Source organism: Scyliorhinus torazame, chromosome 7, assembly GCF_047496885.1.
Source record: "Scyliorhinus torazame isolate Kashiwa2021f chromosome 7, sScyTor2.1, whole genome shotgun sequence".
Taxonomy (NCBI): Eukaryota; Metazoa; Chordata; class Chondrichthyes; order Carcharhiniformes; family Scyliorhinidae; genus Scyliorhinus; species Scyliorhinus torazame.
The window spans coordinates 218,683,273-218,827,451 of NC_092713.1; the positions used below are offsets into that span (position 1 = coordinate 218,683,273).

The window sequence follows — 144,179 nt, forward strand, 5'->3', positions numbered from 1 at the left end:
GCTCCGTGCCGGGCAGCGCTGCCGGGGGTGTTTTATCTGTCCGCAGAAGTAGCACTTGGGTCCCCTGGGGTTGGTTGGCTGCCGCGCGGTGCAGGCCTGGGGTTGGCTGGGGACGGTCGCTGATGGGGTCCACGATGGGGTGGCCGCTGGCGGGGTCCACGATGCCCAGGAGGGGTGAGCCGTGCGGTCGGGGGCATACATCTGTACGTTGCGTGAGGCGACTGTGAGTAAGAGCGCTAGTTTCTTGGTCGCTGCGAGGTCAAGCGTAGCCTCTTCTAAGAGGCGCTGGCAGATGTAGGCTGACCCTATACCCGTAATGAACGCGTCTCTCATTAGCAGGTTAGAATGTTCAGCGGCCGAAACAGCCTGATAATCACAGTCTCTCACCAGGGCGAGCAGGGCACGCCAGAAATCTTCCACAGACTCACCGGCAAGTTGCTGCCGCATAGACAGGAGGTGCCTGGCGTAGATCTTGTTGGTCTGCTGAGCGTAATTCTCCTTCAGTAGCGCCATGACCTCTGTGTAGGTAGGCACGTCCTGGATGAGGGGAAAGACATCGGAACTCAGCCGCGTGTACAGAATCTGGAGCTTCTGTGCTTCTGGGATTGGGTCTGTCCCAGATCCGATGTATGCTTCAAAGCAAGCTAGCCAATGTGCAAAGTCCTTTTTGGCGTTGTCTGCTTGAGGATGCAACTGCAGGCGATCCGGCTTGATGCGGAGATCCATCTTTGTAAAATCTCTGTGTAATAAATTGATGCACTATCAATTACGACGCGACGAGAGTAGAGAGCAATCAAGGCTTTATCACACAGAGATGTGTGGCCTCCTACAGCTGCCGCCGAAATGGCTGCAGTTCGGAGAGCACACACATTTATACTCCACCTACTGGGCAGAGCCAGCAGACAGGGATCTACCCCCGTACCTGTAGTACAGGGGCCTTACCATAATACCCTCGTATGTAGTGCAGTATATACAATATAATACAACAGTGGTGACTACCACAAGCGATGCGTTAGACGTCGCCCTGGCTGCTACAATCAACCAGACGGGCAGGCCAGTTGTGTTTTTTTCTAGAACCCTCAACGCTTCCGAGATCCGACACTCTGCTGTTGAGAAGGAGGCGCCAGCTATTGTGGAAGCTGTGCGGCATTGGAGGCACTACCTAGCCGGTAGGAGGTTCACCCTCGTCACCGACCAACGGTCGGTCGCCTTTATGTTCGCCAACGCACAGTGGGGCAAGATCAAGAATGATAAGATCTTGAGGTGGAGAATCAAACTCTCCACCTACACTTACGATATTAAGTATCGTCCGGGGGAGCTCAACGAGCCCCCAGATGCCCTGTCCCGCGGTACATGTGCCAGCGCGCAAGAGGATCGACTGCAGGCTATCCACAATGACCTTTGTCACCCGGGGGTCACCCGGCTTGCCCACTTTATTAAGGCCCGCAACCTGCCTTACTCCACCGAGGAGTTCAGGGCCATGACCAAGGATTGCCAAGTCTGCGCGGAGTGCAAACCGCACTTCTATCGGCCAGGCAAGGCTCGCCTGGTGAAGGCCTCCAGACCCTTTGAGCGCCTAAGTATCGACTTCAAAGGGTCCCTTCCGTCCACCAACCTCAATGCCTATTTCTTAACCGTCATTGACGAGTACTCCCGCTTCCCATTCGCTGTCCCCTGCCCCGACATGACCTCGGCCACTGTTATAAAGGCACTGCACAGCATCTTCACTCTCTTTGGTTTCCCCGCTTACATCCACAGCGACCAGGGTACATCATTCATGAGCGATGAGCTGCGTCAGTACCTGCTCGGTAAGGGCATCCCCCTCGAGCAGAACGACCAGCTACAACCCGCAGGGAAACGGGCAGGTGGAGAGGGAGAATGCGACGCTTTGGAAGGCTTCCCTTCTGGCCCTGCGGTCTAGAAGTCTCCCGATTCCCCGCTGGCAGGAGGTCCTCCCCGACGCCCTCCATTCCATTAGATCACTCCTCTGCACAGCCACGAATGAGACCACTCATGACCGTTTGTTTGTTTTCCGTAGGAGGTCCATCTCCGGGGTCTCGCTTCCACCCTGGGTGACAACTCTGGGACCTGTTCTTCTCCGGAGGCATGTGAGGAGCCATAAGACGGATTCCCTAGTCAAGAGGGTCCAGCTGCTACATGCTAACCCCCAGTACGCCTACGTCGCGCATTCTGACGGATAGCAAGATACGGTTTCCCTACGGGACCTAGCGCCCGCTGGTTCCCCCGCCAATATTTTTCCCTGCATCCCCGCGTCACCAGTCGCCACCAACCGCGCCCCTCCCGTGCCTCCATTCCCCCCCCCCCCCCCGCGCCTGCACTGTCGCCCCCAGCCACGCACCTGGCCCCTGCTCCCCAACCTTCTTCGACACGCGAGACGGAAGCTCCGACCGCCGTGCTCCCGGATTTACCATCATCGATGATGTCTGTGCCCACCGCACCACCGCCTGAGCCGAGGAGGTCAAAGAGGACGATCAGGCCTCCTAATAGACTGAATGTTTGATCCCACGCCACTCCCGATGGACTTTGTGTTTTTTTTAAACAGTGGGTGAAGGTGGTGAATGTATTCACCAGATAAGTGATATGCCTTTAACATTTGGTATGATATGCCTAAGGCTTGGGTTGGAATCCCGGTGGTCTCCGCCTCTGGCTCCACCTCCCCAGGGCTGTATATAATGTTGCGTCCAGTGGGTGGTGCTCAGTTTGTACTGAAGTCTCTGGCTAGCTAAGTTCTTTGCGTATTAAAGCCTTCATTCACTTGATCTCTCTGTCGTGTCATAATTGATGGTATATCAACTTCCTTATTCCTGCACTCCAAAGTTGTGGGGGTGAGGATGGAGCCGTGGCCAAGAGTGGCAGTCTTCGGGGTTTCAGACCAGCCAGAACTATAAGCCCTAGCTTTTGCTTCCTTAATCGCACGATGGCGAATCCTGCTCAGCTGGTGATCAGCTGCACCACCCACAGCTGCAGACTAGCTGGCAGACCAGTCGGAATCTCTCCACCTGGAGAAGCTCAAGTTCACCATCCGAGGGTCGGATGAGGCCTTCCACAAAGCATGGGGGCTATTTATCAGTCTGTTCCATGACCAACAGTGACTAGGAAGGGAGGAGAGGGGGTGGGACCAAGGAGAGCAGGCAAAATGGAGAGGAGCAGAGGGGGGAGGGGAGGCAAGGAGGGGGAGGGCAGACAGAGAGAAGGTATGTAAAATTTGTAAATAAGAAACATCATACCGTAAATATCAGGTCCACTATATGTTAAACTGTTACACTGTAAAAATTGGAAAATGCCAATAAAAATATTTTTTTTAAAGTTTAAGATCATGCAAGCTTTTTTCAAACTTAATGTGGAATTCAATTATATTATGATAACCTTTTCCCAGAGGATTTTTTTCCTGTAAGAGTACTAATTAAATTTGCCTCATTGTACAATACTAGATCTAAAATAGATTTGTCCTCAGTTGATTCCACAATGTGTCGTTTCAGGTAACTGTGGCAAAATAATGTATTTATCCAATCTATATCACGATAACGTCCCCTATCATTCTTTACATTTCTGTTCTATCAAGCTCCAATTATTTCTTGCTTAACTCTTTGTCCAATGATGTAACTATTGTCAGGCAGCCTATAAACTACTCCTATCAGCATTTTTTAAACCTTTTCTCTTTGTATTCCTGATCTCCACCAAGAGTGATACTACTTCATGATCTTATAAGACAAAATCCTATCTCACTACTAATGTTATTATCTTATGTCACTGATGCATGATCAATTGCACAAAGACTAAAGTTGGGTACAACTGTGGCTTTATTACAGTCAGATGCGTGGCCTCCTGATGCAGTTCTCCGTGAGCGGAGCCAGCCGGCAGGAGCTACCGGCGAACCTGTAGTGCCGGTCCTACCTTACATCTCCTATTACAGTGGTTCACCACATTCACCCCCTGTTAAACATGAGTCCGGTGGGGGTGACGTGAAACTATTTACAATTAGTGCAATTATGTACAGTGGTAGGGAAAGAAAAGTCCATGTTGACGGTCCGGAGTCCGTCAAAGGTTCAGCCGTTCCGGTGCTTTGGTGCTTTGTTGGGAGCGGCGTAACGGTGGCGGCGAAGTCAGTGCTGGCGATGGTGGAGGTGGCACCGATGGCGGTGGTGGCGGTGCTGATGCTGGCCAGTCATCGGGGAACTCCAGGAGCGTGCCGAAGTCCTCTTCATCCTCTTGTGCGGAAAAGGGGAGGGGGGGTGGTCTGGTGGGGTCAATATTGGCGGCGCAGTGGGAGGTTGGGGGGGGGGCGAATTGGTGGGGGTGTGTGTTGGGGTGGAACCTGAAGGTGACAGGTCCCTGAGTGAGACAGAATCTTGGCGGCCGTTGGGGAACTCAACGTAGGCATATTGAGGGTTGGCGTGGAGCAGGTGAACCCTGTCCACCAAGGAGTCCGCCTTGTGGAGTCAGACGTGCCTACGGAGAAGGACCGGTCCTGGAGCAGCGAGCCAAGTCGGGAGCGACACCCCGGATGTGTACTTCCTGGGGAAGGTAAAAACACGTTCATGGGGTGTGTTATTAGTGGCAGTGCACAATAGTGACCGGATGGAGTGTAGAGCGTCAGGGAGGACCTCCTACCAGCGAGAGGCTGGGAGGTTCCTGGACCGTAGGGCCAGCTGGATGGCCCTCCAAACCGTCCCATTCTCCCGTTCTACTTGCCCGTTTCCCCGGAGGTTGTAGCTGGTCGTCCTGCTGGAGGCTATACCCCTGTTGAGCAGGAACTGATGCAGCTCATTGCTCATGAATGAGGATCCCCTGTCACTGTGGATGTAGGCGGGGAAACCGAACAGAGCAAAGATGGTGCTGAGGGCCTTGATGACGGTGGCAGACGTCATATCAGGGCATGGGATGGCGAAGGGGAATCTGGAGTACTCATCGACCACACTGAGAATGTACGTGTTACAGTCGATGGAGGGGAGGGGCCCTTTGAAATCCACGCTGAGGCGTTCAAAGGGTTGGGAAGCCTTCACCAGGCACGCACGATCTGGCCGGTAGAAGTGCGGCTTGCATTCGGCACAGACCTGGCAGTCCCTGGTGGCTGTCCTTACTTCCTCGATGGAGTAGGGCAGATTGCGGGCTTTGACCAGATGGTACAATCGAGTGACCCCCGGGTGACAAAGGCTGCCGTGTAGGGCCCGGAGTTGGTCCACTTGTGCGCTGGCACATGTACCTTGGGAGAGGGCGTCTGGGGGCTTGTTGAGTTTACAGGGGCGATACAAGATCTCGTAATTATAGGTGGAGAGCTCGATTCTCCACCGCAAGGTTTTATCATTTTTGATCTTGCCCCGCTGTGAGTTATTGAACATGAAGGCTACCGACCGTTGGTCCGTAAGGAGAGTGAATCTCTTACCGGCCAGGTAATGCCTCCAATGCCGCACAGCTTCAACGATAGCTTGGGCCTCCTTTTCGACGGATGAGTCTTGAATTTCAGAGGCATGATGGGTGTGGGAAAAGAATGCCACGGGTCTGCCTGCCTGGTTTAGAGTGGCGGCAAGGGTGACGTCTGAAGCGTCGCTTTCTACTTGGAAAGGCAGTGGCTCGTCCACTGCGCGCATCCGGCCTTGGCGATGTCTGCTCTGATGCGGGCAAAACCTTGTTGGGCCTCGGCCGCGAGGGGGAATTGGGTGGACTGAATGAGTGGGCGGGCCTTGTCCGCATAGTTTGGGACCCACTGAGCGTAGTAGGAAAAGAACCCCAGGCAGCGTTTGAGGGCCTTGGGGCAGTGGGGGAGGGGAAGTTCCATGAGGGGGCGCATGCGGTCGGGATCGGGTCCTAGAAGTCCGTTTTGGACTATTTAGCCGGGAATGGCTAACCGGGTCGTGCTGAACACACACTTCTCTTTGTTATAGGTCAGGTTGAGAAGAGTGGCAGTGCGGAGGAATTTATCGAGATTGGCATCGTGGTCCTGCTGGTCATGGCCGCAGATGGTGACATTATCTAAGTACGGAAAGGTGGCCCGCAAACCGTACTGGTCGACCATTCGGTCTATCTCTCTTTGGAAGACCGCGACCCCATTTGTGAAACTGAAAGGGACTCAAAGGATGTGGTAGAGGCGACCGTTCGCCTCGAAGGCAGTGCATGGCCGGTCCGACTTCCGGATGGGGAGCTGGTGGTAGGTGGATTTCGGGTCAATTGTTGAGAAGACCCGGTACTGCGCAATCTGTTTGACCATATCAGATATGCATGGGAGGGGGTACACGTCGAGCTGCGTGTACCGATTGATGGTCTGGCTGTAGTCCACGACCATCCTGTGTTTCTCCCCAATTTTAACCACTACCACTTGGGCTCTCCAGGGGCTGTTGCTCGATAATACCCTCCTTAAGCAGCCGCTGGACTTGGGACCCGTCCCATCCGTGACCTGTAAATTCAGCCCAGAGAGTGAGAACAATGGCCAAGTGCTTGAATTAGCAGGATATGGGAACTGCTGTTCTACATCAAACCGTGTTCAGGCCTCAACCATTTCCCGTATTTAACAATGAATTAGATGATGGGCTGGAGAACGACATATCTAAATTTTCCTGATGATGCAAAGATAAATAACATTGCAAGCAGTGCAGTTGAAAGAATAACATCGGAAAGGGATATTAATACATGAAGCAAATGGACAAAACCGTGGCAAATTAATTTCAAAGTAGGCAAATGATAGGTCATCCAATTTGGAGCTAAAAAGCATATAGCAGGGTAGTCTGCCAGGGGTGAAAAGCTAGAACAATGGAGATCCATAGGGAATTGTGGTCCAGATACACATCATTAAAATGTGCAGAAAATAATCCAAAAGGTAATGCTATGCTGGCCTTTTTATCTGGAGGATTAAAATATAAGTGATTCATAATTTGCTGTACTACGCATACCAGAATACTGCCTTTCTCATGTACAATTTTCTTATATTTTATGTAAATAGAAAAGTGTAACACAAAAAGGGGATGTAATGATCTCTGTATGTGTTAATACATGTTCAGTTAATGTAAAGTCAGACAGATGATCACTAGATGGCAACACTAACAGGACCTACAAAAGGAGTTTCCTGCTCTTTCTTAGTTGGTGCGTATGTGGAGAACAGCTAGAGTGAAGACGTGATCAGATCAGAGTGTAGTGTATTATTATAATAGTTAATTTAATATAAACTTACTTATTTGTTTTACTAGTTTAGTATTGAAGTGAAAGAACTCATTAGTTTATTATATATTACTCAATAAACATTTTGTCATCATCTGGAAAACTTCGACTGTTTCTCATCAGAATTCAACACAACTCGGCAAGACAAAAAGAGTAATATTTATATTACAATACCTGAATATAACAGGCTGCATACAGCATTGTCACTTGACACATAAAATTTGCACCTGCACATCTTGTTAACAACATACAGGTGCAACAATATCAGTTAAGATAGTGTTTGGTACTTTTCCACGTTTGTTACTATGCCTGGTAAATCCATTAAAGCAAAATTATTAATGCGCCAATATCATAAGGTGTTGATGCAAATAGAAAGGTTAACCAGAAATTGATTCACATTTCAGAAAGTTTCAAGAAAGCCATGCATAATCCAGGTTGATCTGAAAAAACTGTTGGCAGAAAGCTGAAATTGGTGCTCATCGACAGAGGGCGTCCGGGTGGGCGGGTGTCCGAAAGGGAGCGTGCCCGTGTAACTGCAAAGGACGCCGGGATCTGTAGTTCAATGCGATTCCTCAAACCTTGGCACTACAATTCCCGGCGTGCTTGCAACTGGCCCCTTCCCGCTTTGATTGGATATTAGGACCGGAAGTGAAGGAGCCAGTCCTTCCGTACGGCCGGGACATGCGCAGTTATCGAAAGGGTTTGAAGCAGGTGAGTGTGGGGCGCTTGGCAGCTGTAATGCGCGCGAGCCCGTGGTATGAGCCGACTGTGAAGTCGGTTCAGGGCCCTGATTTCGGTTTATCCATCAAGGGGATCCCGCCACCATCTGGAGGTGCATTAAGCTCTTGGATGTCGAATTCCGCTGCGTTAACATATTTAGCTGTTGTCTTTCCTAAGAATCGAGGCGACAGCCCCCCCCCCCCCCCCCTTCCCCTCAGGAGGCTGGTGGGGTGAGGCCGCGGCCCACATTCCTTCTATAATCTTCGACCCTAACCGGCTTCCCAACAGCCGATAGCGGCAGAAGCCTCGGTTCTTCCTGGGCTGGAAATGCTTTCCAGAAGAAGGCTATTCTACTCAAAACGTCCGCTCTGTCCCTCCCTTCACAGGAGCTGTCAGACCTGCTGAACACTTGCAGCACTTCCGCGGTATTTTACCTTTGTGTGCGAGGTTTCACCCCAAAATCCGGAATGAAAGTAAACGCGCACCCTGATGTGGATCAAATCTGGAATCGCCCAGGCTATTTGCGGAGTGGCCTGTACAATTTCATCTACCAACAGTACAAAGACCACCTGATCCACATTTATTTACATTATTGCACCTGTTGAGACTATTAATAACTGAAACTAATATTGCAAAATTCGGTAAGAATTCGATTACGCCGATAACTGGCATGAAATTGGATAATGGCAGTTCTAAATATATTTGCGAATGAACTTGTAACAATTCAATTGCAGATGGTGGATGTTAATTCACTGGGAAGGGTGCATCAAATAAAAGGGGCATAATGGGCACCTAGATCAAATTTTAAACAGAAAATGGTGCTAATGTTGGAAAAGATAGATTAATTTGTTTCATTGTTTTGTAGTGTGGGTAATCATTGTTTTTGAAGTTTGTTTTTTCTTGTTAAAATAAAACAGTTTAGCATTGGTTTGGTGCTGGTGTGAATTTGTAAACTTATATCCTGAAATGGAACCTAGCCCAAAACAGAGCACCGGACTTACATGCTGGAGACTTAGTCCCAGCTTCACTTCGCTCCTCATAGGTTTGTTCCAGTAGTTGTCAGCTTGTTCCAGTAGTTGTCGGCTAACTCACATTGAGGAAGAAAATATGAAAGCAGCAGCAAGCGAATCCATCTTTTCTATGAATACTACTTTTAATCAACAATACATGGCTGCAAAGAAGGCCATGTCCCAAAAGGTTCTTGTCTCCTGTATATAGATAGGCCAATATTTTCTTTGACATATAATCAAGCCTGCATTGAAAACTTGGCAAATATCTGCAGATGCAAATGCTGCAACTGTGCAGAACCTTGGTTAGACCACATTTGGAATATTGTGTACAATTCTGGTTGTCACACAACCAGAAGGATGTGGATGCTTTGGCAAGGGTTTAGAAGAGGTTTGCCAGGATGTTGCTTGGTCTGGAGGGTGTATTAGCTATCAGGAGAGGTTGAATAAACTCTGATTGTGTTTACTGTAACGACGGAGGTTGAGGGGTGCATGGACAGAGTGCATGGTCAGATGTTTTTTTTCCCCCAGTGTAGAAAAGTCAATTACTAGGGGACGTAGGTTTAAGGTGCAAGGGGGAAAGTTTAAAGGAGATGTGCGAGGCAAGATTTTTTACACAGGTTGATGAATGCCTGGAACGCGCTGTTGGAGGACATGGTGGAAGCAGATACGATAGCGACGTTTAAGAGACATCTTGACAAATACATGAATAGGATGGTAATAGGACCCTGAAGTACAGAAGGTTTTATTTAGACAGGCAACATGATCGGCGCAGGCTTGGAGGGCCAAGGGGCCTGTTCCTGCACTGCACAGTTATTTGTCTTTAAACTCTAACCCTGATCTTCTGTGGATAAACCCTCAGCAGTTTTTCTTTTAAGTAGTAATCACTCAATTTTAAGGTTGCAAAGGGCTATAACATTCCAAATCCTGTCTGTTGGAAATATTGCATTAAGACTCCACCACCAATGTTGGTCGTGACAGTGGGAGTTTCCGTGCATTCAAATAGTGCCTTGTGACTTTTCATGCTTGTCTAACAGTTGAGATCTCTGCTAAATGCCTAATTTGAAAGATGGCACCTTTGTCAGGACATCTTTCTCAAATCATCTTGACTATTTTATGAAAATTATTTATGCATTTTTTTCTAATATTGAAGGGTGAAAACAGAGAAGAACAATTATTTGCTGGTGTTCATAGTTAGAAAAATTTTAATGTATGGGAACAGTTGCAAGAACGGCAGGGTGATTAGCACTGCTGCCGCACAGCGCCAGAGACCTGAGTTCAATTCCTGCCTCGGGTGACTGTGTAGAGTTTGCACTTTCTCCCTGTGTCTGCATGAGTTTCCTCTGGGTGCTCCGGTTTCCTCGCATAGCCCAAAGATTTGCAGGTTAGGTGGATTGGCCATGTTAAATATTACCCTAGTGTCCAAAAGGTTAGATGGGGTTAATGGCTTATGGGGATAGGGTCACAATGTGGGTCTAGGTAGGTTACTCTTTCCAAGGGTTGGTGCAGACTTGATGGGCTGAATGGCCTCCTTCTGCACTGTAGAGATTCTATGATTCAATGAAAACTAATTTAGTGTGTAGTGATATTTTAAATTACACTGCCCATCAAGTTAAGAGCTCCTCTTCAGACAATATAAATTTTTGACCATGTCTCCATTAAAAAGCTTTGCATACTGTTGTATTTATAGTCCTATTTCTTCACACAGATAAGAATATTAGGTTATGCACTTGGTAGTAGTAAGCTTCTTTTTTCCTAATTCAATAGATCAGACCTGTAAATGGATCGAGAGTCAGAAGACGCAGAGCTTTCTGAAAAATTGGGGACTGTTCTGAATGTGTCAGCTGATGAGAGAGAGAAGCAGACAGTGCCAACTGAACATTTAAATTTTGAGTCAGATTCAGGCGAATTATCACCTGTGAAGGTTGATCCTTCAGGAGCCAGTGGCAATGCTGAGAAGCCATGTATTGCTGATGGTGAGACAGCAGAAGACCACTTCTTTGAATGTCGAGAATCACTGGGAACTGATGGGTTTGTGGGCATGGAAGATGATGTAGTGAATTTAGAGTTGGAGGACGATTCTGAAACAACGGAAGCCAAAAAGCTGGAGTTTGATGAAGAATATTTACGAGAACTGGAAAAAGATCTGCCTGAAGAAGAAAAAAAGGTAATCCATATGACTTCACGTACTGGGATTTGGTTTAACTTTGAACCGAGTCCTGAATTTGTTTTGTGGACCATAAACCAGGATATGTTTGTTTTGTCATTTAACTGACATTGCTGCTATTTGTGTGCTAGTGTTTCAAATTCTGTAATCTAAATATAAGCAAGGCTTTCAGTCTAGGACTCCAAATAAAATGTTTTGATATCTATTTTGCTCTTGCTCTAAAATGCAGATGCACAGTTGCCATGTGCCCATAACAACAGCCATATTATACCTCGATGCAGCATGCTGTCATCTGTGACAATGGTCTGGATTTTGGGGTCAGAGCTAAATCATAGGCCCTTGCTGCTGACCTCTAGAGCCACACGGAGACCTCATAAGCTTTGTGGTGAAAATTTACCACCTCGTGCAGTAGGCTGTAGCATCCTTCAATAAGGATTCCCAGAGTGGACCTGCAGTAATGTCATTGAGCTGCCAATCACATAAAAGAATGCACCAACCAGAAACAGCATTAAAATCAAATCATTTTTTAAAAAATTGACAAGAGAGTAAAATAACAATTGGCCAATACACATGGTGGAAGCTGAAATAGTATGAAAAGTTTTTTCAACATTTATTTAATGTTCAGTTGAAAAATATAGTAACTAATCAGAATGTTAACATTTAACAAGATTCCACAAATAGGTTTTTTTAAGGACCAGAACTGTTGTACAGCAATGTTTATATTCATGGTTGTTAAAACGCAGTTATACCTGACTGAACATGGTGTCATTTTTTTTAATAGAGTGTCTTATCAACAATGTGAGAGCTGAAAAGGGGATGTTTTTGCCACATCAACTGATTTCACTGGATGGTGGCTTGGGCACGGTGAAGCTTGTGGCAGTGCATTAAGTGATGGACTGCAACTTCAGGATCTCCATATTAATCTGCTTTTGCTAACGCCTGAAGTTGCAGTCCGATACAGAGGGATAATAATGGCAAGCACAGACAGTTGCTGTCAAACACACATGCAAAATCTGGACTAGTATGTCTATTTAATTTAAAACCGTGGTATTATTCATTTGACTCATTACATCCACAAAATCTGCACTAAAACCCATTGTAAATTTCTTCCTGCCCCCTTTATTAGAAAATATTAGAAGCGCATAAAAGAGCAATTAGCTGCTGTAAAGAGAAAACAAAATCACAATTTAATTATTGTCTTTCACAACTGAAGACCAAGGTGGCCAAAGAAAGGGGTGGAGAGAGGAAGGATGCACTGGAAAATGTACTGCAGTTACAAATTGGGATTGGGGTAGTTTAACAAAATCAGGAGCACGTCGGATCAAATAAAATTCTCATATGTAATAGTTATAATAACACAAAATAGAATTTGCAAATAGCAAAGACAGAAAAGAGCATACTTTCCAAAGTTAAATGGTGAAATGTTGAGGAAGAGAGAGAGGATGGCTGCAAAAATTGAAATGCTAACAATTTGCACTTTAGTACCTTGAGCATAAATATATCACGGAACTTCACAGGTGCATTCTAAAACTGTTATGATCTCAACTTTCTGCTAAGTTCTGGTTAGGGGGCCAGTAACCTTCTGTTTAAAGTAGACACAGTTTGAGATTCAAGACACTTGCTCAGAGGTTAAAGCCACAAGATTCCATGGGCTTTGAACAAAAATAAACTATCATAAAAGGTTAGAGAAATTGAACAATTTGAAATATCTACCTTGTACTACGATATTCAGAGTTAAGATGAGGTACATGTGAATTAACAGGCTAATGGTGGTCAAACATGCCACCACTACACAATAAATGGCAGGTGCGATGAAGACAGATTTCTCAATAACCCACCAGACATCAGTGAACACTGAGTCAACCAATCTCATTGAAACTTTCTCTCTCTTGCAAGGGATTCAAGTCTTCCCATTTGAATATCTAACCTTTTCCCCGTGTCTGCGTGGATTTCACCCTCACAACCCAAAGATGTGCAGGTTAGGTGGATTGACCTCGCTAAATTGCCCCTTAATTGGAAAAAATAATTGGGTACCTTTTAAAAAAGAAAAAACATTTTATATCTGACCTTGGAATTCTGTCCAAAAGTTGCTCCAACGTGGACAGCCTCAATGACGGCCCATCTTACAGGGTTTTCATCTCGTCTCCCGAGATTCCGTTTCTCTGGATTCCAGAGTCTACACTCCAACACTAACCGACAAGAACAGCTTCAGATCTTTGACGCATCGAGCAGAACACTACTGCTCTATAAGAGGCACCTTTACTTCAATGGCCCACAGCAGAGTTATTATTAAATATTTTATTGAAAATTTTTGGTCAACCAACACAGTACATTGTGCATCCTTTACACAATATTATAACAACACAAATAACAATGACCTATTTTATAAACAAAAAATGAATAAATAATAAATAACAAAAATGAAAACTAGCCCTAATTGGCAACTGCCTTGTCACAAGTAACACTCTCCAAAAATATAATTTAACAGTCCAATATATAATTATCTGTAGCAACGACCTATACATACTATACAGTATATATTAACGACCCTGAGAGTCCTTCTGGTTCCTCCCCCCCCCCCCGATCCTGGGCTGCTGCTGCTGCTTTCTTTTTCCCATTCCGTCTATCTTTCTGCGAGGTATTCGACGAACGGTTGCCACCGCCTGGTGAACCCTTGAGCCGACCCCCTTAGGACGAACTTAATCCGCTCTAGCTTTATAAACCCCGCCATGTCATTTATCCAGGTCTCCACCCCCGGGGGCTTGGCTTCTTTCCACATTAGCAATATCCTGCGCCGGGCTACTAGGGACACAAAGGCCAAAACATCGGCCTCTCTCGCCTCCTGCACTCGCGGCTCTTGTGCAACCCCAAATATAGCCAACCCCCAGCTTGGTTCGACCCGGACTCCTACTACTTTTGAAAGCACCTTTGTCACCCCCATCCAAAACCCCTGTAGTGCCGGGCATGACCAAAACATATGGGTATGATTCGCTGGGCTTCTCGAGCACCTCGCACACCTATCCTCCACCCCAAAAAATTTACTGAGCCGTGCTCCAGTCATATGTGCCCTGTGTAATACCTTAAACTGAATCAGGCTTAGCCTGGCACACGAGGACGACGAGTTTACCCTGCTTAGGGCATCTGCCCACAGCCCCCCCTCGATCTCCTCCCCCAGCTCTTCTTCCCATTTCCCTTTTAGTTCAGCTACCATAGTCTCCCCTTCGTCCCTCATTTCCCTATATATATCTGACACCTTACCATCCCCCACCCATGTCTTTGAGATCACTCTGTCCTGCACCTCTTGTGTCGGGAGCTGCGGGAATTCCCTCACCTGTTGCCTCGCAAAAGCCCTCAGTTGCATATACCTGAATGCATTCCCTTGGGGCAACCCATATTTCTCGGTCAGCGCTCCCAGACTCGCGAACTTCCCATCCACAAACAGATCTTTCAGTTGCGTTATTCCTGCTCTTTGCCACATTCCATATCCCCCATCCATTCCCCCCGGGGCAAACCTATGATTGTTTCTTATCGGGGACCCCCCCCCAAGGCTCCAGTCTTTCCCCTATGCCGTCTCCACTGTCCCCAAATCTTCAGTGTAGCCACCACCACCGGGCTTGTGGTGTAGTTCCTCGGTGAGAACGGCAATGGGGCTGTCACCATAGCCTGTAGGCTAGTCCCCCTACAGGACGCCCTCTCTAATCTCTTCCACGCCGCTCCCTCCTCCTCTCCCATCCACTTACTCACCATTGAAATATTAGCGGCCCAATAATACTCACTTAGGCTCGGTAGTGCCAGCCCCCCCTATCCCTGCTACGCTGTAAGAATCCCTTCCTCACTCTCGGGGTCTTCCCGGCCCACACAAAACCCATGATGCTCTTTTCAATCCTTTTAAAAAAAGCCTTTGTGATCACCACCGGGAGGCACTGAAACACAAAGAGGAATCTCGGGAGGAACACCATCTTAACCGCCTGCACCCTCCCTGCCAGTGACAGGGATACCATATCCCATCTCTTGAAATCCTCCTCCATCTGTTCCACCAACCGCGTTAAATTTAACCTATGCAATGTGCCCCAGTTCTTAGCTATCTGGATCCCCAGGTAACGAAAGTCCCTTGTTACCTTCCTCAACGGTAGGTCCTCTATTTCTCTACTCTGCTCCCCTGGATGAACCACAAACAACTCACTTTTCCCCATGTTCAATTTATACCCTGAAAAATCCCCAAACTCCCCAAGTATCCGCATTATTTCTGGCATCCCCTCCGCCGGGTCCGCCACGTATAGTAGCAAATCGTCCGCATACAAAGATACCCGGTGTTCTTCTCCTCCCCTAAGTACTCCCCTCCACTTCTTGGAACCCCTCAACGCTATCGCCAGGGGCTCAATCGTCAGTGCAAACAATAATGGGGACAGAGGGCATCCCTGCCTTGTCCCTCTATGGAGCCGAAAATATGCAGATCCCCGTCCATTCGTGACCACGCTCGCCACTGGGGCCCTATACAACAGCTGCACCCACCTAACATACCCCTCTCCAAAACCAAATCTCCTCAACACCTCCCACAAATAATCCCACTCCACTCTATCAAATGCTTTCTCGGCATCCATCGCCACTACTATCTCCGTTTCTCCCTCTGGTGGGGCCATCATCATTACCCCTAACAACCTCCGTATATTCGTGTTCAGCTGTCTCCCCTTCACAAACCCAGTTTGGTCCTCGTGGACCACCCCCGGGACACATTCCTCTATTCTCATTGCCATTACCTTGGCATCTACATTTAGGAGGGAAATAGGTCTATAGGACCCGCATTGTAGCGGGTCCTTTTCCTTCTTTAAGAGAAGCGATATCGTTGCTTCAGACATAGTCGGGGGCAGTTGTCCCCTTTCCTTTGCCTCATTAAAGGTCCTCGTCAGTACCGGGGCGAGCAAGTCCACATATTTTCTATAGAATACGACTGGGAATCCATCCGGTCCCGGGGCCTTTCCCGCCTGCATGCTCCTAATTCCTTTCACCACTTCTTCTACCTCGATCTGTGCTCCCAGTCCCACCCTTTCCTGCTCTTCCACCTTGGGAAATTCCAGCCGATCCAAGAAGCCCATCATTCTCTCCCTCCCATCCGGGGGTTGAGCTTCATATAATTTTTTATAAAATGTCTTGAACACTCCATTCACTCTCTCCGCTCCCCGCTCCATCTCTCCTTCCTCATCCCTCACTCCCCCTATTTCCCTCGCTGCTCCCCTTTTCCTCAATTGGTGTGCCAGCAACCTGCTCGCCTTCTCCCCATATTCGTACTGTACACCCTGTGCCTTCCTCCATTGTGCCTCTGCAGTGCCTGCAGTCAGCAAGTCAAATTCTACATGTAGCCTTTGCCTTTCCCTGTACAGTCCCTCCCCCGGTGCTTCCGCATATTGTCTGTCCACCCTCAAAAGTTCTTGCAGCAACCGCTCCCGTTCCTTACTCTCCTGCTTCCCTTTATGTGCCCTTATTGATATCAGCTCCCCTCTAACCACCGCCTTCAACGCCCCCCAGACCACTCCCACCTGGACCTCCCCATTATCATTGAGTTCCAAGTACTTTTCAATGCACCCCCTCACCCTTAGACACACCCCCTCATCTGCCATTAGTCCCATGTCCATTCTCCAGGGTGGGCGCCCTCCTGTTTCCTCCCATATCTCCAAGTCCACCCAGTGTGGAGCATGATCCGAAATGGCTATAGCCGTATACTCCGTTCCCCTCACCTTCGGGATCAATGCCCTACCCAGCACAAAAAAGTCTATTCGCGAGTAGACTTTATGGACATAGGAGAAAAACGAGAACTCCTTACTCCTGGGTCTGCTAAATCTCCGCGGGTCTACACCTCCCATCTGCTCCATAAAATCTTTAAGTACCTTGGCTGCTGCCGGCCTCCTTCCAGTCCTGGACTTCGACCTATCCAGCCCTGGTTCCAACACCGTATTAAAATCTCCCCCCATTATCAGCTTTCCCATCTCTAGGTCGGGAATGCGTCCTAGCATCCGCCTCATAAAATTGGCATCATCCCAGTTCGGGGCATATACGTTTACCAAAACCACCGTCTCCCCCTGTAGTTTGCCACTCACCATCACGTATCTGCCCCCGTTATCCGCCACTATAGTCTTTGCCTCGAACATTACCCGCTTCCCCACTAATATAGCCACCCCCCTGTTTTTCGCATCTAGCCCCGAATGGAACACCTGCCCCACCCATCCTTTGCGTAGCCTAACCTGGTCTATCAGTTTCAGGTGCGTTTCCTGTAACATAACCACATCTGCCTTAAGTTTCTTAAGGTGTGCGAGTACCCGTGCCCTCTTTATCGGCCCGTTCAGCCCTCTCACGTTCCACGTGATCAGCCGAGTTGGGGGGCTTCCTACCCCCCCCCCCCCCTTGTCGATTAGCCATCACCTTTTTCCAGCTCCTCACCCGGTTCCCACGCAGCTGTATCTCCCCCAGGTGGTGCCCCCCCGCCCATCCTCTCCCATACCAGCTCCCCCCTCTCCCCAGCAGCAGCAACCCAGTAATTCCCCCCTCCCACCCCCCCCCCCCCCCGCTAGATCCCCCGCTAGCGTAATTACTCCCCCCATGTTGCTCCCAGAAGTCAGCAAACTCTGGCTGACCTCGGCTTCCCCCCGTGACCTCGGCTCGCACCGTGCGACGCCCCCTCCTTCCTGCTTCTCTATTCCCGCCATGATTATCACAGCGCGGGAACCAAGCCCGCACTTCTCCCTTGGCCCCGCCCCCAATGGCCAACGCCCCATCTCCTCCACCTCCCCTCCTCCCCCATCACCACCTGTGGGAGAGAGAAAAGTTACCACATCGCAGGATTAGTACATAAAACCCCTCTTTGCCCCCCACATTCGCCCCACCACTTCGTTCGAACGTTCTTTTTAATAACCCGCTCATTCCAGTTTTTCTTCCACAATAAAAGTCCACGCTTCATCCGCCGTCTCAAAGTAGTGGTGCCTCCCTCGATATGTGACCCACAGTCTTGCCGGTTGCAGCATTCCAAATTTTATCTTCTTTTTATGAAGCACCGCCTTGGCCCGATTAAAGCTCGCCCTCCTTCTCGCCACCTCCGCACTCCAGTCTTGATAAACGCGGATCACCGCGTTCTCCCATTTACTGCTCCGAGTTTTCTTCGCCCATCTAAGGACCATTTCTCTATCCTTAAAACGGAGGAATCTCACCACTATGGCTCTGGGAATTTCTCCTGCTCTCGGTCCTCGCGCCATCACTCGGTATGCTCCCTCCACCTCCAACAGACCCGCCGGGGCCTCCGCTCCCATTAACGAGTGCAGCATCGTGCTCACATATGCCCCGACGTCCGCTCCCTCCACACCTTCAGGAAGACCAAGAATCCTCAGGTTGTTCCTCCTTGCGTTGTTTTCCAGTGCCTCCAACCTTTCCACACATCGTTTCTGATGTGCCTCCTGCATCTCCGTCTTCACCACCAGGCCCTGTATGTCGTCCTCATTCTCGGCTGCCTTTGCCTTCACGACCCGAAGCTCCCGCTCCTGGGTCTTTTGTTCCTCCTTTAGCCCTTCGATCGCCTGTAGTATCGGGGCCAACAGCTCTTTCTTCATTTCCTTTTTGATCTCTTCCACACAGCATTTCAAGAACTCTTGTTGTTCAGGGCCCCATGTTAAACTGCCACCTTCCGACGCCATCTTGGTTTTTGCTTGCCTTCCTTGCCGCTGTTCTAAAGGATCCACTGCAATCTGGCCACTCTCTCCTTTTTCCATCCGTATCCAGGGGGGATTCCCTTCTGGTTTACCGCACAGTGTTTTTAGCCGTCAAAATTGCCGTTGGGGCTCCTATCAAGAGCCCAAAAGTCCGTTTCACAGGGAGCTGCCGAAACGTGCGACTCAGCTGGTCATCGCCGCACCCGGAAGTCCGGCCCACAGCAGAGTTACCAACCTTCTGCTGCCTTTGATCACTGGGGCTTCTCTTGAACCTTCACCACTTAGTCTGCCAGCCACAGCCCTTTATATACAACCCTCTTTCTCCACACCTCTTTCATCTTAACTGGGACCTTCCCCTGTCCCTGAATTGGGATTCTTAGAAAAAAGAATCCATTGAATCCCTACATTGCAGAAGGAAGCCATTCGAATCACTGAGTCTGCACCGACTCTCCGAAGGAGCACTCCACCATGTTGCATTCCCCTGCCCTATCCCCATAACCCCACCTAACCTCGTCTCTGAAAATGGTGCCCTGCTCCAAGTCACACAAATACGATTTTCGTACCATTTTCTTTTTGGGCATGCGCACGTGGCCTATGTCTTTGACCCAAAGAACTTCAGGTGCTGTACTGCCCATGTGCAGTGGACTCCTGGTTCACGTGTGTGCCCAAACCCCCGAGGACTGTGGGGACTTGGCGTTACCGGTGCTGGCTCTCTGCATAGGTAAGTCTGTCTTTTGTAACAATCAAATATTACACTCTGCCACTTAATGCGATATTGAGGCAGATGAGCAAATGCTTGATAAGAGGTAAGTTTTTAACGGTGTCTTAAAAGAGGAAAGCAAAGTGGAGGAGAGGTTTGAGAGAATTCCAGACTTTAGGATTTGGGCAACCAAAGGCCATCAATGGTAGAGTGATTGAAATAGGTGATGCCCAAGAGACCAGAATTAGAGTTCATAAATATCTCAGCAATAAGTAGGACTGGAGGAGGTTAGAGATAGGGAGGGGTGAGACTAATGAGGTATTTGACAAAAAGAATTTAAAAATTTGTATTGTTTAATTGGGAGCCAGTGTAGGTCAGTAAACCCTGTGCATTGATTGGTAAACAGGATTTGATGTAGGTCAGGAGGCGGGCAGTAGAATTTTGGATGGTCTTGAGTTGATGCTGGGGCGAATGTGGAAGTGTATTGGAATAGTGTAAGTCTAGAGGTAACAAAGGCATGGATGAGGGCTTCAACATCAGATAATGTGAGGCAGGGGCAGAGTTGAGCACTGGTATGGAGATGGAAATAGGCTGTCAGAGTGATGTTGGGGAACTGATCGGAAGCTCATCTCGGTCGAATATCACGAAGGCTATTAAAGTCAGCGTTATTTCCAGAAGATTTCAGTTTTTACCACATCAAACCCATCCTATGTTCTAAAATGGAGCATGCTATAAAGAGAAATTATACCATGACTTAAATTATTTTGTACGTGTCACACAAAGAAAAACTAGTAAAATCTTAAGAATTTAAATTTATTAATAAGAAAAAACAACAAAATACATGGTGGTATGACAATTAAAACTTGGAAAGCATTTGTAATGTAATTTTTTTTTTCTTGATACCTCATCCACTACTCAGAAGATAAACAGATGACTTGTTCCCAGCCTACTGCTCTTGAGGCTACTACTAGGAAATGCACAAGATTTATCCTTTAGTCAGATCACTAAATGTTCTCTTGCAATTCACTATGGGTTTGCAGGATAAAAGGAACTTGAAAAGTAGTCATATATATGGGACCTTCTAGTTAGTTGTCAGTTTATGCTCAACAACTGACTAGTTGTGTGCCATAGGGTTTGGACCTCGGGCCTCAACTATTTACAATCTATATTAATGACTTGGATGCAGGGATAGAATGTCCTAACCTGCATTAGGTGGGAAAGCAAATGGATATTGAGTGGGCCAAAAGTTTACAGATGGTATATAATGTGATGTGTGAGGTTATCCATTTTGGTCAGAGGAACAAAAGACAATTTATCTAAATGGAGAGAAACTTCAAAATTCTTCAGTGCAAAGGGATCTGGACGTCCTCGTGAATGAATCGCAGGCAGTTAAGTTAATATGCAGGTGCACCAGATAAAGGAAGGCAAATAGAATTTTGGCATTCATTGCTAATAGAATGGACTAGTAGGGAAGTGCTGTTTCAACTGTGTAGGACATTGGTGAGACTGCATCTGGAGTATTGCGCACAGTTCTGGTCCCCTTGAGGATGGATGTAAATGCATGAGAGGCTGTTCCAGAGAAGGTTCACTGGATTGATTCCAGGGATGAAGAGAGACTAAGCAGTTTAGGCCTCTGCTTGTTGGAGTTTAGAAGCATGAGAGGAGTTCTAATTGAGGTATTTAAGCTGCTATTGGGGATCGACAAGATAGACATGGAGCCGATGCCTCCCCTTGTCGAACATTCTCGAATGAGAGGCCATAATTTTAGGCTAAGTCGTGGCAGATTTAAAACAGAAATGAGGAGGAATCACGTCACTCGAAGTGTCGTGAATCTGTGGAATTCTCTACCCCAGAGTACAATGGATGCCGGAACACTAAAACAAATTCAAGGAGGAGATGGATAGATTTTTAATTAGTAGCGGGATACAGTATTATGATGAGTGGGCAGGAAGGTGAAGATGAGGCTGGGGTGAGATCAGCTATGATCGTATTGAATGGCAGAGTGGACGGGAGGGGCTGAATTGCCTACTCCTAGTTCTTATGTAACAGTGCTCCAGTGGCTATAGTAGAAATTTTGAACATCCTTTTTAGGAAGGTTCTGGGAAATGAAGCATAGTATTGGAGAACTCTGAGTTTTCTATTAGTTTATATAGTAGCTACTGCTGTAATAAAAACATATGATTCTAGAATTTAAAAGCTTTAATTCCTGTATTGAAAGGGAAGGTTATTGAAAGGGATGGTGAGCTAAGACATGAAGGTGCGTGTGTGGGTATGTATCTAATTGCATGTAGTTTTCACTGTTATGACGTTGTACTTGGAAGTGCTGCACTTCATATTCATGCAATAGGTTCTTAGACTTTGATAAACATTCTGTCTTACAGCGAAGGCAAGGTGAGAGTCTAACTTTGAAAGAAGTTGGAAATGGGCAATTTAAAAAAGGAGGTAGGTTTTGTTCACAGCATGTTTTAGTCCAAGTGTATTGAAATTAGCCAAATAGTCATTTAACTAAACATGATCGTGATTCAGAGTAGTTTTGAAATAGTTCTGTCAATTAATTGTTTATTCATTTGTTCATGTTGGTAGTTATTAATATTGAGACTAAAAATGTTAATACTGAGAATAAAACACTATATATTTCATAATTTCCTGATTTTTGTTTTAATAACCTTTTATTGTCGCAAGTAGGCTTACATGAACACTGCAATGAAATTACTGTGGAACGCCCCTAGTCGCCACATTCTGGCGCCTGTTCGGGTACACAGAGGGAGAATTCAGAATGTCCAAATTACATAACCGCACGTCTTTCGGGACTTGTGGGAGGAAACCAGAGCACCCAGGGGAAACCCACGCAGACACAGGGAGAACGTGCAGACTCCGCACAGACAGTGACCAAGCCGGGAATCAAACCTGGACCCTGGCGCTGTGAATCAACAGTGCTAACCACTGTGCTACCGTGTCACCCTGATTGTGGTTCAGATAGGATGCCCTGTTTCTTGCCACTTACGAGCCCAACCCTGAATGTTGTGCCGATCTTGAGACAAATGAACATCGACTGCTTCATTATCTGAGTCACAAATGGTGCTCAATGGTGCAGTCATCTGCGAGCATCCTTACTTCTGACCTTAGGATGGAGTGAAGGCATTGATAAAGTGGCAAGTAACATTGCCTGGCACTTGTGTGGTGCATAGCAATTTCCTATTGAGATTCAACAGCATTACCATAATTGAAACCCTCACAATTGACCAGAAATGTAACTGGACTAGCCATATAAATACGGTGACTAGAAGAACATGTCAGAGGCTGGGAAGTCTGTGACAAGTAACTTAGCACCGTACTGCCGAACAGCACATTCCAAACTAATCCCCTATAAGAGCAAGGACATCAGATGTTTAGCAACACCACCTCCTGCAAATGTCTCTCCAAGTTGCATATCATCCTGACTTGGAAATATATTGCTGCTCCTTCACTAATACTGTATAAAAATCCTTGCGCTCATTCCCGAAGATTACTGTGGGTGTAGCGGCACCACATGAACTATAGCAATTCAACAAGGATGGCACAGTGGTTAGCACTGCTGCCTCACAGCACTCCTGACCCTGGTTCAATTCCGGCCTTGGGTGACTGTGAGGAGTTCGCACTTTCTTCCTGTGTCTGTGTGGGTTTCTTCCGGGTGCTCCGGTTTTCTCCCACAGTCCAAAGATGTGTGGGTTCGGTGGATTGGCCATGCTAAATTGTCCCTTGGTGTCCAAGTTAGGGGGGGTTACGGGAATAGGGTGGGGGTGGGCCTAGGTAGGGTGCTTTTTTAGGCGCAGACTTGAGGTGCCGAATGGCCTCCTTCTGCAATGTAGCAGTTCTATGGTTCTAAGTGGCTCACTGCCTCTGCTGCATCAAGTGCAGTTAGGGATGGGCATTAATTGCTGGCCTTGCCAATGACCCGCACATCTCCTGAATTAATAGTACTAACAAAATCCTTGTCGTTGGCGAAGCCATTCTTAAAGTTTGTCAGTCATATCCTCTGCAACTTTATTCAGCCCTGTGCTCAGCTCTTTCTGACCTCTAGATTCCCCCCACCCTGCATTCTACCTGTTGACCTTTCAATTGTTTGATTCTGACACTCTGGAAAGCTCACTTCATAATCCTCTGCTTTCTCATGTGACTCTTTCAAAGCTTCCTAAAATCACCCCTTTCAATCACCATCCAAAATTCTACTCCCTCCACTTCAGTTCCGATTATTTCTTGACCTCTGTAAAGGGATTTGTAAAGTTTTATTTTCCACGCATCCTAATACAAATGTATTGCTATTACAGAGCTTAACTTCCTGAATTTAACTCCCAGTTGGCTAAAACAGTTCTCCTACACATCCACGAGTATGTTAAGTAGGCACAATGTTGTCATTTGACGTCGTAGCCTGTAGCTCCCAAATTTTTAGCTTAAAACATGGTTAACAATTCAGACAGTAGGAATATTGAAGTTGCGCTCATTAAACAATGCAAATTAAAGTGCTTTGAAAATTATTTTTTGTTGGTGAATATGCCCCTATAAGGGGAAGCAATTTTTTTTATTTTTTGTGGAAATAACATCTTGTTGCCACATCCAGTGTTACAGGCCAACAAAAGAAAACTTGATGCAAGTTGGATCCATTCTACAAAGCCAACTTTTCCTTATATTCTCTTCATTTAATATTTTACATATTTACTGAAAAACAACCATAAGCTACCTATGCTATCTCTTTCTTGTAGAGTATACAGAGGCTGAAAACTCCTACACAGAGGCTCTTGGTGTTTGTCCAGCTTATTACCAGAAGGACAGGTCTATCCTTTATTCCAATCGGGCTGCTGCTAGAATGAAACTGGTAAGCACTTCTAATTGGTCATGTCTAAATAGTGTTCTGCAGGTTAAATTTGTAGACATGCAGGTGAACACAGGTGATCTGTTATTAAGGAAGGACTGATATTTGTAGCAAATTGACTTGTTAAGCAGCTTTCTTGTTTTTTTTTTTTTGATATGCCACCAAGAACAATGATGCAGGGGAACTTTTGACATGTAGTGTTTAAAAATTGAATTTGTGGGCTGTGAGAGGCCAAGCGTGTGATTACTATCATTTGCATAGAAACCTGTTGACACAGATTTCCTCAACATTTACTTGCCCTTCCCTGACAGGCACCTGATTATGGACCTGGTCATTTGCTTAATCCTGTATTGAAATTCCATTTTTAGTAAATCCATGAATGGCAGTTATTGATGTCTGTTCCATAAATATAACAAAATTAACAATCTTCTGGCACAATGGCACAGCGATTCGCTCTGCTGTCTGACAGCGCCAAGGATCCGGATTACGATTCCAGCCTTGGGTGACTGTGTGGAGACTGCATGTTCTCCCTGTGTCTGTGGATTTCAGCTGGGTGCTCTGGCTTCCTCCACAATCATAAGATGTGCAGGTTAGGTGGATTGGCCATGCTAAATTGAAATGAAATGAAAATCGCTTATTGTCACAAGGAGGCTTCAATGAAGTTACTGTGAAAAGCCCCTAGTCGCCACATTCTGGTGTCTGTTCGGGGAGGCTGGTAACGGGAAATTGAACCCGCGCTGCTGGCCTTGTTCTGCTTTACAAGCCAGCTGTTTAGCCCACTGCTAAACCGGCCCCTAGTTTACTAATTGCAGGTTAGGTGGATTAGCAATGATCAATGCACAGGGATAGGGTAGGGAGTGGATCTAGGTTGGATGCTCTTTCAGAGTGTCGGTGCAGACTAGATGGGCTAAATGGCATCCTTCACTAGTGATTCTGTGGATTTCCCCCAAGAATTTGGATGGAATTTGTGTGTGAACACGAGGATGAAAGATCTACTGTTTGATGGTGTCCAGATTTTGTGTGAACTAGATAATAATATACCAGTGCCTCCAAACAGTGACTTGTTCAAAAATGTTTATAAGATCAATAGTCTTTTCTGGTTCTGTTTCATTTTGCAAATATTCTGGCACAAATGCTTCAGCTGTTTCACTGTTCTCAAAATGAAAACATAAGAGTGGATTATGAGATAAAATAATTTTACTTACCAACACTGACCTACGGTGAAATCGTTAGTTACTGCAGTGCCTTTCAATCTGCAAAACGGACTTTCTCCCCAAAGTTCAGAAAAAGTTAATGTTAATGAGGTACTGGAAAATTACTAAGGGAAAAATAAGAATTGTGGCAACATTTGATGTGCAAATTGGATTTTCTTCCGAGAAGTGAACTCATTATTCTGGTGTATGGGAAATTTAAAGTAGTTATAATGTTTAACCTATCTAACTTCTTATTGGATCATGGTTTTCATTGGCATCAACTATATTCCAGCATTTTATGCACGTGGCTGCTAGGTGTGAGCCTGTCCTTTACTTGGGGAAATGCGTAATGTTTACGCATTTTGAAAATCTGTCTATGATGCTACTACATGGAGCACACATGAAAATGGAATGCTTAATTTTTTTGTACATGTAATATTAAAATGTTGGTGTTTATGTGGATTGGTCATTTATTTGAGAAATTGGCACAGACCTGCTAGAATATAACATGTGAATATTTTGTATACAACTGGTTGATTTTACTATTCAGGAAAGATCAGCTTTAGATATGAGGTAATAGTGGATTTAAAAAATAAGTTCCTTGCAATGCTTTCTTCTCTTTCTACATTAAAGTAAATATGTTAGCTAATGAAAGACAACCATAATCTAATTGCAGGGTAATACAATACAGCAAATGGCGGACTGGTTATTCTGATAACCAGCTGAACTCGGTCCTGTAATCTCCAATTTGAAGTTTTGATTATTTTTGTGTACTCTATAGTTTCGATAGATTTGGTAGAAAGAAAGAAAGTATGTGGAAATCTTTTTAAAATTTACAGAAAGTTTCTTTTAAAGCATTGTTTAAGTAAACCAATATTCTCAGATTTTTACTCCTGGTATTCTTTCTATTTCAGGATAATAAGGAAGAAGCCATATCTGATTGTACCAAAGGTAAACTTTACGCTCAAGTTGTTTCCTCACATCACAAATTGTTACAAAGAGATTAGCATCTTAGATTTTGGAGCCTTCTGAAAATGTACAGCTTTCAGGTTTCATTTTTATACTAATTTCCCTGAAACGGAATATGGTGAATTGTAATTTATACAATTTTGAGGCATATTCTTTTTTCAAATTATAGCAATTGAGTTAAATCCCAATTATATCCGTGCTATACTGAGAAGGGCAGAGCTGTATGAGAAATCTGAAAAACTTGATGAAGCCCTACAAGACTACAAAACTATTCTCGAAAAAGATCCATCAGTAGGACAAGCCAGGGACGCCTGTATGGTAAGTATGATATAAATGAAATAATCAGTTGCAATCAATAATCAGACCTTTCATTGTATCATAGAATAACCAAGCAAATATTGATTTTTTGTTTGGCAATTTACAGTTGTCTCACACAGTGACTATTGGATTTGACACCTAGAAATATTGTATTTTTAACTGTAGAACACTTCCTTTACCAAGAAACAGAGCAAACAATTTGCTATTATGCTCCTCCGGAGTGTGGGGAAATGCATGGGATCGAGAAGCTCCTTGTGTTTGTATAATAGTTTGATGAAAATTAGGAAACCATAAGACGTAGAATTAGACCACTCAGCCCATCGAGTCTACTCTGCCATTTAATGAGGTCATGGCTGATTTGATATGATCCTCAACTCCACTCACCTGCCTTATCCCCATAACCCTCAATTCCCTTACTGATTAAAAATCTGTCTAACTACGCCTTGAACATAACTTAACGACCCAGCCTCTACAGCTCTCTGCGGTAAAGAAGTCCACAAATTCACTGCCATCAGAGAGAACTGTCTTAAATAGGTGACCCTTTACTCTTTGATTATGCGCTGTGCTCCTAGGCTCTCTCACAAGAGGAAGCATCCTCTCAGCATCTATCCTGTCTTGCAGTTTGGAGGAATACAGTTGTGAATCTGTTTCCTTTCGTTGCAATGCACAGTATAGCACCATTGCTTCAGGCCACCCTTGAATTTTTTTTATTCTACATAAAGGATCCAAAGATTGGTAATTCGTTTCACATGCATTGGTACTCAAGTCTGAGCACTTGGATCTTGAGAGAAAATGCTTCGATTTAATGTAAGGAATTAAGCTCCGAAGTTTCAAATTTCTGTAAAAATGACTGCACTGTACATGTTCTTGCCATTCTACATTTGTCTGACGTGTTTCAGGCATCAGAAATGCATTTTGTCCTGGACCTGGAACTAGAATCTTCTAATAAGATTTTAAAAAGGTTGGAATATTTTTGGACTGGTTTTAAATGATGCCCTATTCAGTGATTGTTGATTTCAAGATTTTTGTTGAATCCTTATTCTGTAATCAGCATGGTAATTATGATTGGGAGTTTATAAATTTAAGCTTCAGTAATTCCATCTTGGTTCTTGCTTGAAGGAAGATTTTTGCATAAATTTTCTGTAATTTTGTTTAGTTTAATTCCTTGCCACAATAAGCTTTTTATTTGACGCTAAATGTAAGAACTAGGAACAGGAGTAGGCCATCTGGCCCCTCGAGCCTGCTCCGCCATTCAATGAGATCATGGCTGATCTTTGTGGACTCGGCTCCACTCTCCGGCCCGTACACCATATCCCCGAATCCCTTTATTCTTTAGAAAGGTATCTATCTTTTTCTTAAAAACGTTTAAAGAAGAAGCCTCAACTGCTTCACTGGGCAAGGAATTCCAGAGATTCACACCCCTTTGGGTGAAGAAGTTCCTCCTAAACTCGGTCCTAAATCTACTTCCCCTTATTTTGAGGCTTTGCCCCCTAGTTCTGCTTTCCCCGACCAGTGGAAACAACCTGCCCGCATCTATCCTATCTATTCCCTTCATAATATTATATGTTTCAATAAGATCCCCCCCGCATCCTTCTAAACTCCAATGAGTACAGTCCCAGTCCACTCAACCTCTCGTCATAATCTAATCCCCTCAACTCTGGGATCAACCTAGTGAATCTCCTCTGCACTCCCTCCAGTGCCAATATGTCCTTGCTCAGGTAAGGAGACCAAAACTGAACACAATACTCCAGATGTGGCCTCACCAACACCTTATACAATTGCAGCATAACCACCCTAGTCTTGAACTCCATCCCTCTAGCAATGAAAGACAAAACTCGATTAGCCGCCTTAATCACCTGTTGCACCTGCACACCAACTTTTTGCGACTCGTGCACCAGCACACCCAGGTCCCTCTGGACAGCAGCATGTTTTAACATCTTACCGTTTAAATAATAATCCATTCTGCTGTTATTCCTCCCAAAATGGATAGCCTCACACTTGGCAACATTGAATTCCATCTGCCAGACCCTAGCCCATTCACCTAACCTATCCAAATCCTTCTGCAGACTTCCGGTATCCTCTGCACTTTTTGCTTTACCACTCATCTTAGTGTCGTCTGCAAACTTTGCCACATTGCACTTGGTCCCCAACTCCAAATCATCTATGTAAATTGTGACCAACTGCGGGCCCAACACTGATCCTTGAGGGACCCCACTAGTTACAGGTTGCCAACCAGAGAAACACCCATTTATCCCCACTCTCTGCTTTCTGTTAGTTAACCAATCCTCTGCCCATGCTACCACTTTACCCTCAATGCCATGCATCTTTAGTTTATGCAGCAAACTTTTGTCTGGCACCTTGTCAAAAGCTTTCTGGAAATCCAGATATACCACATCCATTGGCTCCCCGTTACCTACTGCACTGGTAACGTCCTCAAAAAATTCTACCAAATTAGTCAGACACGACCTACCCTTTATGAACCCATGCTGCGTCTGCCCAATTGGACAATTTCCCTCCAGGTGCCCCGCCATTTCCTCCTTAATGATAGATTCCAGCATTTTCCCTACAACCGAAGTTAAGCTTACCGGCCTATAATTACCCGCTTTCTGCCGACCTCCTTTTTTAAACAGTGGTGTCACGTTTGCTACTTTTCAATCCTCTGGGACCACCCCAGAGTCTAGTGAATTTTGATAAATTATCACTCATCACTATAATTTCTCCATTAATTTGATCCAGATATACAGCACCTTTCGTAACTTGCCATTATATAGATATTCTCACTTCAACCCCGAAATGTATTCTCATCCTTCCAAAGATCTTTTGCACCTATTATTTATGTGGATGCGGGGTTACCAAAAACAACCAAGGAGCCCTGCCAGGCAGGACCTGACTATCATTTTGTGCCTGGTAGATGGTCAAATTGACAACCTGCTAAAATGGGAGAGGGAACCAACAGAAGAAGGCTGAAACTGGGTAGAGTACTTAGGAGGGCAGTCGAAGGAGGAACACCAGCAGTCATGGCTGGGAAAGGATAAAGTCAGTGGCTGCAGATTGAGGGTTGTGTGGGGAGAAAGGTCATAGAAATGAGCTATGGAGTGGAAAATGAGGCCAGAATGGCACAGGGAGACCAAAAGCTCTTGACTGACCAGGGGAAGCAATATCCCTGGCCCACAAGGCGGACTAAATATTTGTCCTGTGGAATCAGCAGCACCTGCCTCCCTTTCACAGCTGGGCTTTGTGGCTTCTAAAAAACATGCATAGCTGCAGAGAGTTTTAAATCTGGTTTCTAATTGCCCTGTGGTGGTTCAATTTAATTTTGTAAACTAGATTATGCTTCTCTGCAGTGGACTTTGTGACACCGCACTATCAGCCAGCATAAAAGCGGAATGTGTATGGCAGAATGGATTGTTACATTTGGCGGTTTAACCCAACTGTTATTTAAGGGTTAATATCAAGGCTTTATATCTGTAGGTTATCGAGAGATATACATGTACCACCAAATTTTTAAAAATTAATTTAAGATATGTGGGTGTCGCTGATTAGGCCAGCATTTAATGCCCATCCCTAGTTGCACTTCAGAAGGTGGTGGTGAGTTGCCTTCTTGAACCGCTGCAGTCCTTGAGGTGTAGGTACACCCACTGGGCTATTAGGGAGGAAGTTCCAGGATGTTGCCCCAGCGACAGTGAAGGAGCGGCGATAAGTCAGGGTGGTGAGTGACTTGGAAGGGAACCTCCAGATGGTGGGGTTCCCTGGTGTCTGCTGCCCATGACCTTCTAGATGATATAGGTTGTGGGTTTGGAAGGTGCTGTCCAAGGAACCTTGGTGAGTTACTACAGTACATCTTGTAGGTCCACGTGGCTGCCACTGTTCGTCGGTGGTGGAGGGTTTGAGTGTTTGTGGAAGGGGGAGCAATCAAGTGGGCTAATTTGTCTTAAATGGTGTTGAGCTTCTTGAGTGTTGTTGGAGCTGCACTCATCCAGGCAAGTGGAGAGTATTACATTACACTCCTGACTTGTGCCCTGTAGATGGTGGACAGGCTTTGGGGGGGTCAGGAGGTGAGTTACTCGCCATAGGATTCCTAGCCTTTGACCTAACCTGGTAGCCACCATATTAATATGGATAGTTCAGTTTCTGATGAATGTTAACCCCCAAGATGTTGATTGTGGAGGATCCAGCGGTGGTAATGCCATTTAATATCATGGGGGTGGTTAGATCCTCTCTTGTAGGAGATGGTCATTTTGTGGCACGAATGTAACTTGCCACTTGTCAGCCCAAGCCTGGATATTGTCCAGATCTTGCTGCATTTGGACATGGACTACTTCATTATCTGAGGTGTTGTGAATGGTGCTGAACATAGTGCAGTCCACAAACATCCCCACTTCTGACCTTATGATGGAAAGGAGGTCATTGTTGAAGCAGCTGAAGATGGGTGTGCCTAAGATACTACCCTGAGGAACACCTGCAGTGATGTCCTGGAGCGGAGATAATTGACCTCCAACCACCACAACCATCTTCCTTTGTGCCAGGTATGACTTCAACCAGTGGAGAGTTTTCCCCCTGATTCCCATTGACTCCAACTTAGCTAGGGCTCTTTGATGCCATACTTGGTCAAATGCTGCCTTGATGTCAAGTGCAGTCACTCTCACCTCACCTCTGGCATTCAGTTCATTTGTTCTTGTTTGAACCAAGGCTGTAATGAGATCAGGAGCTGAGTGAGCCTTGCAGAACCCAAACTGAGCTTCCGTGAGCAGGTTATTGCTGAGTCAGTGCTGCTTGATAGCACTGTTAATGACCCCTTCCATCACTTTGCTGATGATGGAGGTTAGACTGATAGGGTGGTGACTGATAGGGCAGTAATTGGCTTGGTTGGATTTGTCCTGTTTATTTTGTACAGGACACACTGGGCAATTTTCCACGAGTCGGTGCCAGTGTTGTAACTGTACTGGAACAGCTTGGCATGGGGTGCGGCAGCAAGTTCTGGAGCACAAGTCTTCAATACTATTGTCAGAATATTGTCAGGGCCCATAGCCTTTGCAGTATCCAGTGCCTTCAGCCGTTTCTTGATATCACGTGGAGTGAATTGTGGTGGGTGAAGACTGACATCTGTGATGCTGGGGACCTCTAGAGGAAACCCAAGATGGATTATCCACTCAGCACTTCTAGCTGAAGATTGTTGCGAAAGTCTTTTGCACATATGTGCTGGGCTCCTCCATCATTGAGGATGGGGATATTTGTGGAGCCTGCTGCTCCAGTGAGTTGTTTAATTGTCCATCACCATTCATGACTGGATGTGGCAGGACTGCAGAGCTTGGATTGGATGCGTTCGTTGTGGAATTGCTTATCTCTCTATTACTTGCTGCTTATACAATTAGGCACACAAATAGTCCTGAGTTGTAGCTTCATCAGGTTGACACCCCATTTTTTGGAATGCCTGATGTTGCTCCTGGCATGCTTTCCTGCACTCTTCATTGAACCAGGGTTGACCCCATGGCTTGGTGGTAATGGTAGAGTGTGGGATATGTCTGGCCATGAGGTTGCCGATTGTGGTTGAATACAATTCTGCTGCTGCTAATGGTGCACAGCGCCTCATAGGTGCCCAGTTTTGTGTTGCTAGATCTGTTCAAAGTCTATCCTATTTAGCATGGTGGTAATACCACACAACACGATGGGGCGTGTCCTCAATGTGAAGACGGGACTTTGTCTCCACAAAGACTGTGCGATGGTCACTTCTGCAGATACTGTCAAGGATAGATGCATCTCCAGCAGGCAGATTGGTGAGGATGAGGTCAAGTATGTTTTTCCCTCTTATTGGTTCCCTCACCAACTGCTGTAGTCCCAGTCTAACAGCTATGTCCTTTAGGACCCCACCAGTTTGGTTTGTGGTGGTACTGCTGAGCCACTCTTGGTGATGGACGTTGAAGTCCCCTACTAATACTGTCTAGAGTTACTTCTAGAGGATGAAGAACTCTTAAAAGTACTGATTAAACTGAACTGAGACATGCATTGAGGATGATGACAGTAAAGCTGATTTGAATGCCATGGTGGTTTAATTTTCAGTTGTATTTTTTTAAATAAAGAAAACTACTTTGGTGTATTTGAAATAGTGTCTGCATTTGGAGTGAACCCAAACATGGGGCGTCATTCTCCGACCCCCCGCCGGGTCGGAGAATGGCCGTTGGCCGCCGTGAATCCCGCCCCCGCCGAAGTCTCCGCTCCCGGAGATTGGGCGGGGGCGGGAATCCGGCCGCGCCGGTTGGCGGGACCCCCCGCTGGATTCTCCGGCCCGGATGGGCCGAAGTCCCGCCCAGGAATTGCCTGTCCCGCCGGCGTAAATCAAACCTGGTATTTACCGGCGGAACCAGGCGGCGTGGGCGGGCTCCGGGGTCCTGGGGGGGGGCGCAGGGCGATCTGACCCCGGGGGGTGCCCCCACGGTGGCCTGGCCCGCGATCGGGGCCCACCGATCCGCGGGCGGGCCTGTGCCGTGGGGGCACTCTTTCCCTTCCGCCTCCGCCACGGCCTCCACCATGGCGGAGGCGGAAGAGACTCTCCCCACTGCGCATGCGCGGGAAACTGACAGCGGCCGCTGACGCTCCCGCGCATGCGCTGGGAAACTGACAGCGGCCGCTGACGCTCCCGCGCATGCGCCGCATTTCCGCGCCAGCTGGCGGGGCAACAAACGCCATTTCCGCCAGCTGGCGGGGCGGAAATCCCACCGCCGTCGGCCTAGCCCCTCAATGTTGGGGCTAGGCCGCCAAAGATGCGGAGACTTCCGCACCTTTGGGCCGGCGCGATGCCCGTCTGATTGGCGCCGGCTTTGGCGCCAGTCGGCGGGCATCCCACCGTTGGGGGAGAATTTCGCCCATGGTGTGCTGAATATTGTGCTTTTAGTGGAAGCGTTAAAAAGCAAACTAGTTTTAAAATCTAACATGAATATTGGGTTTGTCAAGTTCCCATTCAGAAATGTTTCTGGGCTGAGTGGTTTTCTTTTTTGTTTCAAACTTTTCACTAGAGATTGCGTTCACATGTCACAGTCCTGGTATTTGAGAATGCATTGTTTGTTCTTATTCAACCTGCCATGATATTTTTTTGTTCTCAAATTTCTCTTCATTTATAATTTTTGCCAAATTATATGACCGATGTGGGCAATTTGCTGTTAGGAGAAAATTATAGGTGTGACTGAGTCCTACCTCTTCAGTATCGATTTTTGTATATTTTATTTATGATCAAGTAAGACGTGGTAGAGTTAATGGGGATGCTGGCTGAGCGAATGGATCACCCTTGGGACCAGCAACAAATCTGTTTTCATTTTAAATTTACCAGTCTGTTCATTATACTAAAGTAAATGGTAAAATATGCTAAGGCCTCACATACACAGAAGCAAAATATTGCGGCTGCTGGAAATCTGAAATGAAGCAGAAAATGCTGGAAAAGTTCAGGTCTGGCAGCATCTGAGGAGAGAAACAGTCAACATTTCAGGCTGGAAACGAAGTTCAACAAACAGGAATCTCTCCATAGATGCTGCCAGAGCTCCTTGAGCATTTTCTGTTTCCACTTCAGCATTACATGGAGGACTTCACAGAGAAATATGCATGTCTGTAGCAGGAATGAATGTTCTGCATGAAGCATTATGTAAGTGAGGAAAAATGCACCAGCAACGTGAGCACTGAAAATAAATCTATGTCTATCCTATGCAAACCTTGTATAGACTTCCAGAGATGTAGCACAGTGGTTAGCACTGTTGCTTCACAGCGCCAGGGTCCCAGGTTCAATCCTTGGGTTACATCTGTGCGGAGTCTGCCCATGTCTACGTGGGTTTCCTCCGGGTGCTCCAGTTTCCTCCCATAAGTCCCGAAAGGCATGCTGTTAGGTGAATTGGACATTCTGAACTCTCCCTCTGTGTAACCGAACCAGTGCCAGAGTGTGGCGACCAGGGGATTTTCACAGTAACTTCATTGCAGTGTTAATGTAGCCTACTTGTGACAATAATAAAGATTATATTATAAAGATTAGATCATAGAATTTACAGTGCAGAAGGAGGCCATTCGGCCCATCGAGTCTGCACCGGCCCATGGAAAGATCACCCTACCTAACCCCACACCTCCATCCTATCCCAGTAACCCCATCTAACCTTTTGGAGACTTAAGGCCAATTTAGCATGCCCAATCCACCTAACCTGCACATATTTGGACTGTGGAAGGCAACCGGAGCACTCGGAGGAAACCAATGCAGACACAGGGAGAACGTGCAGACTCCGCACAGACAGTGACCCAAGCCGGGAATCGAACCTGGGACCCTGGAGCTGTGACGCAACTGTGCTAACCACTGTGCTACTGTGCTGCCCATTATTATAAGATATTTCCACTGTCATCCTATGCCATAGAAGTGTTATTTGCAATAAAGGGCTCAAATGTTAGAACAACAAAAATTTGCTTCCACAAACAAAGTCCAGCTGTTAGCAACATAATTAGTATATCTGCCCACATTTTCATTTGAAAAGTGCCCTCCAGTTTTTGGTTGTGAAGCTTCGAGTAAGAATGCTCTGACATCTATAGTTAGAAGCTTTGGCCTCTGGGTGGCACTGCGCTTTCACCTCCAATTGCTTTGCGAGAAATATTTCGAATCACAAAATTTGTCCTCCATAATTGAAATTTCAAATGTCCAAAACAAGGATTTAACAAGATAAAATTACGTAGTTTACAACTTGATTTAATTTATTATTGTCTTGTGATTCCTTCAGTTTAAGTTTTTTTTTAAGACTGTCAGCAGTTGCCGTCATTACTTTGTGAACCTGCCAGCAACTTCTGATGTTTGCATTTGCAAATCCAGAGGTTGCGATGAGTGATTCTCTGCTCCTCCACAGTGCATGCTGATGAAGTCCCCACAGATGTCAATCCTTGAACTAATGAGAACTGCACCTTTTACACTGCGTAACACTGTTAAAACTCTGATAAAGTTATGCTTTGTCAATAAGGTCTATCTGGATTTTTGACAATGTGCTAACCTGAATCACCACTTTACCCTGGAAACTAATTTTAAATTTGTATGTTATGACAACTCTTTTCCATTAAAAAAGAAATTTCACAGTTTAAATATAATTGTATTTTAAATTTGTTGAATATTTATGTTAGTGTGTATTTATTTCTATGTGTAAATTTATATAAAAAGCAAATGGTAATCAGTGTATTTTGCTTCCTGATTTGTTGGCTGAGAGAAATTTTCACTGTGACTGACGGATTACCCTGCTTTATAATATCACTGCTAGATGCTTAGATATTCCCCCTGCCATGACACCGAATTCCGATTAATGTTGGGAAAGGAAGCGTTGAGCGCTGGTGCTGCACTGCTGATGGCAAAATCCAGGCCAATAATTTTGCCTAGAGCTAAGACGTTGTAAAATGGATTTAGATTACGCAGTCTGATCACATGAAAGCAGTTTTCCAAGATGCATCAGACCATGCATTGTTTTAGAATTTACTTCTAATGTCTAGCGGTCCCTGCTAAGTTTTTCAAAGTGATTTGAAGAAAAGCTTGAGAACAAATTTTGACAGTTTTATTCTGAGAACTTTTTTTTAGTTTTAAGTCTTTGAGAATTAAATTACACATTCCTCACCTGTTATAACTGGTGCATTCTATATTCATGTATCCTCATGGTAATCTTGAATTTTTCAAAAAGGTTGAATTTTGAGACCAATTGATCATCTCTGCTGTTTTATTGACAATTAAAAAAGGTAAATACTCAAAATTGCTTATACATGATAGTGAAAAGGTACCGTATCTTTCCTCATTCTAATTTTATTTTTTAGAATAAACATTACATTTCAAAAGCAGCTAAAGCCTCTTGGAGAAAATAAATAAAAGGGAGAATAACAAGTAGTGGATGCAAGATATGGTAAGGGGACTTCTGCCCCTTCCAACTTCAAGGAAAATGTCCAATGTGCCGAGCAGATAGTCCTTTATTAAGCCCAATAAACTGCAGTTACCAGGTTTGTAACTTTAAAACACAAGTAACCTTCTGTTATGTACAGTATTATAATTAAAAGGACAGAAAATATAACTGACAATCTACTACCACTTCCCCAACCCCCTGTTTCTAACTCACCCATCTTAAATATGTCATACACAGACAACAAAAGAAGGGAAAAAATATATAAATAAACGGATAAGGATTCTTGAAGCACTGGGATGGCTTTCAGTTAATGTATTTCTGAAGTTCAGGTTTTGGTTTTGATGGTACTTCCTCCTAGGATTGAGATAGTTTTCTCTGGCAAGGTTGTCTGTTTTCTCTGCAGACTCAGCATCATTTTAGGTTCACGACAAAGGGTATGCCAGGTATTCACTACTTTCCGAGCAGTAGAGCTGTTCTTTCACTTCAGAAAGCTGGAGAGAGAGGGCGGTCCTTTCAGTTCCAAGGTCTAAACACATCTGCCCAGTTCTCTTAAAGCATCACGCAAGAACCCATCGCTTCCCAGTTAGCCAGTTGAACTGAGTCTCTCCAAAACTGGTTCCTAAGACCTGCTCGGTGCCAAGTATCTGGCGCCTCCCTTCCAAAATACAAAACCTGGGAACACTTGTGTCCGGCAAGCAGGCTGCTTCAACTTTGAATCTTCTGTTTAAAGGCACATCCCCAGGGAAGGAAACAGAGGTCGTTGTAGCTTTGGATGCCAAGAAAGCGTTTGACCAGGTAGAATGGGGGTACTTGATGGCAGTTCTAGAGCGGTTTGGAATTGGACCCAGATTTGTGGACTGCGTAAAGCTATTATACAAGGAACCGAGGGCCAGTGTCCGCACAAATAACATCAGCTCAGAATACTGTCCTCTCCACCGTGGGACTAGGCAGGGATGTCCTATGTCCCCCCTGCTGTTTGCACTCGTGGTGGAGCCATTGGCCATCACATTAAGAAGTTTGGGAGTATGGAAAGGGATAGTGCGGGGGGGGGGGAATAGAGCATAGGGTGTCCTTATATGCCGATGACTTGTTATTAAACATGTCGGAACCAAGTGTGTCAATAGGGGGAATACTGGAGCTGCTTCGGGTGTTTGGGTCTTTCTCAGGGTACAACTTAAATCTAGACAAGTGAATATTTTGTGGTGTCTCTGCCAGGGGTGAGGGCAGGGATGGGGGGGTTGCCATTCCGTAAGGCAGGGACTCGCTTTAGATACCTGCGGGTGCAGGTTGCTCGAGATTGGAGGGGGCTCTGTAGGTACAACATTTCTAGCATGGTGGGGAGAGTGAAAGCTGATCTGGCAAGGTGGGATGGTCTCCCTCTGTCACTGGCAGGTCGGGTACAGGCGGTTAAAATGAATGTGTTGCCATGATTTCTGTTTATTTTTCAATGCCTGCCGATTTTCCTGCCAAAGGCTTTTTTAAGAGAGATTGAAGGGATGATAACCTCGTCCATATGGGGAGGGAAGGTGGACAGAATTAAAAAGGTGCTACCACAGAGAAGAAGGCAGGCAGGTGGTTTGGGTCTTCCGAACCTGATGTATTATTACTGGGCGGCGAATGTGGAGACTGTACGGAGCTGGGTCAGAGGGGTTGACTCCCAATGGGTCAGAATGGAGGAGAGTTTGGGTAGGGGGTCGAAATTGAAGGCACCAGCGACAGCGCCGCTCCCGAAGGCCCCGGGGAGATACTCAGGGAGTCCGGTAGTAATAGCTTCGTTGAGAATTTGGAGGCAGTTTTGACAGCACTTCGGGTTGGGGGCAGAGTCGAGGGAAATGCCGATTCGGGCCATAGATTTGAGCCAGGGAAGTGGGATGGAAATTTTCGAAAATGGGAGGGGAAAGGAATTAGGACACTAAAAGATTTGTTGCTTGGGGGTCGTTTTGCGGGATTGAAGGAGCTGGGAGCGAAGTATGGGCTGGAGCAGGGGGAAATATTTAGATACATGCAGGTTCGGGACTTTGCCAGAAAGGAGATACAGAGCTTCCCAGTAGAGCCAGCTTCCACATTGCTGGAGGAGGTGCTGACGATGGGGGGACTGGAGAAGGGGGGTAGTATCGGCGGTTTACGGGGCTATTTTGGAGGAGGAGAAGGCGCCGCCAGAAAGGATCAAGGCAAAGTGGAAGGAAGATTTGGGAGAGGGTATGGAGGAGGGGTTCTGGTGAGAGGTGCTCCAGAGGGTGAACGAGGTTGCGAGGTTGGGGCTGATACAGCTGAAGGTGGTGTATAGAGCGCACCTTACAAGGGCGAGGATGAGCCGGCTCTTTGAGGGGGTAGAAAATGTATGTGAACGTTGCGGGGGGGGCCCCGGCAAACCACGTTCACATGTTTTGGTCCTGTCCAAAGCTGGAGGATTACTGGAAAGAGGTGTTTAGGGTAATCTCTAAAATGGTGCACGTGAAACTGGACCTGGGCCCTCGGGAGGCCATATTTGGGGTGTCAGACCAGCCGGAGTTGGAAACGGGCGCAGAGGCAGATGTTGTAGCCTTCGCCTCTTGATCGCCCAAAGGCGGATCCTGTTAGGGTGGAGATCAACCTCTCCACCCTGTGGCGGGGGGACCTGCTGGAATTCTTGACGCTTGAAAAGGTCAAATGTGAACTGAGGAGAAGGATGGGGGGGTTCTACAATTCATGGGTGTTATTCATTATGCACTTTCAGGAATTGGATCACATCGAACATTCGGGGGGTTGGGGGGAGAAGGACTGTGTGTGTTAATGGTGACTGTGGGTGATTCCTGATTCCTCTTTGTCATTTGTTTATGTTAACATGCGGGCTAATGTTTGGTGGGAGGGTGGGATCGTTGTTATTGATATGGGGATTGACATTACATTCGTTACAGATTATTGTTTACTGTTGGGTGTAAATTTGGGAGAAAATGTGAAAAAGGAGAATAAAAACATATTTTTTAAAAAGGCACATCCCGATTTCGAGTCCACAGATCAAAATAATAAAAATAAAATAAGACATGGAATCAAAGGAAATAAACAGGAAGGACTCTTGTATACCTTTACTCGTCTCTCTCTATTCCCCCCTGCCCCCGAAGGATGAAAAGTCATTGCAAGGACATTTCTCAGAAGGTATGTGACACAACCACAAAACAAATATCCAATTATCCTTCCTTTCCCACCACTTAAGTTCCCCTAATCTTGCATCTGTTACTTAGCAGCACTTAAGCCCGCGACAATGCATCTGAATTTATATAGTAATTTCCAGGAATATGCACAATTTTTATGTTGAAAGATTGCAACAATAAACTCCAATCACAAATGCAAGCAGGTTATGGTCAGTATAGACTAGGCGTTGCTTATTATTGTGCCAGACATAAACTTCAAACTGCTGAAGGGCTAGTAGTAATGCTAAAGCTTCTTTCTCAATGGTGAAGTACTTTCTTTGGCACAGATTTAGTTCCTTTGAAAAGTATCCCACTGGCCCCTCTATTTCTGACTTGTCATCCTATAGTAACACTGCCCCACCCCAGTTCACTGCCATCCTTGGCTACTTTAAAGGATTTAGAAAATTCAGGGGCGGCCAACACTGGTTATGCTTGCCAATATGGCCCTCAATTTCTCAAAAGCTGTTTGGCATTCTGCAATTGTGCTTGTTTCTGCAATATATTAGTCAAAGGTATTGCAATGTACTAAAGTTAGATACAAATTTTCTATAGAACCCGCACATGCCTAGAAACCTCATGATCTCCCATTTAGTGTTTAGAAGGGGGAAATCAAATAACTCCCTTACCTTAGCTGTTCTGTGTACCACTAATCCCTGTCCCACAACGTGCCCTAAGTAGGTCACTTTTGCTTTGGCAAACTCGCTTTTGGCCGAATTGATGACTAAATCGGCCATCGGTTAAAAAACTCCTCCAATTGTCCGACATGCTCCTTCCATGTGTCTGTAAAGAACTGTAAGCTACCACATAAGTCAAAATAAATGACGCAATTCGGCACTCAAGCCACTACTTGATGTATGAGTCATTGAAATGTAGCTGGTGTCTTTTTTAATCCAAAAGGTGCGAAGCATTGCCTATCCTATCGATACAGTCCTTCAACCTGGGAATCTGATACAAATCCGTTGTGGTGATGACATTGAACTACAGTCACCTATACAGAACCAGGATGTCCCATCCAGCTTAGATGCTAACATCTCCAGACATTTTTACTCAGCTCAATTAAATGATTCTTCAACATGTATTGGATTTCTGCTTCTATCTGAGTTAGTTTCTGTGAGTTCAGTCAATATGGATGCTGTTTTATTGGGTTGCAGTCACCTGTAACTACATCATGTTCAGTTAATGTAGTGCACCCATGTGTCAAATCATCTTATGCTTTTGCGGTAGGCTTATGAGATTTTCTCATTGCTCGTCTTCTAATTATGCAAACTTAGTATCCAACTGTTCTAGTATTACTGCATTTGCTAGTCATACCACAAGAAGGTCTCTGAACAGTCAACCATTTCTCCTACCTTACTTTTATTATGTCTGTCCTCTTCCACTACTTCTACCACGTGACACACTTGTTCCACTCTATTTTCTTTCCTCTGATATTTGGGCAGTACCACTATCTGATGAACAACTGTCCGTTCTTCGTCTGCAGCTCTATGAGGATGTCTCCACTTCCCCATCAGTACTCTGCTCTTAACTTAATAGCACTCTAGAACCCCCTCAGCCTCCGTATGTTTGAGAGATGCCTCCTGGGCCTTAATTAATGAAGTCCTACCAAAACATCCTTGGTATTTTCCTCATCCTCCAGGATCGTTTCTGCAAATCTACCATCTGATGGCGGCACAACTTCCATCTCTGGTGGTGGATTTGGTTTAGCCATTGCCTGGTCAGCAGACATGACACAAATAACTGGAAAATTCCTGTAACTATTCTGTCTCCTTATCTTCCCTCTGACTCTCTATGGATGAAGCTACAACCATCAGCCATGCCAAATCATTCCTCAAAAGTAAGTCTACTCTGTCTATTGGTAACTTAACCACTCCGACAACTACTGCACCTGATAACAAACTCCAATTGTACTTTATAGAAGGGAACTGGGATATAGAATCCATATCATAGAATCCCTTCAGAAGGAAGCCATTCGCCTATCGAGTCTGCACAGGCCCTTGGAAAGGGCACCCTACTTAATCTTCACTTACCCCATTCACTAACACCTTCGCTTTCATTGAACTATCAGGAGGGAAGACCCAATCCGTCTCCAGTAAGAGAGTTTCTGTAGCACCTGAGTCCCTTAAAATAGTTATGGGTTTGGTTACATCATTGGATGAAAATGGGGTGTTCTTCCCTTTAGACAAAAATGCTGCATATTTCCCATCTACATCATTTGCCACACCTGCTCCCACAGCAGTTTACACCTCGTGGCACCTAGTTTTCGCTAGAGCTACAGTCTGCCCTGTAGTATTCACCTTGCATCGCCTTTACAGAATCCTACTTATGAACCCTAAAAACATCCCATGGGCCTTCCTCGCAACTTCCAACATGCTGAACAAATGTCTCACTTTGTTGCAATGGTAACACTTAGATCTTCGAATCTCACCTCCACCCTCAGTACTTTCCATCCTGGTCTGAGAAGGAGATCTCTGAGCATTCCCAACTCTCCATTCCTTACCTGGGCTACCTGTCTTCTTTTCACTCTCCCTCTTCCTATCCTTTTCAGAATTATGGGGGATGGAAATAAAGTTTAAATTCATAGATCAGCTCCTAATCATCAGCCATTGTTGCTGCTTGTCTAGTGGTTATCACCTTTTGGTCTTCAACATGGGTTCTTAACACAGAGGGTAGTGAATTCTTATTCTTCCAAGAGAGTCTCATTGGTAGTTCCAACTCACAATGCTTGTATCCCACATATTAAAATTGTTCTCCTTGACCATTTCAAATTCAGAATGTGTCTATCCTGACTGTTTCCTTATATTCTGAAACTTTTGCCTATATACCTCCAGAACTAATCCATATGCATCCAGAATAGTCTTTTTTTTACCATGCCGCAATTCTTGGACACCCCCTCCGACAGGGAAGCATAAATTTCCCTTGCCTGCCCCGCCAGTTTGCTTTACATGGGTAATGTCTACTTTGGCCACTCCATTTGAGTTGATATTTTCTCAGATGCCATGAAGAATATCCTAACATCCTTTCCCACAAAATTTGACAGGGCCTGTACATATTTAAACATATCCCCACTAGGATTTTGATATGGAAGGGTTACTCCTCCCTCTTGACTTTCCTCAACTTCTGTCTTTAACTCCAGCCTTTTAAATTGATATTCTTTTGCTAATATTTCCATATCATGTTTGCTTCTTTCAATTTCCTTTTGAGAAGTTCCTTCTTTATCTTTTTCCTGCATCTCCAAATCTCTTTCTAGCATGTCCATTTTTTAAAAATTCCCTCATGCTTGCACTGCACCAAATTCTCTAGATCAGTTTCTCCACCAGAAAGTGCTTCTAATGCTGCATTACCTGGACTATGTGCCCGTAGTCTCTCCTGTGTTTCGAATGGACTCAACTAATAGATCATTTTTCTCTGCCTTCTTAGCTTTAACCGGTTCCTCTACTTTTAATTCACCTGCCAATTCAATTAACTTGTCTTTTTCAAATCCTTGCAAATAAACCAAAGACAAGTCCTCCACCTGAAAAAAGGGTTTAGCAGTTTCCGGAGCCATCCTGTTATGCCAATACAAACCTGGTGCCTCCCAAATCGTCGCTGTCCACCATTTCAAAGACCAGCAAGCCCCCAAACTATGTCATGACACCCTAGGCTAGTGTGTGGTCAATTCCAGCCCCACTTGACCCAGGATCGCAACACAGGTGAAATTTAATTTTATTAAAAATACCCAAAGTCCTTGGTTGAGCCCATTAAACTGCTGTCACCAGGTCTATCACTTTAAAACACAATGAACCTTTTATTATGTAGACTATTATATTTAAACGGACATAAAATGTAACTGGCTGCTCCTACACCTACTACTCCTTCCCCAAACCCTTGTTTCTAACTAGCCCACTCTATTTTTTATGTGTGTGTGTGTATCACACAGACACAGGAAAGGTGCTAGAAAGGGAAAAATAATAAATCAATATAAAAGGATAAGAACCCTTGAGGCACGGGATGACTTCCACTTAATATCTTTCTGAAGTTCAGGCTTTCATTTTGGTGCTACTTCCTTCTAGGCTTGAGATGATTTTCTCTGGCAAGGTTGTCTACCTGTTCTACAGACTTAGCATCATTTCTGTTTCACAGTAAGGGGTGTGCCAGACACACACTGCTTTCAGAATAATAGTGAGAAGTCTTACAACACCAGGTTAAAGTCCAAACGGTTTGTTTCAAATCACTAGTTTTCGGAGCACTGCTCCTTCCTCAGGTGAATGAAGAAGTAGCTTCCAGAAACATATATATATATATATAGACAAAGATTGTCTATCTATATGTTCCTGGAACCTACCGCTTCATTCACCTGAGGAAGGGAGCCGTGATCCAAAAGCTAGTGATTTGAAACAAACCTGTGGGACTTTAACCTGGTGTTGTAAAACTTCTTACTGTGCTCCCCCCAGTCCAACACCGGCATCTCTACATTCAGAATACTAGAGCAGTTCTTTCAATTTAGCAAGCAGGAGAGAGGGTGTTTCTTTCACTTTGCTTCTGTCCAGTTCTCTCAAAAAGCATCACGCGGGAACCAATCACTAACCATTATCATGGGCAGCATGGTGGCGCAGTGTTTAGCACTGCTGCCTCACGGCGCTGAGGTCCCAGGTTCGATCCCGGCCCTGGATCACTGTCCCTGTGGAGTTTGCACATTCTCCCCGTGTTTGCATGGGTCTCACACCCACAACTCAAAAGATTTGCAGGGTAGGTGGATTGGCCACGCTAAATTGCCCCTTAATTGGAAAAAATGAATTGGGTACTCTAAATTTATTTTTGAAAAACTAACCATTGCCAGGCAGAACACTGTTCCTAGCCATACCACTGGTTGCCAGTTAACCAATTGAATGAGTCCCTCCAAAGCTGGTTCCTAAGATTTACTCGGTGCCGAAGAGTCTGACGTTTCCTTCCAAAATACCAAACCTGGAAACACCATGTTCTGCTAGCAGGCTGCTTCAACTTTGAATCTTCTGCTTAAGGGCACATCTTATGAGCCGACGCACCAAAATATTAAAATAAAATAAAAGAAATGGGAACAAAGGGAGTAAAGAGGCAGACTCTTACAATGTGCATGAAGCAAGACGGGAAAATCATAAGCCATTGTGGGCGAGGGATGCAAAGAAGCACATCGTAAGAAGCCTGATGGCCTTCCCTGGGGTTGTCTCAGTGAGGTTGTATCGTCTCTTTGTCTCTGTCTGGGGCTCTCTTAGAGGCATGTGGTCTCTTCAAGGGACAAGAAACACCCTCTCTTGTTCCCCAAGATCCCATCATGGACTTTGGTGGGTGGAGTGAAATGTTGTGGTAGCCTCGACTGGTGGAGGATGAAGGAGACATAACAACTGCCAGGAAAAGAGTTGCGCGCAGGGTGACGTCGCTCTGCATCTACTCTTCCCCAGTGAGCATATGCCACAATCCCCAGTGAGCATCTGCAAAAATCACAACACTCCCCAATCAAGTGTTCTTCATGATCTCCTTGATCAGCTTTATTGGCCTTGATAAGGGAGTTGGCAGGATCACGACCTTGATCCCCTTTGCCTGGTGAATATGCTTGGTACTAGGAATTGCGTCAGGAAACTGGCACGTGGGCCAGCATCTATTCTCCCTCCTCTGTACAACAGCAAAGGAAATTTAACTGTGTTGAATCTTGTCTGTGTGAGGTTTTGCAGCCAAGAGACAACTTTTTGTCACTTTTTATTATATTTTTGTATCCACTTTCTCCATTCTAAATTCCTGAAAATTAATTTTAAAAATTGCATCCGCCATCATTTGTTCCTTTGCAGAAAATCTTTACGTCTGAAACAATTTTTGAGTTTGTTACTCATCTATGAAGAATGTCAAATGAAAGTGTCACAAAACTATGCAGATTTCAGGGAGACACCAAATTACCTTTGCACTATTATTCCTTGCTCTTTCACTCACTTCAGAAGATTTGTTCTTGGCTTCCCATTTGCAATTCCACTGATTATCTTGTATTATATAAATGTGTTTATATAATACAAGTATATATAATGTACAACTTGCATTGTGCTTGATATTCACTTGAGATATGCAACAAGTGTAACTTGGTTGCTCTTTAAGCTGCTCTCCAAAATGTAATTTACATTAGAAATTCAAACTGGAAATCATTAAAACAGTTACATCCCAATTTTAAACACTTCAGCGTTATATGAAGCTACTCCTGACTAGTTTTCTCTCTGTCACCGTTCCCACCCCCACCCCCTTGCAAATAATAGGGAAAAAAGCGACTGTTGTGCAGTTCCATTGTGGGGAAGATTGTTAACTAAACAGAGGTAACTGCAGGTAATTGCATCTTCCTCTTCCCTCACCTAGTTTTCTGAATGGAGCGGCTGATTTGCAATCAAGGGATACCAGCAGTACCAGTAGCCCTCCAATAAATCACAATGGACATTCTTTTTTTTTAAATTTAGAGTATATATTTTTCCAATTAAGGGGCAATTTAGCGTGGCCAATCCACCTAACCTGCACATCTTTGGGTTGTGGGGGTGAAGCCCATGCAGACACGGGGAGAATGTGCAAACCACACGGACAGTGACCTAGGGCCGGGATTAGAATCCGGGTCCTCAGTGCCGCAGTCCCAATGCTAATCACTGCGCCACATGCCGCCCCTCACAGTGGACATTCTTGATGTGTCATTTTATATTTTTTATGTTACTTAACAGGAGGTGGGACTAGAAATTCCATTGCTGAGCCTGATTGTATTTCCAGCGATATCTACTGCAGACACTTAACGCCAGGTGGGCAGCACAGTGGGCTTCATTGATAATTAGGAATGCAAATCCTGGTATTTTTGGAGAGTTAAATGTGATGACATGAATTGTAGTGACTCGAGTGGCATCTTAGCTAAGTTCGGCACAACATCGTGGGCAGAAGGGCCTGTTCTGTGCTGTATTTTTCTATGTTCTATGTATTTTTCTATGTTCTATCAGTTAGCTCGGTACAGACTAAAATTCTAATCGGGCACCTTTTGGCCTGTGTGGCCAATTCACATGCCTGTATCACCTTTCCAAAACAAGCGTACCTTTTTACTTGGGTCTTGACATTCTATAACAGCCTTTCAGTGGATCAAATTCTTACCCACCCTATGTCGTATGCTTGAAATGATCAAAACAAACGCCTGTTCGGAGAGGAAATAAAATCATTGCTATGCCAGTAGCGTGTACTCTTAACCAGTATACAAGTGATATTTTCTGAATTAATTGGACACTGGTTCCAATGACTGGCAAAGTATACATTGTATTCCACTGAGCTTAAATGTCGTTTAATTTTAGTGAGTGAATTTAACGATTGCCGCAGCATGAAAAAGGTTTTTGTGAAAAAGGTTTGCAATAGATGTGGCTTTAGTAATAAGTCACACTGTGGTGTAATATTTGCATGGTAGTGTTTGAAACAATCATGATTTTAATATTCTAACTATATGATAGAAGCTTCCCTTGTATGTCATTTCATTGCAAACAAGATTTTAAACTTCAGAGACCTTATTGCACAGAAGATTAAATGCTGAACACATACGTTTCAATCAAAATTTCCCAAATTTATGGTGTCTGCCAGTGCATCCAGTTATAGTCAAATGTACTTTTAGCCAAGTTATGTTGTTCCTTATGAGAGAGATCTGGTGTTCATTGCCCTCTCCCGGACATTGCTCTGGGTTGACAGCCAAGTGTTACCTTGTGTCACTGGAGCTCTGAGACCATGGGTAGGCAGGGAACGACAATCACTGGACCCAGGAAGCATGTGGTTGTTCAACATATTTCCACGTTTTAACAGAATTGTTGCTCCATACCAGCAATGAGTGTCTCATTAGGTGTGTAAAATAAATGTAATAAGTCTGTTTCATTGTGTAACTAATGTTTAGTATAGGTAAAATTGCTGTGTAACGTAGAATTGTAATAAGGGAGGGGACATCAGAAGCAGAAAGGTTGAGAATCCCTGGATTACACGTTGATTGTATATCATGGTGTACCATCATCGCCCCAAAGCTGTTGTCAAATTTTATTGTACAGTTTAATTTTTTTTCATTAAGCGAATGTTTATTTAACCTACTGACCAATATGGGTGACATTTTCCCAGGGCAGATAGTGATTTAAAGAATCCTATTACCGCTAATTGTATTTTAATATTGAGAAATGGTACTGCTGAAAACAGCACAATTCTTACTAATAAACCTAATGCTTTTCCTAAAAACACTTGCATTTATATAGTGGTTTAGTATATGGTGGTTTAACACAGAAAATGTCTCCAGTCCCACAAATAAGTAAAATTGGCCCCTAAGCAGCAACGTTCCCTCAAATATGTATTTGCTGTTTGCTGTGCATGTGTACATCTTAAGGAAACATTGGTTGTGCACAGGCTGTTCATTGCACTGCAGGGATTGCTGCCCTACCATACAGCTCAGACAAAACATTGCTGAGCAATAAAGGAGAGATTGGGACTAGCTTTAAGCTTTGTAGAACATAGAACATAGAAAATACAGCACAGAACAGGCCCTTCGGCCCACGATGTTGTGCCGAACCTTTGTCCTAGATTAATCATAGATTATCATTGAATTTACAGTGCAGAAGGAGGCCATTCGGCCCTTTGAGTCTGCACCAGCTCTTGGAAAGAGCACCCTACCCAAACTCAACACCTCCACCCAACACCAAGGGCAATTTGGACATTAAGGGCAATTTATCATTGGCCAATTCACCTAACCTGCACATCTTTGGACTGTGGGAGGAAACCGGAGCACCCGGAGGAAACCCACGCAGACACGGGGAGGACGTGCAGACTCCGCACAGACAATGACCCAAGCTGGAATCGAACCTGGGACCATGGATCTGTGAAGCAATTGTGCTATCCACAATGCTACCGTGCTGCCCTTAAGAACAAATAAACCTACACTATATCATTTTCCCGTAATCCATGTACCTATCCAACAGCTGCTTGAAGGTCCCTAATGTTTCCGACTCAACTACTTCCACAGGCAGTGCATTCCATGCCCCCACTACTCTCTGGGTAAAGAACCTACCTCTGATATCCCTCCTATATCTTCCACCTTTCACCTTAAATTTATGTCCCCTTGTAATGGTGTGTTCCACCTGGGGAAAAAGTCTCTGACTGTCTACTCTATCTATTCCCCTGATCATCTTATAAACCTCTATCAAGTCGCCCCTCATCCTTCTCCGCTCTAATGAGAAAAGGCCTAGCACCCTCAACCTTTCCTCGTAAGACCTACTCTCCATTCCAGGCAACATCCTGGTAAATCTTCTTTGCACCTTTTCCAGAGCTTCCACATCCTTCCTAAAATGAGGCGACCAGAACTGTACACAGTACTCCAAATGTGGCCTTACCAAGGTTTTGTACAGCTGCATCATTACCTCATGGCTCTTAAATTCAATCCCTCTGTTAATGAACGCGAGCACACCATAGGCCTTCTTCACAGCTCTATCCACTTGAGTGGCAACTTTCAAAGATGTATGAACATAGACCCCAAGGTCTCTCTGCTCCTCCACAATGCCAAGAACTCTACCGTTAACCCTGTATTCCGCATTCATATTTGTCCTTCCAAAATGGACAACCTCACACTTTTCAGGGTTAAACTCCATCTGCCACTTCTCAGCCCAGCTCTGCATCCTATCTATGTCTCTTTGCAGCCGACAACAGCCCTCCTTACTATCCACAACTCCACCAATCTTCGTATCGTCTGCAAATTTACTGACCCACCCTTCAACTCCCTCATCCAAGTCATTAATGAAAATCACAAACAGCAGAGGACCCAGAACTGATCCCTGCGGTACACCACTGGTAACTGGGATCCAGGCTGAATATTTGCCATCCACCACCACTCTCTGACTTCTATCGGTTAGCCAGTTCGTTATCCAACTGGCCAAATTTCCCACTATCCCATGCCTCCTTACTTTGTGCAGAAGCCTACCATGGGGAACTTTATCAAATGCCTTACTAAAATCCATGTACACTACATCCACTGCTTTACCTTCATCCACATGCTTGGTCACCTCCTCAAAGAATTCAATAAGATTTGTAAGGCAAGACCTACCCCTCACAAATCCGTGCTGACTATCCCTAATCAAGCAGTGTCTTTCCAGATGCTCAGAAATCCTATCCTTCAGTACCCTTTCCATTACTTTGCCTACCACCGAAGTAAGACTAACTGGCCTGTAATTCCCAGGGTTATCCCTAGTTCCTTTTTTGAACAGGGGCACGACATTCGCCACTCTCCAATCCCCTGGTACCACCCCTGTTGACAGTGAGGACGAAAAGATAATTGCCAACGGCTCTGCAATTTCATCTCTTGCTTCCCATAGAATCCTTGGATATATCCCGTCAGGCCCGGGGGACTTGTCTATCCTCAAGTTTTTCAAAATGCCCAACACATCTTCCTTCCTAACAAGTATTTCCTCGAGCTTACCAATCTGTTTCACACTGTCCTCTCCAACAATATCGCCCCTCTCATTTGTAAATACAGAAGAAAAGTACTCATTCAAGACCTCTCCTATCTCTTCAGACTCAATACACAATCTCCCGCTACTGTCCTTGATCGGACCTACCCTCGCTCTAGTCATTCTCATATTTCTCACATATGTGTAAAAGGCCTTGGGGTTTTCCTTGATCCTACCCGCCAAAGATTGTTCATGCCCTCTCTTAGCTCTCCTAATCCCTTTCTTCAGTTCCCTCCTGGCTATCTTGTATCCCTCCTGTCTGAACCTTGTTTCCTCAGCCTTACATAAGTCACCTTTTTCCTCTTAACAAGACATTCAACCTCTCTTGTCAACCATGGTTCCCTCACTCGACCATCTCTTCCCTGCCTGACAGGGACATACATATCAAGGACACGTAGCACCTGTTCCTTGAACAAGTTCCACATTTCACTTGTGTCCTTCCCTGCCAGCCTATGTTCCCAACTTATGCACTTCAATTCTTGTCTGACAACATCGTATTTACCCTTCCCCCAATTGTAAACCTTGCCCTGTTGCACGTACCTATCCCTCTCCATTACTAAAGTGAAAGTCACAGAATTGTGGTCACTATCTCCAAAATGCTCCCCCACTAACAAATCTATCACTTGCCTGGTTCATTACCCAGTACTAAATCCAATATTGCCCCTCCTCTGGTTGGACAATCTACATACTGTGTTAGAAAAGCTTCCTGGACACACTGCACAAACACCACCCCATCCAAACTATTTGATCTAAAGAGTTTCCACTCAATATTTGGGAAGTTAAAGTCGCCCATGACTACTACCCTATGACTTCTGCACCTTTCCAAAATCTGTTTCCCAATCTGTTCCTCCACATCTCTGCTACTATTGGGGGGCCTATAGAAAACTCCTAACAAGGTGACTGCTCCTTTCTTATTTCTGACTTCAACCCATACTACCTCAATAGGGTGATACTCCTCAAACTGCCTTTCTGCAGCTGTTATACTATCTCTAATTAATAATGCCACCCCCCCACCTCTTTTACCACCCTCCCTAATCTTATTGAAACATCTATAACCAGGGACCTCCAACAACCATTTCTGCCCCTCTTCTATCCAAGTTTCCGTGATGGCCACCACATCGTAGTCCCAAGTACCGATCCATGCCTTAAGTTCACCCACCTTATTCCTGATGCTTCTTGCGTTGAAGTATACACACTTCAACCCATCTCCGTGCCTGCAAATACTCTCCTTTGTCAGTGTTCCCTTCCCCACTGCCTCGTTACAAGCTTTGGCGTCCTGAATATCGGCTACCTTAGTTGCTGGACTACAAATCCGGTTCCCATTCCCCTGCCAAATTAGTTTAAACCCTCCCGAAGAGTACTAGCAAACCTCCCTCCCAGGATATTGGTGCCCCTCTGGTTCAGGTGCAACCCGTCCTGCTTGTACAGGTCCCACCTTCCCCAGAATGCGCTCCAATTATCCAAATACCTGAAGCCCTCCCTCCTACACCATTCCTGCAGCCACGTGTTCAGCTGCACTCTCTCCCTATTCCTAGCCTCGCTATCACGTGGCACCGGCAACAAACCAGAGATGACAACTCTGTCTGTCCTGGCTTTCAACTTCCAGCCTAACTCCCTAAACTTGTTTATTACCTCCACACCCCTTTTCCTACCTATGTCGTTGGTACCAATGTGCACCACGACTTCTGGCTGCTCCCCCTCCCCCTTAAGGATCCTGAAGACACGATCCGAGACATCCCTGGCACCTGGGAGGCAACATACCTTCCGGGAGTCTCGCTCGCGACCACAGAATCTCCTATCTATTCCCCTAACTATTGAATCTCCTACAACTATTGCTTTTCTATTCTCCCCCCTTCCCTTCTGAGCCCCAGAGCCAGACTCAGTGCCAGAGACCTGGCCGCTAGGGCCTTCCCCCGGTAGGTCATCCCCCCCAACAGCATCCAAAACGGTATACTTGTTTTGAAGGGGAACGGCCACGAGGGATCCCTGCACTGTCTGCCTGTTTGTTTTTTTCCCCCTGACTGTAACCCAGCTATTCTTGTCCTGTACCTTGGGTGTGGTTACCTCCCTGTAACTCTTCTCAATCACCCCCTCTGCCTCCCGGATGATCCGAAGTTCATCCAGCTTCAGCTCCAGTTCCCTAACACGGTCTTTGAGGAGCTGAAGTTGGGTGCACTTCCTGCAGGTATAGTCAGTGGGGACACCGGTGGTATCCCTCACCACCCACATCCTACAGGAGGAGCATGTAACTGGCCTAGCCTCCATCCCCTCTTACCTTACAGAATATAGCTGCTGTGTGGACTAACTAGATCTCCGCCCTCCGACTCTGCTCCCAGTCAGCTACACTTCCTGTAAACTCCTGGCTCTCTTTGCGGAAATGTCGGAAACAAAATGAAAGGAGCACCTTACTCCCTCCTCACCTAACTCCCTCCGTCACCAAACTCTCACTATCGCACTCAAAAATCACCAAATTCAGCACTCAGTGCAAACCTGAGGTTGGAGGTTGAGAGGTTGGAGGTTGAGAGAAGTCTCGGGATGGAGTTCCAAGAGTAGCCCTGGAGTGTGTGGAAGTCCTACCAACAATGATTTAGCGAAGAAAGGGCAAACTCTTAAGGTCATAGTTAGAGTGTAATTTTTGGGAACGAATGTAACGTTCCAAGAGATATAGTGACACTTCATTGTGAGAGGATTTGCAGATGAAAAGGATTTTAAAAGTGATGCCTTGAAAAACTGGGAGCTTCTGTATCTTAATGTGGATGCAGTTGGTGGGCGAGCGAGACTTTGCAGAGTAAGAAATGATTGTAGAATTTTAGGTGACGTGAAACTTGAGAGGGTGGAGGAATGCTCGCAAGGAGAGTGTTAGAATAGTCAAGTCTGAAGGCCACTAAAGTATCGGTAAGGGTCTTTATTGACTGGCGGAGAGTTGGGCAGTGTTGTGGAGGTTGGCCTATTGGCAATGGCTTACAAATGGTGTCTAAACTTCAACTTGGAATCAAACAGAATATCAAGATGATATGCATATGATAAGATTTAGTTAGGTAGAGGGATGGAATCTGGCTCTGGATTAGGGTTTATGGTTGTGGCTGAAGATATTGGTTTTATCTTTTCTTATGTCGAACTGAAAGAAGTTGCAACTCATTCAAACCTTTGGGCTAGGCAGTGTGACAACACTAAGCCAGACAAGGGTTTGGAAGAAGCAGTGATGTTATCAGTATATATGTGAAAATTGAGGCTATATTTGCAAATTATATCACCAAGGGGCCTCATGTAGCTAAAGTGATTGAGAAATCGTTTGACAAAATCCGAGAATGATAAATATTGGGGGATGGATATTGTTTTTGGTATAGAAGCTGTTTCTGGGGATGTGCTTGGTGTATTCAGATAGGAATAGTATGGAGGAGGATGGTCTGTAATGCTGCACAAATGGTCTAAGGAGGATAAAATGTCAACGCTGCAGAGTATGTCATTGACTGGAGTATGACTTTTGCACAGTGCTGATAAAAGGATGGAATTGAATAGGGTAATTCAAAATAATTGATAGTGGGTACTGAAACAAAGAGGTAGGCAGATGATCTAGGACCATGGAGATTGAGAAATTAACTTTGGAGGGGTTGTATAGGTTGAGCTGAGCTATTATGAGGCAGTGTAGTGACTGTTTCTTAAGATGAGAGAATTAAAGCTATTCAAAACAGTAAAGTAGAATACTTGTTTTACAACGTGAAACACTCATAATTGTTGAAATGCAGATAGATTTTCTGGCCCCTGTGCGTGAATCACAAAGTTAACATGCAGGTGCAGAAAACTATTTGAAAGGCAAATTATGAGTTGGTCTTTATTCTGAAGGGATTGGAGTATAATAAGAGTTAGGAAGTTTTGCTGCAATTGTAGAGGGCTTGGCTAAGACCACACCTGGAATAGGTGTATGGTTTTGATTTCTTTACCCATATATCATGTATTTACTTTTGTGTGGGTGCAACAAAGGTTCAGTAAATTGATTCTTGGCCCTAGCTCTGAACTCTCGTTGTTCTCTAGTTTCTCTCCTTTTCTTCTGTTGCTTTTTCTGTGGGTCTGCTGTAAATATGGCAGTCAGTGAGGTTGCCCTCCTTCCTTTTGATATCTATATTCTAATGCTCAGAGTCGCCAGCTATCAAATGATACCACCACAAGGTTCAACCGGCTATTGATCAAAAAGCCAAACACCAGTTAGTTAGTTCAAGGTCAAGGGTACTTTATTTACATACAATTAGTCATGCAACATAAACACTACTCGTTAAACTACATCTAGCGACTAAGACAACCTGTACTTAACTTCAGGCACCCGGCTTAGGTCAGAGGAACAGTGGCCGTTGTTCGATTCTGGATCTAGCGGGTGTGTAGAAGTAACTGCTGCTCAGCTAGGCTCATCCGTCTGGTAGCGAGTGTTGAACTTGGACTTGCTTCTGGTGGTGCTGCGATTGGAGATGGTCGTTGTCAGGGCGCCAGGCATAAAAGAGGACGAACACATGGTGGACTCTCTTCTTATGGTTGGGAGTATATGCGCTCTTTTGGGCGGTCCTTCAGTTTGGACCCCACTAATTGGGTGATCCCTGATGACTATGTTCGATTCAAACCAATAAATGGGCGGGTGCCTGGATGGCTGGGCGTGTCCCAAGCGCTCACTGACCCTGCTGTTTACGCTTCCCTAGTACAGGGAGTGGCGCCGAAATGTCTGGGAATGTATCGGTCGCTCAAGTATAGTCCTTTGACGGAGCTGGGCCACCAAATACTAATCGGTCCATCAAATGCCAATCGGTCGGGGTTTCGATACCGTCTGGATTCCTCACTCGCAAATATACATTTCAGGCTCTGAGCCTGCCTGAATCTCGCATTGTCCATTTTATCTGCCATGCTTTGCGAGCTTCTCTGTTCCTGGTGTCATAAGAATGTCGCTTTAAGAAATGTTTGGCTGCTCATGTTACTGCAGTGATGTCAGAGTGTGGGTGGAGCTGAGCTCTGGTTCTAATTTTTAGTTTTACTTTGAGAAAAGCTTGGGTGTGTCTATCTTTTTGGTTTCATTTTTCAGTGTCTTGCAGCTGAAGTCATACAAAGCAGCTGTACTGCTGGTCTCTCTGCCATGAAGGACTATCTCTTAATCATTTGGTGAATTCAGAATTATAAATGTTTTCAGTATTGAATGTAAACCCTGATGTGCTTCTGTTTAAAGGTTTGTTAAGTCTTCTGGGTGTAAAAGGACAGCATACAGATTACTTAGTGTTGTATTCTTTGGGGGTGTATTTGATTTACTGGTTGCTAAGATGTTCACTTTGTTTTAGAAAGGTTAACTTTGAGTTCATAGAATAAACATTGTTTTGCTTTAAAAAAATACTTTTCCATTTCTGCTGTACCACATCTGTAGAGTGGGCCATGTACTCCCCATACCACAATCTATTAAACATTGTGGGTCAGGTGAACTCCATGATACACTTTGGGGTTCTCTAAACCCTGACCCATAACAAATTGGGGGCTCCGGGATAAAAGTCTATCTATTGGATTGGCTTAGTGAACTTAAAGACAGTGAGGGGTGAGCATATTGTGGTTGCTTTTCAGGTGTGGTATTTCAGTTAAGTAGGGAGTGTGTTGTGGACAATGGCTCTTTCAGATGCTCTGAAGTTTTTGGGAGTGGAGTCAGTCACACGCAGTACCTTACGGACAGAGACTAAAAGCAGACTGTTAGATTTGGCAAAAATATTGCAGTTAACATTACCTGACAAAATGCGAAAGATGAGGTAATTATGGCAGTGGCTAAGCATTTAAAGTTGCCTGAGATACAATCTGACTCATTAGAAATGGCAAAGATCCAGTTGCAGATTAAGCAACTTGAATATGAAAAAGAATTAAAGCAGCTTGAATATGCAATGAGAGGAAAAGAAAGAGAGAGGGAGATACAGATCGGGGAAAAAGAAAAGGAGAGAAGAAAGAAACAAAGAAAGAATAGCCCTAGCAGAACAAAAAGAAAGAGATAGAGGGGAAAGGGAAAAAGAGAGAGTTTCAACTTCAGAAAATGGCTATGGAACATAACAGTCAGTTAAAATTGCCAGACGTAAAGGGAAATGTACAGTTGGATGGTAGTGATGAGGATAGTGAGAAAGAGCGTCAAAGGCTTGGTGGGGGTCTATTTACACATGTCCAAGCATTGCCAAGGTTTGACGAGAAGGAAGTGGAAGCCTTTTTCATTTCATTTGAGAAGGTAGCTAAACAAATGAAAAAGGCCACAGGACATGTGGGTATTACTGATTCAAACAAAGCTGATAGGTAGAGCTAGTGAAATGTTTGCATCACTACCGGAGGAGGTATCTGGGACATATGAGGGAGGTGAAAAAATCCACCTTGGGGTTCATATGAACTTGTGCCTAAAGCCTACAGACAAAGGCTAAGAAATTTAAGGAAAGAATTTGGTCAAACATACATGGAGTTGGAAAGGCTCAAACAGAGTAATTTTGATAGGTGGATAAGGGCTTTGAAAATAGACCAAACGTATAAAGCTCTCAGAGAAATTATACTTTTGGAGAAGTTTAAAAATTCAATTCCTGATGTAGTGAGAACTCATGTGGGAAAACTGCGAGGTTAGCAGCAGAAATGGCAGATGATTATGAATTAGTTCATAAATCAAAGCTTGGTTTCCGACATCAGTTTCAGCCTGTGAGGGATAGAAACTGGGGACATGAGAAACACTCAAGTGGTAAAAGTAAAGGTGATCTGATGGGAGATAATAAGGAGAGTGTACCTCAGATTAAAAAAGAAATCCAGGAGGGTGGAAAAGAAATGAAAAGTTTCAAATGTTTTCACTGTAATAAACTAGGCCATGTAAAGTCACAGTGTTGGTGGTTGAAGTAAAGCACTGGGAAGGCTGATGTGGTAAAACAGGATAAGACAGTGGGGTTTGTTAAAGTGGTAAAGGAAAGCCCAAGTGAAGCGAAGGAGGTGCGAATGATTGTACAGCCTGATCAAGAGGTGATTGATAAGAAGGTGCCAGATCAGCGAAGAAGGTGCGAAAGATTGTACAGCCTGATCAAGATACGATTGATAAGAAGGTGCCAGATCTCTTTAAAGAATTTACTTGTGTGGGTAAAGTTTACTCATGTGTATCAGGAGGAGTAGGTAAAGAAGTCACAATTTTAAGAGATACGGGAGCTAGTCAATCTTTAATGGTAAGAGATGAGGAGTTATGTAGTTTGGGAAGAATGTTGCCAGAAAAGGTGGTAATATGTGGAATTCAGGGTGAGAGGAGTAGTGTTCCATTATGTAAGGTAAGGTTGGAAAGTCCAGTGAAGAGTGGTGAGTGGTAGTAGGAGTAATAGAGAAACTATCTTGTCCAGAAATACAGTTTATCTTGGGTAATGATACAGCTGGATCGCAGGTGGGAGTGATGCCTACTGTGGTTGATAAGCCAGTAGAAAATCAGACAACTGAAGTGTTGAAGGACGAATATCCTGGGATTTTTCCGGATTGTGTAGTAATAAGGTCGCAAAGTTACAGGTTAAGACAAAAGGAGAAATCAAAGAGTGAAGATGAAGTGGAAGTGCAATTATCAGAAACGATTTTTGATCAGATGGTTGGAAAAGAATAAGAACAGGTGGAGGATGAGGCGGATATTTTTAGTTCAGGAAAATTGGTGGAGTTAAAGCAGAAAGATATGGAAATAAAACTGATGTATCAGAAAGCATGTACAGAAGAGAAATATGAATGTATACCAATGTTATTACCGTAAAAGTAATGTCTTGATGAGAAAATGGAGACCTTTACATATGCAGGCGAATGAAAAGTGGGTAGAAGTTCATCAAGTAGTATTGCTGGTAGGGTATAGAAAGGAGGTGTTGCGAGTTGCACATGAGGTACCAGTGGGAGGTCATTTGGGAATAAAGAAAACTCAAGCTAAGATCCAAAAACATTTTTATTGGCCTGGACTACATAAAGATGTAGTTAAATGTTGTCAATCATGTCACACATGCCAAGTGATAGGGAAACCTCAAGCAGTGATAAAACCAGCACCCTTAATACCCATTCCAGCATTTGAGGAACCTTTCACAAGGGTCCTAATTGATTGAGTAGGACCGTTTCCTAAAACGAAAAGTGGGAATCAATATCTTTTGACTATAATGGATGTGCTACTAGATTTCCAGAGGCCATTCCAGTACGTAATATTACAGGTAAAAAGATTGTGGAGGAATTACTTAAATTCTTTACGAGATATGGACTACCCACAGAAATACAATCGGATCAAGGATCAAATTTTACCTCGAGGTTATTCAAAGAAGTTATGGATAGTTTAGGAATAAAACCATTTAAATCAACTGCGTACCATCCAGAATCACAGGGAGCGTTTGAAAGATGGCATCAGACATTAAAGACAATGTTGAGGCCTTATTGTCACAATTATTCAGAGGATTTGGATAAAGGAATTCCATTTGTACTATTTGCAACTAGGGATGCACCTAATGAGTCAACCAAATTTTGTCCTTTTGAACTAATTTTTGTTCATGAGGTAAGAGGACCACTTAAATTGATTAAGGAAAAATTGGTGAGTGAGAAATCGGAAATTATATTATTGGATTACATGTCAAATTTTAGGGAACGATTAAATAGAGCAGGTGAATTGGCTAGACAACATTTAAACGTTGCACAAAATGTGATGAAACGGGTAGCGGACAAGAAATCCAAAGTTCGTAGTTTTGCCAGTGGGGATAAAGTTTTAGTGTTGTTGCCAGTGGTAGGTGAACCTTTAAAAGCTAGGATTTGTGGATCTTATCAGATTGAAAGGAAATTAAGTGAGGTGAATTATGTGGTTAAAAACACCAGATAGAAGGAAGACTCACCGAGTGTGTCATGTGAATATGCTTAAAAGGTACTTTGAAAGGGAAGGAGGGAAAAAGGAGGTTTTATGATTCAAACCCAAAGTGATGAACCAAATCCAGATGACTGTGAATTTGACATACCTCAAATTTAATTGGAAAATGAGGAGGTTCTTTAAAATTGGGATAAATTGTTGAGTTACCTTCCAGAGGAAAAATGAACTGACCTGAAAGAGTTCTTGCTATCACATGGGCATATTTGTGGAGATAAATTGGGAAGTACTAAAATGGCTATACTTGATGTGTAGATGTGGAAAATGCTGTTCCGATCAAACAACATCCATACAGACTTAAAATTGGCACAGGTTAACAAAGAGATTGAGAGTATGCTTAAAAATGGCATAATTGAAGTGGGTTGCAGCCAATGGAGTTCACCCATAGTGATGGTACCAAAACCAGACGGTACCCAACGGTTGTATGTGGACTATAGACAGGTTAATGCAATTACAAGAACGGACTCTTATCCTTTCCCACGTTTGGAGAATTGCATTGAGAAAGTGGGACAATCAGTTTTTATTTCCAAACTGGATTTACTTAAAGGTTACTGGCAGGTACCTTTATCCGAAAGGGCGAAGGAGATTTCAGCTTTTGTGACTCCAGATGGTATATACCAATTCAAAGTTATGCTATTTGGCATGAAAAAGGCCCCAGCCACATTTCAACGATTACCACAAAGTTGTTTCAGGATTATCCAATTGTGCGGTACACATCGATGATCTGGTAATTTCAGCCAGACATGGACAGAACATTTAAAACATCTGATGGAGTTATTCGATCGACTTCAGGAGGCAGGTTTGGTGATTAAACCTAACCAAAAGTGAATTTGGAAAGGCCCAAGTCACTTTCCTTGAGGAGTTTCCGATACCCTCAAGACGAAGGGAAATAATGCGATTTCTTGGCATGAGTGGATTTGATCGAACATTTGTGCAAAAGTTTTGTGGCGTGATTGCTCCACTGATGGACTTGCTGAAGAAACGTTGAAAATGTCAATGGACAGCAGACTTTCGACAGGCATTTGACAGCCTGAAAGCTGTGATAACCAATGCTCCTGTGTTGGAGAATTACAAGGGACTCTGTGATCAGATTGAATTAAAGTATCTGACTTCAAAGAGAAATGCCGAGGCGTAGAGAAATGGATGGATCGTGCAGAGACCTTGTTCAAAGAGACTGTCAATCATGAAGGATTTCATTTGGAGGAAGAGAAACAGGAAAAAAATGGACTATATTATTATACCTGTTTGCGTGTGTTTTTTGAAACGATAAAGGTATATTTATTGTGTGCATTTCTTAAAGGATGGTGAAAAATGAAACCATCTTGAAGTTGATGGGTTTTTTTTTCTTGGGGGGAGGTGTCATGAGAATGTCGCTTTAAGAAATGTTTGGCTGCTCATGTTACTGCAGTGATGTCAGACTGTGGGTGGAGCTCAGCTCTGGTTCTGCTTTTTAGTTTCACTTTGAGAAAAGCTTGGATGTGTCTGTCTTTGGTTTCGTTTTTCAGTGTTGCAGCTGAAGTCAGACAAAGCAGCTGTACTGTTGCTCTCTCTGCCATGAAGGACTATCTCTTAATCATTTGGTGAATTCAGAATTATAAATGTTTTCAGTATTGAATGTAAACCCTGATGTGCTTCTGTTTAAAGGTTTGTTAAGTCTTCTGGGTGTTAAAAGGACAGCATACAGATTACTTAGTGTTGTATTCTTTGGGGGGGTGTATTTGATTTACTGGTTGCTAAGATGTTCACTATTTGTTTAGAAAGGTTAACTTGAGTTCATAGAATAAACATTGTTTTGCTTTAAAAAAATACTTTTCCATTTCTGCTGTACCACACCTGTAGAGTGGGCCGTGTGCTCCCCACACTACAATCTATTAAAAGTTGTGGGTCAGGTGAACTCCATGATACACTTTGGGGTTCTCTAAACCCTGGCCCATAACACTGGTTGTAAGTGGCCATCCCAGATGGCTCCACCGCTTCATGTTCTCTCCAAGCTCAACCTGTCCAAGAGATCCACCTCCTATTTCCTTGATCCTATTTGCACTACATTGCTAACCACGTAATTCCCATCTAACTCCTATATTGGCTGATATTGTTGACGATTCCTTCTTGGGTACTGTCTCAATCTGTTTACAATCTGCCATCAGTCCATTCACAAAACTTAACTCTTGATCCCTCCCCCATCCTTGAAAACTACGATCCCATCTACCACCTCCCCCTCATCTTCAAAGTTCTTGAATGCGTTATCACCTTCCAAATCCATGCCCACCTTTCCCTGATTTTCATGTTTGAACTACTCCAATTGGATTGCTGCTTGCATCATAGTACTGAAACTGCTCTTATCTAAGTCACCAATTGCATCCTATCCGACTGTGACAGTCTCCTCACTTCTTGACCTGTCTGCAGTCTTTGATATGACTGACTACACTATCCCCTTCTAGTGACTCCTCACCATGGGTTGAATCTCGGTTTGGATTTTACCAGGGAAAAACAGCTGGATTTTCTCTACCTTGCAGCCAGAAGAAGAAACCTGCAGTGGTTCTCGCAGCACAGTGTAACAGAAACAGTCAGCACAGTTAGCTTGGAAAGCAGTTGAGTATCTGCCGACAACCCAAACAAGGAGCTGTGACATTCACACATATGTGGTCTGTAAAGAAAGATGAATGGATACTGTACCTGCCACTAACCATGAGCGCACAGCCCTGCTTGAAAGCAAGTTACAAAAATGTTTGTTATAGACTTGCATAAGAGTAACGAGCTGCCATGTGTAAATCATTGATCCGTGCTCATGGTTCACTATGCCCAAGGCAAATACCTCAATACGCTGTATAGTATCTAGTTCTGCATAGCATAAATTGGCCAGATGGCTGAGTGAGTATTCCACATAGCGGTGAAAGTTTCCTTTACTTTGGCCAAGACTCTGCGTGACTTTCATACCGACTGCAATGTCGTGTTTATGTGCTCCTTCGGCTTAGCGAGCCTATTTGCTAATGTGTAAAGGAAGCCATAGGCAATCTAGATGCACTGCATATTCTGAATCTGGATTCATGGAACTTGTGAACTTGGTAACTTGTGCATTTGAATTCAGTTTTAATAATACTTGTGTCCAAATGGATGATGTTGGCATGGATTCACCTCGCGGGCCAGCTCTTTCTCACGTTTTTTATCGTTTTCCATGAGAAATGCATTTCAGTGGAAGGATCCTAACTTTCTACCCCTTGCATATTTCTTATACATAGATGACAGGGTTTCTATCTTTGAATCTGCAGCTGCATTAAGGATTTCCTTACACACCTTACTGCACTTCATCCCGCACTCGCATTCATTTTTGAAATGGAGCAGTCTAGCCAGCTCCATTTCCTCGATGTGCTAGTTGAAAAATTCACTCATTGGTTCTCTACTACTGCCGACCACAACCGTACCTTCAATGGTCAAAATAGGTGTTGCAATTCCGACAACTTCACTCATTACAAGATTGGCACTATCAGCAATCTCATAAATAGGGCCTGAACCATTTGCTCACTGCAGAAGCTTGACATCAATATAGGGCCTACCAAAACTATCCCGCAGGACAATGGCCATCTTGATTAGATCATTGCTCACTGTGTATCACGCGTACTCTCTTAAATGAGCCTAAGGCCTCTACTTTCAGATCTGTAAAGTGCCCAGTCTACTTCAAATTACACTGGAAGGATAAATTGCCTCAAAAATTTGAGCAGCAGGTGAAGCTAGCTGTTTCACACCAATATTATGCATGGCAGCACAAGTGTTTTCCACTTGCAGGATGTTGACATCAAACCAAAAAGGCATTCTGCCGACTTGAGTACTGTGGTTTCTGAATTTCAGTGCCAGTGTGATGCCAGGTATGTAGGCCATATGTCCCACGACTGGTGAATCTTATCAAACCTTTATGCCCCTTTAGCTGTTCCTATTTGGCAGCGTATCGACTCTACTCAATGTACCTATGCTTGCAAAACTAATGGCTCAGATATTCTGGTTTCCAGGTAGTTCAAGATGCACAACGGAACTCCTCAACTCCCAACAGTACGGTGGCACAGTGGTTAGCACTGCTGCCTCACGGCGCCGAGGTCCCAAGTTCGAACCCGGCTCTGGGTCACTGTCCATGTGGAGTTTGCACATTCTCCCCGTGTTTGCGTGGGTGTGCCCCCACAACCCAAAGATGTTCAGGGTAGGTGGATTGGCCACTAAATTGCCCCTTAATTGGAAAAAATGAATAGGGTACTCAAAATAAAAAACTTTTTAAAACTCCCAACGCAATGAATCCATGGAAATTACTGAGGAAGTTTGAATTTGTGATGGGCAATTCCCCTCTCTGGGACCTCAAAAAAAAAAAAAAATTCCAACACGGAACGTGATCAGAAGATTTTGGCCAAGCGTTAGATGTGATTTCACAAATGGGCAGCATTTCCTAAACAATCCCAAGTGTACCAAGTGTTACATCAATAACCGGTTTAAGATTATTAGTCAGCCCTGCAATGTAGCTCACTTACACTTGCTAGAAGCTAGATGTATTCATAGGCAGCGGCCTGTCCTCTGCAGGCAAAAGGGACATGTCCAAACATTACACCTTTTTTGAATAAAGAAACATAGGGGGCTCCCTCATGCATTCACCACGGCAAAGTCTCAACTAATCAGAGCTGACCCTTTCTTCACATACATAAATTGTTGTTCCCTTTGAAATTTGGCATTTTTATGCCTGTCTGATGAGTGCAAGACCAAAAGCTACAACATGTCTCTTTTTCAGCAATACTCAAGTGCTTGCTTTGTTTAATTCTTTGATACATGTTACAGTTAGTCTTTAATAATGTGAAGTCCTGTGGTGTAATTCTATCAGTTAATTGCTCGTATTCTGATTTTTCTAAATATTAATGTTCCCTCACAGGACTGCAATACGGTAGACTTAGATAAATATTTTGAAAAGAAAAAACTTACATTTATATAGCACCTTTCACAACTGCTGGACATCTGAAATATTTGGCAGTCAATGAAGAAATTTTGAAGTACAGTTACTTTTGTACTGTAGGAAAATATTGCCAGGCAATAGGCCCAGATATCCTGGTGCACTGTGTATTTTGCCAGTTCAGATTGGCATAAGTTAGAGATGTTCTACTCAAGTCACTTGGGAAGAGCTGTGATGTAGTATGTCTTTACTGAATTCTCAAAGATACTTCAAAATTGCCATGAGACATGCTTGAACCAGGAAACGTTGCTATTTAGTGCATCGAGAATTTGGACACCCCGACTGATCAGAAGCTCCCATGGAAACTCATGAAACTAGGGCATTTGTATGTTACATCACCAGAGGAAGTCATAGATGAGATCTCAAATGATGTGCATTTATGAAACAGACCACAAAAACTCTCTCGACAGAGGAAAAGGATTGTAGGGGCTGGGTTTCGTTTAAAGAGGTTTAAAAAGGAAGTTGCTCCTCCAATCACTCAGCACCTTTTCTTTCAAACTTGACACCTGGGAATGCTCAGGTTTCTTTGTCTTGGAAGATATTGGGAATTTGTCATGTAAAATATGATTGCACATACCAGCTGCTTTTCAGTCCTACAGACAGCATGTGACGAAAATGTCATTTTTGATTAGGATTTTATTTGCAGCTAGAAACAGCACAAGGGATTTTTAAAAAATCACTGTCTCTTGGGTTCAAAACCAGACGTTTGATTTTCTACGAGATGGGGGCAATTGATATTGTTGTCATGCAAATGGTGTCACTTGAGATGTATTGTTCTTGAGCAGTGGGTGGCACCTTGTTGCCTTGTTATTCTGTTCAATTTGCTCAGCTGGATACTTTGGTTGTAAGGATTCTGGCTGAAAAAAAGGTTTCTGTTCTTTACAATTGGCATTTGTAGCTAGCAATCATTCCCAATAACTAATAAAATGTGTGTGGCTATTCTCGTCCAGTTGTGAGGAATTACAGTTATGTTTGTATTGTTCACCCAATGACCGTTTCAGCTGTGCTAAGTTTATGTGTTTAAGGTTATGCAGATTGGCAGACTAATTAGATCAGTTTGAGACATCAGTGTTTTAAGAAAAAGATGCTTCTCGAAGTATTTAGAGAGTGAGTGGTGTCTGTTATTTAATAGAAGGCATGATTCGCTGTTTATTTCCCTGCTTTTTAGGTAGTTACCAACAATGGTAATGCATAGAAATACAATATGGATGCAGACCATTTAGCCCAATCAATCGTATCGTAAATCGTTCTACTAATATTCACTCACCCTGGAAGTGAATTCTACAACCTAATGAATTTTTATTATACCCTTTCTAAAACTTCAATACTGTACGCAGGGTTCAGTTCCTGGTGGTTTCGGTTCACTGTGTATATCAATTATTTGGCCAGAAGTGAGTTCATTAAAATTTGTCTTTCACATCAAAGAGGGCAGTTATTTCTTTTGAGGACCAAATGAAGCTTCAGAAATACGTTTATTAAGGTTCTTTTTAGGCTTGCTATTACCTTGTGTTTTTTATGTTATATCCCTCAAGATCAAATTTAGAATTCTATTGACTTTATTTACAGCCTGATCAATCTGAGGTGCTGTTTTTAATTTCATGATAACCTGTACATCAGGGTCCCTCTGATTCTACTTCCACTTAGCATGACATATAATTACTACTGTTATTTGTTTAAACAAAATGTGTCACCTCGTACTTAATGATGTTGGACACTATTAGTCAACTTTTAGCCCATTCTGTCATCCTATCAGTACTGATATCTTCTTTGCAACTTCTTCGATTTAGGAGTGGCATGTGGCATGGTGGTGCAGTGGTTAGTACTGCTGCCTCATGGCGCTGAGGACCCGGGTTCGATCCCGGCCCCGGGTCACTGTCCGTGTGGAGTTTGCACATTCTCCCTATGTTTGTGTGGGTCTCAACCCCCACAACCCAAAAGATGTGTAGGCTAGGTGGATTGGTCACGCTAAATTGTCCCTTAATTGGAAAAAAATTTTTTTAAAATTTAAAACTTCTTTGATTTTCTAAATAACTAGCTATGCCTTCTACCTTTGTATTATGCGCAAATTTCAAAATCACTCCCTCTTCACTTGTATCCAAATCATTGATATATGTTGTGAACAGAGTACGGTGAAAAAAGTGACATGCAGCCAAAGCTTTTTGTCTCATACCCATCGAGAAATTCACATGAATATCAAATCTCAATGGAAGCAACAATTTAGATTGGATGAGAAGAGGGCGCTGATTGATTAGCAAGTGAACTCTGATTGGTAGAGCTATTACCATGAATGCAGCGGGGAACAGTTAACTACCAAGCTTTTGTTTAAGGTCAACTCTGGGCAAGGCATTGCCATGGTGAATGAACCATCTAACATTGGACACTATGTTCTGGGTTTTGCAAGCATGAGCTGGTTGAGTATCTTCAGAACTTTGTCTGTGTGACATGCTGTTTTATTTGGCCCACCAGTCACAGACATACAGCCTACATACCTGGCATCACATGGCACATATCCCTGACTATGTACTCTTTGAAAGTGAGGAGTTTCTTCTCGTGCAGGGCTTCAATTTTGGGTGCCTTTGTTCCATGTCAAACTGGAAGAGGTATTTGCTGAGTTCAAACTCCTCTATTCCTAGCTATCCCGCCATAAACCAGTATCCAATAAAGATGCTGAGTCCTTGAAAGCGTGCCTAACTAATCTAGCGCATGCATATTTTGAGATACCCAATGACTTGACTGATTTTTCACAAGTAGCGCAAATATCTGGTAGCGCTGGCAAAACTTAAGTCAACACAGATATACGTATCGTTGAGCCCAACAGAAGGGACTGGTGTAGTCATCCTTAACAAGCGTGACGATAACGAAAATGTACACCGTTCTTAATGATGAGTCCAAATTCAGTTATTGTAACTGCAGTTAAGTATGACTACATAGTCCTACTTGAAAGCAAATTGGACTTGTGTAAAGTGCTGAGCTGCCTGATGGTTTTTATAGTAAAATTTGTTCTCATTGTTCACTGCATCTACATATGTATGGGCTGCACAAGACACAAAAATGTTGTCCCTTTATGCCTTATCTGTTACTGGTACTGCACAACATGAATTGGCTAAATGGTTGAGTAGTTGCTGCAGCCAGTTCTGAGCAGATTTTCCACACACGGTGTAGGATTCCTTGACTTTTGGGGAAACCACACAGGACTTGCATATCAATAGCAATGGCATGTCCTTTTGCCATTTCAACATTGTTAGCCTATTGACTAATTTACTGCCCAAGCCATAGATATTTGCATCATGTCACTATATCATGGCAATCTAGACATTATTTGAATCCGTTTTTGTTGAACTTATGGACTCAGCAACTTGAGTTTAGTTCTAACAACACCATGTATGCCAAAATAGTTGGGGTTGCCATGGATCACCCTCCAAGCCCAGCCCTCTGCAACATCAAGTTCATTTCCACGAGAAACACGTCTTAAAGGGCAGCACGGTGGCGCAGTGGTTAGCACTGCTGTCTCAAGGCGCCGAGGACCCGGGTTCGATCTCAGCCCAAGTCACTGAGCATGTGGAGTTTGCACATTCTCCCATGCCTGCATGGATCCCACCCCCACACCCAAAGATGTGCAGGATAGATGGATTGGCTACGTTAAATTGACCCTTAATTGAAAAACGTAAAAATAAACACGTCTTTAATGGAAGGTCCTAACTTCCTAACCCTTGCATGTTTCTGATACGTAGATGATAGGGTTTGCTATAATTGAATCTGCAGCAGCTTGCAAGAGTTTTCTTACACACCTTAATGGACTCCATCCTGCGACCAAATTCACCTTTGAAATGATGCAGTCAAATAAGTTCCCTTTCCTCGACTTGCTAGTTCGCTACTACTATCTATTGCAAGCTCATCTTCACTGGTCAGAATATGGATTAGGATTCCTACAGTTCCAAGTGCTCGACGAGTGCCATTATCAACAACCTAGTATATGAATCATAAAATCCCTACAGTGCAGAAGTAGGCCATTTGGCCCTACAAGCATGCACCAGCCCTTTGAAAGAGCACTCCACCCAAGCCCGCTCTCCAGGCCTAGCCCAATAACCCTTTAACCTAACCTACACATCTTTGGACACTATGGGGCAATTTAGCATGGCCAATCCACCTAACCTCATAGAATTTACAGCGCAGAGGGAGGCTATTCGGCCCATTGAGTCGGCACCGGCCCTTGGAAACAGCACCCTGCATAAGCCCGTGCCTCCACCCCATGCCAGTAACCCCAGCTAATTTTGTACACGAAGGGCAATTTATCATGGCCAATACACCTAACCTGCACATCTTTGGACTGTGGGAAGAAATCGGAGCACCTGGAGGAAACCCACGCAGACACGGGGAGAAAGTGCAAACTCCACACAGACTGTTACCCAAGGCTGGATTTGAACCTGGCACTGAGGCAGCAGTGCTAGCCACTGTGCTGCCATGTCGCCCCCGAATTAGACTGGAGCCATTTGTTCACTGTTATCATTTGGAACCAAAATAGGGTGTGTCACAGTTACCCTACGGTATAATGGCTTTTTCAGATCATTGCCTGGTGTATATTGTGCAAACTCACAAATGTACTTAAGGCTGCCACCTTTGGTCCCAATCTATCTCAGATCCTCCTGAAAGGGTAAGCTGTCTCAAAGATTTGAACAACTGGTGAAGAGCAGCACGGTAGCACAAGTGGCTAGCACTAGCTTCACAGCGCCAGGGTCCCAGATTCGATTCCCCGCTGGGTCACTGTCTGTGCGGAGTCTGCATGTTTTCCCGTGTCTGCGTGGGTTTTCTCCGGGCGCTCCGGTTTCCTCCCATGGTCCAAAGACGTGAAGGTTAGGTGGATTGGCCATGCCAAATTGCCCTTGGGTGTCCAAAAAGTAGGAGGGGTTATTGGGTTACGGGGATAGGGTGGAAGTGAGGGCTTAAGTGGGCCGGTGCAGACTCGATGGGCTGAATGGCCTCTTTCTGTACTGCATGTTCTATGGTGAAGCTAGCTGTTTAATGCTGCTACAATGTAGGAGCAACACAAATGGTTTTCACCTCTAACAGGATACTGCCGACAAGCCAAAAGGACATACTGCTGACCATAGAAAAGAGTAATGTGGTATATGAATTCTAATGCCTGTATGATGGAAGATATGTAGGCCTTGGGTCCCAAAGACTGGTGGACCATATCAAAAAGCATATCCATTTGGTTGTTCACAACAGGAAAAACTCTGACCATACTGTAAGGTTTCTTTTTGTTTATTCCCTTAATTCTCCTTTCTTTTATTTATGCGGTTACATGTTTTTTCCATGGATGATTTATTTCTTTAAGGCAGCCTGTATCTTTGATTCAAGCAGAATAAAGCAGTGGCCTGTGCCTTTAATTCAAACAGAAGATTCCAGAAGCTGTACTGTTTTAGGCTGGTGATTGCAGATTGGCCGGCATCCGTGATGACTTGATTTGATTGATTTGGCTGGTGGCCAATTAATTGTCCCAAAAGTTTGTGCTTTGCCCAGTAACAGGTGGTGATTGGATCTGGTCCCACTGGAATGTTTTCAGTGTCACAAGGTTCCAGTTTGGTTTCACTTTAGTTTCTGGCAGCCTGGACAGAGGGTTCTAACTAATTCTCTCCAGAAAGATTCAGCTAAACACTCTTCAGAAGGCTCCTGCGAGGGCTGACTCTCTCCAGCATATCTGGGTGACATTCTCTGAGACTGCAAATGCCTGGAGTCAAACCAGTAGGGCAGCATGGTACCACAAGTGGCTTCACAGCACCAGGGTCCCAGGTTCGATTCACTGCTGGGTCACTGTCTGTGCGGAGTCTGAACGTTCTCTCTGTGCCTGCGTGGGTTTTCTCTGGGTGTTCCGGTTTCCTCCCGCAGTCCAATGACGTGCAGGTTAGGTGGATTGGCCATGCTAAATTGCCCTTAGTGTCCAAAAAAAGGTTAGATGGGGTTATTGGGTGACAGGGATAGGGTGGAAGTGAGTGCTTAAGTGGATCGGTGCAGACTCGACGGGCCGAATGGCATCCTGCACTGTATGTTCTATGGAAGCGAGGGTTGATCTGAAATAGTGTCTCTCCAGAAAGATATATGCTTGAAGGTGAACCTCAAGCTGAAGGCCCAGTTTGATAAGACCTAAAGTACCTCTCCAGAATGCCTGCTGCCTGTGAGTACTGAATTTTACCTGTAGGGACCCTGCAAGATCATAAACCAGAGATGTTAATCAGCCTGCATGCTATGAGGAAAATATGCTACAGAACCACCAGTTGAAGCAAAGACTCCAGGCTGGATTCTCCCAAAATGGGGCTTTGTCTCTACCCCGGCGTGAAAACGCAGGTATTGCACTCACGAGTTTCCAGAAACAAATACTAGGCAATTCGCTTACCTTCAAGGGGCTAGCAGGGACCTGGAGTGCTTCACGCAGCTTCGGCTGTGGAAACGGACCCCGCATTTCGGTTCCGGGACCGCGCATGTGCATGGCGCGCCCTCCAGCGGCTACGCCGACAGTCATGGCAGACTCGGACCACAAACCCACACAACCCCCCCCCCCCCCCCCACCTGTTTGTCTGTCTTGTGTATGGGTAGAGAGTGGGCAGTTAAAGAGGATAGTAGGTATTGGCTTGTTATCCAGTTGTATTTACTGCATATTTCATGATAGTTCATGGTATAGATGAACAGTAATTGTGTTTCAGCTTACAAACTCGGCGACTGTAATTATTGGGTAGCCAAAGGCATCAGGAATTTTAATAAGAATTATTGGTTAATTCATTCGCGTTGTGACACCGGGTACATGGGGCTGGAATTGACCACGCACCTGCCCAGGGTGGCGTAACGGAACTCAACCAGCCTGTACTTGCATAACTCAGGACATAATGTACAAGGTTACATTAGATTCCACAATGGAATAATACCTACTAAACAATCCTGATTGTGCGAACAACCAACTTAAAATTACCCATCAGGCTTGTAGTGTGACTCACTTGTGTGTGCTTGAAGCAACATTTTTTGTTCATATACGTTCTTTGCAAAGAACAAGGATATATTCAGAATATATCCTTGCATTGCAACTTTTTCAACAAAACAAAAGCTTGAGTAACAGGCATTCCCTGATTCATTCCCCATGGCAATAAGACCATGAGACATAGGAGCAGAATTAGGCCACTTGGCCCATCGAGTCTGCTCCGCCATTCAATTATGGCTGATATTTTATCATCCCCATTCTCCTGCCTTCTCCCCATAACCCCTGATCCCCTTATTAATCAAGAACCTGTCTATCTCTGTCGTAAAGACACTCAGTGAATTGGCCTCCACTGCCTTCTGCGGTAAAGAGTTCCACAGATTCACCACCCTCTGGCTGAACAAATTCCTCCTCATCTCTGTTTTAGTCTTAGATGGTGTCCTCTGGTTCTAGTTTTTCCTACAAGTGGAAATATCCTCTCCTCGTCCACTCTATCCAGGCCTCGCAGTATCTTGTAAGTTTCAATAAGATCCCCTCTCATCCTTCTAAACTCCCAACGAGTAGAGACCCAGAGTCCTCAAATGTTCCAATGACTTGACCAATAAGTTGATTTGCCTGGTATGAATTTGAGCAAAAGCTTGGCAGTTAACTATTGTCTGGTGCATTCTCTATGACAATGGCCCTACCAATCAGAGTCCACTTGCCAACCAATCAACAACCTCTTCTCGTGCATTAAAATTGTTGGTCCCTTTGAGATTTGGTGTTCTTGCAAATCTGTCCCGATGAGTGCAAGAAAAAAAGCTTAACAGCATCTCTCTTTTTCATCAGTACTCTAGTTCTATACTACCAAGCGAATGCTGAACACAGCTTCCACACATACACGGTCTTCCAATCACTCTAGGGAGGAATTGTCTTTATTCCTAAATTGCTTCCACTTGGCCAATTTTCAACTCCGTTTTCTAGCTTGTCCTAATTCCAGACCCTTTAATCTTCCCTAATAAAGACCCCTTTCAAAGATTTTCCTGAAGTCCACTTGCACTGAATTTCCATCTCTTCTACAACTTATACCTCATAATCATAATGAGGTTTGTCAAGCAGAGTGGTGCCTTTTGAAGTACATGCTGGCTACTTCTAACTCTTCTCTGTTGTCAGTATGATGTATATACGGTTTTTGTGTATGTATATTTTTATAAATTTAGAGTACAATTCTCTCTCCAATTAAGGGGCAATTTAGCATGGTTTAGCATAGTGGGCTAAACAGCTGGCTTGCAATGCAGGTACCGGCCTCCCCGAACAGGCGCCGGAATGTGACGACTAGGGGCATTTCACAGTAACTTCATTGAAGCCTATTTGTGACAATAAGCGATTATTATTATTATTACCCTGAACATCTTTGGGTTATGGGGATGAGACCCATGCAAACAAGGGGAGAATGTGCAAACTCCATACGGATAGTGACCCGGTGCCTCAGCGCCGTTAGGCAGCAATGCTAACCACTGCACTACCGTGCCACTGTAAAATATGTAAATGAATAATTAATATTTATATGTATTTATATTTTTATACATTTATGTTTATCATAGAATTTACAATGCAGAAGGAAGCCATTCGGCCCATCGAGTCTGCACCGACCCTTGGAAAGAGCACCCGACTTAAGCCCACATCTCCACCCTATCCCCGTAACCCAGTAACTCCACTTAACCTTTTATCATAGATCATAGAATTTACAGTGCAGACAGAAGGAGGCCATTCGGCCCATTGAGTCTGGGAAAGAGCACCCCACCCAAGGTCAACACCTCCACCCTATCCCCATAACCCAGTAACCCCACCCAACACTAAGGGCAATTTATCATGGCCAATCCACCTAACCTGCACATCTTTGGACTGTGGGAGGAAACCAGAGCACCCGGCGGAAACCCACGCACACACGGGGAGGATGTGCAGACTCCGCACAGACAGTGACCCAAGCCGGAATCGAACCTGGGACCCTGGAGCTGTGAAGCAATTGTGCTATCCACAATGCTACCGTGCTGCCCAAGGCAGCAAGGGCAGTTTAGCATGGCCAATCCACCTAACCTGCACATCTTTGGACTGTGGAAGGAAACCGGAGCAGACATGGAGAGAAAGTGCAAACTCCACACAGTCTCCCGGCACCCTGGAGCTGAGAGGCATCAGTGCTTGCCACTGTGCCGCTTGTTGCATAAGGAAGAATCAAGTAGTGATGCTTGATTCCTTTCAATAGCTTGTGTAAAGGATCTCTGTTGTGATCAATTGGTCTTGGTCTTGTTTTCCTAGAAATGTGGCAAGTCATAGGGCGAGTAGTGCAAGGTTTACTCACAGGAAAGGATTGATTACTCTGAATTTGTGAAATGTTTGCGTAATGCAGCTCGTTTAAAGAATTTTTGTATTTTTTTTCTATATCTTGTTTAGGAAATGCACCAATGTCAGTGTCTCATGCCATTGTTTCACTAGTATTGGTTAACAATTTCATGGGATAGTTTTTTTCTTGGCCAGTCATCACTAATTTGAACCATGGAAAAATTACTACAGATTTGCATCACTCTTTGTAACTTTTGGGGGGCAAATAGATTTTCTTGGATATTAATTGTAAATGTCAGATTTCGGAAAGAACCTAGTTTCATTGTCAATTGGGGTTATGATGTGTTATCCAGTCTGTCTATAGATGTGAAGAAGAGTGCTTGATGCAGCATTCATACATTTAGATGTATATGGGAGCAGCTAACTAGAAGTAATGTTACGAGAGAAATGTTTCAACTGTTCCCACGAGAACAGCATGCCTATTTTATGATTTACAGTGAATGGTGGTGAGGTGGTGAAAAATATATGGATGATATTCTTCAATTGCAATTCAGTGTTACATCAGATTCTGAAGTTGTAATTTTTCAAGTGATACACAAAGAAATGTTTCAAACATGTAAATAGTGGGAAAATGTTCAAGTAGAGCTTGGCAACACGGCAGTGTGACTGTGTTTATCAAACTTTTTTTCCTGGATCCATTTTTACCAACCGACTGACCAACGCTCGCCGAACTGCGCAACCCATGTTGGCCGACCTTCGCAGCACACCATTTTCACTAACCTTTAATGTGACCGGTGAGCCTGCTTGGCCTTAATGATCTCACTCCAATCAGGCTCGGAAGAGGAGAGGGCAATGCACATATCCGGTGCAGACTTCAACCGGTTAATTTATGCCCTATTCATCTTTGTGAGGATGGAAAACCCAACCTTGCACATGTGGGTCATTGTGAAGGGCAATAGCAACAAAATGCTTGTTTTGCTCTGCACTGGCTACTCCTCAGCAACGCTACTCCAGAATGCTGACAGCCTCATGGACTTGCGGTGTGTTTTCAATGTGCTGTCACAGGGGAGGTGCAGAAGATCAGTCTCTTCATTTGGAGTCAGCTGTAAGTTAATAATTGATTCTGGGTCTCAAAATTAAAAGGATCTTTTACCCAGCAGTTCTCTTTCGAAATCTAAAACTTCTCCTCTGGGAAGTAGCGACAAAAGCTTGTTCATCAGCGCAGCCAGATGTGATTGAATAAGGCTTACCAGCCGATTGAAAATCAAGAGGTTGTCCTCGAACTCAACATACTTAGTTTTCAAATGATTTGATGTTTTAAAGCTTTTAAACTCTAATTTTCCAGTACTTGCCTGCACATAACACACAAGGGCTTTGCATCCTGATTTGCATTGGGACAATTAACTAAAGCCATATCTCAGAAAACCATCTTTATACTGCTTTGTTCCCGATTTCGGCTAACACTAGCACTGCTTTGTCCTGCCGTGGACTCTCCTGCCCAGTGAGATCCTGGCCGGTTCGTGACTCTTACCCTCTCTACCTTGTAACAAAACAATTCATCTTCAGTTCTTCACAGTCCTGCTGCCTTGCTTGCAGCTTGAAAATTGAATCTCCTCCGTGATTTTGGCCGGTCGTTTCTCGATTTTAAAAGCCAGTCACGATGGGTATTCTCAATTTTTAGAAGCCGGTCGCAGCAGTTGGGCACTTCTCCTGCAATCAGGAATGCCGCGACCGATCATTCCATAACCTCCCCCACCACGACCCGTAGTTTGCAAAATAGCATTCAACAAGAATTGCACTTAAACGGTGTATTGATTTCAGCATACTCCCTTGTATGGTTTTTTTTTGGAGCTCCTTAAACCCTCAAGTCTTCCCCGACCTACTGCAGACTTTTAAGAGGCAAGGCCACTGTTATTCAACCTTATTGCTTCACAAGATGGATACAAATAAGACCATTTGGCTCTGATTAGCTCATTCACTTTGGGAGAGCACATAGCCCTCTCTTATTGTTACAGTATCCAAATCGTTTTTGCTCCATCAGAGATATTTTGCTTCCAGCCTGTTGGGAAATCATCCCGCAACAGGCACTATAGAAGTGTGCTGAAACTTCCTGACATTGACCTTATCCTGGTCTTGTTTTTTCACTACAAATCTTATCGTAATGCATTCCTTGAAATAAAACAAGCAAGGTCATTTCTCAATGGCCCTTCTGTTTGAATCCTTCAAAAAAATCACAAGAGTATTGTGAAATTATGTTTGAAGCTATCAGTATTTTATTTGGAGTACACAAATATTTCTAGTTTCTAAATCAGTTGATTTGCAACTAGTTTAAAAATTGATGGTATAATTTATAAATGTGCAGACAATTATTTGACACCACTGCTTACAGTAGCAAATTTACATTTCATTCTATGAAGTAAATTGGTTGTAATGTAACCTGTTTATGAAAATTAAAAATGATTTTTTTAAATTGGAAATTTAAGTTGAAATGACTGCAGATATTTAAAAATTCACCTTCTAAACAAAATTTTAACTTCCGTAAGGTTTTGTGTAAATAGCAATCCATTGACTATGGAACAACTAAGTACAGATAAGGCGCTATAAAAATGTAAGTTATTTGAAATCCTGGTAGTTAATTTAAGAGCAATCTATATCAGAGACTTCGCTAATGCCTTCTCGGTTTCAATATATTATCGGTTCTTAACTTGCCACTCCTGATAACCTAGTGCAATGCATTCCTCTGCTCCCTTAAATTTGTTGGCCACAAACCTGAATGCACATGACACACAATGAACTTGACCAAATCAAGCTCCAATGTGTTTCAGTCTCCTCAGCTAAATCCCCCTGAATGCAGAGTCAACGGACAGCCCTTTTTAGTTATTATGGAAGGACTTCCCCAATTTCTCCTGTCTCCCCAACTTATCTCTTAGCACCCAAGTGCAAGGAGCCACAATTTTGTTTTGTAAGGCTGACACCATTTATGCTGCCTCCGACATTATCTCTCCATCCTCTTCTCCACCACAGCTCCCAATAATCCTCTTATTTAACCTAACCCTGTCACTCTATTTTTCAGCAACCAACTTCTCCCCACCAAACTTATAAAGCCCATCCTTGGAGCACCTTCATCAACTAATATCCCATGTCTAGCTTTATCCTGTGGTCCTTCATAGTGTGTTCATGTAATCTAACTCATCTGTCTCACTAAAAGCAGTTTTCATCTCAACCAGGTCAAATTGTGTTGGTGCAGCATCACTCCTCTCCATGGAACACAATCTCACTTTCATTCTAAAATTAACACAATTTGACCACGTTGAGATGAAAAACTAGATGGGGAATTGTGATGATGAATTTAGCTCTTACTGCAGCAGCATTGAATGCAAGCAAAAATGCTACAAGCACTCTACTTGGGCCACATCTACGGAGTGAGGAATTGGGGTTAACGTTTCAAGTTAATGACCTTTTATCAGAACTGCGAAAAATGTCACAGATGAGCAACTTAGAAGAAGAATCTGAGTCAGTGAAAAGGAGGCAAAACAAAAAAGACTGACAGATGGAGGGCAAAAATGATTGAATGATGCAAGTGATGATGGTGTGACAAAATGTATTTGAGACCGAGAGGACGTATAAATATTGATGGCAGAATAGTGGAGCACCGTGAAAGTATAGAAAATCAAGCTCGGTGGAAAAGGTTAATGGCAGAAAAGGCAGGTGATACCAGTAGTGCAGGTTACTACATCGGCTGTCGACCGATAGGATAACTCCCATCAGAAGTACCAACTCACAACTTCTATTCCTGTAAACATTGGTACTATTTACAATGGTGGAAGGGAATTTTCAGCTGAGGGAAAAGGAGGATGTTTCAGAAGCTCCAGTAGAGAAAGTAGTGGAGTCTGTGCAGGTGCGAAGATAGGAAAGGAATACTTACAGGGAGTTAAATGGGAGGGAAGAGGTGTAATCAAGATAATTGTGGTCTTGTAATAAATACCATTGCAAGTGAATTCCCCGAGTTGGCAATGGGAATATTGCTTGGAATAATGTTTGCAGCATTTTTCAGTTTTATTTCAGATTTTCAGCATCTGCAGTATTTTGCTTTTTTACATCATTGTAAAAACCTTGTTAGCTGTTTAAAATTGAACCATGATGATGGGTTTGGACCAATGTATAGCTTTATTGTTTGTGCTGATTGCTACACTTTATTGTGGTGGCATGGGATGAGTCTCAAATTACTGACCATATACTTGACAGCTTGTTTTGAGGTAACATTGCAATTGTAGTAGTTGGAATACCAATATTCCAAACTTAAAAGTCTCCAAATAGCAAAATCAATTTAATTTTAATTATGAAATGCACTGATCGAGATAAATAATGATACCACTTCAAACAGAAATGGAGTTTAGAACCAGCAGTGAAGCATTTTGTTCAGCTGTTTTACAGCTTTTGTTTAAGTAATTGAAAGAATTGGAAGAAAACCAGCCTTTTACAACTAGTCTGGAACTGGGGCATGAAAAATAGACTTTTTGAAATCAGATTTTTAGTTAAAAATAGAGTTTTGAAATGGAACCAACTGCAGAGAACAGGCTAAGCAGAGATTGTAAAACTGAACTGTGATGCAAAGTCTGTAATGTGTTTTGCTATGACCTCTATCAGACTCCAAATCTTAATTTGAACAAATAAAAATAGTTTAATATATTATCTTGTGACTCCATAACCTGCAGACTAGGTAAGTTTGATCCTTTGTTCTGTTGTATTCCTCCACACGATGATAGTAAATATGTGGCTGTTTGAATGACAATTGGGGAAGGCAAAAACGTTCGCTAACTCTTGCTCTTTTCCTTTATAGCGATTACCACAACAGATTGAAGAAAGAAATGAGAAAATGAAGGAAGAAATGCTAGGTAAATACTTTTACAATGGCATAATACCCCTAAAGTACATCTTCAGTAAGAGCCCGTGTTATGCACGGTACTATTTTTCTTTGTATTATGATCTTGGCAGAAACCAGTAACATTTTATGATATTTTGGTTTGAAAATCTGAAAACCCAGGTATTTACGAAAAGAATGAAGCCACATGGTTCAAGGTTTAAAACAAAATAATTCTTCTACATCAAAGAACATGGATATTACTAACTGCACTCTTATCTTAAATAGTGATTCCATTAAAGATATTAAAATTTGACTGAACACAGTTACTTATTCATTAAACCAAACTTCTTAACTGAAATTTCCTTCTACATCTTTTGACTTGCACCCTAAAATCTCAAATCCGATACTTAGCTGAAATTGGAATGTTAACCACTTAGTCTGAGTACTAGTTCAAATATTTGTATAAGGGATGAGATTTCTTGGGCCTTGCGCTAACTTCCAGTAAGGGTGTCCCTGCAAATCTCCAACTGTCCCACAGTGTATACTTTGGTTCAACACAGGTGTTGCTCACATCTTAAATAAGGACCTCCGGTCAGAACTCTCCTGGTTCTAATGTTCTTTAATTCTGAACTCTTTTTCATTCTGAACCCTTTTATCAAGTATTCCCTCTTTCCTCAACTTGGCTATACCTAAACTTTCAACTCACTGTTATGAGTTCTTCATTTAAACTATTTTCAACACTTAGAACCAATACACAGAATTTCACCTCAATTCTCCTGGAAAGACATGTTCCTTACTCTGTAACCATATTGCTCTAAAGTCAAAAAACCATGTTTGAAAACAGAACCATTCACACAATCTACTCACCTTTACAATTAACCTTTTGTTGACCTGTTTTTAAAATTATTTATCGCCGATGTAACTTGGTCACAAGATCATTCACTGGAAACAAGGTGCTTTTTACACAAACTCTTCTCTCAGAAAAACCCAGTTCTTAAAAGGACCATCACCCCAACATAAAATATAGGGGGTGCGATTCTCCGATGCCGCGCCGTTTGGGAGAATCGCCTGGGGCGCCATTTTTTCACACGACACCAGTCCGACGCCCCAAGCGACGAGATCGGCACTATCTAGTTCTGCGCGGCACAGTCCGGTGAATCGCCCGAGACACCCAAACTGGCGATTCTCCGCCACCCCCACTATTCTCAGGCCCGGATGGGCCGATCGGCCTGCCCAAAATGACGGCTTCCCGCCGGCGCCATCCACACCTGGTCGCTGCCGGAGGGAACAGTGCGGGAACGCTGGGGGGGTGGCCTGTGGAGGGGCGAGGGGGGTTCTTTCACCGGGGTACAATTCAAAAGGGGTCTGGCCCGCGATCGGTGCCCACCGATCGGCGGGCCGTCCTCTCTGAAGGAGGACCTCCTTTTCTCCGCGCCCCACAAGATCCATCCGACATCTTCTTGAGGAGCAGCCTCGGGGAGGACGGGAACCACGCATGCATGGGTTGGCGCCGGCCAACCCGCCCATGCGCGGGTGACGCCAGTTAGGCGGTGGATGATGTGGCACCGCTTTTATGCGGCGCCAATGCCCGGCGTGCGCTGACGACGCTGCTTTAGCGACACGCCCCCCGAGTTTCTCGCGGCCCCGATTCTAGCCCATTTTCGGGCCCTGAATCGGTCGAGATCGGGGCCGTTTCGCGCCGTCGTGAACCTCGACGGCGTTCTCAACGCGTGGACTCTTAGTCGCGGGAGCGGAGAATCGAGCCCAGGGTTTTCTTCACCTAAAAGCACATGGGCCATCACAGTATGTACGTGTTTGAGTGGTGTGAAATGGAATATGTCTTTCATTTTGTTTATTGACCATGTAGACTATGCATAAGGTATGCCTGTAGAGCTCACCTACAATAGTTGTAATCTAGTGCTAAAAACATACTTCGAACCGGAAATTATTTTTTTATCTTGACCTTGTAAAAGAACTTCCTTAGTTTGAGGTTGACAGCATACCCTCCTCTTCTCCATTGATCTGAACAACCTGTTCTTTTTTGGGCTTGTCTACATCTTGTCTAATGCATCTCTTTCCCCTAGCCAGTTAAGTGAGACTGTCCTTGCTTGCTTTTACTTGGTCTTGTATCTCCTGCTGTGGTTTCTCTTACTTAACCTGCACTATTGCTTGTAGAATTGTCCAAGTGTCTACCTTTGACCCCCTTCTAATTTGTATGTATGCTGTTCCTCAGTACCATCACCCGTAGACATGAACACAAGCTCAATATGTATGCTAATGGTATCCAGCTCTACTTTGCCATCTTTCAACTCCTTTACTTCCTCTGGGCTTGCTATCTTTCAACTCCTTCATTCCCCTGGAGTGTCAGGCTTGTTAGCTAAAATTCAATCTTTGATAACTCTCAATTTTCTCTAATTAAACATTGGGAAGACTGAAGCTATTGTGTTGGGGGCCCCAATAGAAACTCAGTTCCCACATCACCAATTCCAATCCCTTCCTTGGTCACTGTCTGGGGGAACGGATTAGCAACTTAAGTGTTCTATTTGACTTTGAGCTATCCCTCTAACCCTTTATACACTATCACTGTAACTTGCCTTTGTCCGTGCCTCAGCCTATCTGCTGTAGAAACCCTCATCCATGATTTTGCTAGCTCAAAATTGGTCTGTTCCAGTGCTTTCCTGGTTGGTCTCCCAACTCAAGCTCAAAAGAAAACTACTGCCCACATTGCACTTTGCACCAGGTTTCTATGTCTAGTGTGTTCCCATTTCTTATATCTTCGCTTTTTATTAACTGACTCCCTGATAAATACATTGACAATGATGATGAGCAAACATAAGAAGAAGACGATCTTAGATTTGATCCTTGGTCAGGGTGGGCTGAGCAGATTGCAGCTCAGGCAGCCTTGGAACACTGCATTCGGTGTCAGTGTCCTGAGTTGGAGAAGCGAGAGTCTTAATGCTAATCAATATCTCATGATCATAAGACCATAAGACATAGGAGCGGAAGTAAGGCTATTCGGCCCATCGAGTCCACTCCGCCATTCAATCATGGCTGATTTCAACTCCATTTACCCGCTCTCTCTCCATAGCCCTTAATTCCTCGAGAAATCAAGAATTTATCAACTTCTGTCTTAAAGACACTCAACGTCCCGGCCTCCACCGTACTCTGTGGCAATGAATTCCACAGACCCACCACTCTCTGGCTGAAGAAATTTCTCCTCATCTCTGTTCTAAAGTGACTCCCTTTTATTCTAAGGCTGTGCCCCCGGATCCTAGTCTCCCCTGCTAATGGAAACAACTTCCCTACATCCACCCTATCTAAGCCATTCATTATCTTGTAAGTTTCTATTAGATCTCCCCTCAACCTCCTAAACTCCAATGAATACAATCCCAGGATCCTCAGACATTCATCGTATGTTAGGCCTACCATTCCTGGGATCATCCGTGTGAATCTCCGCTGGACCCGCTCCAGTGCCAGTATGTCCTTCCTGAGGTGTGGAGCCCAAAATTGCTCACAGTATTCTAAATGGGGCCTAACTAATGCTTTATAAAGCTTCAGAGGTACATCCCTGCTTTTATATTCCAAGCCTCTTGAGATGAATGACAACATTGCATTTGCTTTCTTAATTACGGACTCAACCTGCAAGTTTACCTTTAGAGAATCCTGGACTAGGACTCCCAAGTCCCTTTGCACTTCAGCATTATGAATTTTGTCACCGTTTAGAAAATAGTCCATGCCTCTATTCTTTTTTCCAAAGTGCAAGACCTCGCACTTGCCCACGTTGAATTTCATCAGCCATTTCTTGGACCACTCTCCAAAACTGTCTAAATCTTTCTGCAGCCTCCCCACCTCCTCCATACTACCTGCCCCTCCACCTATCTTTGTATCATCGGCAAACTTAGCCAGAATGCCCCCAGTCCCGTCATCTAGATCGTTAATATATAAAGAGAACAGCTGTGGCCCCAACACTGAACCCTGCGGGACACCACTCGTCACCGGTTGCCATTCCGAAAAAGAACCTTTTATCCCAACTCTCTGCCTTCTGCCTGACAGCCAATCGTCAATCCATGTTAGTACCTTGCCTCGAATACCATGGGCCCTTATTTTACTCAGCAGTCTCCCGTGAGGCACCTTATCAAAGGCCTTTTGGAAGTCAAGATAGATAACATCCATTGGCTCTCCTTGGTCTAACCTATTTGTTATCTCTTCAAAGAACTCTAACAGGTTTGTCAGGCACGACCTCCCCTTACTAAATCCATGCTGACTTGTCCTAATCTGACCCTGCACTTCCAAGAATTTAGAAATCTCATCCTTAACAATGGATTCTAGAATCTTGCCAACAACCGAGGTGAGGCTAATTGGCCTATAATTTTCCATCTTTTTCCTTGTTTCCTTCTTGAACAGGGGGGTTACAACAGCAATTTTCCAATCCTCTGGGACTTTCCCGGATTCCAGTGACTTTTGAAAGATCATAACTAACGCCTCCACTATTTCTTCAGCTATCTCCTTTAGAACTCTAGGATGTAGTCCATCTGGGCCCGGAGATTTATCAATTTTTAGACCTCTTAGTTTCTCTAGCACTTTCTGCTTTGTGATGGCTACCATATTCAACTCTGCCCCCTGACTCTCCGGAATTGTTGGGATATTACTCATGTCTTCTACTGTGAAGACTGACGCAAAGTACTTATTTAGTTCCTCAGCTATTTCCTTGTCTCCCATCACAAAATTACCAGCGTCATTTTGGAGCGGCCCAATGTCAACTTTTGCCTCCCGTTTGTTTTTAATGTATTTAAAGAAACTTTTACTATCATTCCTAATGTTACTGGCTAGCCTACCTTCATATTTGATCCTCTCTTTCCTTATTTCTCTATTTGTTATCCTCTGTTTGTTTTTGTAGCCTTCCTAATCTTCTGACTTCCCACTACTCTTTGCCACATTATAGGCTTTCTCTTTTGCTTTGATGCATTCCCTAACTTTCTTTGTCAGCCATGGCTGCCTAATCCCCCCTCTGATAACCTTTCTTTTCTTTGGGATAAACCTCTGCACTGTGTCCTCAATTACTCCCAGAAACTCCTGCATTGCTGTTCTACTGTCTTTCCCACTAGGCTCTGCTCCCAGTCGATTTTCGTCAGTTCCTCCCTCATGCCCCTGTAGTTACCTTTATTTAACTGTGACACCTTTACATCTGATTCTACCTTCTTTCTTTCAAATTGGAGATTGAATTCTACCATATTATGATCACTGCCTCCTAAGTGCTCCCTTACTTTAAGATCTTTAATCAAGTCTGGCTCATTACATAACACTAAGTCCAGAATGGCCTGTTCCCTCGTGGGCTCCATCACAAGCTGTTCCAAAAAGCCCTCCTGTAAACATTCAATGAATTCCCTTTCCTTGGGTCCACTGGCAGCATTATTTACCCAGTCCACCTGCATATTGAAGTCCCCCATGATCACTGTGACCTTGCCTTTCTGACATGCACTTTCTATTTCGTGGTGCATTTTGTGCCCCCGGTCCTGACCACTGTTAGGAGGCCTGTACATAACTCCCATTATGGTTTTTTTGCCTTTGTGGTTCCTCAACTCTACCCACACAGACTCCACATCATCTGACCCTATGTCATTTAGTGCTATTGATTTAATTTCATTCCTAATTAACTCGGCAACCCCGCCCCCTCTGCCCACCTCCCTGTCTTTTCGATAGGTTGTGAATCCCTGGATGTTTAAATGCCAGTCCTGAACCCCCTGCAACCATATCTCTGTGATGCCTACCACATCATACCTGCCAGTCACAATCTGGGCCACAAGCTCATCTACCTTGTTCCGTACACTGCGCGCATTTAAATATAGCACCTTTAATTCTCTATTGACCGTCCTTTTTTGTTTTCTTAGTGTGGTGGACCTTGGTTTACTGAGCCTTTCCATACACTGTGTCATATTTTGTGGGATGGGGACTATCGTAACCTCTCCTGAGTTTTGTCTTTTCGTGCTTTTTGTATTCCTAAGCAGCTACGCTTCCCACTGATTACTTCACCTCTTGGTTCCCTGACTTTCCCTTCCCCCCCCAATCTTTAGTTTAAAGTCCTATTGACCACCCTATTTATTCTTTTCGCCAGAACACTGGTCCCAGCTCGGTTCAGGTGGAGACCATCCCAACGGTATAGGTCCCCCCTGTCCCTAAACTGATGCCAGTGTCCCATGAAAAGGAACCCCTCATTCCCACACCACTCTTTCAGCCACGTGTTAACTTCCCTTATTCTTGCCTCCCTATGCCAATTTGCACGTGGCTCGGGCAGTAATCCGGAGATTATGACCCTTGAGGACCTGTTTTTTAATTTGAATCCTAGCTCTTTATAATCTCTAAACAGGTCCTCTTTCCTAGACTTGCCTATGTTGTTGGTACCGACATGGACCACAACAACTGGATCCTCCCCCTCCCTCTCCAGTATCCTTTCAAGCCGGTCAGAGATGTCCCGCACCCTAGCACCGGGCAGGCAACATACCATGCGGGACTCTTTATCCTGCTCACAAAGGATACTATCTATCCCCCTGATAATAGAATCCCCTACAACTACAACTTGCCTATTTACTCCCTCCCCTTGAATGGCCTGCTGAACCATGGTGCCTTGGTCAGCTGACTCATCCTTCCTGCAGCCCTGTTCGCCATCCACACAGGGAGCAAGTGCCTCATACCTGTTGGACAGGGTCAAGGGCTGAGGCTCCTGAGTTTCTGACTGCTGGTTCCCTTTACCTGCCTGACTTGCAGTCACACCCTGCTGTCCCTGGCCACTGGCAGGATTTAAACTATTTACTCTGACAGGTGTGACTGCCTCCTGAAACACAGTGTCCAGGTAAGTCTCCCCCTCCCGGATGTGCCTCAGTGTTTGAAGCTCAGACTCCAGCTCATCAACTCTGAGCCGGAGCTCTTCGAGCAGCCAACACTTACTGCAGATGTGGTCGCTGCAGCTCGCAATGGGATCTGCCAGCTCCAACATCAAGCAGCTCAAGCACATCACCTGACCAGCCATCACTAATTAATTAATTAGTTTAATTTTAGTTTATGAGTTTAGCTGTGTTTTTTTTAAAATTTGCGGCAGATTTGCTATCAACCACTCAGATCACAGCTTCCCTCTGACGTCACTTTTGGAAAAAAAACTGGAAAACAGGAAGTTTCCGTTAGGTTTTTATACTCACAGAGGCTGCTCCTCCTCCTCCGAACGGCTCCCGAAACTAGGCCCGAAGAAAGAGAGAGAACAAAACAGTAGGGAAAATGTGTAATGGCACAATACTGTACATTTTGGAAGTCTGAACTATAAACAGTAAATGCTGGAAATACTCACTAGGCCAGGCAGCATCTACGGAGGGAGGAACAGCTAGAAAATATATGTTTTGGGAGTAGGATTTTGGAGCACAAGTATATTTAACTTGCTTTGTTATGACATAGAATTCATAGAATTTACAGTGCAGAAGGATGTGTGAAATGTTTGCAGCCAAAGCTGTAGGTAGATTGAGCACCCTATCTCAGAAGAGTCACTGGATTATGAACAAAGCAATGCTTTCCTATCTGAATTGGCACAGTCCAAAAAAAATTATTTTACTTTGATCTTGTAATTCCCTGGCAGCCATTTTCCAGCAGTGGCAGAAACTTTGGGTCATCTCATTTGACATGGAGATGAGTTAAAGGGAAAGAACAAATGAATGAGAATTTATTCCAAAGTTTTATGAAGGATGCAGAGATTTAGGTCTACCGATGGTTAAATATTATATTGACTAGCTAAAAATATGTCTTGGTAATAAAGTGATGTATTTTGCCATTGAATCCATGCATAAATACATTGACTTTCTGTGAAAAGAGAAGTAATTGCTTCAGTAAACAGGGAAGTATTTTGTCTTCTGTTGCTAAGTGGCAGTTATTTTTAAAATTGCATCGCTTTACTATTCTTACTGGAATAGTTCGCTTTCCATGTATATGACAGGTATTATAGTTTATATTGGTTCAATTAAGTGCAACTAAGACTGATCCAAACGTGTTGCACATCAAGGTGATATATATAGTCATGTTGTGATGTTATAAAAGATCTGATATCTTTTTGGAGAAGCAAAAAATGGTTCTTTGGTTGTCATGGCTGTGAATACAGGGACGGTTTTAATTGCTTTGTTTAGGTCTGTTCTTTGGCAGCGTGGTTACTAGGGGAATGCCTTTGGGAGATTTTCTGCAGCATTGGCTAAAATTAGTGTTTTTCAACCAGTAGTTTTACTGCCATGATTTTTCCTCTTTCATTATGTGAGTATATAATTTCATAGTTTCACAACTATGAACATATATTTTGTAATTTCATATTTTAAAACAAATTGTGCTGGTCAAAGTGAGGGATATCTGTACATGCTTCTTTTACTATCCACTGTGTTGGAAAGAAAGAATGTCTTTGAGGGGTCAACAGCCAAATCTAATAGGTTGGGGTTCAGAAGCAATAAGCAAGTTATTATGAAACTTGGTATATTTTATAGGCCACAGAATAGTGGGAAGGAGAAAGAGGAGCTGGAAATTACCGGGAAGTGCAAGGACTAGAGTAGTGATAATGAGAGACTTCAACTACCTGAATATTAATGGAACAATTATTATGTGACGGGTGAATGAGGGAAGGAATTTCTGAAGTGTTTTCAGCAGATTTTTCATAATTCACATGTTTTTAACTTTTAAAATAAATTTAGAATACCCAATTCTTTTTTTTCCAATTAAGGGGCAATTTAACATGGCCAATTAACCTACCCTGCACATCTTTGGGTTGTGGGGGTGAAACCCATCAAACACGGGGAGAATATGCAAACTCCACACGGACAGTGACCCAGAGCTGAGATTGAACCCGGGTCCTCGGTGCCGTGAGAGGCAGCCCGGTAGCATTGTGGATAGCACAATTGCTTCACAGCTCCACGGTCCCAGGTTCGATTCCGGCTTGGGTCTCTGTCTGTGCGGAGTCTGAACATCCTCCCCGTGTGTGCGTGGGTTTCCTCTGGGTGCTCCGGTTTCCTCCCACAGTCCAAAGATGTGCAGGTTAGGTGGATTGGCCATGACAAATTGCCCTTAGTGTCCAAAATTGCCCTTAGTGTTGGACTGGGTTATGGGGATAGGGTGGAGGTGTTGACCTTGGGTAGGGTGCTCTTTCCAAGAGCCGGTGCAGACTCGATGGGCCGAATGGCCTCCTTCTGCACTGTAAATTCTATGATAAAATCTATGCTAACCACTGTGCCACCGAACTGCCCTATGTTCTTAACTCTTAATGTTGGAGGAAATATTGCTGGATCTAGTTCTTGAGTTCTTGGTCAAGTGGAGAATGCCACAATGAAGAAGCATTTCTGGAATAGTGATCACAGCATTATCAAGTTTGAAGAAGAGTCATACAGACTCAAAATGTTAATTCTGTTTCTCTCCACAGATGCTGCCAGACCTGCTGAGTTTTTCCAACGTTTTTATTTGAGATTTTTAGCATCCGCGGCATTTTGCTTTTATATTATTGTAGAGGTTACAGTTGTTCTGGAGAAGGACTAGGAGCAATCTAGGATAAAAGTACAAAACTATTAACAATGAAAGGGTTATCCTCCATTTACAAGAAAGTAAATCAAGTTTGCCAAACATGATTTGCCTTTTAGAAAAAAAACTTCAGACTCTCCTTTATGAATTCATGCTTGTCCAGGTGGCTGTTAATTATCCACAAGAAATCTATTTCTAAAGGTTTCCCACACCTGCATTAAGGGTTGTCAGACGAGTGGTGGTGTGGATTAGCAACAAAAGGGGTGACCTGTTGGTGAAGGCATCAGGCATTGCTGAGGTACTAAATGCATACTTTCCATCCGTGTTTAAAAGGAAGAGGATTTTGCCAAAGCAATGGTACATGAGGAGGTTGTCAGGATATTCATAGAATAGAATCATAGAATTTACAGTGCAGAAGGAAGCTATTTGGTCCGTCGAGTCTACACCGGCCCCTGAAAGAATCATCCCCTACCTAAGCCCACACCTTTACCATGTCCCCGCAACCCAGTATCCCCACCTAGCTTTTTGGATACTAAGGGCCAATTAAGCATGGTCAATCCACCTAACCTGCACAGCTTTGGACCGAGAGGGGAAACCGGAGCACCCGGAGGAAACCCACGCAGACACGGGGAGAATGTGCAGACTCCGCACAGACCGTGACCCAAGCCGGGAATCGAACTGGGTCCCTGGTGCTGTGAAGCAACAGTGCTAACCATGAATTAGCGAAAGATGAGAAGTTATCTGGTCTGAATGGGATGCATCTTAGATCACTGAGGGAAGTAAAGATGGAATTGCTGACCATAATCTTCTAATTCTTCTGGGATACGTGGGTGACACCAGGAGAACGGAAGATTACAAATGTTGCATCCTTGTTCATAAAACAGGGCAAGGATAAACCTAGCATTTAGTTTAGTACTGCGTAGGAAATTTTTAGGAATTTTCTTACGAATAATTAACAGCCACCTGGACAAGAATGGGTTAAAAAAGGAGAGTCTGCGCAAGTTTAATCCGAGCAAATCATGTTAGGCAAATTTGATTTATTTTCTTTTAGATGGATGAAGGCAGAGTAATTGATATTGACAGAATGTTAAGAAAGCATTTGATAAGATTATCGGCAGAATTGATGCTCCTGATAAAAGATACACTGGCAACATGGATACAATTGGTTAATTGATAGGAAATCTGGCATTGTTTTGGCCAGATGGAATACAGTGGAATTCCCTGTGGTTCAGTACTAGGACTGCTGCTGCTTTTTATATACATTAATGACTTGGATTTTAAAATACAGAGCACAATTTAGAAATTTGCAGATGACATAAAATTTGTAAGTGAGGGAGATAGTAATAGATTTCAAGAGGGCATGGACAGTTTGGTAAAATGGGGGACACATGATAGATGTAGGGCTGGTTTAGCTCAGTGGACTAGACAGCTGGTTTGTGATGCAGAACAAGGCCAGCACCGCGGGTTCAATTCCCTTACCAGCTGAGAATTCTGAAGTCTCCCTCTGTGTACCCAAACAGGTGCCAGAATGTGGTGACTCTGTGCTTTTCACAGTAACTTCATTGCAGTGTTAATGTAAGCCTACTTGTGACATTAAAAAGATTATTATAAGGGCTGGTTTAGCTCAGTGGGCTAGACAGCTTGTTTTGAACAGCGGGTTCAATTCCCGTACCAGCTTACCCGAACAGGCGCCGGAATGTGGCGACTGGAGGCTTTTCACAGTAACTTCATACTTGTGACAATAAAAGGTTATTATTAGATGAATTACAACGTGAAAAAGTGAAAGATGATGCATTTTTGGTAGGATATTTGATGAGAGACCGAGCTAGCTCAATTATGCAATTTTAAAGGGGTGAAGGACCTGGGGAACGAGTTTGGGCAGCAACCTTTGAAATTGTCAGGCCAGATAAAGGAAGTAGTTAGCGAAGTATAAGGGATCCTGGGCTTTACAAATAGAGGCAGCACGGTACTCAGTGGTTAGCACTGTTGCTTCACAGCACCAGGGTCCCAGGTTCGATTCCCGACTTGGGCCACTGTCTGTGCGGAGTCCGCATGTTCTTCCTGTGTCAGCCTGGGTTTCCTCCGGGTGCTCCGGTTTCCTCCCACAAGTCCCGAAAGAAGTGCTGTTAGATCATTTGGACATTCTGAATTCTCCCTCTGTGTGCCCGAACAGGTGCCGGAATGTGGCGACTAGGGGCTTTTCATAGTAACTTCATTGCAGCGTTCATGTAAGCCTACTTGTGACAATAAAGATTATTATTATTATATAGTATAAAGGCCAGGAAGCAATGTTCAACCTGTATCAATCACTAGTTGAATCTCGGCTGGAGCAATGTGTCTAATTCTGGGCACTACATTTCGGGGTGAATGCGAAGGTTTTAGAGAAGGTGGGAAAGAGAGGGAATGCTTGTGTGGATAAACTGAAGTTGGAGTTGTTTTCAGTAAAGAATGCCATGTGGAGATTTAATGTGGGCGGAGCGGTGGCATTGATGGGTATATATTTAAAGTGATTGCCAAAAGAAGCAGGGGTGGCATGAGGAAAACTTGTTTTGTGTAACAAGTGGTTAGGATTTGGAATGCATTGACTGACAGCGTGGTGAATGCAGATTCAACAGTAGCCTTCAAAGGATAATTGGATAAGGACTTGAAGGAGAATAAAAATAGTAAAAATATGGGTGGGGTGGGTTGGTTGGGGGGAGGGGAGAGTGGGACCAACTGGATTACTCTTCAAAAGAGCCAATAGAGCAAATGATGACTGCAATTTCCATGCTGTTCTCTCCACACCAACCATTCCTTTAACTTGCTGAACCAGATTTTCAACTAAGTGCCATGGAACCATATCTTCTGCTAAACTCAATTTAGATAAGATTCTGCAGAATAAATATTGGTCACATCAGTGTACGGTGTGTTTAAAATAAAGATTCTAAAAATAAGAGAGCAGTTTTCTTCCTGTTCCTCCTCCAATGTCTTCTATTTTTGATCTTCCAACACGCCAATGTGTACTGGAATATTGTTCCATTAATGCTGGCAGTACTCTAGCACCCAAGTCAAATGTGTTAGTCAAGATGATGAATGTCAGCTGATTTTGGCCTCCAGCTTCAAATGTCGAGTAAAATTGTCATGTGGATTATCCTGATGCAATTCTAACTGAGTTGTTTTGATTCAATATTCATTCTACTTTTTATCCATGAATTTAAAACAAAGATGAATCCCTCCCTAACATCACTGTGGGTGTGCCCGCACCACATGGACTGCTGCGGTTCAAGAAGCTGGCTCACCAGCACCTTCTCGAGTGCAATTGTGAACAGGCAATAAAATGCAGGCATAGTCAGCAAAGCACACGTCCAATGAAAGAATTAAATAAACAATTTCAACTGTTGCACCACAGTTTTTAATGTGGCCAGCAGGGGATCATATTACGATTATGATTGAAACAAACTCAATTTGATAAATAAAATTTAAATAGTTTACTCATATGAGGGTTTTCTCTTTTGAGCTGGCTAATACTAATTTCTAACGTCATGAATTATTTCTTTGCTGTTATACTGGGGAGTTACCATCGGGGCTGATTTAGCTCCATGGACTAGACAGCTGGTTTGTGATGCAGAACAAGGCCAGCAGCGCGGGTTCAATTCCCGTACCAGCTGAGAATTCTGAATTCTCCCTCTTGTGTACCTGAACAGGCACCGGAATATGACGACTAAGGGCTTTTCACAGTAACTTCATTGCAATGTTAATGTAAGCCTACTTGTGACAATAAAGGATCTTTATCTTTTTTTAAATCTTTATGTTATGATCCGAGCCCAGGACCCCAAATTTCCAATACGAACCAGTTAGGGACAAGTAATTTTTGTTTAAAGCAGGCAAAGTTTGAGATCCAAGGTACTTAATAAGAGAATAAAACCACAAAATTCCACCGGTTCTGACCAAACAGAATAAACTTTACTGTACAAAGTTAGTATAGTAAAAGCATGCACAATATCTATCTTGTAATCTAGCATTGAGAATTAACATGAGGTACACGTGAATTAATAGGCAAATTGTGGACGAGCACAGTACACCACACAATTAATGGCAAATTCGACCAAGACACAACCACGGATTTCTTAGCAACCCACCCATAAGTGGGTAAACACTGTGAATCAACCAATCTCATTGAAACTCTGTCTCTTTCACAAAGGTTCCAGTCTTCACTACTCTCAAAGATCTAAGTGCCCTCCAGAGGTCACTCCAACTTCGACTGCCTCAACGACTGCTCACCTCCCAGGGCTTCAGCATTTTGCACCCCTGGATTCTGGAGTCTGCACTCCAGAATCTGCTCTTCAGCCATGTCGAGCAGAACACCACTGCTCCAAAGGGGTACTTATGCCCCAATGGCCCACAGCATAGAGTTACCAGCCTTCTGCTGCTGCCTTCTCAAATCTCCAAGACTTCTTCTGAGTTCTCACTAATTGGAGCCTGCCAATCGCAGCGCTTTTACTGCTAATAGCATCCTTCCTTGGTCCTCTCCCCGGTGGTACCTACTGGATGGTGGTCTCCTAGTGGCTCCTTCCCTGTTTTTTCTTGCAAAAATGTGAAAAATATCTGAATTAACATTGCAAACATTTCAAAATGGTCATCTCACAGTGCAATAATATTCAGGTTCTCTAATATATCATGTTGCACTCTGAGGTGCTTCAATACAGTCAAAGAAACATTACAGACATTTCAAAATGATCATTACAAATGATACAAAGGTATTTAGGTTATCGACATAGATCAAGTTGCACTCTGGGCTGCTTCAATTTACATGTGATGCATGTAATGTTGACTGTATACATTTATTGTAAATCATACAATTCCCAGCCCCTCGGTTCGCAATAGCTGAAATGTCTTAGAGAGTGACCTTTTCCATCTGCCCCAACTGCAACTGCCCCATGCCTTAGTGCACCCCTCAGCACATAGTCCTGGGCTTTGAAATGTGCCAGTCTGCAGCACTCCGTCAGGGACAACTCTGCACTGGAAGAACAAAAGGATTTGGGTGGACCAAAGAACACCTTTCACTGAGTTGATAATCCTCCAGTAACACTAATGTTTGTCCTGGTGTGTGTCCCTTGAAACAGCCTGTAGAACACACGGTCCTGCACATTGAGTTGCTCGGGATGAACCTCGCCAAAAGCCATCTCCTCCCTCGCCAGACCTTCTTTGCAAAGAAACATTCCATAAGGAGGTGGACAATGCTCTCTTCCACACCACAGTCAACGCGAGGGCAATGAGCAGATGGGCGTGTAAGACCATTAGACCATAAGACATAGGAGTAGAATTAGGCCACTTGGCCCATCGGGTCTGCTCCGCCATTCAATCATGGCTGATATTTTCTCATCCCCATTCTCCTGCCTTCTCCCCATAATCCCTGATTCCCCTCATTGATCAAGAACCTATCTATTTCTGTCTTAAAGACACTCAGTGAATTGGCCTCCACAGCCTTCTGCGGCAAAGAGTTCCACAGATTCACCACCCTCTGGCTGAAGAAATTCCTTGTAGTTATTTAGGATCTGACTGGGGAGACCTTTCTCACCACCAGCTAAGCTGAGTCTTGGCGCATGTTTGAAAATTTTGGTGATGGGGCATTCTGCCAAATTGCTTTGATAGTCTGCTCGGGGAACCATTTGATAGGATTTACATTTCCTTTTCTCGTAGAGCCTCTAGGACGTTATGCGCAGACACTGCCTGATTAATTTGTGGTCAAAGTATATCTCTGCATAATATTTTCCACCAAGGGCAGGAAGTACAACACGGTCCAACTATTCATAGCGTTCCATGGCAGAGTGGCCAGACCCATACTTAGCAGCACCTGTGACGGGTAGAGCCTCAGCACATCGTGACACTTCGTGTTTGCATACCAAGAATCTACGCACAGCTTGGTGCTGCCATACACAAAAGTGCCCAACAGGATTAGTGCAATGTTGGGCATGTTTTTCCCCTTTATCTGTAGGTTTGTACATTGCGCCCATTTCTGACTCCCAGATGAACCGGAAAACGGCTTGGGTGATGACCACAGTGCAGGAGTGTCGAATGGGTCAGACCTGTTGTACAGCAACACCGTAAGTGCCTCACATCGTATAACCAGGTTCTTATCTGCAACGGAGAGGGAGCATCACTGCCACATACCCAGTTTTTGTTTCCTTACTGGCTCATTCCTGGGTTCTCTCTCTTTGGGACTTCTCCATCTCTCCTCTTCCTGAGTTCCTTCTTTTTGATCTCTCCCTGGACATCTCCCTGTCCACTGTCCTGGGCTCCTCTCTATTATATCACCCACTCTTGGGTCCCATAATTGGGTTTTCCCACCACCTTTCCCCACGCAGCCACACAGCACTTGCAGAAATTCCCAAAGCATGCAGGACTTTTAATTCCTGCCCTCTGCACGGAATCAGTTAAGTCTTGACTGCCGCTATACTTCAGGATCATATCCTACCAAGGAATCAAGTCTGGAAAAAAAGGATGGAAGAAATGTCGGGGAGTTAAAGAGAGGTGGGTTAGTGGAAGCGATGTGAGTTGGGGAATTGGGGCAAGGAGAAGTATAAATCTCTCAATTTTTTTTGTTTAACCACTTCCTTCCAGTCGCCCTTTCCTTGTTAGCTGTGATGTTGACATTTAATATTACTGTATTCCTATTTGTTCTAGTCTCTCTCTTACTCAGCTGTTAGTATTGATGGATTCCGTTTATTACTTTTAATCCCTTCTTCTGCAAAAGACACTGAAATAACAGATACAATTTCATGATAAATGCCATTTATCTAACTTGCTGGTTTTATGTGCAAAATCTTTCATAATCCAAGTTCTCTCTCTTGCCTGTCTTCCCTCAAGTGTGAAGTGAAGAAAGTTGATTGTACTAAACCATGGCAGGTCATGATTCTTTTACAGCAAACTCATTCAATTTGTTGGGTTTCTTATGAACTGGCTTATGAACTGTGCTGCATCAGCTTGAGGTAATAATGTATCTGTTGCAACATGATTTTGTAGTAGGGCGATTTAGTATTTGAATATTGACAGTGGAATGTTTTGGGACAAGGATTTGTGTCTATTTCAAAAACAAATTCTTGCTGATCTTGTCCTTTTTAAATTGACTGTAGCTCATGCCCTTTGATGTTAACTTGAAATGTCGCCCTACAGTCAATTTTCTTTTTTGTTGTAGGCAAGCTGAAAGATCTTGGCAACATGGTTCTGCGACCCTTTGGCCTGTCCACTGAAAACTTCCTGTTAAACAAGGATCCAAACTCCGGCTCATATTCCATCAATTTTGTGCAGAATCCAAATAACAATAATAGATAATGTTTTTTCTGGTAACAGCTCAGCCCAAGGAAGCACTGTAGTAAAGTTTAGTTATATAATTGTAAAGTATTGCTTTTCTCGTCACTCAAGAAACTGATCTGTTCCAACCTTTGCTACACTATAGCAGATATTTGTTTACAATTAGAGTCTGCACAAGTTTTAAGACATTTGGTTTGAGCTGCTTGTTGACGGTAAAAAAGGTCAGGAGTTAAACTATAAGCTTTATTTTGTCATGACATCTGGATAAGTGTTAACCCAAGTATGATAAAGTGTTTGGAAAGTGAAATACTTCATCAGTTTCACTAATTGCAGGTAACCACTGCGGAGACATTTTGTTTACCATGAACATTTGAAATCTGCAAACTACTGATGCTTGATATCTAGTTGTGTACTGTTGATCATGCTGAAAATATCATTAATACACATTGCCTTATTTTCTGTGGATTTTTAAAAAATAAAGTTAGAAAATGAATCAGCATTGCTAAGAACCTTCTAAAAATAAAAATATCAAAATTATACTTCATGAAACATATATTGCTCCAATATGTAATTGGAATTAACTTGGCTAGATAAAAACAGGAGTTTTGACAGAACTGCATGAAATTGAACCATCCAGATGGATTTTGAAAGTGTGTCTTACATTATGTTCACAAGGCAGAAACTTGCCATTCTGCCAAACCGATCCATACTGACATTATACTCGTCACAAGCCTCCTCCAATCCTTTTCAAAGATATGCTTCTATTGTTTTCTCCCTCTTTTGTTTATTTAACTTTCTCTGAAATGCACCTATGCCATTTGCTCTTTGAAGAAGCGAGGTCAAGATTCTAACCACTCTCTAGATGAAGGTTTCTTCTGAATTCCCAATTCCCAATAATTATCTTATGTTCATGGCCTGTAGTTCTGGCTTCACTGAATGGCGACGGATCTTCTCTACATCTGCCTCATTAGGTCATCCCTTAGTCTTTTTTTCTGGAGAAAAGAGCTCCAGCATGTTCACTCTTAACTGATAGGTTTGGTTCCAGTTTTGGTATTATTATAGTAAACCTTTTTAGACCTTTTCAATAATTTGTATAATATGAAGAGTAGAACTGTTTGCTGTGATGAAGAGTGATCCAAGCAAGGTTATATACAAGTTTAACTAACTTCTCTGCTTTTCAGTTCTAACCCTCTAGAAATGGATCCCAGTATTTTTTCTCCCTTTTTACAGTTTTATTAACCTGCATGATTAGTGTATCTGTATCTCCAGATCTCTCTGTTACTCCACCCTTAAATACTTAGTAACCCAGGAATATATGACCACCTTATTCTTACTACTCGAAATACACCACCTCACGCTTTTCTATATTGTAGTTCATTTGCCAATTTCATGTCTAATCTGTATGTTTATTCATGTTTTCCTGTATTTTGCTTCAGTCCTCCTGTGTTAACTGAATACTCCAATTCCGTATTGTTCACAAATTTTGAAATCCTAATTCTGATTCCATATTGTTTCTGTAAATTTGGTCTCGGCTCCAATCCTTGAGGAATACTACTTCTTGCTGATTGATATCTGAATAATATTTTTAATCTGTTTTCAGTTTTATAGCCAGCTTACTACTCATTCTGCTGCTCACTCCACATGTTCTGACCTCATTCATGAGTTTACTATATGATACTTTATCAAAGGACTTTTGGAAGTCTAAATAGATTACATCCGCTATAGTACCTTTAACTATTCCTTCTATTACTACTTCAAAAATTCATTAAGGCTAATCAAACATTGTTTTTTTAAATTTAGAGTACCCAATTATTTTTTTACAATTAAGGGGCAATTTAGCGTGGCCAATCCACCTACCGAGTAGACTTGGGGAGAATGTGCAAACTCCACACGGACAGTGACCCGGGGCTGGGATCGAGCCTGGGTACTCTGCGCTGTGAAAGCGCAGTGCTAACCACCGTGCCGCCCCTAAGGTTAATCAAACATAACCTCCTTTTGTAACCCATGCTTTTTTAATATTTCGTTTCTCGATGTTTTGAGTTGCATAATTGAGTAAGGATTTATTATCTTTGCTAAGACCAATGTTAATCTATTTAGTCTATAGTTCCTTGGGCTTATTCTGTCTTCATATCAGATAGGAATCATATTTACTGTCTGCCAATCCTATGGCACTGATCCTTTTCTAAGAAATTTAGATCTGATTTATTTTCCAAAACTCATGAACATTTACTAATCATAGATCAGTACTGGACATTTCCTATTTAAGAAAATTGTGTTTTGAACTTATTCCTGCTCAACAGTATGAGGTCAAGCTCTCCGCTTCTTTTTTTCCAACCAATTCCCTTTCCTGTCTTTCAACAGCAGTTTCTTGTATTACTCACCAAGTGGGTGGAACATTAGTGCCTCACAGCACTAGGGATCGATTCCAGCCTTGGTGACGTGTGGAATTTGCACGCATTCCCCTTGTCTGCATGGATTTCTTGTGGGTGCTCCGGTTTCCTCCCACAGTCCAAAGATGCGCATGTTATGTGGATTGGCTATACCAAATTGCCCCATAGTGTCCAAAGATGCACAGAATGGGGGAATTGGCCATGATCAATGCGGGGACAGGATGCGGGAGTGGGCCTAGGTAGAGCTCTCTTTCGGAGGTCAGTGCATACTTGATGGGCTGAATGGCCTCCTTCTGCACTGTAGGGTTTCTATGGAAGTTGCCTTTTTTGTATAAAATTTTAGTCCCCTCATGAACTCTTATTAGAAAGAAACTTAATTGAAGTCAATTAAATTGTAAGATTGTCACTTAGTTTTGCATTTTTTAAATGTTGTTTTCATCAGTGTTAACTTGAGGTGTTTCTCAGTTGATTGATACTGAATTCTGCCATGCAACCATAGGTGCAATACCAGTTCATGCATGCAAATGCCAAAGATCCTTTCCAACAACTCTAGACTTCACTCATGTCTGCCATCATGCACTCTTGAAAAATTCTGTGGTGTGTGAAACAACAAGGTTTGGTGCAAGCCTAGGATCCAACGTGTACCCATCTATCGGGAAAGTGCTAAACAGGGGCCAGATGTTGTTGCACAGAGTGAAGTAAAAGTGGCAAATGTGATTGTTGTGATATTTGGAAATTGTGTGGTGGGGTGGGGGTGGGAGTGAGAGGGGCGATTATAAAACACCTTAATGTTCTGTCCGTTATGGTCTCCAGAGGTTGCTGAACATCAGTTTTTAAAGCAGCATGGCATTGCTTCTTAGTAAAACAATTATAAAATATAAAAACACATTAATCAAAGTAAGTTTTTGTGTTAAAAGCAGGAGCAAATATTTGCAGTGCATTTTTAAAAACATCTCTTTAAAACCATTTTGAAGAGAGAGCTTGCCTTTCATTTTTACTGCTTGTATTTTGACTTTGCTATTAAAGGGATTGAAGGGCTGCAGGAGTTGTGTTGCATCTACAGGTATTTAAAAGTATACAAATGTGAGGTAAATAGTTAGTATGAAGCCAATAATAAAGTTAAGCAAAAATCATAAGAGCACTGCCACTGTGGTATTTACGCAGTGTGGAAATCTGCAGCCTCTTCCATTCCCAAGTCGAGTTAAGCAACACTGTTAAGTGATGTTTGAGTCTGTTGTGCTGAACCCTTTTTATACCTTACAATGTATTGGACGTCCACAAGGGATGAGAGCCTTTTCAAAACTATTTAAGCTAGATTTCTCTTTCTAAAGCTTTTAAAAATATTTAGTATTTTATTTTAGAATATTATATGACATTTTATCCAGAATAAAGCAGTTTTATTGATTTCTGCCCTCTTATTTCATAATGTACTTAATTCTAGCTAATAATGTAATATTGCAGCCATTTAAAACGTATGACGCTCACAATAGCAGAAGTGGTATTAAGGCAAGAATAATGGTGTACAATTCATGAAGACAGGTCTTTTTAACTCTGGAAGGAATCCTATTGTTAATCAACAATGACAGCTTGCATTTATAGTAGTGCTTTCAATGTAGCAAAATATCCCAATGTGTTTGTGGGTGTTATTGATCAAAATTTGACACTGAAATATCAGGGTAAATGACCAAAAGCTTGGTTGGAGAAGGAGGTAGAGAATCTTGGGAAGGGAGTTCCAAAGCTTTGGGCCAAGGCAAGTCGAGGCACAGGTGTAGGTGGAGTAATTAAAATTGGATGAATGAGAGGCCTGAACTAAAAGAGTGCAGGTGCCTTGGAGGATTATCGGGCTGCAAGAACTAGGGAGGGTCAGGGCCCTGGGGGTATTTTTAAAAAATGGATTAACATTTTAAAATTGAGGCTTTGCCAGATCAGGAGTCAATGTTGGTCAGTGATCAGTTAGGATGAGCTCCATTTTATGACTGGTGGACAATCGGAGGGTGGGCGGAAAGCATTCAAATAGTTAAGTCTAAAGATAACAAAGGCATGGAGAGGGTTTTATGGGTTAAATCAGGTATGGAGTTGGCAATGTTACAAAGGTGAAGTAAGCAGATATGTGGTTGGAGGCTCATCTCTGACTTTTTGTCATTTCACAGTTATTTGCTGTTACATAAGAACTAGGAGCAGGAGTAGGCCATCTGGCCCCTCGAGCCTGCTCCACCATTCAGTGAGATCATGGCTAATCTTTTGTGGACTCAGCTCCACTTTCCCGCCCGAACACCATAACCCTTAATCCCTTTATTCTTCAAAAAACTATCTTTATCTTAAAAACATTTAATGAAGGAGCCTCAACTGCTTCACTGGGCAAGGAATTCCATAGATTCACAACCCTTTGGGTGAAGAAGTTCCTCCTAAGCTCAGTCCTAAATCTACTTCCCCTTATTTTGAGGTTATACCCCCTAGTTCTGCTTTCACCCGCCAGTGGAAACTACCTGCCCTCATCTATCCTATCTATTCTCTCCATAATTTTATATGTTTCTATAAGATCCCCCTTTGATTTTTTTTAACAAAACTTAAAGACAAGCTACTTTAAGAGGTGTTGCTGAATTCAAAATATGAAACCCCAGAAAATATGGCTTTAGGTCTTATTTCAAAGCAGTATTGTCAATAAATGTCAATACTTTATATGCTCCAACTTTTTCTATCCCCACCTCCTACAATCATATTTTTATTGTTCTTCTTTGTACCCAGTCCCCTTTGAAACAGGGTACATAGGTCCCCTTTGAAACAGGGGGACTATAATGCATGCCATAGGGCAGCACGGTAGCTCAGTGGTTAGCACGGTTGCTTCACAGCTCCAGGGTCCCAGGTTCGATTCCCGCTTGGGTCACTGTGTGGAGTCTGCGCGTTCTCTCCACGTCTGCGTGGGTTTCCTCCGGGTGCTCCGGTTTCCTCCCACAGCCCAAGGATCTGCATTTGGTGGATTGGCCATGCTAAATTGCCCTTAGTGTCCAGTGGGGTTAGGTGGGAAGCCACTTGGTGGAAAATAATATTTATTGTCCCTGAAAAATCATCCATTAGATTAACTATGTGTACTGTAATCTTAACTAATTGGGGCTACCTGTTCCTTCACTGTATTTCAGATTGGATCCAAATCACTTCCTTTGAATTTACTCTGACAACTTTATTTTCGCCTCCTAATGCATTGATTTCAACGTGAGCAATGCCACCATATGTCAGCATTTAACTTTGAAATGATAGGATATGGGGTAAAAAGGTTACAAGATTGTTTAGGTAATTCTAAGCAGTTAACTGGTGCTAAGCTTTGATAGGGTCTAAAAGCCTTCCCCACCCAATCAAGGCTTTAGAAAATATGAATGCAACTGAAACACAGTTTTATGGACTGCAGAATTTTTCAAACTAAGCATGAAGGGAAACAAGACTCCACAAGCCAATCAATATTATAAATAAATTGTCTGGCAGTCTCTAGAAACAAGAACAACGGGAGGGGGTGTGGTGGAGCCAAGCATTTGACTTCAGAACCAAACTTCATGTGGAAATTAGGCTGTGAGCAAAGAAGGAATAACTTGGCCGAAGGTTTGCATTTTGTCTCCTTCACATTCATCAATTGTTCACTTTGAGAGTGAGTAAGTAGGCTTTACAAAGCTGTTTTACTTTGGCAAAATGAATTGAAACCTTGTTTTGATGTGGAGAGGGGTAGTCCAAGAACATACTATGCGTGTTAATGGTGATTTTCATCCCTCTGTATTCAGTTTGACTTTACAAAAGTCTCATCCATTCTTTGGCTGAGGCTGCCCCCAAAATGAACTTCAGTCAGAATCCAATGACTAATTGGTGAGGCTTATGACACAAAACACCTTTAATTTAGCACATATCGGCACTTGATTGCCAACCTAACTCAGCATGGCCATAAGGATGGGAATAGGATTGAAATGAGAAAAAAACAAGTATGTGAAGGGATGTATTCTTATCGTGGGTCATGGAAATTTATTTGAATAAATTATAGGATTTTAAAACTTTTGCTTATGAGTCTTTCATATTGACATTAGATGGAACTGGGCTTGCTTTATGTTGATAGAGGAACTATCTGCAATTTTGGCCGATGTACCAATCTTATTAACAAGAACAGAATGCTGGAAAATCTCAGCAGATCTGGCAGCATCTGTAAGATCCTACAGATGCTGTCAGATCTGCTGAGTTTTTCCAGCATTCCCTGTTCTTGTTTCAGATTCCAGCATCCGCAGTGTTTTGCTTACCAGTCTATTAAGCTTGACACCATCCAGGATAAAGTAGCCTGCTTGACTGGCATCCTATCCACCCACCATCTTAAACCTTCACTTTCTTTACCATCGATGCATACTGGCAGCAGTGTGCATCTTCTACACAATTCACTGCAGCAACTCACCAAGGTTCCTTCGACAGCACTTTCCACAACTACAACCTCTCACCACCTAGGACAAGGGTGATAGATCCATGGGAAAACCACCAACTGCAAGTTCCCCTCCTCCACACACAATCCTGACTAGGAACTATATTGTCATTTCCTCACAGTCAAAGTTCTGGAATTCCCTTCCAGCAGCATTGTGGTGTATGTACATCACATGGACTGCAGCGGTTCAAGAACGTGGCTCATCACCATCTTCTCGAAGATAATTAGGGATGAGCAGGAGATGCTGACCGAGGCAGCAATGCCCACATCCCTGGAAAGAATCATTTGTTAAAAAATCACCACAGCTGTTCTAACCCACATTTTAAAAATTGTGTAATTTTCTAAACTTCATTAGAGATTTGCTTGTGCTAAAATAGTGCTTTAATCTAATGCATCTCTCAAGCTGATTTAGTATACATCCAAGATTATTTTACAATTGGACCTAACTACTGACTGCAGCAGCAAGCTCCAGAATTTCAACCTCCACCGCTTTGTTGTCAAGACGCTTGCATCTGAAAATGTTAGAGATTCATTGTCAACCTCTAAGTTGCATCAAGCCCCATTTTGGCCTTCTGTTTAATTTATACCTGCTTTCAAATTTAACTGTGAATCAGCACTTATTCAAAAAGATTAAACCTAATTTTTTATGTTGATCTAACTATGCATCTTCCACAAATTTTGTATTGCACCAGTGCACATACAGATACTAACTACACAGTTGGCAGATCGTATGTTGGGATTACTGCGTTACAATGGGTTCTGGGCTTTTAGTATAATTTCCCATGGCGCCTTGTCAGTCAGAAGAGAACATAGTGGAGGCAGAATCCATTGTCACTTCTAAAACTAAGTGAATTAGTATGTGTATGACAATGGAGCAGAGAAGTGGAATGAAGCAAGTAGAAATTTTGGAGAGGTAGCACTGATTGATGGGATGAATGGCCACCTGTGCAGTAAAGTGCAAGGATTTTGCATGAATAGTAATTAACATCAAAGGAAACTATTTTATAATCTTTCATATTTAAAAAAATATATTTTTTTGAATTTTAACATTTTAAACATACAACCCAACAAAGCAAAACCCTATGTTCTATGTTCAAACCACAAAACCCCCTGACCCCACCCCCCCAACATCTCGATAACACCCTACAAAAGACCCACCCCCAGCAGCTGACAGTAACCAATTCTTTAAAATGTAGTATAAACAAACCCCATCTCTTGTGGAACGCCTCATTCCAACCCCTAAAAATAAATTTGGCCTTCTCCAAATACAGGAACTCCATCAAATTCCCCAGCCATACCGAGGCACAGGGTGGAGAAGCTGACCTCCACCCCAACAGGACCCACCTGCGAGCAATCAGCAAGGATAAAACATCTGCCCTTGCTCCCGTCTCCAGCTCCGACAAGTCCAACTCCCCAAATATGGCCCCAGGGCCTGGGCTCCAAGTCGACGTGCAAGATCGCTGCCATGCTTTAAAAAAAAAACCTCCAAAATTTCTCCAACTTTGAGCAGGATGAAAAAATATGTACATGATTGGCTGGACCCCTCCCACACCGCTCACAAATATCCTCCAGCCCCTCAAACAACCGTCTCAACTTCGTCAAGTGGACCCTGTGCACAACCTTTAGCTTTTTCAGCCCCAGTCCCATGCACAAGGTTGAGGTGTTAACCTTTCATATATTTTAAATGTCCGTGGAAGAAGTTTAATTTTGCTGTTTTGTAAGCTAAGGGATGAGAACATTGGATTTTCTTGCCAAAAATAACCTGTATTTTATGCAACAAATATGTTCTTCAGGAAAACCAATCTCTCATTCCACATATTCTAATCTAAAGTATTGGTATAATTTTGACAAGTTGACATTTTAAATTATTTACGTTTAGTGATCTGAAAATTTGCAGTTAATGTCATAATGTGGGTTGCTTCATGTGGGCTGAGGCAACTTTTTAAGCCTTTTCCCTAGTTAAATATCAAGGATTGATGTTATCACAAAAGGCCCACTTGAAGCTGCAGAGCTCTTTTTATAAAGAGCACAACATTTTTTTAAAACACCAGATTTGTTTGCAATATCCTTTACTTAAGCGACTAATCTAAAAGAGCAACATTATAGCATGCTTCCCACAAAACAATTGGAACTGCAACTAGATACCAAGAACCAAGAGGAACTGGCAGAGGAACAATGAAAGATGCAGACAGCCAGGTGGGTGCATTCACTTTATGGCATTGACCTTTGTTGTTTGTATTAGCACTGCTGCCTCACAGCGCTTGGGACCCCGGTTCAATTCCAGCCTTGGATGACTGTCTGTGTGGAGTTTGCACTTTCCATGTCTGCATGGGTTTCCTCTGGGTGCTCCGGTTTCCTCCCAGTCCAAAGATGGGCAGGTTGGGTGGATTGGCCCTAATCAATTTCCCCTTCGTGTCTAAAGATGTGCAGGTTAGGTGGGGTTATGGGATAGGATTGGGGACAGTCAGTTAGGGTGCTTTTTCAGAGGGTCAGTGCAGACTTGAGGGGCCGAATGGCCTCCTTCACCACTCTTAATTCTGTTTATTTTATTTTCAGAAGAATGCATCAGTTTTGTAAAGTCACTGCGATTTTCTCACTTATGGAGGAACGTATTGAGATCATAGAGATTTTTTAGTCATTCAAGGGACGTGCATGTCGCTAGCAAGGACAGCATTTATTGCCTATCCTTAATTCCCTTTGAGAAATTGGTAAGGAGCCAATATCTTGAACCACTGCAATCCATGTCACATAGGTACACCCATGGTACTGTTAGGGAGGGAGTTCCAGGATTTGCACCCACAGTGAAGGAACAGTGATATAATTCAATTCATGATAGTGTGACTTGTAGGGGAAACTTCCAGGTGGTGGTGTTCCAATAAATCTGGTGCCTTTGTCCTAGGTGGTAGACAACACGGGCTTGGAAGTCGAAGGATCCTTGGTGAGTTGCTTCAGTGCACCTTGTAGATGGTGGATAGTGCTGCCACAGTGCATGGATGGTGGAGGGGTGAATGTTTTAAGGTGGTGGATGGGTTGCCCATCAACTGGATCACTGTGTTCTGAATGATGTCGGTTGTGAACTAGAAGTCAGAGCATTTATGGGAAATGAGTTGGGCAGCATAATTTTAATATTAATTAAGGAAGTATATACGTGTAGGTTATATCATATATATATATATATATATATATATATAGCCTGCATGGTACACCTGCCCTTTGTGGAGCATTAAACAAGGTCCTTAAAAGGCAACCCCATTCTGAATTTGAACTTTCAGGCAATCAGGAATGTTTTGTGGTAGTTGATTTCCAGGAAAAATGTCTTCCATGTTCAGAATTACCTGTTCTGAATGGCACATATCATACTGATGCTTCATTCCATACTCGTATTAGTTCATCGGCCTAACTCAGTTTAATTGCGGCAGCTCTTGTGTTATAATATTACTTTTTAAAGAAATAAGCGAAATTGTTCTCTGCGTGCAATTTCCTAAAATATCTTTATACTACAAACTTAACTCCCAGGCTGTTAATTCTCGATGTCTGCTGTGGGTTATTCATGGTTATCCTTTATTTAATGTTAATTTACAGAATTCAAGGCATTTCTTTGTCATGTATAAAATTGCATTTATTGTTGGATCTTTTTGTTTTGTCTATTGATTGTTTTTTGATACACATTCCCTGGTTCATTTCCTGTGCTGGAGTCTCAATTTCTGCTCAACTGTCCTCACTTAATTTCCTGTACACTGATGTTTGAGTTCCAAATCAGCCTTTCAGCTAGAATTTATTTCAAATATTTACTTTGAGGAATATTCATAAAAACACCCGTTATTACCAATTCTTTTTGTTTTTGGGTGTTCTTTACCAACCAGAATCCAGTGAGAACAATTGATGTAACTGATCAATGGAATTCATGTGTCCATTCATGTTGTTCCATCCTATTTCAGATACAGCAGTCAAAGGCTATAATGGCAGATACTGATTTATTTACTCATGGTCGATATGAGGAGAACAAAGTCCAAAGATGTACAGGTTAGGTGGATTGGCTATGCTAAATTGCCCCATTATAGTTCAGGCATTTGCAAAGTTCTCTCAATCTGGTAACTGTTCCTTTAGGTTAGAAGATTGTGCATGTCACTCAGCGCATGCAGCATCTGCTAGCTTCCCCATAAATGATTTGCAAACACAGGCCCAAGGTCATTAACAAGCATGAGAAATTATATGCCTTAACAATGTGGGCAAGGAGCTGCGAGATGGTCTATGATGTATATAGCCACTATTTAATTGAAGAGCCGAATGGGCTGTAGGCACTAAAACACCCTTCTGCAGTCGAGGTGAAGGTAGTAACAATACTGGTATTCTGAGGGACAATGGTTCCTAGTTACTGTACCATGTGAAATGAGTACAAGTATTATAATCAGTAAAATTTGAATACATCTTGTGGATGAAGTGGGCAAAATGCATCACTTTCTGGTTGGGAAGAAGCAACAAATGTATACCGCAGGGATCAGTGCTGGGGCCTCATGACTTGGATGAAGGGACAGACGGTATGGTTACTAAATTTACTGATGACAAAGATAGGGTTAAAAAGTAAGTTTTGACGAGGGCATAAGGAGTCTACAAAGGGATGTCGATAGTGGGCAAAGATCTAGCACGGAGTATAATGTGGGAAAACGCAAAATTGTTTATTTTGGTAGGAAGAACGAAAAGTTTTTATCTAAATAGTCAGATTGCAGAGGGATCTCGGTGTTCTTGTGCATTAATCACAAAAGACTAGTATGCAGGTACAACAAGTAATTAGGAAAGCTAATAGAATATTATCATTTATTGTGAATACAAAAGTAGGGAGGTTATACTTCAGTTAATACAGGGCATTGGTGAGATCTCATTTGGAGTACTATATACAGTCCTGGTCTCCTTATTCATGGAAGGATGTAAATGCATTGGAAACAATTCAAGATTTATTGGATTAATACCTGGAATGGGCAGTTTGCCTTATGAGGAAAGGTTGGACAGGCTAGGTTTGAATCTGCTGGAGTTTAGAAGAGTAAGATGTGACTTGATTAAAACATGCAAGGTCTATGCAGAAAGGATGTTTTCTCGTGTCTAGAATCTTGCATCTAGAACAAGGGGTCACCCATTTAAGACATTTTTTTTCTCTTCGGCTCATGAGTCTTTGCAGTTCTCTTCCTCAGAAGGTGGTGGAAGCAGAGTCTTTCAATATTTTACATAAGCAAGGGGTGTAAGGTTATCGGCGAATAGGCAGAATGTGGAATTGAGATTACAATCCGATCCGTCGTGATCTTATTGAATGGTGGCGCAGGCTCGAGGGGCATGGTGCCCTACTCCTCCTAATTCTTATGTACAGATTTTCTAGTTGTTCTCATTAGAACTATAATTCAAACCATCAAAAACTAAATAGATTTCAGTGCTATATTGTGGTCCCAAGCCTGGATTTGAGTCTTGCATGCTACTCAATTTAAACTTAACCTATCGTCAGAGTAAAGGCTAGTAATATTTAGCTGATCACAGCAATATCTAGACACTAGCTGCAGGCAAGTTCTTTGAAATATTTCTTGTGCAATTTGGGCCACATGAATCTCAAGACTCCCATTTATGGTGGTGAAATATTTTGAAAACAATGTCATGAAGTGATTTAAAGACCAACATCAACCATAATACAATCTAAATTTTAATCTCTTTTGAATAATTGTTTTACACCACATTCTTAAAACATTCAATTTTATGCAAACCTTAAAGCTGAATCACATAATTAAATGTATTGAAGTCCACAAAATAATTGACACTGGGCTCCTTTTGATACGAAGACAAAACTAAAATGTGGACCATAGCTTAAATATTAAGCAACTAAGCAAAAACCAGTGGAGAGCAAATACAGTACTACATGTAAAAAAAATCCCTGACACAAATGGTTCAATTTCTAAAACTGAATTCATAATTAAAATCCAACTCTCAGGATTTATATAAAAAAATAAAAAAAGGACTACAGTACTTGTAAGAAATGTCTGAATTCATTAACTGTGGACTCATCCAGTGACCACATTTTAAACAGGGCACATCACATGAAAAGAATTTCTAAGAAAGAGTTCGCCATTTCAAGTGGGTCATTATATACTGAATATATATATATGTCAGAAAAATCTCAACATGCATTAAGAATTGCAAAATCTTTGTTAAAAAATATCTTCCATCTTCCACGTGAGAAAGCAATGTACAGTAAGTACAAGTGTCAGGTTTACTTTAATTATGAATAACCTGTCTGGTTTTTAATTTTTCTTTCTCCAGCACCCTCCCCTACCCCCAGACAAGATGGCATATTGGGTGTCTGCATGTCGCAGCCAACAAATGGCAGTGTAGTGGACATCTTAGGAAACAGCAGCCTTAGTGTCGTTGGGCTAAAAAGTAAAAGGGAAAATAAACAAATTAGAGTCACAATAAGTATAATTCAATTAAAGTAGCAAAACAGGATTACATATGTCATGTTACAAAATTACATTGTCACACTGCATTTTAAGTACACAGCACTTATTTTGGTTTATGTTTAAGATTTTTTCCCTTTGATCACTACTTGAAACTGAAGTCACCTAATGTGTGCACACAAGTGAAAAGGGACAGTTTGAGATAATGGTAATAGTATTTTTGTAGCTAATAGTGTAAACATTAACCCATGGTTAATTTTCCTTGGAGATATAGTCTTTAATAGCAAAAGAGTCATCCTCTAATCAAAGGACAAGCTGACAAAGCAAATTCCAAGATTTCCAACCTAGGACACAGAAAAAATTGCACCTGATTTGAGGGGACAAAATAATTAGTGGTTGACTGTCTCTTCCAATTATTCAACATTTGACATTAAGGAAGGAAAGTGGAAAGAAACCTTAACTGAAGTTTTGACAGCACTAAGAAATTGTACACAGAGAAATAGTTAAATTGATTAGGTCATAACATCGTCACAAGCTGAAGTTGAAAATTACTTTGACTGAAAGTACAAATACAGGCATCATAACCTACCAACCATTTGAGAAGTTGCTGCTCCAAGAATGCAAATCCAAATCTCGCCCCCCCCACCCCCCTGGCCAAAGTATTTACAGGCTGTATTGGATGGAAGACTATTAAACAATAAGTACAACTGTCCTTAGTGCTAATTGATTTTCTAGCACTAGTGATGAAAACCATGTGCCCTGCTCGGTAAGCATTGTAAAAGTGCATCACTGGCCGCTCTGTCAGTAAAAATGTTCTGTCAACAGTGGGTGGGGAAGGGAAGCCGGAGAAAGAATGGAATGCAAGAAACTGAGCATCTGTCTCCGAATGTAGAGAATACTAGACTTAAGAATAGTTATACAATTTTCAGTTGAGCTAATAACCACCCCACAGAAGACAACCTTCTTATGTTTTCATATAAAATTACAGCAGATTATATAAGTATCATGACAACAAATGTGATTTGCCAGACATTTCACACCATAAATACGATTGGTTTACTTTCTGTCCTTTTTAAATCCCATTTCTCAAGTGAAGATAGTGACTTGTGAACCCAGACAATGCATGCGGGGGTGTTCTATTTGATGACAGTATTCTCATTCTCTCCCAACTCCAATGTCTACATTTAGCCACTTGATAGTACAAATCAAACTTAAAAGCCCATTGCTTATATATATTTTTTCATACATTCATGAGATGTGAGCATCGCTGGCTGGGCCACCATCCCTAATTGCCCTTGAACTGGGTGGCTTGCTAGGTCATTTCAGGGGGCATGTAAGAGTCAACCACATTACTGTGGATCTGGGGTCACATGTAGGTCAGACCAGGGACCAAGTTGGGCTTTCAGGACAATCAACAATGGTTTCATGGTCATCAATTACAGATTTTTATTGAATTCAAATTTCATTGTCAGCAGTGGTGGGATTTGAATCCAGGTCTCTAGAGTATCAATCACCGTGACACAATTCTCCCTTCTATTTCTGTTATATACTCACCTTCTCAGACCTTGGAGACATACATTCTTACTACAAGAGATGCATTATTGCATCTTTGAGACTAATTGAAGCAGGTCTTAAGCTCCATGCTAGCTTGAGAGCAGCAGTTCATTGGGTTGAACATCCTGCTATAGTGACTAAATTGTTATATCTAAGAAAATGTTTTTTGCAGCATATTTTATTTTTCACAATCGTGTTAAGCTTTGCACAACCTACATAGTACAATACCTACATACTAAGAGAGAAAAAGTAATTTGCCAAACAACGTGGTAGATTAGAGTACCGAATTTCAGATGATGTTTTGATAGTGGTATTAAAGTTTTACCAATCTTCCTTATTCAATTGTATAATTAAAATTTTATTTTACATTTAAATATTAAATGACGTGGGGAACTGTACATAAAGCTAAAGGAAGTGGAAAGAAAGACATCTTGGTGTCTAGGCTGCAATGTTGTCCTACTTTCTCCATTACTTGTTGAACATGTATTTCAGTCCTTATCTTGCTTTTATCCATTTAATATGGTTACAGCTGTGCATTCTATGATGTGGAAGCCTTTAGGTCTCAATGCACTGCTTTCGAACACTGCTGATTTGATGGCTTGTTAAGCTAGTTTCATTTGGAAGACAACAGTGCTGATATACAAATATTAATTCCTCTTCCTATTAAGATTTAGAACTGGTAAGCATGTGCAGTAGTCATATATTCAAAGCTATTGAAACAGCAGGGTATAGTCAATTATCAATGAATCAGCAAGTGATTATCCAACATTTGTAAGAGTAACTCAGCATTCCCCTCCAAAGTAATGCATGTCTTGCCAAAGCAAACATTGATTTTTTTTTAAATTATCCTGGGCAATTCTGATGCTGCCCCTTATTACTTGGGCATAACTTTATGAATATATAATCAATTGAACAAGCATTTTTCAGGAATATTTTTGCTGCAGCCATTTTCTTTTCCTGACATGAAAGTTGTACAAACGGGGATTCAATAAAAACATCCCTTTATCCCCATGGCAAGTTTCCCTGTTATGCAACAAATTCCTTCACTCTTAATAGCAAGCATTCTTAATCTGACCATTTTAAAATATCAAATGTTGCCATTTTTTGTTAGAAATGCAGCTCAAAATACTGCAGCTTGTTAAGAGGAAGAAAATTAAGTAGTACTTCACTTCCATGTTAGGATTATATACAAGTCTATATGTTCTGCAACCTGGCCCTAATCTCCTGGCTGCATGTGGGAACTGCGACAGATGGAATAGGTTCGCCATCAGCCCCAGAGAAAAGAAAGCTTAGAATTAGGCAGATGAAAGATATTGCTCCCCAAAATAATTGAAATTATTTATAATTCAAAACCTGTAAAACGCACAGTAAAATAAAACTGCTTACAAGGTAATGTTGATACTTAACTTAGGAAGGCATGTTTTGTGCAAAAAATATTCAGAAAGGTAGTTGTTTCACGGCACATGAGATCTGTCAAGTTTAATCAGTTAATTGTCAATATTTTGCAAGGGAAACATAGAATAACATTTTCTTCTACATTGCAAGTGAAGGTCTGGTCCATTCATTGTACACACTTTCAGGCTTGGTTTGCACAATGTAACGTGTAGCAAGATAAAATACAACATATAGTAACAAGTGGTGAGGGAACTAGATGGTACAGTTCTGTTCAAATTCATCTCAAATCAAAGTATTCTTGGTTTGCTGACAAGTGCCGTGTGTGAAATGGTTATGGACAGTGTGAACCCAGTGACTAGCAAGCTTGGGCCTGGAGCACAAAGTTGTCCTTAAATTGACAATTTCCCTCAGAAGCCTCTGCTGGCACAGTAAAAGTGCTATTCTGAGGTTAAGGCTGTGGTATGTTGTGATAAGAGGGAGCTTTAATCTGGATTGCTGAAAAGCTCCACCACCACAATCCTGTCTGATCAACATACATTTCCAATTTCAACATAGGACTGACAGGGCTCTCTGCGTTTACGACAACTAGGAATGGGTAATTAACATGGCTACTAATGTTGCCCATACCCTGATTATACATTTAGAAGTGCTTGATTCTGACATTGGGTTCCTGAATATGAGTTTCATGATGAGCATGAGACACCAGCAAACAAAGATGGTGGCAGGAACGGAAGCTCCCAATTTTTCACAGAAATGAATTTAGGTAACAGCTGCAAGAATTGTATGTTTCCATTGTCATCTCTAAAGTGACCACTGTCGAAAGACAAACACTTTGGGTTCAGTTTTTGAAAACTTCAGATATCCCGGTTATATTTCCAGAGGATTTGCACCTGGAACCACTGTTTATAGAGGAACAAAATGGAAGTAAAACATTTTTTATTGATGTAGTGTCCTTTCAGACTTCAGAACATGACAATGGAAGTAAAGTCAAAGTGCAGTCAATGGTAGAAAGACAAACCCACCGATCAATTTCACACGTAGCAAGGTTCCACAATCAGTTGCTTGGTCATACAGGACTTCAATTTTTCTGTTGAGAAGCATGTTGCTGAAGCTGTCCATCCTACGCTCGTCAGAACAACATACAATGCCAAATTTCAAATGATCACAATTTATACAATGGGAGAAAAGGGTTGATTGATAAGTCTACTCTGGTTGGTCAAAGTATTGTCATAGAGAATGCAACAGGCAACTATAGGCTCCCTAAACGCCCAGGTAATTCAAAAAAGGAGCACGGTCCTTGCATGTGAATTTACAGTACGTCTAGCAAGCAATGAGTTACACGCTTGACTAGTGTAGCTATTAGTGCACTCAGGATTTTGAAATGGAGCTCCCTTTGCTCGACGTGCTAGCTGAGAAATCTGCTAATGTGTTCTTCACTGTTTACTGCATGCTTAACTTTACCACTCTGTATACATGTTGGGATTCATAAAGCTCCATGCACTCACTATAAGATTGGTCTTATCAGCATTCTTGCATTTAGGGCCCAGATCCATTTGCTCATCTTGCAAGCTTGATGTAGAAATAGAGTGCAGAGCTATCCCAATCAGATTATTATTCATGATATATTGCACAAGCTTTCAAATAGGCCAAAGGCCACAATTTTCAGACCTGAGCCTGAGAAATGCTCAGTGTACCTCAAATTACCCTGGAAAGCCAAAGTATCTCAAAAGTTTGAACAGGTTAAGCAAATTGTTTTCCACCAACAGTATCTTGCCATCAGTCTAAAAAAGACTTGCTACCTACCCTGCAATGAGTACCAGTGAAATGCAGATACATTGGACACTCCTCCCAATTGACTGATTAAATCAAACTGCCTATAATGAGCAATCAATGAAACATGCTGAGCGCAGATCGTACTCGATCAGACTTCACTTGCAAAACCCAAAATAAAACATCGGAGGTGTGATTCTGCAATTGGGCAGGAATTAAACAATCCTGAATGCAATAATAGCTACACTAACAACCAATTTAAGATACCTAGTAGCTCATTTACATTTGCTAGAAGTGACAAACCCTGTATATGAATGGATGTCCAAGCCTTGCACCTTTTTTGAATTACCCAGAAGCTCAGAGAGCCAATAGTTCTCCATTGCTTTCTCCATGGCAACATCTCAGCTAGATCTAATTTGCCAGTCACCACCTCATGTCATATAAATTGTTGTGATGGTTTGAAGTTTAGCACTCTTATAGTGGTCCTGATAGGGCTTTAAATGTTTCAGCAACATGTCTCTCTTTAAAACATTATTCAGGTAGCAATATTTATCTCTAGTTCCACAATCAGCAAACCATTTTCATTTATGTTGCTTCAGAAATGTTGCCTTGGACTTTGGGCAAACCCCCTACTCATCTCATCCAATCACCTAGTTCTTTAATTTGTGCTGCATGGCTCAGCCATTGATTGGATAAAATAGATGGTCCAGAGTTGGCGATGTCTTGCCTACCCACCTATATTTAGGCAATGGCTCAGTTCAGGTACAAGTCATCCACCATGAATCATTGATTTACACACCAGTTGTAGGATTTGTATTTAAAGAAACATAATTAGGAAAATTAATATAAAGCATCCATACAATAGAGATTATCCATGAACCAATATGCTTACGCCAGTTTAACAGGACCATTATTCAAAATAACAGGATTTGACAATAAGTTCCCGAAGTATATCTGTATCAATCAATTCCATGGTTTCTTTTGATCGTTAGCACTAGAAATTATATAGAAGCAAATACAAGGGCCATCTCAACATATTGGCAGTTATAGAACCAATTTAAATATGCTTTTCCCTGGTGGACCTTGAAACAGAAATTCCATCTTAAAACATCCAAACTGTACATCAACAGGGCAGGAACTTAGAAACAGTTCTACTGTTAGCTTACAGTCCATCAAGGCTGCAGCTCCTACACACCCAATGTAGGAAAGATTTCCAGTGCAACTGGGCCTAAAGAAATTGGGGTTGTTCTTGGATTTAAGTTTGGTTTATTTTTACTGTCTACCAAATTCCTGCCCTTAATGCTGGAGTAATGAAAATTAATATATTTTAAATTTTATTTTTTTCCCCTCGACACTTTTAATGGCCAGTAAGCCATCCTCAGTCTAAAACTAACTTCTATTGAATTGCACTCATTAAACCAATGAGCCTAATTTGAAGTTTTTCAATTAGTCAGACATATTTAAATTTGGGCATCAGTTTAGTGGAACCCCAACCGCTTGACTTGCCTACCTTCTTTGATGTTTTCATGTTTCAAACTGTGTCAGCAGGGCCCGCACTTCAGGTGTCAGCTGCTTTGCAGCCTTGGCTGCCTCTGTGATGGCCTTACGGTAAAGGCCCTTTCTCTTCTTGTTAAAGCGTGACTGGAAGTTTTCTAAAAACGGGGAAACTTGTGAAAGAGCCAGGAAAGATGTTGTTGGGGACCCAAACCATGAAATTCTGGCCTCCTGTCTTACTAAAAAGCCATTATCTTTCCGGCTTACAGTTATAGTAAGTATGCGGGCAGGCCACCAGGGGAAGCCATAAATCTTGGCCCAAACAATGTCCCCTATACATATGGTCTTGCCATCTGGAGTCACACATTTAGAGACATTTTTGGTAAAGATTTTCACTTTCAAGGAATTAGTGAGCTTTTCTTCTTTTGAGGAGGAGGAGCAAGGTACATGTATGCTGCCTGGAGGAAAGTCAAATGTTTCAGTGGAACTACATTCGGAGTTCGAGGATTTTATATCATCTGTGCTATCACTACTACAAACTGAAAAGGCAGAAGAGTCAGATTTATTTTGACTGTAGGTCATATAAACAGTTATATTGCCTCCTCTGCCCCTTTTCCCCAATTGCTTTTCATCCTGCTCACAAGGCCATTTTATTTCCCTGGTGTCTTTATTCTCATCAGTGGACTGTTCCAACTCTTTTGTAGGACTATCTTTTTCAGAAGGCTGCTCACCTGCTGAGCAGGAAGAAGTGCAGCGAGGCAGCGCTTTGGAGGCTGTCTTGCAGATGCGTAGTCTCTCAAGTTTCGCCTTGTAAGCAGAGTCATTTTCTTCATTCCTGTACCGCTGTGGCTTTAAACGAATCCGTGGAGGGAGAGGGACAGAGCTGGAGGTTTGAAAGCGCCGTGTAAAATGAACTTTCGGAATGCTATTACCAGAAGATGAAACTTCCCTCTGCTGTTTTTTTTGAACTTTCTCTTTGGCCATTTTCAACACTTCCCTGGCTTTAGTGTGGTCTACATTCTTGTTCTGTAGCACTTTCTTGGGATTTAACTGCATTTTGGAATTGTGCACTTGAGAAGAAATTTTGACTACTTTGCCCTTGCCTGTAGATAGATTTGAAATTTTAATAACAGTGTTTCGCTTCTGGCCATCATACTGAGTTTTCGCTTCCACTTTGTGGTCAGTTTTCAGTCTCTTTGACATTGCAGGCATACCATCATTTTTTCGTTTCTTGTCCTCATTTCGAGAAGTGTCATTTGTGCTGCCACCCCTTCTCAACTCCTTTTTATCTGCAGAAATACTATTTTTGCATCGATCACACAGAACCTGTCTTGGTCTAAGTTTAATAGAGTTCATTATGGAAGTAGACTCTTCTCTGAACATTTTCTTTTTAGGCCGCTTAATCCTTCTTGGAGGAGGTTGAGGTATAGACTGGTTATACGTATGTCTAATAAACAATGGAGGAGGATAAGATGCTCCTTCGTAAAATAATGGTGCAGGTTTTGCAGTCCATAGGTTTTCAGCTACACTAGGTTGTGCAGAGGGTACCAAAGATGCTGTTTCACAAGTACCTGTAGATTTTGAATTTTGCTGGGTCTGTTGCTGGAATTGTTCACACTGAAGTTGCATTAAGTCAGCTTTATCCTTGTATTCCCTTTTTGGAAGCACAGTCACAGGAATTCCATAGGGCCCAAACCTGAGAAGGTATAGCACAAATGTGTTCAGTCCTAAAATCAGGTTTTCACATTTTGCCCCAACCTTACTGCCAAAATAAAAAGCACTGATCTTCAAGCACTGTTTTATTCCTGAATTATTTGGATCTCTTTCAACTCGACCAAATAAGCTTAAAAATACTAAATTGATGACTAGTGATAATACAAGTGACGTTAAACTATTAGTAATATACAACCCACATTCAAAATAAGAGTTTAGAGCTACACTTTTTTAAATAGACAGGAAAGACTAGTTTTGCTGCAGAATTTAACTGGACTCAAATCTTCTTTGCCGTGTATATATGGATTACAATGTAACTTGCCAAAAAAAAACATTCCATGGTCAAACCTCCTAGGAAAAACTGTTACAGCTCAAGAATATGGCTTTTAAAATGAAACGGTCATCCTAATTCAAGGTCCTATACCAAACAGACTTAAAAGATGTCTATCAAAATAAAGTTCAGTTCCGTTCGTTCTCAATATTATCTAGAAAAGAGATTTGCACAACTTATTTCAATTTGTTGAGAGTTGCAGTTAATGGCCTTTCTGGGTGTTTGCTTACCTGGTAAATGACCCTCTTGTTTAACAAGCAGATGTGATTGGAGCGGAACAGCAGCTGTCAAGTTTACCATCATTTACACTGGTTTATAAAATCAATTAAACAAGCTTTCATTTGAGCCCTAGCTAGAAAGTCCAAAATGGAGATGCAGCAATAAACAGATTGTTGGTACAATGCTTTAGCATCTCATCCATCAAGTGACTTTTAAATATGGACTTCCTAGTCCAATTTTAGTTGTAAATTAATAACTTGCAATCAGGAGATTTAATTCAGAACATCAAGGAACTAATTGTCCTCCTTGCAAATTCTTAGAGATGGTGTTTTATTCAAAAATAACTACCTGCTAAATTGTTTATTCCCACTTTGGGATGTTATGCACGTGGAATTCTAGTCTCTCCATCTTAAAATCATTCTTCATAAACATGAAAAAAGTCCATTGTGGTGGCAGGCTCGAGAACAGATGTGTCTGCCCCCCCACTCCCACAAAAATGGCATACTTCAGCTCACATGCATCCTCTCCCAGGTGATGGCTATTAAACATCTACTTTTGATTTTTACATTTCAGCATATATCTGTCCACAATTAGAGGACAGGATTAATTTAAACCACGTTAGATTGTTCGAACCCGAGACCACTAGTAGCAGAATATTACAATGCTGATAGCCAATTGCTGAGTAGAATGATCAAATCCAAATTAAAGCAGAGCTTTGAATGTTTCTGCTGGCATTTAACCCCAGAAGTGCTCTTGCTGTCCTTGCATTAATGTTTCAAACTTATGCAACACAATAATGCATTGTGAATAATATGGAAAGAATGACAAAATTTCAAGCACATAGCTCATTCCCGCTCAAAGATGGTCTTTTAACTCACTCACCTATGATTTTTCTGGACTAATACCGTTAAAACAGTATTTGGAATTCATTTCTCATTCACAAACTTTTTTATATATCACACATCTCAGCAGTGACAAAGCTGTACAAAGTTGCAGTATAGTGAATGGAATGAGCTAAATAAACTTATTTCCCATGCTAGGCTATTTAATGGAACTCTCAACTACATTGATTGGCTAGTAAATAAATGCATCCACTGTTTTTTCAAATTTTTTTTTTCAAAGTTTTTTTCAATTTCCAAATTACTCCATTAATAAGAGAAAATATATTTACCATTTAGTACATTCTTAGTTCAATGATTTCTAACAGCTGCTTATTGTTACTTAAGGTTTTGCATTAATTCCCTCATTTAGAAGCAAAGATAAGCCAAATGAATATTTCAGTTCTCATCTACCATTAGAAATGGCAGAAGAAATTAATTTTCAGAATCCCATCTTTTAGGTAATCTTCCAAAAGTTGAGTATTTCAAATGTTCACCTTTCCTGCATGATAAAGGCCATCATTGACAGTAAAACCATGTATAATTTGGTTCACTTCCTCCATTCCCAGTGAATTTTAATTGCAATTTTTCACTTTTGCCAATACCATTGAGGGTAAATATTTTGACATTAGACCAACTAGTGTTTTATGAACACACATATTAGGAACAGTATGCCCCCTGATTCCGCTCTACCATTCAATAAGATCATGGCTGATCTGATTGTGGCCTCAATGCCATGGGGCGGGCTGGGACAGATTATGGTGTACCTACATAAATTTCTTAACTTTGTATACTATAGATGCAATCGAAAGACTTTTGACTTCGAGTTCTTGAAACGCTTTCCTGTGGCTATTTAATTTCGCTTATATAAATATAGGTTTCTGTAACACTGCAGCAACTGCATCCTGGCTCTCAGAATTGTTGCTAAATACCATGGTCATGTCACTCCCAAAATACCAATCCTGGCAATGATGGGGGGGTGATATGGCCAGTAAAATCAATTTCTAAGCTGTGACAAAAATAAATTCTAAATAGATTTCATATAGTTTCAATAATTGGAGCAGATAGACACTTATAAAGTCCTTTCAACATGTATTATTAAAACTAAAATATACTTGGGAGGGACAAATGGTTCTTCATTTTACAGCTATCTCTGCAATATAGCCTAGATATGCTCTGTCTGCTGGTTGTAAGGTCTCCATATAATCATAGAAGAATCATAGAATTCCTACAGTGCAGGAGGCCATTCAGCCCATTGAGTCTGCATCGACCCTCTGAAAGAGCACCATTCCTACGCTCACTCCGCCACCCTTGCCACATAACCCCACCTAATCTGCACATCTTTTGACTGGTAGGAAACCAGAGCACCCAGAGGTAACACACACACACACGGTGAGGAAGTGCAATCACCAGAGTCACCAAAGGTCAGAATTGAACCCAGCTCCTTGGTTTTGAGCCAGCAGTGGTAACCACTGTACCGTCCTCTGTTTTATGCCAGTTAAATCGTAGCAGTCTGAATCTAGTTCTCATATCTTAATTTTACATTAATCAACTTCACTCAAGGATGGCTGCTATGCAAAATGGACAAATGTCACATTGGCAGAATTAGATAGGTGGTTATTCTTTTGAGGCTGGGACCTTACTGTCTTATCAAACTATGGTGTATCTGATCTAGGAATACTAAATATTATAGTGACTAAAACCGTAGCACGGAGGACCCGGGTTCTACCCCAGTCCCATGTCACTGTCAGTGTAGAGTTTGCACATTCTCCCGTGTCTGCGCAGGTCTCACCCTAACCCAAAAAGATGTGCAGGGTAGGTGAATTGGCCACACTAAATTGCCCCTTAATTGAAAAAAGAATTGGGTAAATTATCTAATTTATTTTAAAAACATATCTCAAAAAATACAAAGAAGATACCCTGTGAATTAAATGCATCGGGAACCTTATGAAAATGTGTTCTTTTATCTGGGAATAGACTGGTTTCACGTTGCATGGGAGGCTTGAGCTGCCCCACCTACCAGAAGAATTTCCAATTCTTGATCCAAACACTGCACATATTACTATGTTGGGGCTTCTTGGAGCTCTCGCTAGATTGAGAGAAGGGCACGCAGGAAGGTGGGCTTCGAACGCAAATCTGAGGGCCAGAAAAAACCTTGCGATACATTCAAGACCTTTACCTGAATGAATAGCTTGAGACTCTACAGCTAAAATATATTTCTCTTAAAAGTTGTTTGTTACAAAAGAACAGTTTGTTTTTAAGAGATGTGCATTGCCAAGTTCACCCGAATAGAGTGTTATTTATTTTATTAGCCTGGTTAATTATTTATGTGGAATACACTATTTTGATGTAGACACAAATCCTGCCCAATGTCTTATGTATCACTTTTCTTGCCACACAAGAATAAAGTTACTCAATTTCACCTTCAATGGAAATTGAAATATAATTATTCCAAATGATAATGCGACCAGTTAGACGTACGTCAACTATTCAACGCATTTAGATTTGGAGATAGAAGTTGGTTCATCCGTAAAACCATGTTGCGACCTTTCATTTGGTATGTTTGGCCTTTTTTTGTTTAAGAGATGGTGATGAGCCCTACATTTAAGAAAAAGTAATGAAAGGAGGTGGTCATCCGAAGGGGGATATTTGTGTGCTTTCTCCGCAGTTCCAGAATTAAATTAAAAGTTAGGATGGGTGCTTTGAATTTCGGCGGGGTTCGGTGCTGCAGGAGTTGCTGGAGCCTTGGCTGGGCAGTGCCCCCCTCTCTCCCAACGCACGTCCTGCGGCCGCTGCGTTGCCACAAGAGCTCCAGATGCAGCAGAGCGCGGAGAAAGGGTGGACCGCTAGCGCCTCCCCCTCTCCCACCTAGGCCCACAGCCGGCCACTTCTCGGGTCCCACCTCACCTGGCCCACACCCACCCTCCAGGTGCAGCTTCAAGCCTCACCCGCCTCTCGGGGAGTGAGTGGGAGGGAGCTTATCTTTGGCGTTTAATTTATTTATTGTGGTGGTGGGGGGGGGGGGAGGGGGGTTCCTCTTTGTACCTTCTAGAAATATCCATTAGAACCCCTGAGAAGAGCTTCTCCTCGAAGAGCAGGGATACGACCAACGCATCGTCGACGACGTGATCCACCGTTACCCTCACTTCGGAACCCGCCAGGAGTTTCACGGCGGCGGCGACGCCAACACCCGCGGCCGCCATTTTGCTTCCTCCCCGCTCCTGAGCGCCGTTTCTCTACTGCACCCGATCCACTGCTCCCCGGCCTGGCTCCGGGGCGGACGGCGGCCTACCACCCGCCTCTTTGTTGCGCCCCTATTGGCCGGTGCCCGACATCTTCTTTCTTCTATTCGCCTCTTCGAGCTGTCTATCAGCCGTGCCGGGAGCCTCTATTGTCGTGTCGATACGCTGATTGGTCGGTTCGTCTGTCAGTCTGGTGATGGTATGGGCGGCGGCGATTGGCTGGGAAAACTGTCTGTCTTGGATTTGCCGTGGTGTTTGCATGAGAACCCGCACCACTCTGATACGGCCGAAGATTTGTGAATGGATGGACAGACTGTCAATCACTAACCTCAGCCTTGACACTCACAGCAGCTGCTAACTCGTGAGACTATTCGCAATTAAAGTGCACCGTGTTGCAAATAAGGCGATATCTGCTGTAACTGATTGGAATCTATAGCGGTTTATTTATTAAATGTATTACTGAAACCAAGTGTTTTACAAATAATAACTATTAATAACATTACTGTACTTTGCCTCACTCCCACGTGTGTGAACAAAGCTTTGACCTCTTTTCCCATGTGAACTATTTTCAGTAAAGTTCGAATGGTCTTGAGCTAAATACAATAGATGGCGCAGTGCGTGAGCTTCAGGATACAAAGTTTAGTACATTTGTTGCTTGTGAGAAATTGAGTTTCGCAGGATATGGTGCTTTGATCTCCAAAAAATCCAGGGTCAGATGGGCTGTTGAATATCCTTGTCTTCTCCTTTGCAACTGGCCCCTTGTTTCAATGCATTGCTGTGTTTCTTTAAGCAGTGGGGGGACTTATTACTGCCTTTAAATGATTGATTTAGAAACTGTTATCATGGGTTAAATGAAAGGGGGAGAAAACATTGAAGTTGCAATCAGGAATCTGAGCACGTGATTTACTGAGCAGCAATATCTCCAGTACAGAGCAGGGTTGGGGAGTGTACCAACTGCTTTAAAACTGGTATTTAATGTGGAAACAAGGCCAGGCTCTGGTGTCTGTAGATATTTAGGAATGCAAATGCCTACTCTCAGCAGATTGCTCTCAGTTTCCATTCATTAATATTTGCATATGCGTAAACACTCAGCATAAGATTGACCCAATAAAATTATGGAACTGTTTTACTATGTCAGAGCTGTTAAACTATAGTAATTAAATTCGGTGAACTAATTACGTATCAGGTAAAGAAATCATTCTTCCCACAACCATTAAAAAGTTGCCAGATGCTAAAATTACTCTATTTGTTTCTTGAATGATATTCACACAGTGATATTGCATTTTTTGTTAGACAAATTCAAATGAACAAGCCAGTCCATTTTATTTGGTTCATCCCCCTTATAACATTAATAATTGAGTCTACGATTCAATCCCCATCATAGAATTTACAGTGCCGAAGGAAGCCATTCGGCCCATCGAGTCTGCACCAGCCCTTGGAAAGAACACCCTACTTAAGACCATGTCCCCACCCCATCCCCGTAACCCCACCCAACGCTTTTGGACACTAAGGCTAATTTAGCATAGCCAATCCACCTCACCACATCTTTTGACTGTGGGAGGAACCCGGAGGAAACCCACGCAGACACGGGGAGAGCGTGCAGACTCCACACAGACAGTGACCCAAGCCGGGAATCAAACCTGGGACCCTGGAGCTGTGAAGCAACTGTGCTACCGTGCTGCCCAACCTATTCCTTGCAACCTATTCTTGTTGTTGATCGCCCTCTTTTTAAATAAATACTTCCTGACATCTGTACTAAGCTTCACAGTCCCAAAACCTCTTTCTAGGCTTACTATGATAACTCAATAGTATTGTTCTGTGTTTTTTTACCTCTTTCATTGTGTCCAAATCCTTTCATGGCCACATTCCTTTCCTTCTCCAACTCCAATTCTGGCTTGTTGTACTTCCCAAGTTCCATTGTTCCACCACTATCGACCATTACTTCGCCTGCTTAAGGCCTGAAGTCTGCAATTCCATCTCCACAGCGCTCTTATTTCCTTTACATCACTATTTAAAATTGGCTACTTAGACCAGTAGTCACCTATGTCTTTATCTGTCTCTTGCAACATTTTTCACTACATTAAAGGCACTCTGCAAATGCAAGTTGTTTTGTTGTGAATTTTAATAATAAAGTCCTCACTCATGCATTTCTTTGAGACAGAGCATCCCTAGCCTATCTAGCACTTTTTTATAGCTCAATCATAGAATCAGCCCCTGAATAGACTATATAGATCACATTGTCCAGAACTCTATACAGGCGACAGGTACATCTTGACCAGAGTCCTGTATAATCTCAACTTAATCTCTGAGGTTTGGGATTTAACTCATTGGGTGATGTAATGTGGAAGTCTAATCATGTGTTGCTTGACATCTCACATTATTTACTTAACCAACACCTTCAGTCTTTTGAATTCCCTCTTGGCCTCTTCCTATCCCACCTTTGGAGAATACATTTGTCCTGCTTTTAGTCTTGGCTATTGCTTCTTACTCACAGGAAAAAATGTGTTTTTCAGCAGGTAAAAATGAATCTCGCCCTGAAAATTGACTGCTGTGCTCACTTATGTAGTTTGAGCTGTATTCCACACAAGCTCCCCATTCATTCAGAACTCGGCCATCTAAATCCTATTCTGCACTTGACTGCTTACCTTTTGCATCTGTCCCCATTGACTTCTTCTGGTATTCTGCCATTGCAAAATCTACTTCCTTGTTTATGATGTAAGCACTACCCATGTCCCCTCCCACAGCCACCCTCCTGCCTACAGACACATTTCTTTGCTTTACCTTGGATCTGAAAGCTCCTCTGGCTTTGCAACTCCAGCCTTAAATTTCTGGACTGACAACATCATCCTGTTAGTGGAAAATGCCACTCATGGACTCTGTCTACCACATAACTGAGCAACGTCATGCATGAATTTTAGTGCCAGTGCAATGCCAGGTACATAGGTTGTATGTCCCAATAATTGGTTGATCAAATCAAAAAGCATGTTCCTACAGTTGTTCGTAATAGGCAAAGTACAGACTATACTCATCCAGCCCATCGACTGTTAGAACTGATTCTGTGATTGGGCAGCACCTGCTGAACAGTCCTGAGTGTGCTAATAGTGAAACGAATAACCAATTTAAGATGATGAGTCAAGCTCCTAATATGGCTCATTTACACTTGCTAGCAGCACCATACATTCAGATGCAGGGATTCATTCTCTGCAAAGAAGAGGAATATGTTCAAGCCTTGCAACTTTTTTCAATTTTGGGAGCACCATACATTCAGATGCAGTGATTCATTCTCTGAAAAGAAGAGGAATATGTTCAAGCCTTGCAACTTTTTTCAATTTTGGGTAGCCTACAGTTTTCCATTGCTTTCCCCATGGCAATACCTCACCTAATTAAAGTTAATTTGCCAACCAATCAGCGCCCTTTTCACCAGTAGCATAAATTATCGTAATCATTTGAAATTTATCATTCTTGCATTTGTCCTGATAAGTGCAAGGTGAAAAGCTTTGGTACCATGTCTCTCTGCCGCAATATTCAAATTTTCTATCAGTTTCACTTACACTGCCCAACACCATCATCATATTGGACTGTACCCACAGATCAACCATCACCAACCCTCTCTACATTTCCCTCCAGAATGCTTGCCACAAACTTGCAAACAAACCTCTTACCATGTTTAATCATGTTGTGAATGATTGTATAGATATTTTGATATTGGTCTGAAAGTTGGCCCATGAGTGACCCTTTAACAAAGTCTTCCACACTGGCTATATTCTACTCTCTGACAGGGAAGAGACCGTGATCATGAAGATTCCAAGTGTACGTTTGTGGGCTTTTTTAGTTCGATTTTAGGGTGGTTTCGGTCTCCTTTGTTGCAGGAACACACACAAGGTTCGGCACTATCAAAGACAATGGGTTTGGGAAGCGATAAAACAGCTTCAAATTAAGTCTAAGAATTGCATCCATTAACATGCACAGCCTTAAGCCTACAGCGCAATGTGTTTCAGCCTTGGATACCTTGCCAAGATCAAAGCTGACCTGTTGTTTCTACAAGAGTGCAGCATATCACACCTCAGCTCTGAAAGGTACTAATCCTGATGCTGCTCCCATCGACTATTAATCTGGTTAGAAGGAAATTATTCCCATTCCTCCAGCCCTGGTGTTCTGCTGTGGGAGAAAACATCACCATCTCTAAAGTCAAGGAGGTTGCAGTTGGGCACTTCCTCACAGCAGATGTAATGCATAAAAACCCTCCGTTCTGGTTAATTAATCTGTGCGCCTGGTTCAAAACAGCGAACATCCTTCAGCAGCTCCCACTGCTGCTGGTAACACCAAGGTTGTTCATTCCAGCCAGTGATTTCAACCACACTATCGATGCAGCTGGGCAATTGGCAGAGTAGAAAGCAAACTGGATACCATGACCAGATTCCTAATGGAACTGGTAAAAGACCTGAAGATGCATGACATCTTCAGCAACCCTGCAGATGGATCATTGCACAGATACACCTGGTTGAAGCCAGGTGGGCCCATCTATTCTTGAAGACACTTCCTGTTTGTGTCCCAAGCATTCATGATCCACTAACATCAAACTGGCACTTTTCTCTGACCACTGCCTCTTACTGGCTGTCTGTCACCGACAGCAAGACTATAGGGTTGGTCAGGAGCCATGAAAACTGAACTGGAAATTGTTGATCCAGAAAACATGACAAAGGGGATTACAAAGGTTAGAGAACTGTGAAAAATCCTCATTGAGTCCCTGAATGGCTGGTGAGAAGCATTCAAAACAAAATTCTAAAAGTTTCTCATCCTCAAAGCTGCTCATAAGGCGAAAGAGGGACTGAGGGAAATGTCCTGAATCCAGAAAAGCATGCAGAATCTACACCTACTGCATTTGATGGAGGTCAATGTAGAGGAGGATCTCAAGAGATGAAGTGTCAGTAAGCCTCACTCTTTGACATGGAGGCCTCAAGATCATTCTCCACTTCAGAGTCAATTCGCTGGAGCAGGAAGTTACATGACCACATTTCTCCTTCCAAAAGGTACATCCAGAGAGGCCTGTAATCATTAGCCTAAAGGGAGAAGAAGGCTCAATAACATCACTGTAGCCTGACATACTAAGGATCAGTAAATCCTTCTATGCCGGACTGTATGACATGAAGTTCACAGAGAGCATCCCTGAACTTCCTGTCCTCTATTATAGAGGTCTTCGATAACAGTATGTGGGAGAGTCAATACAAATCTCTAACTCTAAACAAGCTGAAAAAGACTGGCAGGTCCTTCAAAAACAGTAAAACCCCGGGACGCTCGACTTACCAGTGGAATTCCATTCATCTCAGAGTGATTGGATCAGTCCAGACCTGCTGGATGTGTGCAAGAGTGTGCTTCTGGCCAGCAGCATGTCAGAATCCACAAGGAAAGACATTATTGTCTTCATTTACAAGTGGAAGGGGGAGGAAATCAGAAATTGGTGACCTATTTCACTGCTTAACATGGACTACAAAAAGTTGTCCAATGTCATCAATAATCAAGATGTGGAGATCCCGGCATTGGACTGGCGTGTACACAGTAAGAAGTCTTACAACACCAGGTTAAAGTCCGACAGGTTTGTTTCGAATCACTAGCTTTCAGAGCGCAGCTCCTTCCTCGCCTGAGGAAGGAGCTGCTGTCGGAAAGCTAGTGATTCGAAAAAACCTGATCACTAATTAAGTGAAGTGTGCTCTGCCATTGGTGATCCACCCTGAGTAGACCTGCACTTAAAAAGCCACATCCATCTTTGAAATGAAAGCTCCAAAAGTCAAGAGTTGAGAAGTTTCTTGGGCTTGATCCAGTATACTTCACATGTCAGAACAAATACAAATCTAGAGAGCTGATGATAGAAAATGGTGAATCCCAATGATTAGAGTCCCATGAGAGGAGTTTCAATAAAGACAACAAAGTAGTATGCAAGGAGACCAGTCTGTCATACAACAACAAAAAGAAACTTGTTACTCTGCCATTTCTACAAAAGGACTGGGAGATGTCCTGGTAAATGAGGGAAAATCAGCATTTGCAGCCAAAGCAACATAGAAAAATAACATTTAGCAGTTGTGTATAGATCTCAGAAACTCCATAGACAACTCTATCGGAGAAAATTTAGAGTGGAGAACGTTCATCAGTGATTATTGGCCACTAGGACAGATCCAGAAGAAACATCTATACACAGCACCTGGACTGGTTACTCTTGAGGCTTCAGAGCTATGACTTCACTCCAAAAAACAGCCAGGAAGAGAAATGATGTTATCAGATGCCCTTACTGATATAAGGTTGTGTGTTACCTCATGAAGAGGTCTAGAGGCTTGTGTTGCTCTGTTTCGGTCCCAACAGCGTCGCCAATACTGTGGGTACTTCTATTTATCTTAGTGAACCACAGTCTTTCCCTTATATCGATCAAATGACCACACAACCAGTTAGTTAGTTCAAAAGATGATTTATTTACATACACAAGAGTTATCTCAACATGCAAACACAATATCTACTACGAGTTAAACTAGACCTATCAGCTCCAATAACCTATACTTAACTTCAGGGCGACCGGCACTGTGCAAATGGATAAGGCCTTTATCTGGATTGCCCTAGGCTGGTTCGAAGAAAGTGGCTCTGACTCTGCTGGGCTCATCCATCAGGTAGCGATCGTTGGTCTTGAATTTAGCTGGCTGTTCCTACTGCAATTGGGTTCGCACAGGGCGGAACCAAAAGAGACAGAACACATGGCTGTGCTCTCTTTTATCCCCCTGGGATTTTGTGCTCTTTGGGGGTGGTCCTTAACCTTGGACCCAATAGTTCAACAGGGCTCTGATCACTCTCTTTGATTTTGGCGAATAAAGGGGCAGGTGCTGTGGTAGTCGGTATTAGGGGTATTACTGTACCTAGGTTGAGGCTGTAAGATCATTGGTGTGGGAGGTACCTGAGACAGGAAGATCATTGGTGAAGCCTGCCTGCTGGTTCCGCCCAGTAAGGCGGAGTATAAGAGTCTGGTCTCCCTAGCAGCTGCATTCTGTACCTGCGCTAGTGGGGGAAACATCTAGTCCAATAAAGCCTTCAATTGTCATCCAATCTTGCTTCTGGAGTCATTGATCGAGCATCAATTTATTGGACTAGATTTTAAAGAATGCAGCTCTGAATCAAGCCGGAGTGTCTGCAACTCAGCCCCCACACTGCAAACTCAGCGGCAACCTTCAAACACTGGCTGGCATGCTTCAACGGGTACCTCAGGACGCCACGACTGCACCCTCGGAGGACCAGAAGATGCAAGTTCGCCACTCGAGGGTGAGCCCAGAGATCTACACCCTCAACGAGGATGCGGAATGATTTCGAGGCCACAATGGCCCTGTTGAAAGGACACTACATTCGCCCAGTGAACCAGGTTTACTCCCGACATCTGCTAGCGACAAGGCGACAAATCACGGGGGAATCGCTGGCTGAATTATACCGCGCGCTCCTGGTACTAGGTAGGAACTGTGACTGCCCGCATGTTTCAGCCAGCGACCACACAGAACTTTTAATCCAGAACGCATTTGTTGCAGGCATGCTGTCCTCTCAAATCCGTCAGCGGCTGCTGGAGAAAGAGACATTCGGCCTCAAGGAGGCATGGGCCCTTGCTAGCTCCCTGGATGTGGCCTCCAGAAACGCTCGCGCGTACGTCCCCGACCACGCGGCAGCCCCTTGGGCAACGTGGAACCCACCCGCGGCCGACCCCGATGCATCCCCATCCCCCCACAAGCTTGTGCCGCGCGGCTACCAGGCAACCCACGGGGCCCCCGCTGTTATTTTTGCGGGCAAGCCAAGCACCCCCGGCAGCACTGCCCGGCCTGCTGCTCCACCTGCAAAGGTTGTGGCAAAAAGGGCCATTTCGTGGCGGTATGCCAGGCCCAGGCGGTCGCCGCTGTCTCCGGGGGCGAACCGGGGCCGCCACGACAACTCTCTCCACGGGCCACGGGCGCCACCATCTTCATTTTCCCGAGCCACGTGCGGGCCCCAGGTGCCGCCATCTTGTTCCCCAGGGACCACGTGCGATGCGTGGGCGCCGCCATCTTGCCCACCCCCAGCCATGCGCGAACCCTTGGGCGCCGCCATCTTGGCTGGAGTCTCAGGACCCCGATTCAGATGATCACACACCGCCCGAGGAAAATCTTCAACTTTTACCACGACTCACCTCGGTGACCCTGGACCAGTCTCGGCCCCGAACGCTCTCGACCGCGACGATGACCGTGCTCATCAACGGGCGCAAAACATCCTGCCTGAATCGACTCCGGGAGCATAGAGAGCTTCATACACCCCAACACGGTAATGCACTGTTCTCTTCCCATACACCCAGTTAACCAAAGAATCTCCCTGGCCTCCAGGTCTCACTCTGTAGAGATCAAGGGGTTCTGCGTATCGAACCTCACAGTCCAGGGAAGAGAATTAAAAAAGGAGAAATGTCGGCATGGCTGGTGGAGGGTTCACGTAGGGGTTGGACTAGGTTGTCGATGGGCGGGGCATAATCGTCTCCTATTGCCAGCGAGATGTGGTGGGAGTGGCTACATTGTGATCCGTAGACTTGGAGTTGGTTGATGTGGAACCAACCAGTTTTGCCGTTGGGGTACGTTATCTTGTTCACGGAGGGGCTCAGTTTGTCGGAAATGGAGTAGGGTCCTGCAAATTTGGGGGAGAGGAAAGAACTGGAGTTGTAAAGTGAAACCATTACTTGCTGACCGACTGTGTACTCTACGGGTTGGACGGTTTTGTCAAAGCAGGTTTTACTCTGCTTTTTTCTAGCGCCTAATCGGACACTGCAGCGAGTTGTGCCGCTTTAATGTTATCTGTAACCTGTTGGACTGCTTTTTCGTGGGTGAGGGCAGTTACTGTCAGGCTTGCAAGATCGAGGCCTAATAAATATTCAATATCCTTCATGGGCCGTCCGGTCATGAGAGTGTGGGGGGGTGAAACCTGTTGAACTGGAAACGGTGTTCCGATTAAACATGAGAGCAAATGGGAGGACTGTGTCCCACAGGGTATTGTTCTGTTGCACCATCTTCCTAATGGTCGCTTTTAGAGTTCGATTCATTCTCTCGACAATGCCACTGGATTGAGGGTGATATGCTATATGGAATTTCTGCCTGATCCCAAAAATTGTTAAAACATTTTGCATGACTCTGCCAGTGAAATGGGAACCTTGGTCTGACTCAATGCTGCGGGGGAGACCCCAGCATGTGAATATCTGTTGGGTCAAAATCTAGCGGTGGCCTTTGCTGTGTTTGTCCGTGAGGGAAATGCTTCTACCCATTTAGTAGCGGTGTTGATTACAACCAGCACGTACTTGAAACCGTTTCTGCAAGGGGGAAGGGGGTCGATGTAATCGATTTGCAAATTTGTCCAAGGGACATTCACAGGTCGGGTGTGTCTTTATTGTCCTTTCTCTGAGTAACGTTCAGGATTGTTCTGAGCACAGGTAAGGCAGTTCTCAACATAATGGGTTACATCGCTTTTTAAATCGGGCCACCAACCCAAAGGTCTTAAATGGGCAATGGTATTGTCTATCCCCTGATGTCCGTGTCTGTCATGAAATTGGTAAATGAGCTGGTTTCTGTCCTGGGTGGGGACCACATAAATTCTGTTTTTTAAAACTATGCCGTCCTGTACAGTCAGTGCGTCCTTCCATTTATCATAGGGGGCTGGGAAGGTGCCGTCTAAAACCTGTTTGAGGGTGTCGTCTGCTTTTTGGGCTTGAGATAGATCCTCAATATTGGTCTGGGAAACCTGGACTGAGTTTGATTCACTTCGGGTGATTGCCAGAAGTGACCATGGCGTGATCCTGCTTTGGCTGCTCTGATTTGGCTGACTGAACCGTCCTTTAATCTACCGTCTAGTAATAGTTGCGTGGGGGTTTGCTCGGTCAAGATCGTGACTGGGTTGAGGACTGTGATGTACGCAAAGTACTGTGACTGCCCAAAAGACTGCAAGCAAGTGCCGTTAGCAGGCTGAGAATCCTTGCTCTACGGGGTCTAATACTCTTGAGGCATAGGCTACGTGTCCTAAGTGATCGTGTCGTTCTTCCAGGAGTACTGCTGATAGGGTTGCTACTTCGATGGCATAGGGCAAATCTGGGTCTGGAACTTGTAAAGCGGGCGCAGTGCCTAGGGCCCATTTTAAATCATCAATGGCGTCTGTGTGCTGCGGAAACCATTCCCATGGGACATTCTTTTTAAGGAGCTCTGAGAGTGGGGCTGCTTTGTGGCAAAACCATCTATATAATTTCTGCAATATCCTACCAAACCTAGGAATGACCGGAGTGCAGTGACATTTTGGGTGAGGGGTAATTTAACGATGGACTCGATCCGTTTTTGCTCAATTTCTCTCTTCCCGTGGGTGATGATGGTGCCTAAATAAAGAACCTTTTCCTTTAAAATCTGGGCCTTTTGGGGGTTCACCTTACATCCAATTGATTGCAGTAGGCCTAGTAATTCAGATAAGAGCTCTACGTGTTCCTCTTTTGTGTCCGTTTGCAAGAGCAGATCGTCTACATATTGTATTAGGCATTCGGGTCGGGAAAATTTAGAAAGTCCGTTGGCCAATTATCGGTGGAAAATGGAGGGGGAGTTATGGAATCCTTGTGGGAAGCATGTCCACGTGTACTGCTGCCCTTGAAACGTAAATGTGAATTTATACTGGCAGGCCCTGTCTAACGGGATGGACCAAAAGCCATTGCTGATGTCCAGCACTGTGAAATACTTTGCCTGTACTCCCTGTTTGAGCATGGTCGCCGGACCCATGGCAACAGTGGGGGCTGCTAAAGGGGTTACCTTATTAAGTTCTCGGCAGTCGATCGTTAGTCGCCATGAAACATTGGGCTTTTTTATGGGCCAAATTGGGACATTATTTGTGGATGCTACGTGTTGAATAACTCCTTGGTTTAACAAACTGTTAATAACCTTCGAAATCACACCCTCAGCTTGCTGTGGAAAACCATATTGTTTTTGCGGCTTTGGATCGGGACCTGTAATCTTCACTGTGCCTGGAATCTGCCCACAATCATTTTTGTGTTGTGCGAACAAAGCTTTGTGATTCCTGAGGACCTCTCAAACCGTCTGGTCTGCACTAATTGTTTGCGGATTAAACCAATAGTCTCCTACTGAGCAAATCCTGTTTTCATAATCCCCTACTGTGAGCGTAGCGGGAGCCCTAGCTGTTTTAGCCATTCGCCAGATACATTTGTTTACTGGGTCAAACGAAAGGTTATGGAAGCTCATAAAATCAATGCCTAAGATGTGCTCTGCGGTTTGGCGTAAATCAACTAAAAGAACGGGGTGTTTGTGCATGGGTACGGGAGCTGTGATATATTCTTGTTGCATGTGGCCTGTGAATCCACTCAGGGTGATGGTGTCTGTGGTGGGCCATTTGTCCTGTTGAAACATGGTGGAGGAGTTTAAAGTGGTGCGGGGCCCTCCTGTGTCCCAAAGAAAAACGACTGTATGTTCCCGGACTGTGCCTGTAACTACTGGTCTGCCTGATTTGTCCCAGCGTGTGTCACAGACCCAAGTTGGGAAGTCTGAACACCGTCAATCTAGGGAGTTAAACGCTAAGTCATCTGAACAAGCGCTTACATTATGCATGGGCCTAACATTGTCCCTGGATGGGGGGTTGGTTGTTGGTATCGTTGATGGTTTGGGGGGTTTTGTCGGCAATCGTGGGCTTAATGTCCTATGTGGCCACAATTGTAACAACCTCTTGGTGCCTGTGCTCTGGGGTGCTGTCCCTCGTGTCTACCCTCGTTTATCCATGCTGGGTCCTGGCTAGTCCTAACTGGGTGCATGTTTGCTTCTATATCGTCCTTCTCTGTCCGTTGGTGTAGGGTTTTTTCCCATGCTCTAGAAAGTCGTTTCAATACCCAAACTTCATTGTGTGTGTGGTCTGCGGGGTCGTAGTTTACACAAGCCTTTTGACCTGCGCCTGTGCCATGTGAGACTAAGGTGCAGGACCATTTAGTGGCGTCCTCCTCATTTAGGTGTGCGCGGTTCAATTGTCCATAGACTGCCATGAAATGAATCCATAGACAACCAGCAAATGCGGTTGGGTGTTCTCCCTTCTTTTGCCTGCAGTGATTTAAACCCTCAACTGGACCTCCTTTGTTATACATGATGGCATCTAATATGGCTGTTTTCATTTCCTGTAGGATTCCTCCTGCTACATTTTGGCGTTCTGGCAAAGCTGACCTTACGGACTGGCTAAGGCTCATAACTATTAGCTTTACTTCCTCCCTCTCGTCTAGGCCATACATAACCTTTTGTTGGCGCATCTCCTCAAAGAAGCTGTGCGGTGGGCTGGAATGGACTAATTTTCATGCAAGCTTCTCTTAATTGGGTTATGGATAGTGGGGTGGTGTAAACGAAATCAGGCTCTCCTGATCCGATGACTTGCGTTGTGTGGTAACCGGATTCATGGGGGCCGAATTGAGAGTGGGGGTGTTTGCTGCCTGTGCAGTCGATGCTGTGGGTGCTTTTCTTTTTGGGGCGTGGGGGGCTCGATTTTGATTTCCCGTGTCCTCTACGTATCTTTGGGTGCTTTCATTTAACTCTTGCCAATCGGGAGCATCTTCCTCATCTAAATCCTGCCCAAAAGTGTACCTGAAGCCATTCTGTACTGAGAGTAGCGACTGTAACTTTTCTATCTTCTTTCGACATTTAACATGGTCAACGGTACTCTGCCTCTGTTCCTTAGTTGAGTTGTGGAGGGCTCTCAAAGCTGCTTTTAAATCTGCGCATTTGCTAGTTAGCTGGGCGACCTGTTCTGTTTCCTTTCTTACCAGGACTGCGCGCTGTGTATCTTGGTAGGCTTTATCTTACTGGGTCTGGAAGCTACTAAGACAAGATTGATGTGCGCATTTCACATCGGCCATTTCCTTGTCCTTAGCTGCTAATTGTTCCCGGAGTTGCTCAATTATCTTCTCGCTTTCGTTACTGTTTCCCTCGTTCTTTTCTTCCTTCTCAATTAACTGCCTACGGAGCGTCTTCACAACCTCCTCTGTGCCTCGCAACAGTGCCAAACAGGACACTATTGCCAACAACTTTCTGACTTTCCGTACATTTTTCTTGTGGACCTCGCTAGGTCTGACCTATCTTTCCTGGACCTGACTCATCATTAGCGCAAAAATTCGACCAAAGGGGCCATCCTTGCCCCTTTAAGTATTTCCTTAACTCTTCCTTCCATATGGGGCATTGCTCTGTTCTGTTGGTCACTGTGACCTCGGGTTCCTATGGATTCCTCAATCCTTCCATTGCTTTAGTGGCCATTACTTCTCTTATGTCTTTCGCTACTTTTAATTTGGGTCAGGGGAGTAAGGCGGCAATTTGAACAGCGGGTATGGCTTAAGCTATTTTCCGGCTCACAATCCCTCGATAGTTGTGCACAATTCTAACGAGTTGATGTTACTCTTCCTGTTAGGTACGCCTGCGGGTTAGTACACCCTTCCCAAATTCAGTTATTTGGTCAATATGGGATGTGCACTTGTGGTTCTTTCTCTTTCTCGCAATTGGATTCAACGTTTGTGGATTCTCTCAGAGTGACAAAGTCACTTCTAATCGAGTCCCATCAGAGGTCGCCAATAATGTTGCTCTGTTTCGGTCCCAACAGCGTCGCCAATACTGTGGGTATTTATTAATAATAATAATACCAGATATTATTGAACCAGATAGGCTTTAATGACAATCAACAATGGTTTTATGGTCATCATTGTACCTTTAATTCCAGATTTTTATTGAATAAAAATGTCACCATCTGCAGTGGAGGGATTTGAACCCGGGTCCCCGGAGCATTACCTTGGGTCTCTGGATTACTAGTCCAGTGACAATACAACTCTGCCTCCCACCTCCATAGTCAGGTAAGACCAATATGCAGATTTTATATATCAATTTTAATTTGTAAAGCAGTATTTCATTTAAGAATGTTGGAAGTCATGATATGGCTTTGTGCCATTTCACCCATCTCTTTCCCCCACACCCTCTCTCCCAGGCTCCTCGCCCTACACACATTGAGGGAAGGTTTTCACTGTTGCTTGTTATGAAAAGTTATAACTATATACGAAGGAAACATATTCACTGTAAAGAACAAATTTCCCAAACCTAAAGCATTTCCCATTTTGTGTCATCTTAAAAAGCATGCAAAGCTGTTGAGTTAAGATCCATCTTTTGTGAAACCATATTGGCTATCATTTATTTTGCTGCATTCATTCAAATACTCTTCCAGTTTGCTTCTGACTATTGATCTCATTAGTTTTATAATGATAAAGATCAAACGAATGGGTCTCTTGTCAGATATGGCTTCACTGTGCTTCCTGAGTATGGAAACTGTGGGTGGGATTCTCCGGTCCCCCAGCCGCATATTTCTCAGCAGTACACCGTTCGCTCGCGACGGGATTCTCCACTTTCATCACTTGTCAATGTAACTTCCCATTGAAGCCACCCTACGGTACGCCACCGGGAAACCCATGGGCGGACGTGCACTGTCAGCGGGAACAGGAAATTTCAATGGTCATCTGTGTGTGCCTATTTCCAGTCTGCCAACGAGTGCTCGTTGGCTCACCCAAAATGGTTGTCAGTGAATCCATAGAACCCCACAGCGCAGAAGGAGGCCATTCAGTCCATCAATCTGCACCAACCCTCCAAAAGAGCACTCTACTCAGGCCCACTCCCCTGCCCTATCCCTGTAACCCCCGCGCATTGATCATGGCCAGTCCACCTAACCTGCACATTTTTGGACTGTGCAATGTTCTCTCTTTACGCTCTGAGATTTTGGTTAATCCATGAAGTTTATTGTTTTCAGTCTCTTGAAGCAATCTAAAACCACTGCTTCACCTAAGTCAAAGCTTCAGAGCAAACGTAATATGTATTTGAAGTTGGCCAGTATATTAATGTCTTTGTTGCTCAAAAATCTCCCAAGAAGCTTGTTTGGTGTCTCTTGTTCATCCTCATTTACAACCTTATTAAAGTCTCTGAAGGTTTTAGCTTCCCACAATGATTATATTCTTGCTATTATATTACCAAAAGTATTTATGTTGTATTGCATCTGCTTTTGTGTCACTTTCCATGTCTCTTGGCACCCCTAATCTTTTTTGACCTTTTGTAGAAGCTTCCTGAACAAATAATTGCACCATTTTAATCTTAATTTCCCTTTTACTAAATGTTTTAATTCATTTTGCAATTCTTACTTTGCCCTGCTTCACTAATGTACTTGCTCTGAATTTCATGTAGAATATGATTAGTTTAAGGAGCAAGACTAAACAAAAACTGCCACGTGACCACGGCATTAAAGTTGATACCTACATTGTGTCAGAAATACTAAAGTACCTGGAGCATATTTACCAATGGTTCAAGCTTTAAATTTATCAGTAAAGCTCTTTTTAGTTTAAAAAACATAAATTTACAAGTGACTGCGTTAAAAAGCAAAATACTAAGGGCGCGATCTTCCAGCATTGCTGCGCTGGAAAAGCAGCTCCTTGCGGTGCAGCTTGGCTGGTGAAAGCCGGGAGATCCTGCTCCCGGGATCCACCAGTCGTGCAATTCCTCCTGAGATTCAACGTAATCTCATGAGACGTCGCAAGGAGAATGCCGCCCACAATAGGCGTGATCAGGTTTTTGCAAATCTGCATATTAGAGCGAGGCAGTAAGCCGTACTCTAATGTGCAGATTCCCAAGCTACCTGAGGCTTTGGGATTCAATCCCTATGGGGAATCCTCCTATATTGCGTTCGGGCTGGGTGGAGGTCAGGGATTTATTTTTGTGGGCCTCGCACATTGGGACACCATTTAAAAATGGCGTCGCGATCTCTCGCTACAACGGGGATTTCCGGCGAGCGGAGCTCCTCGTTGTACAAAAACGGGCTATGTGCAGCCCTGGCCGTGCGTTCCTCGTTTAGGCCCCTTATTCAACGCCATTAGCGTTGAATAACCATGTGTTTCTCGGCACTGCACGTGCCGGGAAACACATGGCTAAATGCGCTCACTCGGGGACTTTGTTCCCTTTTGGGACAATCTCACCCTAAGTCTCTGGCATGAATTTTGCAAGGACCTTAGTTGTTGGAGGAGTTTTGCATTCTGCAGTTTGAAGTCACTACATACCTCATTTACAAGACACAATTAGGGGCCAGTTAATGAGGTCCTACGCCTCATTAACTGGCTTTTTTTATATGCTCATTGGATATGAGCATCACTGGCAAAGACAGCTTACATTCCTAATTGCCCTTGGGAAGTTAGTGGTGGTTCCTGAACCACTGAGGTCCATGTAATGAAGGTACACCCATCGTCCCTTTAGAGAATGAGTTCTAGGATTTCGTTCCAGCGACAGTGAAGGAACAGTATTGTTCCAATCAAGGTGATCTGTGACTTGGAAGGGAACTTGCAGGTTATGGTATTAACACGTGTTTGCTGCCCTTCCCCTTCTAGGGTAGTAGAGGCTGTGGGTTTGGAAGGTGTTGACGAAGGAGGCTTGGCAAATTGTAGCAGTGCATATTGTTGATGGCACACACTGCTGTCACTGTGCATTGGTGGTAAAATGAAGTGTTGATCAAGCTTCGATCTGGATGGCATCAACTTTCTTGAGTGTTATTGGAGCTGCAGTCATCTAGGCAATGAGTAAACATGCCATCACACTTGTGCCTTGTAGATGGAACACAAATTTTGGTGAGCCAGGAAGTGAATTACCTGCTGTCAACTTTCCAGCATCTGACCTGCTCTACTTACCACAGAAATTATTTGGCTGGTCCAGTTAGGTCTCTGGTCAATGATAACTCCCAGAATGTTGATGATGGGGGATTCAGTGATGCCAATGCCATTGAATGTCAAGGGCATGTGGTTAGTTTCTCTCTTGTTGGAGATAGTCATTATCCTGCATTTATATAGCACAAATATTACTTGCCACCTTTTAGCTGAAGGCTGAATATTGTCCAGGTTATGTTGCATGTGGACATGGTCTACTTCAGTGTCTAAGGAAATGGTACAAAACATTGTGCAATCATTAGCAAAAAGCCCCACTTTGGACCTTATGATGGAGGAAAGGTCACTGATGAAGTAGCTAAAGATGGTTGTGCCTTGGACATTACCCTTTGGCAGTCCTGCAGTGATATGAAGATTTTCCTGTTTGGTAGTTTAATGGGCCTTCATTTTTCATCCTTTAGATTTCTTCCCTGTGGATATCTTTCTTCATTATTCTTGATTTTTGTTGGCTTTGGATTAGTGCTTTACACAGGGGTAGGAATGGGGGCTCCAGATGTCCTGCATAATCTTTTGGTGATTAAGTACATTGCTAATTTGAGGTGAGGAAGATCAAGTTGGAAACTGCCAGCAAATGCAGTTACAGCAACCTTTAGGGTGTTTTTTCCCTCATAACTGTCAGGGTGGCGCGGTGGCACAGTGGTTAGCACTGCTGCCTCATAGTTCCAGGGACCCGGGTTCAATGGCAGCCTTGGGTCACTGTCTGTGTGGAGTTTGTACGTTCTCCCCGTGTGTGCGTGGGTTTCCTCCGGGTGCTCCGGTTTCCTCCCACAATCCAAAGATGTATGGGGTAGGTGAATTGGCCATGATAAATTGCCCGTTAGTGTCCAGGGATGTGTAGGGTACATTATGGGGTTGCAGGGACATGGGTGGAGTGTTCATTTGAAGGGTCGGTGCAGACTCGAATGGCCTCCTTCTGCACTGTAGGGATTCTATGTGGAATCTTGGGAACTGGACACATATCAGAAGAATTCTGTCTTTGCTGCCTTGACTTCAGAAATACAAGAAGAATTGTGCTATTTGCACGCAGCATTCGGAACTGGAACTGGAGTCTTGCACTGGGGTAAAAGCCACCATAGCATGAAGCTTTAATGCTACTGAACACATCCTCAGGGTATATCTGGCAGGTCAGTATACATGCACGTATTGTGGAAATGAGATCAACGTGTTTGCACTCTAATCGCTTATCCTAAGGGAAGGTAGTATCAACTCGGCAGGAAAATATACTTATCATCGGGTGGCATCCATCCACTGAGTGTAAAGACACAATGTCCATAGGGGCATCAGGTCACTTCATAACAACCCCAAGTCCCTTGTGAAAATAATATGTATGCGCTATCTCACCAAAGATTGAGTGTCAGTGATTCTTAACAAGGAAGTAGCCATGATACCGCCATTGTGCTGCATTCAATGCTGCTTCTACTATTTGATGGAAACAAATATTGGGAAAATGAATCTTATGAGAGCTAGGCTATCCTGTGTGAAGAGGCACAGATTGTGCATCATGTGTAACATGATGGGCTGAATTTTGCTGGGTGGGTTGTGATTCCAACGTCAGGGCGAATTCTAGGATGGGAACCCAGCAGTTACTAGGTGAGTTGATGGACACAATGTTCCTGGTGGCAGTGTTCCAGAAACCATCTCCAGGAGCCCAGTCAAATTAGAGACAATGGCCAGGTTCCTTGAATTGGGAGGTCCAATCAGCGTGCCCCTTTACGACCAGCCAGCTTCGCAGTGTGGGTAATCACAAGGAGCAGGAGCTGCACCATAAAGGCATCTTCTGTGAGAGGGTAGCAGCTGCCATCGAGGCAAGCATTAGCAGAGACATCAGTCTCTAATTGCTCTCGGCAAATAAATTAAAATGAGTCACAGCTGAGGCCTTCTGCTCCAAAGCCACTTTCCATCCATTTTTGGGCCATTGACACCACGGGGTTTGGGTTCCTAATAAGACACACTGTAATCTGGATGTTGCCCTATGCTGACAATGCAGCATCTATCTTACTACCACCTCACAGCCCCATCATTGTCTCTGATTTATCTTGCTGATTTTCTGACATTTGGAGAAATTTCCTCCAGCATAATATTGGGAAGATCAAAGTCATTGTCTGGGATTTTTCAGCCCTGCCCACTGTTGAGATCTTCCAGTCCCGCCAAAAGTCAGTGGACCTTTGGCTGGCCCGCCGCATCCCCTACGACAGTCCCACCATGGCGGGGCTGGATAATCCTGGCCATTGTCTTTGGTCTCTGCTACAAACTCCATTCCTTGGTCTCGTGGGCCACTCAGTTCAAGAGCAATTAGGGATGGGCAATAATTTCTGGCCCCGTGCAAAAACCCAATAAAAAACTCTTTTTTTTTAAATGCAAAAAACCCAATGCAAAACATTTAAAATAAAAAATTCTGACCCAGCCAGTGACACCCATGGTAAATTTAAAAAAATCAACTGGGTGTCTACACTGACTCCGATGGTGACTTCCCTGCATTCATCTGACACCTTTGCTTTTATGGCCTGGGCTATTTGGAACTACAGTGAAGTTGTGCTAAGTTGGTCCATTTCCTGCAGCAACTGGTCGATATCCACTGTGCCACTGTGAACAATTAGTCCATTTTCCTGCCACCATCACAATGCTCTCTTTAATGAAAAGCTGTAGTTGTTGTCTCACTGGATCTTCCATCTCCAGCAAAACATCCAATGGCTAAGCTTGTTGGGAAAGCTTTTCCCGTGATTATAACCTGTTAAAATTATGAGATGGCTTTATTAACATAAAATTATTTCTGGACGACACTATGAATGAGTGCGTTGCCAATTGTGCCGGAACTCCAAGATTTGGAGCTGATTTGGCAAAGAGCGGTTAAAAAGAATTAAATGCATGGTGGCACAGTGGTTAGCACTGCTGCCTCACAGTGCCAGGGACGTGCTTTCAATTCCAGCCTTGGGTGACTGTGTGGAGTTTACACATTCTTCCCGTGTCTGCATGGGTTTCCTCCAGGTGCTCCGGTTTCCCATCTCAGTCCAAAGATGTGCAGGTTAGGTGGGGTTACAGGGACGTGGGCCTAGATGGAGTGCTGTTTTGGAGGTTCGGTGTGGATTCAATGGGCCAAATGGCCTCCTTCTTCACTGCTGGGATTCCATGGATTTCTATGGATATGGATATTACAAAATTGTTTCCCTGTGTGACTGATATAATCCTCAAATTTCATTGATTATTTCTAAGGTGTAATAATGATCATATTAGGACTGTGCGACAGGCAGTCTTCCAAAATCAATGTAAAACACTGGAAAATGTATTGATGGAACGTACTGGGTCTCCGTGACTTCAAGAACTCTGAATAGCCTGTTCAAAGCATATCATCCTGAACCTGCTTACTAGTGCCTTTAAATCAATGGTTGAATAGCCCCAAATAATCAGTGTGTTAATATTCATTTGTCAAGTGAACCACGCATTCATATTAGTCAAACTAATAATTGTACTAATTCTGTTTGTGAGGTGCCTTGTACAATGAATGCAGTGTAAATTGTTGGGATTATTTTAAGGAATTGTCCTTGGGCTCTACAGTATATTTATAGTATGCCAATTAACATGACAATTCAAGAATATTCTGTGCTATCCTATTTTAGCACACATTTATTGCCAAATATAATGCAATACAAATAATAATTAATAAAAACTTTTAGCCGTTGTGTGTAAATAGAACCCAAAAATTGATCTCTCAGTGCCAGTAGTCACGTTGCAAGATAATAGGATCAATTTATACAGAAGAATGTAGCTATTATTTTACCAATATATACAGGATATGCTGTATGCACAGCAAAACAGTAAGTTGATATCACATAGTCTGACAATGATGACAAGAGCACTTCAGCCCAAATAGTCAGTTTGCTGTCGGTCCATCAGGAAAGATGGCAGGAATCAAACAACCATAATTGAAAATGTAATGATTCTTCTTTCCTCACTTGTTCCAAATTTCATTTGTTATAAAGAATAATAGGCCTGATCGTGTTTTAATGTAATCGAATCCAATGAACTGTTTGCAAATAATACCATCTGAACCCCAGTGTCACCGAAATACACTGTAATTTGGGTATTGTCTAATGCTGATGTCTCGACTTCACCATCACCTTTCTCGGTCCTTCCACTCTGATTGTCTGACATTCAGTCCCAAATAAGCAGAAATTTCCTCCAATTAAATATTTGGAAAAGCAGTCATTGGGCTAAAAATTTGATCAGGTAGTGTTACTTCAAAACAGTCCTGCATCGACTACGTCGATTGCACAGACTCAGACTTAAGTTTCTGCAATGATATTGCTGAGGAACACTGTGTAGTAAATGGACTGTGTCCATCCATGGGGAATCACAAAGTCTATGAGTATGCTTTGAAATGGAACCATGCACATACTTTATTACCTCATTCTCTTTTGACTCCACCTCAAACTCCATTCCCTAGCCACCAACTCTGCATGTAATCAAGAACAGTAATGTAATCCTACTCATTATTGCAAGAGGAATTTAATATTAAGGTAAGGATGTTGTGCTTCAGTTATAGAGGACACTGGTGAGACTGCATTTCGAATACTGTGTGCAATTTGGTCTCCTTATTTAAAGAACGGTGGAAATTCATTGGAGATGGTTCAGAGGAGGTTTACTAGATTGATACCTGGAATGAGGATAGGTTGGAAAGGCTGAGCTTGTTTCCACTAGTTTAGAAGAGTGAGGGGTTGAAGTGTATAAGATCCTGAATAATATTGACAACGTAAACGTGGTAAAGATGTTACCTCTTATGGGTGAGTCCCAAATTAAGGGCACTGTTTTAAAATTAGGGGTCACCCTTATAGGACAGAGATGAGAATTGTTTTTCTCCCCAGAATTTGTGAATCTGGAACTCACTGCTTCCGAAGGCAATGGAGGTGGTATCACTGAATATTTTTAAGGCGGAAGTAGGTAGCTTGATGTTCGGTGGTGGGTTCATGGTCCAGGGGTAAGTATGAAGAAGTAACTGGGAAATGGCTCTCAGTCTCTGTGAAGTAGTGGTCAATACTTCAGACAACAACAGGACCATCCTCGTCAGTGGATTTGATAACAAAGTCAGGGTTGGATGTAAGAGAACAGAGTGCAACAAGTTCAGGGGGAGACAGTTTCGAGTGGGTGAGGGAAGCAGAGGAATTAGGATGGCCAATGTCATGCTGACATTGTTCTTAATGGAAAACGCAGCAAGTCTGGCAGCATCTGTGCAATGGGTGAATCGCGCGAGAACCCATATTGGGCTCTGCGCCAGGCGCAGGGCCAATCGCCCAACTCACTCTGCCCAGCGCAATCTAGATCTCACCTTCGCTGGACATGATCCATATCTGAATATTTAAAAGAGCCTAATGCCTCATTTAAAAACCCGACGCCAGATTCACCCAGTGCCTGGTACTCAACGGCCACGCCTGGGAGACCTCACTGAACACCACTTAGTACTTGTCCATGCAAACGGAAACCAGGTGCAACGGCACCTTGGGGGTCTCCCAGGCCATTGGAGACCTCTGAGTGGTACCCTGGCACTCCCCCTGGCAACTTGGCACTGTCAGCCTGACACCTTGGCAGCACCACCAGGGCACCCTGGCAGTGTCACCCTGGCACTGTCCGTGTGTCAGGCATTGCCAGGGAGCCAGGATGGAAGTGCTAGTGTGCACCGGAGCCAGGATGGAAGTGCTAGTGTGCAACGGTGTCAGGTTGGTACTGCCAGGGGTCAGGCCCGGGGGGGCATTGCCAGGTGAAGGGAATTGGGATGGAGGGGTGAGGAAGGCTCAATAAAGTGTGGGGGGGGGATAGATTGGGGCTGCCAGGCAAAATAGTGCCCCGATCTGCGAGTAGCCTTTCCTGCTGGCAAGTGCATTCACGGCAGAGCACAGAAAAAAAGATAGTGAGATGTTTCTTGGTGCTGCAGCTCTGCTATTTGCAAGTACATGATGAACTTTGGCTGGTAGACTCTAGTGACTGGATATTGCCTTATCCTCCGTCCACCTGGTATCTGCTGTGGCCTCCTCTCTGCAGGCCCTTGCTCAGCATTAGGTAAGCCAGCTTTCTGGACCACAGGGTGCACCTGTCCTTGGGCAGCTGCTCTCCTCTCCTCACTGGAGAAGGAACCTTCCACAAAATGGACTATTCCATTGGGTGATGCAATGTTCACCAAAAATGTTGCAGTCCCCAATTTTTGCCTGCAATATTTCCTGGCTGTTCCCCATTTCCTCAGGAAAGGCCTGATGGAGTTTTAAATTGAAAGAAAAATAAATTTAACCGCAATACCGAAGTACACTTGACTTGTTCTGGTAAAGACATCCACAGTGCTGCTTGCAACCTTTCTATCCGCCTCTACAGCACTTTCCCACCCAGCATATTTCCCATGAGCAATGTATTATTCGGATCAATTG

The 144,179-nt window shown here is 43.4% G+C and overlaps 2 protein-coding genes across 7 annotated transcripts; one reads left to right on the forward strand and one right to left on the reverse strand.

Annotated features, from left to right (window-relative positions):
• The first annotated feature begins 7,799 nt into the window (after window positions 1-7,799).
• On the forward strand, window positions 7,800-101,558 carry ttc1 (tetratricopeptide repeat domain 1). 5 transcript variants are annotated; one of them, XM_072512067.1, is made up of 8 exons: window positions 7,800-7,881; window positions 10,665-11,064; window positions 21,837-21,897; window positions 24,195-24,307; window positions 26,412-26,448; window positions 26,636-26,784; window positions 78,299-78,353; window positions 93,854-94,086. In XM_072512067.1, the coding sequence occupies exons 2-8, from the start codon at window positions 10,678-10,680 to the stop codon at window positions 94,069-94,071; spliced, it is 1,020 nt and encodes a 339-aa protein (XP_072368168.1). In that variant the 5' UTR covers window positions 7,800-7,881; window positions 10,665-10,677; the 3' UTR covers window positions 94,072-94,086. The 5 variants fall into 5 exon arrangements, with proteins under 5 accessions (XP_072368168.1, XP_072368170.1, XP_072368167.1 ...); XM_072512069.1 differs by lacking the exon at window positions 93,854-94,086 and adding an exon at window positions 95,022-101,558 and having other exon boundaries at window positions 7,881-8,002; XM_072512066.1 differs by having other exon boundaries at window positions 7,881-8,002.
• Window positions 101,559-107,641: 6,083 nt separating this feature from the next.
• pwwp2a (PWWP domain containing 2A) lies at window positions 107,642-121,191 on the reverse strand. 2 transcript variants are annotated; one of them, XR_011948305.1, is made up of 4 exons: window positions 120,802-121,191; window positions 114,632-116,311; window positions 111,343-111,426; window positions 107,642-108,378 (listed from the first exon to the last, which is right to left on the reverse strand). XR_011948305.1 is itself a non-coding variant. In XM_072512065.1 (3 exons), the coding sequence occupies exons 1-2, from the start codon at window positions 120,957-120,959 to the stop codon at window positions 114,646-114,648; spliced, it is 1,824 nt and encodes a 607-aa protein (XP_072368166.1). In that variant the 5' UTR covers window positions 120,960-121,191; the 3' UTR covers window positions 107,642-108,378; window positions 114,632-114,645. The 2 variants fall into 2 exon arrangements, 1 of the variants encoding a protein (XP_072368166.1); XM_072512065.1 differs by lacking the exon at window positions 111,343-111,426.
• Between the last annotated feature and the right edge of the window lie 22,988 nt (window positions 121,192-144,179).

Excerpts from the sequence above, each read along its gene's own strand:
- ttc1 (XM_072512067.1), top strand. The coding sequence starts at position 10,678 with ATGGATCGAGAGTCAGAAGACGCAGAGCTTTCTGAAAAATTGGGGACT. Across the intron at positions 26,449-26,635 it reads CATATCTGATTGTACCAAAG|CAATTGAGTTAAATCCCAAT; the intron begins GTAAACTTTACG and ends TTCAAATTATAG. Across the intron at positions 26,785-78,298 it reads AAGCCAGGGACGCCTGTATG|CGATTACCACAACAGATTGA; the intron begins GTAAGTATGATA and ends TTTCCTTTATAG.
- pwwp2a (XM_072512065.1), bottom strand. The coding sequence starts at position 120,959 with ATGGCGGCCGCGGGTGTTGGCGTCGCCGCCGCCGTGAAACTCCTGGCG. Across the intron at positions 116,312-120,801 it reads CTAATGGATATTTCTAGAAG|GTTTGGGCCCTATGGAATTC; the intron begins GTACAAAGAGGA and ends ATACCTTCTCAG.